General features: G+C 41.7%; 7 protein-coding genes and 1 long non-coding RNA gene across 21 annotated transcripts in view; 3 read left to right on the forward strand and 5 right to left on the reverse strand.

The window, feature by feature from the left end:
• Nucleotides 1-209: 209 nt before the first annotated feature.
• Nucleotides 210-8,504, forward strand: lrp10 (low density lipoprotein receptor-related protein 10). Of its 2 annotated transcripts, none has more exons than XM_031791932.1 (10): nt 210-309; nt 1,126-1,331; nt 1,554-1,586; nt 2,221-2,365; nt 2,748-2,938; nt 3,144-3,790; nt 4,026-4,465; nt 4,700-4,894; nt 5,088-5,217; nt 6,390-8,504. In XM_031791932.1, exons 2-10 carry the CDS (start codon nt 1,283-1,285, stop codon nt 7,020-7,022), a joined length of 2,463 nt encoding a protein of 820 aa, XP_031647792.1. In that variant the 5' UTR covers nt 210-309; nt 1,126-1,282; the 3' UTR covers nt 7,023-8,504. The 2 variants fall into 2 exon arrangements, with proteins under 2 accessions (XP_031647792.1, XP_031647794.1); XM_031791934.1 differs by having other exon boundaries at nt 252-309; nt 1,265-1,331.
• A 10,817-nt stretch (nt 8,505-19,321) lies between these two features.
• Nucleotides 19,322-36,927, reverse strand: LOC109906437 (SLAM family member 8). 4 transcript variants are annotated; one of them, XM_020504141.2, is made up of 8 exons: nt 36,763-36,925; nt 24,719-25,012; nt 24,280-24,549; nt 21,929-22,018; nt 21,637-21,695; nt 21,420-21,464; nt 21,192-21,263; nt 19,322-20,015 (listed from the first exon to the last, which is right to left on the reverse strand). In XM_020504141.2, the coding sequence occupies exons 1-8, from the start codon at nt 36,875-36,877 to the stop codon at nt 19,977-19,979; spliced, it is 984 nt and encodes a 327-aa protein (XP_020359730.1). In that variant the 5' UTR covers nt 36,878-36,925; the 3' UTR covers nt 19,322-19,976. The 4 variants fall into 4 exon arrangements, 3 of the variants coding, with proteins under 3 accessions (XP_020359730.1, XP_020359729.1, XP_031647795.1); XM_020504140.2 differs by having other exon boundaries at nt 21,637-21,701; nt 36,763-36,923; XR_004203367.1 differs by having other exon boundaries at nt 19,322-21,263; nt 21,637-21,701; nt 24,338-24,549; nt 36,763-36,889.
• Nucleotides 36,928-43,377: 6,450 nt separating this feature from the next.
• On the reverse strand, nt 43,378-53,682 carry LOC109906440 (low affinity immunoglobulin gamma Fc region receptor II-c). Of its 10 annotated transcripts, none has more exons than XM_031791940.1 (15): nt 53,570-53,621; nt 53,389-53,433; nt 50,471-50,555; nt 50,038-50,295; nt 49,673-49,945; nt 49,251-49,571; nt 48,878-49,156; nt 48,458-48,709; nt 48,142-48,258; nt 47,998-48,022; nt 47,823-47,920; nt 47,613-47,663; nt 46,578-46,649; nt 46,430-46,492; nt 43,378-44,037 (listed from the first exon to the last, which is right to left on the reverse strand). In XM_031791940.1, the coding sequence occupies exons 7-15, from the start codon at nt 49,041-49,043 to the stop codon at nt 44,030-44,032; spliced, it is 852 nt and encodes a 283-aa protein (XP_031647800.1). In that variant the 5' UTR covers nt 49,044-49,156; nt 49,251-49,571; nt 49,673-49,945; nt 50,038-50,295; nt 50,471-50,555; nt 53,389-53,433; nt 53,570-53,621; the 3' UTR covers nt 43,378-44,029. The 10 variants fall into 10 exon arrangements, 6 of the variants coding, with proteins under 6 accessions (XP_031647800.1, XP_031647796.1, XP_031647797.1 ...); XR_004203368.1 differs by having other exon boundaries at nt 43,430-44,037; nt 50,471-50,731; nt 53,570-53,681; XR_004203371.1 differs by having other exon boundaries at nt 43,430-44,037; nt 53,570-53,626.
• A 22,498-nt stretch (nt 53,683-76,180) lies between these two features.
• LOC116353965 (uncharacterized) lies at nt 76,181-76,585 on the reverse strand. The gene is made up of 3 exons (XR_004203372.1): nt 76,527-76,585; nt 76,332-76,401; nt 76,181-76,234 (listed from the first exon to the last, which is right to left on the reverse strand). It is a non-coding gene; the product is annotated as an uncharacterized LOC116353965 (long non-coding RNA).
• Nucleotides 76,586-78,651: 2,066 nt separating this feature from the next.
• On the reverse strand, nt 78,652-80,469 carry LOC116354067 (uncharacterized). The gene is made up of 4 exons (XM_031793090.1): nt 80,461-80,469; nt 80,058-80,343; nt 79,688-79,966; nt 78,652-78,755 (listed from the first exon to the last, which is right to left on the reverse strand). Exons 1-4 carry the CDS (start codon nt 80,467-80,469, stop codon nt 78,652-78,654), a joined length of 678 nt encoding a protein of 225 aa, XP_031648950.1.
• A 24,619-nt stretch (nt 80,470-105,088) lies between these two features.
• Nucleotides 105,089-109,651, forward strand: LOC109906228 (uncharacterized). The gene is made up of 3 exons (XM_031791942.1): nt 105,089-105,428; nt 106,066-106,135; nt 106,687-109,651. Exon 3 carries the CDS (start codon nt 107,298-107,300, stop codon nt 108,309-108,311), a length of 1,014 nt encoding a protein of 337 aa, XP_031647802.1. The 5' UTR covers nt 105,089-105,428; nt 106,066-106,135; nt 106,687-107,297; the 3' UTR covers nt 108,312-109,651.
• Nucleotides 109,652-122,052: 12,401 nt separating this feature from the next.
• On the forward strand, nt 122,053-124,269 carry LOC109906230 (uncharacterized). Its single transcript, XM_020503850.2, has 3 exons — nt 122,053-122,057; nt 122,270-123,815; nt 124,264-124,269. The coding sequence occupies exons 1-3, from the start codon at nt 122,053-122,055 to the stop codon at nt 124,267-124,269; spliced, it is 1,557 nt and encodes a 518-aa protein (XP_020359439.2).
• A 12,748-nt stretch (nt 124,270-137,017) lies between these two features.
• The window catches only part of LOC116354068 (uncharacterized), a 7,290-nt gene continuing 128 nt past the window's right edge, over nt 137,018-144,179 (reverse strand). The window contains exons 2-4 of the mRNA XM_031793092.1: nt 143,876-143,970; nt 137,476-137,691; nt 137,018-137,355 (exon numbers count right to left, since the gene is read on the reverse strand). Of these exons, the coding sequence (XP_031648952.1) occupies nt 137,018-137,355; nt 137,476-137,691; nt 143,876-143,970 (649 nt within the window). The remainder of the gene's footprint in view (nt 137,356-137,475; nt 137,692-143,875; nt 143,971-144,179) is intronic.

Consider the following 144,179-nt stretch of genomic DNA (forward strand, 5'->3'; position numbering starts at 1 on the left):
ACCATTAAACTCCATAGCAAAGACATTGTGAATAGAGGAACCAACTAACAAACAATGATGGTTAAATATAAATCAGAGAAAAATACCCGTGACAATGATTTGTTTGTTTGGAGTTTGAGGCGCTGCTGTGACAGCCCAAGCCCCTCGCACCGCCCCCGCTCTCGCCTGGACAGCCGCTAGTGATAAACGCCGTAAGAAATAATAGCGCCATCTGCTGGCAGTAGCGCTACATCCTCTCATGTCACTCAACTAAAACAATACGGAAGTTGCACAGAACTCTGCCTGTCAACAAGAAAGACGACAGAAAGGGTAAGGTTGCTAATTTAGTTGTTACAGGCATTTATATGCATCATGTATCGCTGTTTGTAATGTATATGTTCACCAGGGTGTTTGTAGGTATATTTGAATGCTTTTTATCGCGTGGCACGTTCAGGAAACGTTACAAGGAAGAAGTTAGTTAGTTAAGTTAGCATTAGCATGCTAGCCGCATAACACAGACAGGACGAGAGAGCGAAGCAGCTGCTTCTTTACCCTTCCTTCCTCTTCAAGGAAGTTTGCGGGGCGAGGATCCAGGAGGCCTAGATAAGTCTGGTGTGAATTATTAGTTAAAATGGCATAGAAACGCATTTTTGTGGTTAGGATAATAATTTTTGTGGTTAGGATAATGATTTTTGTGGTTAGGATAAGGATTGGCTTGCTGGTAAGTCATCGCTACAACATAACGTCATTAGCTAGCGAGGCAGGACATTGCTGTGTATGTGTTCTCAATACAAATAGATCGGCATAACCTCAACAGTGCTTAGCTAGCTAAACCGAACTACTTTAAATGCCTTGCTGTCATATCTAAAGGCGAGTACATTCTGTATGTTGTTTGAAAGTAATTCCCTCCAGCTCCTGTGACAATGTAGCCTGGTCCCAGATCACTCTTATGGTCTTTTTGTGTGTGTGTGTGTGTGTGTGTGTGTGTGTGAGGAGGAGGAGGAGGAGGAGGAGGAGGAGGAGGAGGGGGGGGGGGGGGGGGGGGTGACAATAGGCCATAGGAGTTGACATCACAAACAGATCTGGGACCACGCTAGTTAAAATAACCGTTTATGTTGAATAGGTTTTATCTTTTTATTTTCTTAGATTGTCTTCCTGAAAGACAAGTCAGCGACGATGGGGTCATTCTGCAAGGAGGACTGAGGGATCTGACCTAGATGTTTTTCTATTCTACTTGTCTTTCTTTTCAACTTTTCTTTCTCTTTCATGAGCACCTGTATTTCAGAGGAGCACTATCATCAGAATGACTGCCTCTTTCAACCTTTGTGTCCTCAACGTTTTGTTTGTAACTGGTGAGTTGTATTATGTGTGTGTGTGTGTGTGTGTGTGTGTGTGTGTGTGTGTGTGTCTGTCTGAAGATGTCAAGACGTCATGGTACTTTAGGGCATACAACTATTAAAGTGTGTAGTGTAGCTAGTTTCAACTGTCAACTGCACCACATACAAATACCAGTCAGATCTTTAGTAAGGCCCTGTTCAGACCTGCATAACTCAGTTTTTCCTGTTGATTCACAGCCTACAGCAGCCTGGAGCTGGCCTCCAGTACTGGTAAGATAACTACCCCCCCCCCCCCCCCAACTCTTACAAATGCCTCTATTCATTTTATCAAAGGGACCTGTCTGTCTCTCACCCGTCTCATACTACTTCACAGGTATGTCTGATCAACAAAGTAGGTGTGGCAGTCTAAACAGTAATTGTAAGAATCAGTTGTGGCACCACCCGTTCTGTCACATTTTTGTGACGCTCAAATAATATTGAAATGCTTTTTGTCTTGTTGATACTACTGGGATTCCTCTAGACAGGGCATATACCAATATTATGAGTTGGCTAACTCAAGGTTATGAAGAGAAGGTCCTGCTAATATTCCCTTTGAATAAGTGCAAACACTGTTGGAAGTGCACTACAGGTCCATTATTTTTTAGCTGTGCCTGATGTGGTTTTGGTTTGGAGGGCATGTTGTGGTATAGTGCATGGTGTCTCAACAGTTTCAGCACCAAGCCATTGCATTTATCAGGGTCATATTTAGTAGGGCACACCGCAGCAAGAAGTTTTGAAACAGAAAGCTAAAATCAGAATTTTTATTGGACAAGTTTAGGTAACACCTGCCTATTTGACTCCTGTTTTCTCCCTAATGAACACAACCCAGGAGTCTAAAGTATTGCACTGTCCTTCTCTCTTCCAGCTCATTGTGGACAATCTCCCCAAGTCCTGGAAGCCCCGAGGGGAGAGATCAGAAGCTCCGTCCACCACAGCTGGTCCTACCGCCCACGGCCGTTCAACTGTAGTTGGATTATCAAGGCACACGTAGGAGAGCCCGTTATCCTCAGGTAATGTCTGCCCACTCACTGTCTTATCCTCCAAGGGGCTTATTCGGTGGGGCAGAGTGCAACTTTTGTCCCTAAACTACCTCCAGTCTTTAACCCTCTTGGCACTTGGTTAGATCTGAAGGGATTGGGTAGGTGTTAGAAATAGGATGGAATTTCCATCAAGACTCTCAGTGGACAAGATGACACGACTAATATGTTGTTTAATGATACTTATCCAATACTTTCAGATTGACAGTTCCTCAAGGGGCAGGGAGTAGAGGCTGTGACTGGGCCTCAGAAAGGTCACATCATGAGAAGAACATGGCTTCATAGCCAAATCATTTGGTTTTTGATCGTTTGCTCACTGCTTGTTTATATCTCTTTTCACCCGTCGTTCTTTTAGTTTCTCCCAGTTTTCTACACGCTGTAAGAAGGAATGGGTCTCGGTGACATCATCAACTGGCAAGCCCATTACCTTTTGTGGTTCCGACCTGCCAAAGCCCATGGAGTTGATGGGGGGGAACATTACAGTGACGCACCACTTCCTGCCACACTTATTCCCCGTCTCTGCGTTCTGCCTGGGCTACGTCAGAGGTATGGTGGCAGGATTTTATGTCACTTGTTAATCATGAGGAAGGATGGTTTACTATGGTAAACTAGTTTTAACCATATTTGAGGACCAGGAATTACAATATAGCTAAAAGGGATATAAACTCTCCTCCCTCTCCCACCATTTCCCCCTGTTCATCTCTCTTGGTCTCTCTCCCACTCTGCTCTTTCACTCTCTCTCTTTCTCTAGACTCTGGTGAATGTCCGGTGGTGGACTTTGAGTGTTTGGGCGGGCGCTGCCTGCCCCTGTCCTGGCGCTGTAACGGCCAGACAGAGTGTCTGGGTGAAGGGATGGGGCTGGGAACAGACGAGCAGGAATGTGATGGAGAGATCGAGATCCTGGATCCTGAGCACAACAAAGTAGTGGTAACCACCACCACACCAGAGTCCTACATAGAGAGAGAGAGGGAGGGGGAGACAGGAAGAGAGAAGAGCGGGGGGAGGGATTGGGAAACAGCACCGGTTGAGGTGGAGAAAGAGGAGAAGGAAGTAGAGGAGGATGGGGACTACACCAAGGTAAAGGAGCCAGATAATCCTATGGAGGACTACTGGGAGTTCCTGCCTCGTCAACTCCCCAGCCCCCAGCCTCACAGAGCCCACCCCAGTCCCGGTGTGACCCAGGCCCCCATCGAGTGGCCGTGTGGCGGCCTCCTCCAAACCTTCTATGGAACGTTCGCCCCTCCTTCCATCAAGGGCCCCCCTCTGTTCTGTGTGTGGACCCTGGACCCCCAGGACTCCAGGCCTCTGAAGCTGGACCTGCAGCTGCTGGAACTGGGGCCTGGAGACACGGTCACTATCACCAACAGACAGCAGGGCACCGGGGAACTCATCAAAACTGTAAGTGTTAGTCGATCTGGGTATGTGTTTAATAGAAGTTTCCCCTAACAGACTGATACAGGGTCATATCTTTTTGTATTCCCCTAGGATTGGGAGTAGGGTTGTCTGATCCTAGATCTGTGGTTAAAACTGACTTCTACCTCTGGAATTTGTCATCTGTCACGATACTGTCCAGTTCTGTTACCCAAGTTAATTTACTCAATCTAATCACCCTGTCCTTTTCCCTCTCTGACAGATCACCAGCGAGTCCAGCTACAAGGCCATCCAGGTTGAGTCCCGGACCGGCCTTCTCTCCCTGACCTATCACACGCTTCCCGGCTCGGAGGGGCTGGGCTTCAACGCCACCTACCGTGTCGGGGGCTACTGCCCCCCCTGGGAGGGTAAATGTGGGGGTGCCGCGGGGGGCTGCTACACCCAGGAACAGAAGTGTGACGGGCGCTGGGACTGTCCTGAGACGGGGCATGATGAGGCGGGATGCAGGGGGTGTCCCAGGGACCAGTTTGCTTGCGGAGGGGTGGGGCAGCGGGCGGTGCTGGCGGGTCATAACTTCATCGGGCGTCCGGTGTGCTTCCCTGCCAAGGAGAGGTGTAACTACCAGCTGTACTGTGCTGACGGGAGCGACGAAAAAGACTGTACCATATGTCAACCTGGGACCTTCCACTGCGACAGCAACAGGTAGGGAATAGGGCTGTGTGTGCACCCATTACTGTATGATATTTAGTTTGATATGTGTGTGTGCACCCATTACTGTATGATATTTAGTTTGATATGTGTGTGTGCACCCATTACTGTATGATATTTAGTTTGATATGTGTGTGTGCACCCATTACTGTATGATATTTAGTTTGATGTGTGTTTTGGGGTGTTTGTGAGAAATCACCATCCTGACGGTGTGTGTCTCTTCCCCAGGTGTGTGTTTGAGAGCTGGAGTTGTGACGGCCAGGTGGACTGTAAGGACGGGACAGACGAGATGAACTGCACCATGACCCTGCCTCGAAAGGTCATCACCGCGGCAACCGTGGGCAGCCTGGTCTGTGGGCTGCTGCTGGTCATCGCTATGGGCTGCACCTGCAAGCTCTACTCACTGCGGACCCGAGAATACAGGTACCCCTTATTCACCTCACACCTCAGCTTTACGCCTGTTGATGCTTCACCAAAATACACAAAAACATCGCCACAAATGATCTTGATCTGTGTCCAGAATACAAAGAAATATCTCTGTCCAAACCAACGTTTATTGTGTTTGACCTGACCCCCATGTATGTGTTGATGTTTTTACCTTGTTTCTCTCCTGCAGTATGTTTGCGCCAATCAGCCGCCAGGAGGCGGAGCTAATCCAGCAGCAGGCCCCTCCCTCCTATGGTCAATTGATCGCCCAGGGCATCATCCCTCCAGTGGAGGACTTCCCCACAGAGAACCCCAATGAGGTGAGTGCACAGGTCTAGAATCAGCTAACCCTCTCCCAATCCTCATCCTAACCATTAATGGGGAAAATGCTAAACTGACATTGGATCAGAAACTAAAGGCAACTGTGTCCCTCTGTGATTAGAGCACAATGAATGGAAGTCCTCAAACAACTGACAACTTGAGTTATTTCCATTCTTGGGTGTCCTTCCTTTACAAGGGAATCCTCCACTTACAGTCGATTTGAAAGGTCCTCAGTACATCCCTGTGTCCTCTGACTGTTCACCACTAGCCTTGTTTATCCTACTACCTACCAGCTTTACTGAATCACTCCATTATTATCAGGCTGTAGTATGGCGGCAGCATGCACTACTACATAAATACTGTTCTTAGATCAGGGGCAACCTCATCCTACTCTTAACGGGAGAGGAGAGACCCACTCAGATCCTATCAATGCTCCTTCATAATATGAATAGCCTATTCACATATTCAAATTGGATTTGTATTGGATTTAGAAATGAAATTACTTCACTCCATTGGTTGCTTTACTATACTAGTGCATCCCGTTAACCTACAGTAGATTGGAACTCATCTGGCTCTTCAATAGACTCGCCTTGTATCTCCTACTTACCAGAAGCACTCAGAAAGTTCAGTCAGACCCTCCTGAATGACTCCATTATACTCAGGCTGAATCAGGCTGTAGTATGGCAGCAGCAGGAGGGTGTAATCTCATAGATTTGAGTTACACTGGGGCCTGTAGGAGTACTGATCTAGGATCAGTCTAGCCTTCTAGATCAAAATTAATAGTATTATACGTCCAGGGGGGACCTGATCCTAGAGCTGTGTGACAGCAATAGCAGGAGCGTGATCTGATAGATTGAGTTACACCAGACAACACAATGGAGCCCCTCACTACACCATAGTCTGATAACTGCTGCAGACAGCTGAAGGAGGGAAAGAGTGTTAGCTAAAACAATATGCTCTCTGTGTTCAGTGTTGTAGCTTTGTTTAATGGTCCCCTCAAAGAGTGATCTAATTCAAATAATAAAGTCATTATCATTTCATGATGGTAAGTCATTTTATTAGTATAGCACTCTTTAAATACAACTGAAATCTCAAGGTGGTTATCTTTTTTTCTTGTGCTCTTTCTTCTCTACTTATCTTTTTCTCTCTCTCTCCTCTCTCGCTCTATCAGTCTTCCTCTCTTTCTCTGAGAGGTTTTCTCCAGCTTCTCAGACAGGATACTTCTAACTCTCCACGACGCCGACGCCGTCCCCGATTCATCCGCCGGGCTGTCCGTCGCATGCGGAGATGGGGCCTAATCCCCAGATCCGCCTCCAGGCCCTCCCAGCCATCCAGCTCTGCCCCCCAGCTGACAGAGGCCCCCTCCACTGGTGTGGATCCCAGTCAATCAACTCCCGCCACCACCTCATTGGCTGTGGAAGCCGTCAATCTGCCATTGCCACAGAAACTAGGCTTGCTCCCACAGACAGTGCAGTACCAGCCACCACCACCCCCCCACTTCCTTCCTCCACCCACTCTACTCCCTCCACCCATTGTCTCTACTCCAGCTACCCCCCAGAGCCCTCCAGTGGTTGTCCCCCCCACCCCCAGCAGCCCCTCCCTAGCCTCTCTCTTCCACTCTTTGGGGCGCACTATCTCTCGCTTCCGCTCCTCCCCTTCCTCCTCCTCCCCCACCAACTCACTGCCCCTCTCCACATCCCCCTCTTTCTCTTCCTCCTCTTTGGAGGACGAGGTGCTACTTATCCCCCTCTCCGAGGACACAACCCCAGAGGACGACGTGCCCCTGCTTACACTCGACCCCTGACTTGATCCAACACCCCTTCCCTAAATGATGACTCAAGCACAGGAGCACTGCAAGGCTCCCTCTCTCTCTCTCTGTGTTGGTCTGGTGCCTTGGAATTGCATTTGAACTAACTAAAGGAATCTAATATTCAATGCTTTTATGTTATTGAGTGTGGAAACTCCTAGAGAAAATGTGTGTATTTGTGTGTGTGTGTGTAGTGTATTTGTGTGTTGGATGTGCACTTATCCAGATATAGTCTGAAAGAGGTGAAATTTGCACAGAAAATCTCCCCCTCATGATCTAATTTAAGCAATGAGGCACCTCTGGAGTTCTAATATACCACGGCTAAGGGCTGTTCTTCTGCAGGACGCAACACGAAGTGCCTGGATACAGCCCTTAGCCGAGGTATATTGGCCATATACCACAAACCCCAGAGGTTCATTATTGCTATTATAAACTGGTTACCAACGTAATTACAGCAGTAGAAATAAATGTTTTGTCATACCATGGTATACAGTCTGATATACCATGGCTTCCAGCCAATCAGCAATCAGGGCTCAAAACCACCCGGTTTATAATATTTAATTTACTGTCAAGTGAATGATTGGTTTTAGCACGTGAAAGAGTTAATGTCTTTGTGTGACAGCATATGTGTGAATGCGTCATGTAAGGGTGAGCATATGGGGGGCCAGTGTAAGGATATGGAGATGTCCTGTGTAGACACTATCCCATGTATAGTTCTCATCTCCCATCTAAGTGCCTTTTCAGAAGCTTGCTACAGTTGATGAATTTGAATGATGACACACATACTGTACACACTGTCCCAAATATGTGGACAAAAAGGAACACGCACAGACTGTGTTTTATATTTCTTTCATAATGGATAAATTGCATGTCAATTCTGCAAGCTGGCAATAATTTTTGGGGACCCTCCTGGTTAGTGTACGTATGGCATAACTGACGTGTATAGTTTCGTATGCACTTGCAAGTGTGATGTATGAATGTTTTATAATGTAGTTCTCTAGTAGACAAATTGTGTCTCGGCTCACAAGACAATCTCTCTTGGTGCCTGAGGTTGGGTTAGACCTGTGAAGTGCACAACCGCACACAGAAAGATGAGGCCCCCCAGGGCCCACGGTCACAACAACCCCGACTTAAATTCTCAGCCCTTTGTGAATGGAATCCACTCTACCACGCTTTCACGCAGTGAACATATAGCAAATTAAGATACTTTTTAGTCTGCCATTTTTACATCGTATCTTTTATTAGTTTTTCTGCTTTTATCCTCCAGAAATGTACTTTAAAAAAATCTTAAATTGTTGTTCTGTTTGCCTGGGTTGTACTGAATGTATTCAATTAAACATAGTGGTTGGAGGATGATGAGATGTTTAAAACTTGCAATGTAGTGATAAGGTTGGAGAGAGAGATTTTACTAGGGTCTATTTCACTGTACATAGCTAAAATGTGGACAAATCCACAGAGATTAAACAATTTGCACTTTTACTTGGACTCTAGCTTTTATTGTGTTTAAGAGAGAGAGAGAGAGAGAGAGATGTGTGAAAGGAATAAAAAGCCAATCTTAGGAAAAGCAGAGAAGAGGTGGCATTTTTCGATGAGGAGGTCGTCAGCGCCATTGTTCTCTGTCTCCTGGGAATGTATCAAAGACATGTGACATCCATTTCTCCAGAAGACCCCTGGGGTGCCATGACAATTCAAGTGGATTAAATACCTGGGTGTCAAAGGAAGAGGGACAGACTAGTGTAAAGGAATGGTTGTGACCTTTGAAGAACTAGAAGAAGAGAACTAGAAGAACTAGAAGAAGAGTGAAGGGAGTCGGGGGGGGGGGGTTGACGGCATCGGCGCGAGGTTGAGGCAACTATGTGCATTAGTGACCATTAGTTACCAAGTGGACTGTGAAAATGCAGTAGTTGGCCAGAGATATGGATTTCTCTCCAAAATCACTGAATGACTCCATTATCATCAGGCAACTCTTAACGGGAGAGGAGAGAACCACTCAGACCCTGTCAATGCTCCTTATCTTTCCCCCAATTCATTTAGGATTCTCTTGGAGCCTGTCATATATCTACAGATGATGTCAAGGGAGGCTGCAGAGGGGAGAACGGCTCACAATAATGGCCAGAACGGAGCAAATGGAATGGCATCAAACACGGAAACCACGTGGAAACCATGAGGAAACCATGTGGAAACCATGAGGAAACCATGTGGAAACCATGTGGAAACCATGTGGAAACCACGAGGAAACCATGTGGAAACCATGAGGAAACCATGTGGAAACCATGTGGAAACCACGTGGAAACCATGAGGAAACCATGTGGAAACCATGAGGAAACCACGTGGAAACCATGTGGAAACCATGTGGAAACCACGTGGAAACCATGAGGAAACCATGTGGAAACCATGAGGAAACCACGTGGAAACCATGTGGAAACCATGTGGAAACCACGTGGAAACCATGAGGAAACCATGTGTTTGATGTATTTGATACCATGCCACCTATTCCACTCCAACCATTACCACAAGCCCGCCTCCCCAATTAAGGTGCCACCAACCTCCTGTGGCTGATGTCATACTGACGTCACTCCTATAGATCCCATCTCTTTCATCTCTCCCCCAGATGTGACTCCTGTGGAGGGGCTATGATAATGGCTTCACCCCTCTCCCTCAGCAGGCCATGGGTGTGGATGATGGTGGTGGTGGTGGGCATATGGCTCCCTGGTGCTCTAGAGAAATGTATCTTTGATGAGGTTCAGCAGTCAGTCACAGTGGTCACCACACCCACTGATCAACATGGACATCACCCTAAAATCACTGGGCCACAAACTCACAAGTTCAGAGGATACAGATGAATCTAGAAGTCAGACACACCTTCACCTCAACAACCTCCACCCTAGAGACACAACAGAAAGCTCAGAGAGCTGGCTCCACCCACACACCCTGCACAGCCAATCAGGATCCACACCTGGGTTCAGCGGGAGAGCCCTGCCCTGTCTTACGTGGAGAGAGAGAGAGAGAGAGAGACTGGAGCTAGCAGTCAGGGAGGCTGTTGGCATCGTGTCCAGCTTACTGTCAAGTTAACAAGACACAAGTGTTTTTGTTGTTGTTGTTTAGTTACTGTTGATTGATTGTATGATCGTATTATGTGTATGATTGGTTTTGTTTTATTTTATTTGTTATTTTACCTTTATTTTACTAGGCAAGTCAGTTAAGAACAAATTCTTATTTTCAATGACGGCCTAGGAACAGTGGGTTAACTGCCTGTTCAGGGGCAGAACGACAGATTTGTACCTTGTCAGCTAGGGGGTTTGAACTTGCAACCTTTCGGTTACTAGTCCAACGCTCTAACCACTAGGCTACCCTGTATTGTTAATGAATGTTAGTGTTATTTTGTGTCATTGAATGTTAGTGAGCGTGTTGATATGTGTTAATGGTGGTGATAATTTCTAAAATATCTGTTCCTACAGTGAACAGAGTCCCTGGTCGTCTGTTGCTCAGCAGAGACAACAAGTACTGTGAATTCATCTGGTGGAACGCCAGCACTGCCAACAGGCCTGACTTATATAAAGTCTTGTCTAAGAATTCTGTACTGTATATCTTCTTATCTACTACTATAGCGTACCACAGTATGAGTCATAATACCTATAAATCCTAGCGGTCAAACAAGGAAATGGTTCCAATAGTTTTTCCACCATACATTTTTGAAACACTTAAAATAAGGGCTGTGTTGCATGTAGACTTACCCTGGTGTGACGTTTTGATAACTGTAAATCTCTTTAGGACAAGGTGACATTTAAATCCCCCCAAAATTAAATGCGAATTAGCTGCTAATGTGGCTATCATACAGAACTACAAATGCCCGTCTCAAGCTTCACGTCACTCCAGGGCCATGATGATCTGGACGAGACTGCTGAATCGAGGCAAAGGTAAGAATCTCTTGATTAACTATCTAATGTTAGCTAAATTTAGTAATGAATAAGTTGGCTACATTTCTTTAAATTGACAATTGACAAAATACCTGTTTAGCAAAGGTGTCAGCTAAAGATGATGTGCAGGAGCTTGCAGGGATTTGTAGTCTTGCATGATGTTTACTTTGCTGCTAATTAGCACTTTTGAATCTGACAGTAAATATGTTGCTAAAAGTCACCTTGTCCGAGAGAGATTTACATGGTTATCACAACGCCAGGGTAAGCATTCGTTTCAAGAGTTTCTAAAATTCCCCAATGGGAAAAATGAATGGTGGAAAAACAATTGGAACAATTTCCCTGTTTTTCTGTATAACACTCTGTGACATCTGCTGATGTAAAAAGGGCTTTATAAATACATTTGTTTGATTGATTGATGGTTTGACTGGTAGGATTTATGGGTATTATGACACCTCCACTGTGGAGCTCTATTGACCCCTGAATGATCTCAACCAATCAAAGCTTTCCATTTCGGCGTGGAAACCCCAGAGGGAAAGTGGATAGCGCAATGGCTGAGGGGATAAAAATAACGTGTTTGGACTGCAGCCCTGGTCTCTACTGACCCTGAGCCGGGAGGACCACTTGAGAACCTGGTATGGACTGACCCTGCCATCTATACACACATTCTATTATACCCTATCCTTAACCCTATTAGCTAAACTTTCCTCTAACCCTGACCTTAACCCTTTAACCTAACTCTTAATCTTAACCCTAACCCCTTACCCCTAGCCTTGATAACGTTAGTCAGCTAGCTAACGTTATCCACCTAGCCACAATTTGTAAGATATCATATGTTTCGCAAATTCATAACATATTGTATGTTTAGCAAATTCGTAACATATAATGCAAATTGTAATTCGTAACATATCATACTAAATGGAGTGTCTCGGAGTTACATAGAGAATAATACAAATTACTCTGAGACCAGGTTGCGACATTAGGTAGCCTATGCCTAACTTGGTGGTTGAGGGTATTAAAAATATGACATTTTCTTGAGACAATATGTCTGGGCATAGGTAGACATTGCAATTAGAGGATGCATTTTATGCACATTCTATAATAATAAGCTATTCAACAACTGTCGGTACAAACTTTGATTGAGGAAATTATGTAATTAAAAAGGGTTTTGCACTACCTCACCTTAAAAAAATAGCACTACACCACTGGCCTTCACCCTCCTGAAATACCACAGTCACACCATACTCATATACTCTCATGAAATTCTTGTGTGGTCTTACTATTCACATTTGGCAGATAGTACTGAGGTTCATTAATGTTTTCACAACATTCTCACACTTTGTTCTCTCTCTCTCTACATAAGTATTCAGACCCTTTGCTATCAGACTCTAAATTGAGCTCAGGTGCATCCTGTTTCCACCTGTGGTAAATTCAATTGATTGGACATGAAAGGCACACACCTGTCTCCATAAGGCCCCACAGTTGACAGTGCATCTCAGAGCAAAATCCAAGCCACAGGGTCGTAGGAATTGTCCGTAGAGCTCCAAGACAGGATTGTGTCGAGGCACAGATCTGGGGAAGGGTTCCAAAAAATGTCTGCAGCATTGAAGGTCCTCAGAACACAGTGGCCTCCGTCATTCTTAAATGGAAACAGTTTGGAACAACCAAGACTCTTCACAGAGCTGGCCGCCCTACAAACTGAGCAATCGGGAGAAGGGCCTTGGTCAGGGAGGTAACCAAGAACCCCATGGTCACTCTGATAGAGCTCCAGATTCCTCTGGAGATGGGGGAACCTTCCAGAAGTACTCTACCAATCAGGCCTTTGTGGTAGAGTGGCCAGATAAAAGGCACATGACAGCCCACTTGGAGTTTGCCAAAAGGCACCTAAAGGACTCTCAGACCATGATAAACAAGATTATCTGGTCTGATAAAACCAAGATTGAACTCTTTGGCCTGAATGCCAAGCATCACATCTGGAGGAAACCTGTCCCCGTCCGTACGGTGAAGGATGGTGGTGGCAGCATCTGCTGTGGGGATGTTTTTCAGCAGCAGGGACTGGGAGACTAGTCAGGATCAAGGGAAAGATGAACGGAGCAAAGTACAGAGAGATGCTTGATGAAAACCTGCTCCAGAGCTCTGACTGGGGTGAAGTTTCACCTTCCAACAGGACAACGACCCTGAGCACATAGCCAAGACAACGCAGGAGTGGTTTTGGGACGAGTCTCTGATTGTCCTTGAGTGGCCCAGCCAGAGCCCGGACTTGAACCCAATCGAACAGCTCTGTAGAGATGCTCCCCACCCAACCTGACAGAGCTTGAGAGGATCTGCAGAGAAGAATGGGAGAAACTCCCCAAATACAGGTGTGCCAAGCTTGTAGCGTCATACCCAATTAGACTCAAGGCTGCAATTGCTGCCAAAGGTGCTTAAGCCTTTAGTGAGAGGTCTAATGCTTTAATATTTAATCATTCATACCGCTACATACATAGTGTTACTAATGTTACTTTAACTGTAGCTAGGTCATCACTTTGGGTAGCCTCAAAGCATTTGATTTTCCCTTACATGAAGTCTATAGGAAAATAGCAGTAAGATGTTTTTGAGAGAATGTATGTATATCTGGTTTGTGTCTGTAGTAAGTTTAATGTGTGTATCCTTTGTGTGCTTGTAGGTGAGGGAGTAATGTTTGGATCGGCGGTCGTCCTATCATGACAAATCCTCCTCTTTCTTCTGCATGGGCAGGTAGTGTATTCTGACACAGAGCCTGGGACTGAGAAGAGAGTGAGATGTATGTTTATATGAATATCCCACTCATCATTCCTTACAGCCAACAGTTTCTCCATTCCTCAATGTTTTCTATATCTGTTCAAAATCAAATCAAATCAAATGTATTTATATAGCCCTTTGTACATCAGCTGATATCTCAATGTGCTGTACAGAAACCCAGCCTAAAACCCCAAACAGCAAGCAATGCAGGTGTAGAAGAACGGTGGCTAGGAAAAACTCCCTAGAAAGGCCAAAACCTAAGACGAAACCTAGAGGAACCAGGTTATGTGGGGTCAGTCCTCTTCTGGCTGTGCCGGGTGGAGATTATAACAGAACATGGTCAAGATGTTCAAATGTTCATAAATGACCAGCATGGTCAAATAATAATAATCACTGGCAGAACAGTTGAAACTGGAGCAGCAGCACGGCCAGGTGGACTGGGGACAGCAAGGAGTCATCATGCCAGGTAGTCCTGAGGCATGGTCCTAGGGCTCAGGTCCTCCGAGAGAGAGAAAGAGAGAATTAGAGAGAGCATACTTAAATTCACACAGGACACCGGATAGGAAAGGAGAAGTACTCCAGATATAACAAACTGACCCTAGCCCCCCGACACATAAACTACTGCAGCATAAATACTGGAGGCTGAGACAGGAGGGGTCAGGAGACACTGTGGCCCCATCCGATGATACCCCCGGACAGGGCCAAACAGGAAAGATATAACCCCACCCACTTTGCCAAAGCACAGCCCCCACACCAGTAGAGGGATATCTTCAACCACCAACTTACCATCCTGAGACAAGGCCGAGTATAGCTCACAAAGATCTCCGCCACGGCACAACCCAAGGCTTGTGTTCTGTTCCTCTATCTCACTCTCTGTCTAACTTGTGTTCTCTGTGTGACTTGTGTTGTCTGTCTGACTTGTGTTGTCTGTCTGTGGTTTAGGGTGTCATTATCTCCACCTCCACAAGGGGGAGTGCCAGACTGTTCTGGATAGTGTCTTATTTATAAACTTCTGATAAACAGGGTGAGTCTTCTGGTCTCATTCACTTTGTTTTATCTCTATCCTGTCCTCACGTCTGTTCTGACAATCTTTCATATTCTCTTTCCTTCTCCTCATTGTCTCTCCATATCCTCTCCACCTCTCGTCTTTCTCTTCCCACCCCCCACTCTTCTCACTGGGTTTTCCTGTAGACTGAGTGTTGGAAAGAGGACAATGAGAGAGAGACTGTAAAAGAGGACTGGAGTGTAGAGATGTACCGTTTAGACAGATTATGCTTATTTTCTAACCTGAGCAGGGAGGTCAGTGTGTGTTTTTGTGTGCAAGTACATATTCTTGTGAAAAAGTGTATGAAAGTGACACATACCCATTATTTTATTTTCTCTCTGTCAGAATGTCATCCTCTCTGTCAGAATGTCATCCTCTCTGTCAGAATGTCATCCTCTCTGTCAGAATGTCTCCCTCTCTGTCAGAATGTCTCCCTCTCTGTCAGAATGTCATCCTCTCTGTCAGAATGTCTCCCTCTCTGTCAGAATGTCATCCTCTCTGTCAGAATGTCATCCTCTCTGTCAGAATGTCATCCTCTCTGTCAGAATGTCATCCTCTCTGTCAGAATGTCATCCTCTCTGTCAGAATGTCATCCTCTCTGTCAGAATGTCTCCCTCTCTGTCAGAATGTCATCCTCTCTGTCAGAATGTCATCCTCTCTGTCAGAATGTCATCCTCTCTGTCAGAATGTCATCCTCTCTGTCAGAATGTCTCCCCCTCTGTCAGTGATTCTGTAGTGGGTTGTTGATGAAGGCCCAGGCAGGGGTTTCACGCACCCCAAAAATCTGAGGGGCACAAAGTAGGGGGTAGTCCAGAGGGGGGATAAGTTGGAGAATATTGTATTTAAAAATACATTGTCTATTCTGCATATCTAAGCATACCTCTTGAGCTGCCTGTATCCTCCTGACTGGTGGAATGTGAGTTTTCAGTGTATTTAGCTATTGCTTGCTTTTCTGAAGTCTACAAACCTTGTCAGCCAGCATGCCAGATAAGATCATTAGACAAGCTAGCTACTCTAATTTGATTGATGGGCTGAAATGGCTTGTTGGTAGCTGCTTTTAGCAACGCTAGGAATTACACATTTATATAGCATTTCTTGGAATTAGATTGCAAAGAAACGTAATAGTTCCCCTGGATGCGAGAAGTTACAATTACATTTCAATTTACTCTGTTGATTGTCTTTAGGCTTGCTCCTTATGGGAACTTGAGACAAAAAAACATCTAATGGAACATATAATTAAACAGAATTTTGAAGACCCATACAGTTTCTCTTGCTTTTTTTGCAGGTATGGTACATTGGCAGGACTTTTATTTTAACATGAGGTAAGAGGAGAAGTGGGTCTACAAATCAAATAAAAAATAGAATCAAATGTTATTTGTCACATGCTTCGTAAATACAGGTGTAGACTAACAGTGAAATACCTACTTATGGGTCCTTTTCCAACAATGCAGTTAAAGATAAAAAATAGAAATAGTAACATGAAGAATAAATTCATAATGAATAACAATAACAAGTAAAAATAACATGGCTATATACAGGAAGTACCAGTACTGAGTCGGTGCAGGGGTACGAGGTAATAACATGGCTATATACAGGAAGTACCAGTACTGAGTCGGTGCAGGGGTACGAGGTAATAACATGGCTATATACAGGAAGTACCAGTACTGAGTCGGTGCAGGGGTACGAGGTAATAACATGGCTATATACAGGAAGTACCAGTACTGAGTCGGTGCAGGGGTACGAGGTAATAACATGGCTATATACAGGAAGTACCAGTACTGAGTCGGTGCAGGGGTACGAGGTAATAACATGGCTATATACAGGAAGTACCAGTACTGAGTCGGTGCAGGGGTACGAGGTAATAACATGGCTATATACAGGAAGTACCAGTACTGAGTCGATGTGCAGGGATACGAGGTAATAACATGGCTATATACAGGAAGTACCAGTACTGAGTCGATGTGCAGGGATACGAGGTAATAACATGGCTATATACAGGAAGTACCAGTACTGAGTCGGTGCAGGGGTACGAGGTAATAACATGGCTATATACAGGGAGTACCAGTACTGAGTCGATGTGCAGGGATACGAGGTAATAACATGGCTATATACAGGGAGTACCAGTACTGAGTCGGTGCAGGGGTACGAGGTAATAACATGGCTATATACAGGGAGTACCAGTACTGAGTCGGTGCAGGGGTACGAGGTAATAACATGGCTATATACAGGAAGTACCAGTACTGAGTCGGTGCAGGGGTACGAGGTAATAACATGGCTATATACAGGGAGTACCAGTACTGAGTCGGTGCAGGGGTACGAGGTAATAACATGGCTATATACAGGGAGTACCAGTACTGAGTCGATGTGCAGGGATACGAGGTAATAACATGGCTATATACAGGAAGTACCAGTACTGAGTCGGTGCAGGGGTACGAGGTAATAACATGGCTATATACAGGGAGTACCAGTACTGAGTCGATGTGCAGGGATACGAGGTAATAACATGGCTATATACAGGAAGTACCAGTACTGAGTCGGTGCAGGGGTACGAGGTAATACCATGGCTATATACAGGAAGTACCAGTACTGAGTCGGTGCAGGGGTACGAGGTAATAACATGGCTATATACAGGAAGTACCAGTACTGAGTCGGTGCAGGGGTACGAGGTAATAACATGGCTATATACAGGGAGTACCAGTACTGAGTCGGTGCAGGGGTACGAGGTAATAACATGGCTATATACAGGAAGTACCAGTACTGAGTCGGTGCAGGGGTACGAGGTAATAACATGGCTATATACAGGGAGTACCAGCACTGAGTCGATGTGCAGGGGTACGAGGTAATAACATGGCTATATACAGGAAGTACCAGTACTGAGTCGGTGCAGGGGTACGAGGTAATAACATGGCTATATACAGGAAGTACCAGTACTGAGTCGGTGCAGGGGTACGAGGTAATAACATGGCTATATACAGGGAGTACCAGTACTGAGTCGGTGCAGGGGTACGAGGTAATAACATGGCTATATACAGGAAGTACCAGTACTGAGTCGGTGCAGGGGTACGAGGTAATAACATGGCTATATACAGGGAGTACCAGTACTGAGTCGATGTGCAGGGATACGAGGTAATAACATGGCTATATACAGGGAGTACCAGTACTGAGTCGATGTGCAGGGATACGAGGTAATAACATGGCTATATACAGGAAGTACCAGTACTGAGTCGATGTGCAGGGTTACGAGGTAATAACATGGCTAAATACAGGGAGTACCAGTACTGAGTCGGTGCAGGGGTACGAGGTAATAACATGGCTATATACAGGGAGTACCAGTACTGAGTCGATGTGCAGGGATACGAGGTAATAACATGGCTATATACAGGGAGTACCAGTACTGAGTCGATGTGCAGGGATACGAGGTAATAACATGGCTATATACAGGAAGTACCAGTACTGAGTCGATGTGCAGGGTTACGAGGTAATAACATGGCTAAATACAGGGAGTACCAGTACTGAGTCGGTGCAGGGGTACGAGGTAATAACATGGCTATATACAGGGAGTACCAGTACTGAGTCGATGTGCAGGGGTACGAGGTAATAACATGGCTATATACAGGGAGTACCAGTACTGAGTCGATGTGCAGGGGTACGAGGTAATAACATGGCTATATACAGGGAGTACCAGTACTGAGTCGGTGCAGGGGTACGAGGTAATAACATGGCTATATACAGGGAGTACCAGTACTGAGTCGGTGCAGGGGTACGAGGTAATAACATGGCTATATACAGGGAGTACCAGTACTGAGTCGATGTGCAGGGGTACGAGGTAATAACATGGCTATATACAGGGAGTACCAGCACTGAGTCGATGTGCAGGGGTACGAGGTAATAACATGGCTATATACAGGGAGTACCAGCACTGAGTCGATGTGCAGGGGTACGAGGTAATAACATGGCTATATACAGGGAGTACCAGCACTGAGTCGGTGCAGGGGTACGAGGTAATAACATGGCTATATACAGGAAGTACCAGTACTGAGTCGGTGCAGGGGTACGAGGTAATAACATGGCTATATACAGGGAGTACCAGTACTGAGTCGGTGCAGGGGTACGAGGTAATAACATGGCTATATACAGGGAGTACCAGTACTGAGTCGATGTGCAGGGGTACGAGGGGTAGAACAGACCCACGTTTGGAAAGTCTGTTTAATTGATGTTCTATTAGATGTTTTTTCTAAATTTCCCCCTGCGTAAGGACCAACCCTATGGTTGGAAGAGAAAGTTGAAATGTAATTGTATTTCACTTCTGGCTTTCGGCGGACTATTCTGTTTTTTTGCAAGCTAATAGCAATGCTATTGTGTAAATAGGCTACTAGTGTTGCTAAAAGCAGCTAGCTTCTTAATGAATGAATTCATTAATTCAGGTGACAGGATACAGGGCTTTAGTGTTCTGTCCTCACAAGAGGTTGTGTCATTACTTTGACATTGACCTGTTCACCAACAACCTGACCCCTCCCTCTCCAGCTTCCTCAACAACAGGCCCAGTGACTACTGAGAAGTAAGTATGACACAAAATGTACTTTAAATTATATTATTTCAAGTTTTAAACAGCATTTATTTTTCTCAGACAACAATTATTGTTCAGTAAATCAGAAATGCAATGTTATGTATACATTTAGTATGAATAAAATGTGTCTCTATAATTATTCAATTTTATCTCTGTTCTTTTTTTAGTCAGGTCAGTAAATAAATATCAATATCAAAATTAGAACAGGACATGGTAGAAATAGTTTTAGTTACTTAGCTCTGTGGTCCTGGAATTCTGTCATGAACATTTTAAAATGTAATGATCTAGTTTCGTTGGTGGAGTTTAAACACTTGATCGATGTATATATCATAGAAGAGTGTAATTGTTTTTAGACCAGCTGTTTTTAGTCAAGACGTTTGTGTTTTTAAATGTACAATGTTTTTGTTGTACTGTATGTGTGTTTATAGTTAATGTTGTGTTAGTGTATGTTAGTTGTTTTGTCTGAAAAGTTGTTCCCTCAGCTGCTATTGGACCAGGTCCCTCTTGGAAAAGAGAAAAACCTATACAAATAAAGGTAAAATAAAAACAATTCTCCCTCAGTGTTTCCCTGTTACACCAGATCACAACCCCTGACCTGAGCCTGACCTTTGACCCTCCCTCTCCTGTACAGGGGGTCAGTACAGATGTGGCTGCAGTCCTGGGGGTCAGTGCTGCTGTCTGTCTCCTGGCTGCCTGATGGTGGCCTACAGGAGATACAGTTGAAGTCGGAAGGTTACATACACCTTAGTTTTTCACAATTCCTGACATTTAATCCAACTAAAAATTCCCTGTCTTAGGTCAGTTAGGATCGCCACTTTATTTTAAGAATGTGAAATGTCAGAATTATAGCAGAGAGAATAAAGTTTGCTAGAGAGAATTTGGATGATCCAGAAGAAGATTGGGAGAATGTCATATGGTCAGATGAAACCAAAATATAACTTTTTGGTAAAAACTCAACTCGTCGTGTTTGGAGGACAAAGAATGCAGAGTTGCATCCAAAGAACACCATACCTACTGTGAAGCATGGGGGTGGAAACATCATGCTTTGGGGCTGTTGTTCTGCAAAGGGACCATGACGACTGATCCGTATAAAGGAAAGAGTGATTGGGGCCATGTATCGTGAGATTTTGAGTAAAAACCTCCTTCCATCAGCAAGGGCATTGAAGATGAAACGTGGCTGGGTCTTTCAGCATGACGATGATCCCAAACACACCGCCCGGGCAACGAAGGAGTGGTTTTGTAAGAAGCATTTCAAGGTCCTGGAGTGGCCTAGCCAGTCTCCAGATCTTATTTCCATTGAAAATCTTTGGAGGGAGTTGAAAGTCCGTGTTGCCCAGCAACAGCCCCAAAACATCACTGCTCTAGAGGAGATCTGCATGGAGGAATGGGCCAAAATACCAGCAACAGTGTGTGAAAACCTTGTGAAGACTTACAGAAAACGTTTGACCTCTGTCATTGCCAACAAAGGGTATATAACAAAGTATTGAGATAAACTTTTGTTATTGACCGAATACTTATTCTCCACCATATTTTACAAATTAATTCATAAAAAATCCTACAATGTGATTTTCTGGATTTTTTTACTCATTTTGTCTGTCATAGTTGAAGTGTACCTATGATGAAAATTACAGGCCTCTCTCATCTTTTTAAGTGGGAGAACTTGCACAATTGGTGGCTGACTAAATACTTTCTTGCCCCACTGTATATGAGGAATAATAAAGGGAGAAGATTGCAATCATGAAAAAAATAAGCAGCAAATGTCTGAAATGTGCAAGTCGTGATAAAAGTTAACAGTAACATCCATCTACAGACTGTAGCCTTGGATGCAGATGATGCAGAGATATAAGGCCCTTCCTATGAACACATCCTGCTCAGCTCACAAGTACTTCCTGGTAGGCAGAAGAGGGCGCTTTTGGGTGTCCAACTTTGATCTTGTCGTACAGAGTCTGCGGCTAAATGTGACAGACAACCAAGAAGAAACTGTTTCAGCATCATGAAAGGTAGACCATTTCCAAAGTAGACTACATGGTCTGCCATTCCCTCATAGACTGTTTTGTTAGATTTTTGCTCAAAGATATCAGATATGACCATTCATGTCTCGCTCTCACCTTGTTCAGTCTTGGTTCAACCAGATCATCCACTGTCCCTCTTGTCTGGAATAAAAACAGAAATAGGTACATAAACCCATAAACACAATGGATGAACACTGCACAAAACATCAAAATACTGCACATGTGCAGAAAATACACAGCAACAGAAATTACAGTTGGCTACACATACATGGGTTTACACAAATTCAGATACATAACGGCAATTCATACTTACATCTTTATTTATTGTACTGCCCATAACATCCGCATATATTGTCTTGTCATTTTGATATACTGTGTCTGACAAGAACAAAATATCAACCAATCAGATCGATACTAAACAGGATATCCACAAACATAAACAGGATAAATGAGACACTTATGAGGCTCCTCTCTCTTTTTCCAATTTCCTTAATATTCCAAGGCCAAAAGTCTCTAATTATGCAACATCATAATCATCCTCAGAATACTTGCAGAGCCATCTGAAATGTTAGTTCATAAAGTTGAGGGGCCTGTGCAGTACATACCCGTGTTACAGTGGCCCCTGCAGCAATACACTGCCACCGCTACAATGAGGATCAACACCACTACAATGCAGATGATACACCACACCAGCCCTGTCAATAACAACACCCATATCAATGTTATTCTATTAGACCATAGAGTATAACTACAGTCACCACCAAAATGATTTGAACTCTTGATAAAGATGAGCAAAAAAGACTATGAAATGAATCATTCAAATACTGAGCTATATTGTATGCTCAAAACTATTTGGGAAATTATATTATTTTATACTAACACATTTGCTCAGTAAACATTTTCTTCTCAAAAAGATAGGTGTCAAAATGATCGACATCCCTGTTTTAAATACTCCAGCACCCTTCCCTTGCGAAGATAACGACACTGAGCCTTTTTTAATAAAACAAAAACAAAATTCTCCCCAATTTCATGATATCCAATTGGTAGTTACAGTCTAGTCCCATCACTGCAACTCCCGTGCGGACTCGGGAGAAGCGAAGGTTGAGAGCCACGCGTCCTCCAAAAGACAACCCTGCCAAGCCGCACTGCTTCTTGACACACTTGCCCGCTTAACCCGGAAGCCAGCCGCACCAATGTGTCAGAGGAAACACTGTACAACTGGCGAACCGTGTCAGCGTTTATGCACCCGGCCCACCACAGGAGTTGCTAGAGCGCGATGGGACAAGGACATCCCCTAACCCGGACAACGCTGGGCCAATTGTGCATCGCCTCATGGGTCTCCCGGTCGGCTGCGACCTAGCCCGGGATCTAACCGGATCTGTAGTGACGCCTCAAGCACTGCGGTGCCTTAGACTGCTGCGCCACTTGGGAGCCCTCAGATTCTTGATATCCTTCGTCTGCGCCTATGGACCGTCCTATTCAATTCAAACCACAGGTTTTCAATGGGGTTCCGAGACTGAGATGGCCATTGCAAAATGTTGATTTTGTGGTACATGTCCTGGCAGAGGCAACCAGGTTTTAATCATGAAGTACTATGAAAGGCTGGCTATGGCACACATCAACTCCATCATCCCTGACACCCTAGACCCACTCCAATTTGAATACCGCCCCAACAGATCCATAGATGATGCATTCTCAATTGCACTCCGTACTTCTCTCACCTACGGCAGGTCGCCTAGTGATTAGTGCGTTGGCCAGTAACAGAAAGGTTGCTAGATCGAATCCCCGAGCTGAAAATGTAAAAATCTGTAATTCTGCCCCTGAACAAGGCAGGTAACCCACTGTTCCTAGACTGTCATTGTAAATAAGAATTTGTTCTTAACGGATTTGCCTCGTTAAATAAAGGTAAAATAAAAAATAACACCTAAAGTACCAGAAAAAAGTTCACACCTGTTTTTTCAGCGAGGGATAAAACACCAAAAACAAACCAGGCTAAGACATGAAACTGTGTTCCAATGTACTATTTCTCCTAACCGTTATTTTACTTATTTCTTCTGTCCTCAATAATTCATTTCCTTTCTGTGCACCAGTGTCCGTTGTGCCTGTGAGTACCACTTTTTTGGTTACTACATGATTCCATATGTGTTATTTCATAGTTTTTATGTCTTCACTGTTATTCTACAATGTAGAAAATAGTAAAAATAAAGAAAAAACCTTGAATGAGTAGGTGTGTCCAAACTTTTGGCTGGTACTGTAGATAAAACAAATACCTATGTGAGAATGTTGTTCACACCATAGTCCCCTCCAAGATCATCACAGAACTTTTGACCCTGGAACTTAACCTCCCTCTGCAACTGGAATATGGACTTCCTGATAGGCCGACCCCAGGTGGTAAGGGTAGGCAACATTACATCATCGCAAAGGAGGGTGCAGGAGTATTGAAAAAATGTTGGCACCTACAGTATCTTTTAGAGAAAATAAATTATTCATTGTTAAACAAAATCTCTTTCTCTGAGCCTTTGTGTTTTTTTTGAGCATACACCATATGCTCAGTATTTATCATCTTTATCAAGGGAACCAATACTTTTGGAGGTGACTGTATATTAAGCTCTAAAACATGTCTAACAGAATATTAAGAGAATATTACATTATATTTGATAAGATAAGCTTATCAGCACACTGAAAAGTGTATGGAGTGGATTATTATTATACAGTGCCTTGTGAAAGTATTCGGCCCCCTTGAACTTTGCGACCTTTTGCCAAATTTCAGGATTCAAACATAAAGATATAAAACTGTATTTTTTTGTGAAGAATCAACAACAAGTGGGACACAATCATGAAGTGGAACGACATTTATTGGATATTTCAAACTTTTTTAACAAATCAAAAACTGAAAAATTGGGCGTGCAAAGTTCAAGGGGGCCGAATACTTTCGCAAGGCACTGTATCTAGTTACCTGGGATGGTTGTGTCATTACTACACTTTACTGTTGTAGAGGCAGATTTCTCACTGACTGTGTTGGAGGCAGTGCAGGTTACACTGATGTCTCCGTCTGCTGGTAACAGAAAGAAGTGTATCTGCTCGTCGTCCCTGTATGTTTCATTCCCTCTCTCCCAGGTGTAGGAGATGTTGGAGCAGACTGACACGTTGCACATCAGCCACACTGAACAGGACTGGTTGGCCAATAGCGTGATCTCCTTCTGGATCACCACCTTGGATATAGGCTCTGATCAACCAGGAGAGAGAAAAAGAGAGTTGTAAAATCATTCTCCAACGTCTAACAAATGATTAAATGTAAAATGTTAGCAATAACACTACAGTCATAGACAATTAAATCAAACTATGAGAAAAAAGCTGATAACTGCCTATCATGGACTTTAGTGCAGCAAACTCACCCTGTACTGTTAGTCTGTATGTAGTAGTCAACTCTTCCCAATTTTTCTCATAGGTTGCAATGTAAGTTCCTCTGTCTTTTTCACTCAGATTCTTAATGCACAGAGAGTGGTTCAATGGATTATACTCCACTTTCTCCTGGTATTTAGGAGAGACCTTTCTGTCAGAAACTATTATGGTACTATTGACCTTCCAACTTTGTCTTCCAAGCTCCTGCGGTGGTTCTGCTACAGCCAGGCACACCGAACCCCCCCTCAATCCATACAGGTCCTTCGGAGGGACTTCAGCCCAGATCCCTAAACAGAGAGGAATAGTTTGCACCTGTTCTTTCAGCGAGGGATCAAATACCAAAAACAAACCAGGCTAAGACATGAAACTGTGTTCCAATGTATTATTTATCCTAACCATTCTTCTGTCCTCAATAATGAATTTCCTTTCGGTGCACCATTTATTTGTCCATTGAAGACCACTTGAAACCTTTTCAACTATCTTACTATATACGTATATATATATATATATATATATATATATATAATATTATTATATCAGTAATGTATCAATGATATTATTATATCAGTACCAGTCAAACGTTTGGACACACCTACTCATTCAAGGGTTTTTCATTATTTGTACTGTTTTCTACATTGCAGAATAATGGTGAAGACATCAATATTATGAAATAACACATATGGAATCATGTAGTAACCAAGAAAGTGTTACACAAATCAAAAAATATTTTATATTTGAGATTCTTCAAAGTAGCCACCCATTGCCTTGATGACAGCTTTGCACACTCTTGGCATTCTCTCAACCAGCTTCATGAGGAATGCTTTTCCAACAGTCTTGAATGAGTTCAAGAGTTGTTTAAGGAATTCAGAATGAACTGTTTTGCTGCCAGATCAGGCTTTATTGATAGCCAGGTGTAGCAGTGGTAAGGATTCACTCCATGTGTCACGTTGGTATAAAGGACCGGGGGACAGGCTCAGGAATGCGTAATAGGGGTTTTTAATACACCCAAATTACAGAGTGCCATGTAAAGGCACGGGGACGAAGACCAAACAAACATGTATACAAAACACAGGGTTGAGACCCAAACACAAGAGCGAGGAGTACATTGTTATTCAATGTAGACCCGAAAACATCTGCACAATACAAGCGCCACGAAAGCCAAAACAACAAGGCACAGGTTGCTCACACGACCAACGGACATTGGAACAATAAATCAGTGATGAAATGGGGACCAGGTGTGCGTAATGTCACAGTTCAGTTCCTAGAGGCCAGTGACTTAGACCTCCAAACCTGGTGCATGGAAAAAGCAACAGTAGCGGAGGGATCCGTGACAGTATCCCCCTCCCCCTCCCCGACGCACCAGTGTGGGTCGATCAGGACCCATTGCAGCTGTGGAAGTTGCTGCGGCTTTGGACAGACCAGTTCAGGCGGCGTCGGACAGACCAGTTGTGGCGGCGTAAGAAGGGCCATTCCCGCTGTCTCCCTTAATGGTTGATTATTCTGTCACAGATCCCTCTGGTACTGCTGCTCTTTCCGCGCACCACGTTCGGAGGTCTACCTCACCGGCCTCTAGGAACTGAACTGTGTCAATATGCACACCTGGTCCCCTTTTCCTGACTGATTTACATTTGTATAAATGTGCCCTTTGGTTCACCATTGGGGCTGTCAATTAATGTTCCAATGTCCGTTGTGCCTGTGAGTACCTGTGCTGTGTTGTTTTGGCTTTTGTGCGGTTTGGATGTGCATATATGATTACGGGTCTCGTCCGTGGTGTATCATTGTGCGCTTGTGTTTTTGGGTCTCGTTCCATGTATGTATTACGGGTCTCGCCCCGTGTATTAATTCAAGGTACTCCTCGCTCTTTTGTTTGGGTTTCAACCCTGTGTTCTGTATACATGTTTGTTTGGTCTTTCTCCCCGTGCCTTTACAAGACACGCTGTAATTTGGGTGAATAAAAAACGCTATTACGCATTCCTTCGCCTGTGTCCTGATCTTTCACACAACGTGACACCATGGTGCTGAAAAGAAGGTTTTGCAGTTGGGACAGGTTAATGTAGGCCCTAACAGTTTGTGGGCACCGTTTGTCACGTTATAGTGCAATTAATGTGTTGTGTTGTGTTGTGTAGTGTAGTGTAGTGGCTTTGCTGGCATGCATACAATTTTAGTTTTTTTGTGTGTTTGCCCGACCAAGATTTACATGCTAAAATTGCCACTGAGTTCAACCTTATTTTAAGTCCACATAGTCCACGGTTCCATACTGCATATATATTTTTAAAGAGTCCATCATGCTAAAAAAATGTTTTGTAAATAACAAACGAATCCATAATTGTACTGTGTAATGCCGTGCAAATGTGTATCGGGACTACTTCAGCAGGAGGTCGCCATCACTCACAGCCACGTTGTAATCTTCGAGCCCATTTGGTTGTTTAGATACAATTTATTGACCACTAGACGAACATTCTGCTTCTCTGCTCGGATCCTTTTGAAAGTGGGATACAGGTCACATCGTCTCTCCTCTATTTCATGGGGAAATTGTTAATAAAGAACGGGGTGTTCTTTAGTTCCCTACCCTGTTGTAACAAGGCAATTTTCATTTTGTAGTGAGTTAGCATAGCTATGATAGGACGGGGACTTCCCTCCCCTCTGTCGCCAAAATGGTGAGCCCTTTGAAAAACAATTGTATCTAACTGTTCGTCTGTCATCTTGAGATAACGTTTCATGTACACCTTAGCTGTGTTTGAATACTCATACTAACTGCACTAACTGTACTATTTGTGACGTGAATTGAGTATATAGTATGCTTATGGGTCATAGTATGGATATAGTTAATATGCCAAAAGTTCCCGGATGTTGTACTCTTTTCATACTTTTAGGGCCCATAATGCAATTCTTCAGAAAATGGGCGTGGCTAGTTGAGCAATGTAATAAAGTAATAACTTTTCAAATAAGTTACCTTACATGTTATGTTGGCTGACAATTTGTTAGCTACGCTATCCTTGCGAACCGCATAGCATTACAGCAGTATGTACCGGTATGTTAGCTAGTTACCTAACGTTAGTTGGATACTAAAACATCGAACTCGCCAGGTAGTATATACTATCTGCTATCTAATTAACTAACCAACGTTTATTGACTTGATTATTCACATCCTTCTTAGCTAAGTGGTATAATCATTGTGCGTTTCAATGGATATTGTTAATTCTGGCTGTTCAATGGACACTGTTAATTCTGGCTGTTCAATGGACACTGTTAATTCTGGCTGTTCAATGGACACTGTTAATTCTGGTTAATCTACTTCGATTTCAGAGAACTCTCTTACACCGTTGAATATGGCCGCTGTCAGCAAACATGGGCAAAAAAAGCACAATAAATTGTTTCCAGCAGCACAGTTACAGTCACCAAAGCTCTGGATAACATGGAAACAGCCTAACCAGCGCTGCTATGGCGAGTAAAATGGTCAGAGTGAGGTGTTCTCTCATTTGTGTCTGGAAGTAGCGAGCCAACATAAGCCAATTAGCTTGGGTGCTTGACTGCCATCCTACTCCTCGGCCAGAGTGTCCAGTGTGCGCTCTGAACACTCCGAGAGTGAAACGCTTTGAATTTACAATCTGACAACGTTCTGGATTTACGAATGCCCAGAGCGCACTCTGGCACTGCATATTGAATTTACGACCCCCCCCCCCCCCCCCCCCGAAAATCGTAAAATGTTTAGCTGGTAATTTATTATGCTAACAAGCTAGCAAGAGGTTGCATAGCAACAGCATCAACTTCCGCTCTAGTACATGCAACTGAAATGATACCGTTCATTTACAGTATACTGAAATGAACTTTTAGTATGTAGTATATACTCATTAAGTATGTGGTGTACAGTATGTTAGTATGGGTATTCGAACAGTCCTTGACTTTTTCCTCCGTTGACTGATGGTTTTCGTTTCCATCCTCCTTTATTCCCATTATAACAATATTATTCTTCATACTTCTGCACTTTAGAATCTCTCTTTTGAAGAACATATCAAGACCATTTCGAGGACAGCTTTTTTCCATCTACGTAACATTGCAAAAATCAGAAACTTTCTGTCCAAAAATGATGCAGAAAAATTAATCCATGCTTTTGTCACTTCTAGGTTAGACTACTGCAATGCTCTATTTTCCGGCTACCCGGATAAAGCACTAAATAAACTTCAGTTAGTGCTAAATACGGCTGCTAGAATCCTGACTAGAACCAAAAAGTTTGATCATATTACTCCAGTGCTGGCCTCTCTACACTGGCTTCCTGTCAAAGCAAGGGCTGATTTCAAGGTTTTACTACTAACCTACAAAGCATTACATGGGCTTGCTCCTACCTATCTCTCTGATTTGGTCCTGCCGTACATACCTACACGTACGCTACGGTCACAAGACGCAGGCCTCCTAATTGTCCCTAGAATTTCTAAGCAAACAGCTGGAGGCAGGGCTTTCTCCTATAGAGCTCCATTTTTATGGAACGGTCTGCCTACCCATGTCAGAGACGCAAACTCGGTCTCAACCTTTAAGTCTTTACTGAAGACTCATCTCTTCAGTGGGTCATATGATTGAGTGTAGTCTGGCCCAGGAGTGGGAAGGTGAACGGAAAGGCTCTGGAGCAACGAACCGCCCTTGCTGTCTCTGCCTGGCCGGTTCCCCTCTTTCCACTGGGATTCTCTGCCTCTAACCCTATTACAGGGGCTGAGTCACTGGCTTGCTGGGGCTCTCTCATGCCGTCCCTGGAGGGGGTGCGTCACCTGAGTGGGTTGATTCACTGTTGTGGTCATCCTGTCTGGGTTGGCGCCCCCCCCTTGGGTTGTGCCGTGGCGGAGATCTTTGTGGGCTATACTCAGCCTTGTCTCAGGATGGTAAGTTGGTGGTTGAAGATATCCCTCTAGTGGTGTGGGGGCTGTGCTCTGGCAAAGTGGGTGGGGTTATATCCTTCCTGTTTGGCCCTCTCCGGGGGTGTCCTCGGATGGGGCCACAGTGTCTCCTGACCCCTCCTGTCTCAGCCTCCAGTATTTATGCTGCAGTAGTTTGTGTCGGGGGGCTGGGGTCAGTTTGTTATATCTGGAGTACTTCTCCTGTCCTATTCGGTGTCCTGTGTGAATCTAAGTGTGCGTTCTCTAATTCTCTCCTTCTCTCTTTCTTTCTCTCTCTCGGAGGACCTGAGCCCTAGGACCATGCCCCAGGACTACCTGACATGATGACTCCTTGCTGTCCCCAGTCCACCTGGCCATGCTGCTGTTCCAGTTTCAACTGACCTGAGCTCTAGGACCATGCCCCAGGACTACCTGACATGATGACTCCTTGCTGTCCCCAGTCCACCTGGCCATGCTGCTGCTTCAGTTTCAACTTCCACCTGACTGTGCTGCTGCTCCAGTTTCAGCTGTTCTGCCTTATTATTATTCGACCATGCTGGTCATTTATGAACATTTGAACATCTTGGCCATGTTCTGTTATAATCTCCACCCGGCACAGCCAGAAGAGGACTGGCCACCCCACATAGCCTGGTTCCTCTCTAGGTTTCTTCCTAGGTATTGGCCTTTCTAGGGAGTTTTTCCTAGCCACCGTGCTTCTACACCTGCATTGCTTGCTGTTTGGGGTTTTAGGCTGGGTTTCTGTACAGCACTTTGAGATATCAGCTGATGTACGAAGGGCTATATAAATAAATTTGATTTGATTTAGATCAAGTAATTCTGATTTCATTGTTTTATTATCATACCGTAGCCTCTCTGCAGTGTCTTTTAGGGAGCCCACGGTAGTTTTCAATATCTTATTTTTCGCTTGTATTTCTTCCATCATTTTATTACTGTAATCCATTCCTGTTTTTAAGGCCTCAAACTCCCCAGCTTTTTTAAATGGTCGCTCATGCTTATAAGCAATGCTCTATGTTCTGTTGACATAGCAGAGCTCGAGGAAAGGTCTTCTCTGGTTCGCTTTGATGTATCTGATAATTTTTCGAGCATATAAAAACGCTGATCAATAAATAGTTCTCAAGATTCTCTATATTATGCAGAATGTTTGTTTCACAGTTATCAATCAGCTGACCCTAAATTGTTATGATTAATTCATGGGACAAGCTCTGCCTACCACGCTATCCCCCATTATCACCTTGTTACTGTAGCTTCATTAACCTCAGGCAATACGAGACTTAACATTCTACAGACATGTCATAGAGGAATTCGCTGCCTGCTATACACTAGCTCAGCAACAGTTTTTTTTTTACTTGTCGACTGCCTTCCGGCCTTTGGGAAGACTCTCATTGTTAGGGCAACATGAACATCTCATCATTATACATAGAGCTCTGCTCGCCACACAGCCATTTTAAGGTTAAGTTCATCGTTAGAATCTTCGTAGGAGCGTCGTTAAATCTCCGAGCTGTTTCCCAAAATCACCACTATTAACGTTACACTTGAAAACGCTCATAAGCTAACGCCTGCCTCAGACCACCTGTAGAACAGTTAAATGCGTTGTTAGATGCTGTTTTGCCCTCTCGTGTCAGTTTATATACAGAAGGTCTCCGCTAAACATAGAATCACGTGGTTTATCCGTCTCTGACCGCAAATAACTTGACTACAAATACAAAGTTGCCAATTTCTTTGCAATTGATACAACCAAGAGACCTATAAAAACATGCTTCAAATGAAAACCGATATGACTGCATAAAAAATATAAAATGTATAACGTTACTACAGGCCTATTTCAATCATATTGAAATACCTACATTTCACGTTCAAACAACATAGTTATATGTTGCTACTTGTGGTCTACTGCTGTAATATGTCTGACTATATTTCATGCAGAGCACATCCCCATTTGTCCTTCCAGTCTTAATTTCCCAGAAAATGATTTTTTTTAAATGGTATACATTAGGCCTATTTGTTGTTTTTCTGAACCCACTGCCCGCAAATCTTATCTATGCTTCAGAGCCAAAAAGTTGTAGGTCTTGATTGTTGACCAATGACACCTGATCAGCATTGGCACGCCAAGTCGGTCGCGCATATCCAGATTAGTGACCAGAAAAAAATGGTTTAATTTAAACCAGTTTTGCCTGTTAAAAACAGAGTAGACCTACGTTTATCATTCGTATAAATTACTGTTTAGCAAGCTACTACTGTCTCATCTTTGCCAGAATTGATTGATCATTTTCATTTTTCATATAGGCGTATTTGACTGGCTACTGGCTAGATGTCTAAAGATAGGCAGCTGTAACATCGCACTGCCTTCAATATTATGGGATGAGGATGAAACATATTCTGTTAAATGTATTATGTTATTTGTGAGGAAGAACAGGGATACCCGACTGGCGACGACCACTCTGCAGGCAGGCTGCCCTCCAAAGTGATGGGGAGGTGCAGACAGAATATGCTTTCCATCCGATCCTGCAACCTCAGCTACAGGCCGTATGATTTTTCTTTCTCTGGACGCCAGAGAAGTGACATGATAGCCGATATCCCTAGTTGATATTGGCTGCTAACACGAATGACTTTCATCTCCAAATGCAGGTGTAAACTGCAGTATTTCTGTAGTCTACTGCCTTTTGAAAAAATGCATCACCATTTATGGCTGTAATGACAGACTACATTTATTTGTGCAGCGACTGTGAGCGCATGTTCGGGTGTGTACACGTGCGTACGCAGGGTCGCAAGTTTTGTACCACACATTTTTGGGGGTCCATTGGTCAATAGAGTTTAAAAACCACTGGGATACATAATAGTGGCAACAAATGGAGTTCGGTTCAAAATAATAATGGTAGGCTATCGTATTTCTTACAATCTATTTTAACTGGAATTGTGTTAGTCATTGTTATTAATTGCAGCATTTATGCAAGTTCAAAATAGTTTAGCAAAATACTTTACTCATCAGATTTAGCTGTGCATTCCCCTCTTGTAATGTTTTTTCTCAACGTGTATGTGTCCCAGGATTTTTTTTTTTTTGTGGGGGTGCATTTTCATTGGGTAAGCATTATAATACACCTTTGCCGCCTCAATTTTAGCTGCCGTAGGTGGTAATATCTGTCTAGGAGCTGATCCATCATCAGTATTATGAAATAATTCTAATAGAAAGGTAAGATTTGAATGGAGAAAGTTGATCAGAGCAGTGCTGGCTTTCTTCCGGTTGGAAAACGCGTTACATCTTCGTCAATTGCAGGAAATGGTTAGGGTGAGGGGGTGTAGCTCCATTTTAAGGTGTGAGCATAGAGATGTATAGAGATCGCAACGTTGTATCCGTTCCATTATGGCGTCTGTGTGTGCACGGCCAGCGCCATTGAGGCCATCTCCATTTTGAAGTCGTCAATCTTCTTTTTCTACTACTTCTATGAGTTGGTAAATAAACTGAAAGCGTGTTTAGTGCCACCTGGAGTGTTTGAACAGGTATAAAGACACATTTTAAAATGTACTGCCACCTGCAGTTATGGAATGTTTGAGTATAATTCATTGGCTGATCCCTCCTGATGATCTATCCTTAACCCATAGGAAGTCCCACCCAGTTGACTACTGCAAAATGGTAAAAGTCCTCAATGGCGCTGCCCATGCTAAAACTGGCTTATGAGTCCTCTATACATCTCTATGTGTGTGAGAGTGATTGTGACAAGAAACTGAAATCCACTTCCTGTTGACAGAGTTTCTGTGCTGAGAACAAGTGTTTGAAGTTTTTAGGTGTGAAGGTGATCTGTATCTGAATCACTATTTCCATGGCAAGAAATAATCAACTTTAGGCCCACATTTATAATAACATATAAATGGAACTGAATCATGTCCAAAGGCTTTTTTTTGGTGTCTCAGGGGTAGATTTTTTAAAGAAAAAAGTATAATTTCGTTTTTTAAATTTTATATTAAATGGCAAATCCACCACTTTTTAAAATCCTAATTTTCATCATCTCCAGCATAATACCAGTGTCTACATATGTAAAAATGGTCGCATTTGTACGTTTTGTAGAAAGGGAGCAAGAAAATAGAAAGTTGTTTCAGGTTTTCAAAATATATTTACAATGGAAAAAAATATAAACGCAACATGTAAAGTATTGGTCCCATGCTTCATGAGTTGAAATAAAAGATCCCAGACATTTTCCATATGCACAAAAAGCTTATTTCTCTCAAATTTTGTGCACACATTTGTTTACATCCCTGTTAGTGAGAATTTCTCCTTAGCCAAGATAATCCATCCACCTGACAGGTGTGGCATATCAAGAAGCTGATTAAACAGCATGCTCATTACACAGGTGCACCTTGTACTGGGGATAATAAAAGGCCACACTAAAATGTGCAGTTTTGTCACACAATGTCACATGTCTCATGTTTTGAGGGAGTGTGCAATTGACATGCTGACTGCAAGAATCTCCACCAGAGCTGTTGCCAGAGAATTTAATGTAAATTTCTCTACCATAAGCCGCCTCCAACATCGTCTTAAAGAATTTGGCAGTTCATCCAACCGCCAATAAAATCACAGACGAGTGGTCGTGTGGGCGAGCTATTTGCTGACATCAACGTTGTGAACAGAGTGCTCCATGGTGGTGGTATGGTTATGGTATAGGCAGGCAGGCATAAGCTACGGACAATGACCAAAATGGCATTTTATCGATTGCAATTTAAATGTACAGAGATACCGTGACGAGATCCTGAGGCCCATTGTCATGCCATTTATCCGCCGCCATCACATCATGTTTCAGAATGATAATGAACGGTCCCATGTCTCAAGGATCTGTACACAAGTCAGGAAGCTGAAAATGTCTCAGTTCTTCCATGGCCTGCATACTCACCAGACATGTCACCCAATGAGCATGTTTGGGATGCTCCAGATCAACGTGTATGACAACGTGCTCCAGTTCTCTCCAATATCCAGCAACTTCGCACAGCCATTGAAGAGGAGTGGGACAACATTCCACAGGCCACAATCAACAGCCTGATTAACTCTATGCGAAGAAGATGTGTCGTGCTGCATGAGGCAAAGGTTGGTCACACCAAATACTGACTGGTTTCTTAATCGACGCCCCTACTTTTTTAAAAGCGATCTATGACCAACAGATGCATATCTGTAGCCATGTGAAATCCATAGATTAGGGCCTAATAAATGTATTTCAATTGACTGATTACCTTAAATGAACTGTTACTCAATAAAATAGTTTTAATTGTTGCATGTTGTGTTTATATGTTGGTTCAGTATAGCTAGGTTTTAAAACTATTTTTCCCTAAAGCATTTCATATCTGGATTTCACTGTTTTGCACTGTTTCACGTCCAGACTTTTGATATTCTGCTATATATTATACTTAGAAAATTGTGTTAATTTGTAATGATTTAATACAGCTGTTTAAAAAAAGATTCAGCCTGAAATACCCGAATGAGCGTTCAACTCAATGCATCGCCAATGAGTACTGATGGAAAATGTCATCAAAAGTGCATTGCAGTGGTTTGGAAATATCCATTTGCGATCAAGCTTTAACTTCCTGACTGATGTCTTGACATGTTGCTTTAATATATCCACATAATTTCCCCTCCTCATGATGCCATCTATTTTGTGAAGTGCACCAGTCCCCCCTGCAAAGCACCCCCACAACATGATGCTGCCACCCCTGTGCTTCATGGTTGGGATGGTGTTCTTTGGTTTGCAAGCCTCTCACCTTTTCCTCCAAACATAACGATGGTCATTATGGCCAAACATATCTATTTTTGTTTCATCAGACCAGAAGACATTTCTCCAAAAAGTACGATCTTTGTCCCCATGTGCAGTTGCAAACCGTAGTCTGGCTTTTTTATGGCAGTTTTGGAGCAGTGGCTTCTTCCTTGCTGAGTGGCCTTTCAGGTTATGTCGATATAGGACTCGTTTTACTGTGGATATAGATACTTTTGTACCCGTTTCCTCCAACATCTTCACAAGGTCCTTTGCTGTTGTTCTGGGATTGATTTGGACTTTTTGCACCAAAGTACGTTAATCTCTAGGAGACAGAATGCGTCTCCTTCCTGAGCGGTATGACGGCTGCGTGGTCCCATGTTGTTTATACTTGCGTACTATTGTTTGTACAGCTGAATGTGGTACCTTCAGGCGTTTGGAAATTGCTCCCAACGATGAACCAGACTTGTGGAGGTCTACAATTGTTCTTCTGAGGTCTTGGCTGATTTCTTTTGATTTTCCCATGATGTCAACCAAAGAGGCACTGAGTTTGAAGGTAGGCCTTGAAATACATCCACAGGTACACCTCCAATTAACTCAAATAATGTCATTCAGCCTATCAGAAGCTTCTAAAGCCATGCCATCCTTTTCTGGAATTTTCCAAGCTGTTTAAAGGCACAGTCAACTTAGTGTATGTAAACTTCTGACCCACTGCAATTGTGATACTGAATCTGTCTGTAAACAATTTTTGGAAAAATGACTTGTGTTGTGCACAAAGTAGATGTCCTAACCGACTTGCCAAAACTATAGTTTGTTAACAATAAATTTGTGGAGTGGTTGAAAAACGAGTTTTAATGACTCCAAGATAAGTGTATGTAAACCTCCAACTTCAATTGTACATATTACCTAAATGACCTTGACTGACTCCCCCTGCACATTGACTTGGTACCCTTGAATATAGCCTTGTTATTGTTATTTTATTTTGTTACGATTTTTCCTTTAGTTTATTTAGCCAATATTGTCTTACTTATTTGTTTAAAACTCTGCATTGTTGATTAAGCACTTGTAAATAAACATTTCACGTTAAGGTGTTTGACGCGTGTGACAAATACATTTAGATTTGATTTGATTTGAAAAGCTATTGTCCCAACCACACCAGCACAGACCCGAATGTGTTTCATTAAAAAACACCATACATGTTTATCTGAATATAGGCAGAGGTGTTATCACACAGTAATAAAGTAAACGTTTTGAGTTGTACAACCAATCACTGACAAGGCATTCCACATTCAACACACACTATTCAAAAACCAACAAGGAAGTTAGGGAAAGCTAACTGCATTCATAACTTTATCATACACATGTTATACATACTGTAAAAAACATGAGCAGGAGAAAGTCCATAATCCATACAAAACATACCATAGTGGAGGATAGAGAGTAGGAGTATTCCCTGTTTGGAGAAGCAGGAGAGGGGACCACCAGACATCTCTGTTAGGAGTTGTGTCTGTTTCCTCTGGCTGTACGTCCTCCTCATCTATCTCTGACTGGTGGATAGCTAGACTCACCAAAACACACAGAGAAGAGAGAGAGACATCATTTGATGAGGGCTGCGGTTCTAGAAAAGACTTCCGGTATGTTGAAAAGGAAGTTACACTCTATACTCGTTCTCTGAAAAAAAACCTTCACTCAGCTGCAGAGTTATAGACGATGAGGAGTGGCCATGTTTTGGGTCTGTCACTGTGTCCATCAGTCTGATACTGGTGGTTTTTGGAGTGTTTCCTAGTTGCTGGTTGTGTGGTTAATGGTCATGTTATTTTACAGGTAACAATATTTTTGGAACTTTATGAGCAGACCACTTCGAAGAAGAGAAAGAGAACGGAGGGAAAGAGAGACAGAGAGAGTGAGAGGAGGGAGAGAGAGAGAAGGGAGAGAGAAAGAAGGGAGAGAGAGAGAGAAGGGAGAGAGAGAGAAGGAAGAGAGAGAGGAGAGAGAGAGAGGGACAGAGAGAGGAGAGAGAGAGATGAGGGAGGGAGAGAGAGAGAGAAAGAAAGAAAGAGAAGGGAGATATAGTGAGAGAGTAAGAGAGAGAGAGAGAGAGAGCTAAATAGTGAGAGAGAGAGAGATTGAGTGAGCATAGCCTTGCTATTGAGAGAAGCCGCCATAGGCAGACGTGTCTCTCAAGAGAAGATAGTCTATGTGTACACTGCCCACAAAATGAGGTGGACACCTAGCTGCACTTCCTATCCTCCTGCCAAATGTATGACCATATTAGAGACAGATATTTCCCTCAGATTACACAAACCCCAAAAGAACAAATCCAATTTTGATAAACTCCCATATCTATTGGCTGAAAAACCACAGTGTACCATCACAGCAGCAACATTTGTGACTTGTTGCCACAAACACAATTGTAAATTCAGCCTGTATTTATCTATTTGCACATCCTTACAACACTGTATATAGTCATAATATGTATATTGTCTTGGAGTTTTTTGTGTGTAATGTCTAAATGGTTTTTTAGTCTTTTGTTTATGATCTATTTCACTTGCTTTGGCAATGTAAACATATGTTTCCCATGCCTATAAAGAACTTTGAATTTAATTGAATTGAGAGAGAGAGACTTAGAGACAGAGACAGAGGATGTGATAATACAGTGTGTGCAGTTCTTCATATTGGCCTCATATGCCTGCAGAAGGGTTTGCATGAGCTATCCTGCATACTCATGGTACATGAAAAACCCGCCCATGTGTTTTCAGGAGGAAGTGGTTCCGAGGTTACTTACAATGGCCCCCCTTCTACGTTTCAATTAACATGTTGTTGTGATGTAACTTCCTGTGACTGGTAGTCTCCATGGCGACCGGCTTCTGATTCTCAGGAGCAGTGACCTTAGAGATTTTATTACATTTCTGGAGGGGCTATGTCATGGACACTTAAAATTCCAAAATGGGGTAAAGATGTCAGCCATATTATTCAGGGAGAAATCCAAACCAGTCTAATTGGAATGAATGGCAGAATCGGCATAATCCTGATTTTACTTATGCAGGAAAATAAGAGTAAAGCATGTAATATATCAGAAATTGTGTAATAGAATTATTGTCAACCTAAATATTTGTCAAATAATTATAAATATACTTTATATACCAATTCTCTATATGTAGCCTCCAAAATATACACAGAGTATACAAAACATTAAGAACACCTGCTCTTTCCATGACATAGACTGACCAGGTTAATCAAGGTGAAAGCTATCATCCCTCATGTCACTTGTTACTTCGATCATGTCACTTCGATCAGTGTAGATGAAGGTGAAGGTTAAAGAAGGATTTTTAAGCCTTGACACAATTGAGACATGGATTGAGGTGAACGGCCAAGACAAAATATATATATATATATTTTTCTCCCCAATTTCAATTTCATTTCATGGTATCCAATTGGTAGTAGTTACAGTCTTGTCTCATCGCTGCAACTCCCGTACGGACTCAGGAGAGGCACGCGTCATCCGAAACACAACCCAACCAAGCCGCACTGCTTCTTGACACAACGTACATCCAACCCGGAAGCCAGCCGCACCAATGTGTCAGAGGAAACACAGTACACCTGGCGACCTGGTCAGCGTGCACTTCGCCCAGCCCGCCAGTGCACAATGAGACAAGGATATCCCTGCCGGCCAAACCCTCCCTAACCTGGATGACCCTGGGCCAATTGTGTGCCGCCCCATGGGCCTCCCGGTCGCGGACGGCTGCGATAGAGCTTGGGCTCGAACCCAGAATCTCTAGTGGCACAGCTAGCACTGTGATGCAGTGCCTTAGACCACTGCACCACCCGGGAGGCCGCAAGACAAAATATTGAAGTGCCTTTGAATAGGGTATGGTAGTAGATGCCAAGCGTGTCAAGAACTTCAACGCTCCTGGGTTTTTCACGCTTAACAGATTCACGTGTGTATCAAGAATGTTCCACCACCCAAAGGACATCCAGCCAACTTGAGTCAACATGGGCCAACATCCCTGAGGAATGCTTTCGACACCTTGTGGAGTACATGCCCAGACGAATGGAGGCTGTTCTGAAGGCAAAACGGGGGGAAGGGGGTGTGCAACTCAATATTAGGAAGGTGTTCCTAATGTATGCTCAATGTATGTGAACCAAAAATGTCAATTCATGTATTATTGGAAAGGTGTCATGCTATTATGATACAATATCTGTCACGGTCGTTATAATGAGGAGACCAAGGCGCAGAGTGGTAAGCGTGCACAGTTATTTAATAAAGAATGAACACTGAACAAAACTAACAAAAACAACCAAATGAACCGTGAAGCTAATATGGCTAGTGCAGAACAGGCAACTAGACATAGAATAACAACCCACAAAATGCCAAAGGAATATGGCTACTTAAATATGGTCCCCAATCAGAGACAACGATTACCAGCTGCCTCTGATTGAGAACCAATCTAGGCAACCATAAACATATAAACACCTAACTTACAAAAAAAACCTAGACATACAAAACCCCCTAGACAATACAAAACTAAACAAACCACCCTCGTCACACCCTGACCTAACAGAAATCATAAAGAAAACAACGATAACTAAGGTCAGGGCGTGACAGTACCCCCAACCCCCAAAGGTGCGGACTCCCGGCCGTAAAACCTATATGGGAGGGTCTGGGTGGGCATCTAACTTCGGTGGCGGCTCTGGTTCTGGATGCCGCCACCCTTCTTTACACTGATCCCTCCGCCCTTGTAGCACTGACCCGTGGATCCTCGCCGGAGGCTCTGGACTGCAGATCCTCGCTGTAGGCTCCGGACTGTGGCCCGTCGCTGGAGGCTCCGGACTCTGGCCCGTCGCTGGAGGCTCCGAACTGTGGACCGTCTCTGGAGGCTCCGGACTGGGGATCGTCGATGGAGGCTCCGGACTGGGGATCGTCAATGGAGGCACCGGACTGTGGCCCGTCGTTGGAGGCCCCGGACTTTGGCCCAACGACGGGCCACAGGACGTACTGGAGGCGCTCTGGAGGCGCACTGGAGGCCTGGTGCGTGGTGCCGGCACTGGTAGTACTGGGCTGGTGACACGCACCTCAGGGCGAGTGCGGGGAGCAGGCACAGGATGTACTGGACTGTGGAGGCGCACTGGAGGTCTGGAGTATAGAGCTAACACAACCCGTCCTGGCTGGATGTTTATTTTCGCCCTGGCACAGGATGCACTGGGCTGTGCAGACTCACTGGAGACACAGTGCGCAGGGCGTGACAGTGCCCCCCCCCAAAGGTGCGGACTCCCGGCCGCAAACCTAAACCTAAATGGGAGGGTCTGGGTGGGCATCTAACTTTGGTGGTGGCTCTGGTTCTGGACGCCGCCACCCTTCTTTACACTGATCCCTCCGCCCTTGTAGCACTGACCCGTGGATCATCGCCGGAGGCTCTGGACTGGGGACCGTCGCTGGAGGCTCCGTACTGTGGATCGTTGCTGGATGTTCCGGTCTGTGAACTGTCGCCAGAAGCTCTGGACTGGGTACTGTCGCCGGATGCTCTGGACTGGGTACTGTCGCCGGATGCTCTGGACTGGGTACTGTCACCGGACGCTCTGGACTGCCGAGGCGCACTGTAGGCCTGGTGCGTGGTGCCGGCACTGGTGGTACCGGGCTGGTGACACGCACCTCAGGGCGAGTGCGGGGAGGAGGAACTGGACGTACGGGACTCTGGAGGCGCACTGGAGGCCTGGTGAGTGGTGCCGGCACTGGTGGTACTAGGCTGGTGACACGCACCTCAGGGCGAGTGCGGGGAGCAGGCACAGGACGTACTGGACTGTGGAGGTGCACTGGAGGTCTGGAGTATAGAGCTAACACAACCCGTCCTGGCTGGATGTTTCTTTTCGCCCTGCAAATGCAGGCCTTGGCACAGGACACACAGGGCTGTGCAGACTCACAGTACGCAGAGCCGGCACAGGATATCCTGGTCCAAGGAGGTATACTGGAGACCAAGAGCGCTGAGCCGGCACCCTCCTTCCTGGCAGGATAACTATTCTAGCCCGGCCAATGCGAGGAGCTGGAATAGAGCGCACCGGGCTAGAATAGCCACTGGAGACACCGTGCGCTCCACCGCATAACACTGCGCCTGACCAGTTACACACTCCCCACAGTAAGCACGAGGAGTTGGCGCAGGTCTCCAACCTGACTCATGCAATCTCCTCGAGTGCTCCGCCTAAAAATTGTATCCGGGCTGCCTCCGAGAATGTCTGTCTGTCTATCTGTCTGTCTGACCACATAGGTCTAAACACATAGACACATAACCCCCCTAACTGGAACAGTGGTCTTACCAACCATGAGGTGAAATATCAGTCAGAGTCAGACAACCACTGTCATTAATCACCTTGACCTTGTTCTGGCAAATTGCAAGAACTCATAGTCATGCATACTGTACTTAGATTACCAATTCAACACAGTATGGAAACATTCAATATTGTTAACATGTTATATCACATTCTGACTTATGAGTCTGACCTTTGTTTACTTGGAAGACACCTTTGCAATCATAGGTGTGAATGTGCACATTTAAATTTTTCAGTTTATTAAAAACAGTCAAGGCATTTGTGTGTTGGTTGTAGAACTACAGTAGTTTAATGTTGAAGTATAGTGAGGTCATTACTATCTTAGATGAGGGGGGTTATAAAATGTTGCACATCACTATATTTTTATCAGAGAAAGGATGTCATGTGTCTCAAGTTCTTCATATGTATTTCCGTTAGTATTTCCTGATGTGACAACTGAACTATAACTGATCAACCTAAAGTACTAGTTTGGAGAATTCTATTGTATTGCATTATATTGTATTGTATTCTATTACCAGGGGTATTCTTTGTGTATTAAAGTCAGTATCCAATGTAATGCCTAACATTTCATTATTGAGTGAGGCTGTCAACAATGTTGTGAGGCTGTCAACAATGTTGTGAGGCTGTCAACAATGTTTCCTCCCTAACACTTTTCCTGTAATGTTGAGGAGCCCAAGAATTCTATTAGGCTGAAAGGAGAGCTGACCAAAGTAGGTTGGTTGTATGGAACAGTTGACCATGAGGACAATATCCAGAGTGTCCGGCGGTAGTCTACAGCCCGGAACTTCCTACGATGGGCCGCTGACCGGAACCTCCTACGACGGGTCGCAGTCCGGAACCTACCACGACGGGTCGCAGTCCGGAACCTACCACGACGGGTCGCAGTCCAGAACCTACCACGACGGGTCGCAGTCCGGATCCGCCAGAGTCTCCCTCCGGTCCGGATCCGCCAGAGTCTCCCTCCGGTCCGGATCCGCCAGAGTCTCCCTCCGGTCCGGATCCGCCAGAATCTCCCTCCAATCCAGAGGCGCCACTCACTCCAGACTCGACCATTAGTCCAGTGGCGTCCTCTAGTCCGTAGTCGGCGGTGAGGGTTCCCGCTCCAGAGACATTAAGTAAGTTTGATGAGTCAGAAGTGGAGCGGGATCCACGTCCCGAGCCAGAACCGCCACCTCGGAGTCATGCCCACCCAGACCCTCCCATATAGGTTTATATTTTGGGGGGAGGGGGGGGGGGGGGGTACTGTCACGCCCTGACCTTAGTATTCTTTGTTTTCTTTATTATTTTGGTTAGGTCAGAGTGTGACATGGGTGATGCTTGTGTTTTTGTACTGTCTAGGGGTTTTGTATGTGTATGGGGTTGTTTACCATTCTGGTGTTTATGTATGTCTATGGTTGCCTAGATTGGTTCTCAATTAGAGGCAGCTGTTTATCGTTGTCTCTGATTGGGAACCATATTTAGGCAGCCATCTTCTTTGGGTATTTCGTGGGTTATTTTCTATGTCTAGATGCCTGTGTCTGCATTAGTATTATATAGCTTCACGGTCGGTTTGTTGTTTTTGTATAGTTTGTTAAGTGTTCTTCGTCTTCATTAAAATCATGTATTCATATCACGCTGCGTCTTGGTCTCCTCCATTCAACGAACGTGACTGTGACATTCATATACAAAATATGTTATTCTATCATCTGAATGACAGAAATAATGAATCAAAGATAATACATTTCAGTATTTTTACAACCAAACAATTCAATACACAATACAAAGCAGATAGAATTACTGCAGTTGTTTATAAGATGTATCATCATTACACCATATCCTTTATTTAAGCTGTTACACTAACACACACATGGTTAAATAGAATATATTTGTTGTATTTATCTGGTAAATTAAAATAACATACAAATCCTTCATGTACAAGGTGATATTGTGTGTGTGTCCCTCACAGAAAAAACACATGAGAAATGTAACGTGGAATCACGTTTTCACATATGCAGTTCCATGTCACATGTTGTCACATGTTGTCACATGTTGTCACATGTTGTCACATGTTGTCACATGTTGTCACATGTTGTCACATGTTGTCACATGTTGTCATATGTTGTCATGTTATCATATTAACTTCAATAAGATCACATGATCACATGAAAACATGTGTTTTTGGAATACTTCACATGTTCACTTGTAAGAGTGAATGTGTTTTTTCTGTATTTGTGTGTTCGTGTGCATGTGTGTGTGCATTTGTGTGTGTGTGTGTGTGTGTGTGTGTGAGCATGCCTGCATGTGTGTGTGCTTGCGTGCATCCAGTATGCATAACCCATGTTCCCAGATTGCTACTTCTCCTCTTCTCTGGTGTGTCCCTCCATCTCCCTCAAGGACCTGTAACATATCACCACACAAAGTTATTTATCCCTTCTTCTCCCTCAAGGACCTGTAACATGTCACCACACAAAGTTATTTATCCCTCAAGGACCTGTAACATGTCACCACACAAAGTTATTTATCCCTCCTTCTCCCTCAAGGACCTGTAACATGTCACCACACAAAGTTATTTATCCCTCAAGGACCTGTAACATGTCACCACACAAAGTTATTTATCCCTCAAGAACCTGTAACATATCACCACACAAAGTTATTTATCCCTCAAGGATCTGTAACATGTCACCACACAAAGTTATTTATCCCTCAAGGACCTGTAACATGTCACCACACAAAGTTATTTATCCCTCCTTCTCCCTCAATGACCTGTAACATATCACCACACAAAGTTATTTATCCCTCCTTCTCCCTCAAGGACCTGTAACATATCACAACACAAAGTTATTTATCCCTCCATCTCCCTCAAGAACTTGTAACATATCACCACACAAAGTTATTTATCCCTCCTTCTCCCTCAAGGACCTGTAACATGTCACCACACAAAGTTATTTATCCCTCCTTCTCCCTCAAGGACCTGTAACATATCACCACACAGAGTTATTTATCCCTTCTTCTCCCTCAAGGACCTGTAACATATCACCACACAGAGTTATTTATCCCTCCTTCTCCCTCAAGGACCTGTAACATATCACCACACAGAGTTATTTATCCCTCCTTCTCCCTCAAGGACCTGTAACATATCACCACACAGAGTTATTTATCCCTTCATCTCCCTCAAGGACCTGTAACATATCACCACAGAGTTATTTATCCCTCCATCTCCCTCAAGGACCTGTAACATATCACCACACAGAGTTATTTATCCCTCCATCTCCCTCAAGGACCTGTAACATATCACCACACAGAGTTATTTATCCCTCCATCTCCCTCAAGGACCTGTAACATATCACCACACAGAGTTATTTATCCCTCCTTCTCCCTCAAGGACCTGTAACATATCACCACACAACATTTTTTAGTGCTTGCAGTCAAACAAAGTCCTAAGAATAAAACAGAGATATACTGTCAATAGATACAGTATACTAGAATATATAGTAATTATTAATTCCATAAAGGTGTAATAACCTGATAAACCATGTATTAGAAACATGCCATTTTACTACAGCCTCTGCTGTTAAGCCTATGTTACGTTACTTTCATGTGCAAGCATCAAAGAAATGACATGTCAAACATTCCTTCCAACCAAAACATGCTGTAATGTCTGTCTTTTCAAAACAGCTATTAACTAAAAGGGCAGGATTATAATTGTAATAATTTCACAGTATTATTGTAACATCATAGTGTGGAAATATATATTAAAATCATGTTTTTGATTGCACTGGGCCTCTCAGAGTCACAGTTTGTTGAATTCTTTGATGTACAGTCCACTCAATTATTTGGACATTTTATGTTCATGTAAACTAAGTAAACTGATTTGGTTTAGCCAATGAGAAGCCTTGTTAAAGTTTTGGGACAATCGCGTAAACTCTGGGTTTGCTGTGGCAGAGGACTTTTGAGGCGCTTGAAGGGGTGATGCTGCTGGATACATGAGGAGAACTGAGACGGACACTATAGTTGTTGAATTTCAAACTTTTACATTTGAAGAGATTCCATTTAGCAAAGAGACTGTTGCTTAAGTTTACTTACCTGTTACATGTGTACAGATAGTCCTGTTAAGTATCTGTCGAATTTGCCCGAATTCGCCTATTGCTATATGGAGAATTTTGCCATGGTAGCTTAGCTTGTCAGGTCGGGAGCTGTTTTGTTTCGAGAGACCTGAGGACTTCTTTAATGACGATGGACATCCCTTCTGTTGCATGCAAGGCATTTTCCGCCATGAATTATAGAAATGCATTGGCCTTGGATTTATCGTTTCAGGGGTTATGCTACGGTACGGTGAGGAACACTGGGGGTTCCCATTCATTTGCTGAATCATTTGGTTTCTATCGAAATTCATTGAGCTCCAATGCACCAACATTAGTTTGCAAGCTTGAACAGTTTGAGTGCACTCTCTATACCCTAGGGTTATATTTTTATTCCAATATTGTAATTGATTTGTAATATATTCACGTAAAATTGCATTCTGTTTGTGTTTGTATTTTCTTTGAGTCATTCACAGTAATATACGCCTTTTTATCTATTAGTAATATCCCTAGCCTCTTGTTTTCCCTTCGATTGAGTCAGTATCATAAAATGTTAAATACTGAGATGTACTGAGGTCCAGCTGCTGATGACAATGGACATTTCCAGTCAACAAATTAAGGAATTATCTTAAATAATATTCTGCCTCTTCATCAAAACTCCCAAATTGTGAATTTAGTGACTAACTGCCAACTAGTAGAATGGGTCTTACTTGTGGCCTTTCCTGTCTTCACGTCAGAGTAGACTGGACTTTCTTTTGGATCAGCTGGCTTTTCTGAGGAAAATAAAACATTTATTGTGAATGTTTTAACTAATCTTTGACACACTGCACATTATTCATTGATGTCACAGATAGTCACCATTCTTTTTCTTGTCCAACTTTGTGAGTTGAATCTGGGCGTACGTCACATGACTTGGTGGAGCAGCAGCATCTGAAACATACAGGTGATACACTAATATCTCTACTTAGGACTCTATTCAGTCTGTATTGATGAAGGGTTACACATTGACAGACAGAAATGTAAAGGTCATTTCTGATTGAGTCTAAATATACAGTGTTTATCTTGAATGTAGTCTCCACTAACGTGGGAACATTGCCTTTAAATTTAAATCACACTGTAACGCTGAACTTCTATGATACGGACTGAATACAGCCCTTAGTCTTAGTGTGTTAGTCATATTAAACACATGAAGAACAGCAGCAGTAACTCTATACTGTATTCATATTAAACACATGAAGAACAGCAGCAGTAACTCTATACTGTATTCATATTAAACACATGAAGAACAGCAGCAGTAACTCTATCCTGTATTCATATTAAACACATGAAGAACAGCAGCAGTAACTCTATACTGTATTCATATTAAACACATGAAGAACAGCAGCAGTAACTCTATACTGTATTCATATTAAACACATGAAGAACAGCAGCAGTAACTCTATACTGTATTCATATTAAACACATGAAGAACAGCAGCAGTAACTCTATACTGTATTCATATTAAACACATGAAGAACAGCAGCAGTAACTCTATACTGTATTCATATTAAACACACGAAGAACAGCAGCAGTAACTCTATACTGTATTCATATTAAACACACGAAGAACAGCAGCAGTAACTCTATACTGTATTCATATTAAACACATGAAGAACAGCAGCAGTAACTCTATCCTGTATTCATATTAAACACATGAAGAACAGCAGCAGTAACTCTATCCTGTATTCATATTAAACACATGAAGAACAGCAGCAGCAACTCTATACTGTATTCATATTAAACACATGAAGAACAGCAGCAGCAACTCTATCCTGTATTCATATTAAACACATGAAGAACAGCAGCAGTAACTCTATCCTGTATTCATACTAAACATAACACAGTATACCGTACCATTATTGTAGTTGTCTGAGGGATTGATCGTATCGTAGATGTGAACACCACCTGTTGGTCAAAGAAGAGAGAGACAGTATAGTTTGGTTGGTTCTCCCTCAGCTTATCTCGGGACAGAGAGTACAGTAACATGTTGTTTTATAAAGTGGATGTTGATGAGTCAGTGTATGAGGTTACAGAGAGAGGTAAAGTCTGGGCTGAGAAACTGACCATGCTGCAGACATGTATACCCAGCATTAGGAGCCTGACCCTGGGTAGATCCTTGGTCCTGTTGGGGGTCCTGGTTGGTGCACTGTGGCTGGGGGTGTCTAATGGGAAAGATACTCATGAAGAACTAAGACGATATGTTACTGAATAATCATAGTTGAGAGACAGGTGTACTCACAAGAATATTCTGTTAAAACAGGATCCTGTAATGAGAAATGTAAACTATTATACTGGGTATTATCTGTATTGAACTATTGGAATTACACATTTTTCGAACTAAACATGAAATACAGAGTTAAATGATGAATAATACAAATCTTACCTTTGGCGTTTTTAAATCTCCACAGCAGGACGAGGAGAATGACCAGTAGAACACCAGCAACAACCAGACCCACAACCACTCCTACTAGGACTGGTATAGAGGATCCAGGAGCTACGGCTGGAGAGAGAACAGCACAACACCATCAGACTCAGAGAGGTAATATAGGAATATAGACTGGCCTGTAGCTTTTGATAATTTAGTTGAGAGGTTATATTTTCTATGGGATTGCAAATCCAAACGTTTTTTAACTTCAACACTAAAATCACTATCACACAGATGATGAAAAGGTAACTTGTGATCAGAATAGTTTTCTCACCTCTCACTGTCATCCAGCTCTTTGGTGATTCTCCCTTGTCAGGGTATTTGCATGTGTAGAATCCTTCATCTGACTTGGATACTGCAGGGATGGTCATCTCTCCTGTGGTCTCATTCTTGATGAGTGTTCCATCTTTGTAGAAATCAGTCTTGGGTTTAGGATTTGTTCCCTGATGTCTAAATGTACAGGTCAGAGTCACAGAGTCTCCTTCAGTCACAGGATGGACAGGACTCTCCAGGATCACATCACCATCTGTGTATCGTAATATATAAATAATACTGTAAATCTGCATACTGGAGTCATCACCCTTAAAATATTATAATCTTGTATTTTATAAGAGATGCAATTCAGTTACAGAATTGAACATCCTATCATCATGAAATGTTGTTTTTGTGTGTGAATGTCGTACAATAGACGTACCATCCACTGTGATGTTGACAGCATTACTGTTCTCTCCTGATCCAGACTCACACCAGAACACTCCACTGTGCCATGTGAATGTGTAGCTGATGGTACATGTAGACCCTGTTATTGATCCCCAGTTAGAGACACACCCTGACTCTACTCCTCTCTCTGTGTATCCCATCAGTCTCCATCCAGTAGGGTTCCCCTTCAGCTCACAGCTCAGTTAGAGAGACATTGATGTAAAGTGTTGAGTTGTGTTGGGACTTATTCTGAGAAACACTGAAGGCTGCAGATCTGAAACAATGAGAGACAGAGTCAAACCTTTAGTAAAATAATATATATTATACACACGTTGGAGACTTAAATATGTTTCAATGCGTTTAGTTACCTCCTGACCAGAGAAACTGAGGTTCACTGTAGTGTGTGTAATAGACTGGGTCTCCTCTCCCACCTCTACACACATATCCTCCTGTGGGAGTAGGACCAGCAGGGATCAGAGTGTAGGAGTCTTCACTAGTCCCATTGTCAGATAGGGGCTGTAGAGAGTAAGACTTGTCTGATAGGGAGGGTATCCCCGCTCTGTAGGGAACAGTTCTGTACCAGGAGAACCTCCAGCCTGTAGACGTCTTGTCAACTTTACAGTTCAGAGCCACTGAGTCTCCAGGGTTCAGCCACTGAGGAGAGATTCTCAGGACAGCCTTGGGTTTACCTGTTATGAAGGAAAGGCAGGATTCAAACTTTTAATCTTAAACATATTCGAGCAACCATCATGACTTGTAGAAACTTACTTATAAACTGTTTTAGACTCACCAGTAACATGTATCTGGACTGGGTCACTGTACTGGGTGTAGTAGACTGGGTCTCCTCTCCCAGCTCTGCACCAGTACTGTCCTCCATCAGAGACACTGACCCAGCTGAGTGTGTAGGAGTATCCAGAGGTTGTGGTTACTGGTGTAAAGTCTAGTCTGTGTCTGTACCAGTAAAACTTCCATCCAGGAGACTCTACAGTACAGCTCAGTGTCACTCTGTCTCCTGTGAATACGTCCTCTTTGTCTGAAGTCAGTGTAGTCGACGGCTGATAATCTGTTGGTATTGCAATAGGTTTGAGTGGAAAGATCCAGTGTCCTGATACACACTACGACAAGTTAGTGATGGAGCATCATTAGTGAACTCACCAGTGACTCTGATGGGGAGGAAAACACTGAATTGAGACCACTGAGGCCGACTTGTCCTTACCCCAACACATCTGTACTGACCAGCTCGGTTAGACAGAGTGGTGATGGTTTTACCAGGCGTACTGGAATCGAGGTTGTTGCCTATATACCAGCTGTACGTCCAGTCTGTGTACATTGATATGTCACACTGCATGCTGACTGTCTCTCCAGAGTAGAGGAGACCCTGAGGAGAGATACTCACTGAGGCCGTGGGCAGAGCTGTTGAAAGACAATGCAGTCAGTTGTTGATTCATACATAAGATGAGAACACATATTGTGGAATATTGCTATCGTGGTATTGATTCTAAAAGGTTGTCATTGTGAATAAATGCATTTGGAGTTTGTACATATAGCCTCTTTTTACTCTTTGTCAATGACTTAGTCTTAAACTCACCAGTGAGCTGGATAGAGAGGGCTTTGCTGAGTTGAGACTTCTGGGGCCGATCTGTCCTGGTCCCTAGACACTGGTACTGACCAGCCTGGTCGGGGAGAGAGATGGTGATGGTTTTACCATGTGTACTGTAACCTGGTTGGTTGTTTATGTACCAGTAGTATGTCCAGTCTGTGTAGTCTGGTATGTCACACTGCAGAGTGACAGTATCTACAGAGTAGAGGAGACCCTGAGGAGAGATTCTCAATGTGGCTCTGGGCTGAACTGTGGAAACACAAACAAAATATATCCAATACAAACTGAGTGTACAAAACATTCAGAACTTTCCATGACATAGACTGACCAGGTAAATCAGGTATATCCTTCCATGTCACCTGTTAAATCCACTTCAATCAGTTTAGATGAAGGAGAGAGGACAAGTTAAAGAAGGATTCTTAATCCTTCAGACAATTCAACATGGATTGTGTATGTGTGCCATTCAGAGGGTGAATGGGCAAGACAAAAGATTGAAGTGCCTTTGAGAGGGGTATGGTAGCAGGTGCCAGGTGCAGTTTGCGTCAAGAACTTAAACGCTCCTGGGTTTTTCACGCTCAACAGATTAACTTGTGTATCAAGAATTGTCCACCATCCTAAGGACATCCAGCCAACTTGACACATCTGTGGGAAGCATTGGAATCAACATGGGACAGCATCCCTGTGGAACGCTTTTGACACCTTGTAGAGTCCATGCCCTGATGAATTGAGACTCTTTCGAGGGCAAAAAGTGGACAGTTGCAACTCAATATTAGTAAGGTGTTCTTAAATTTTATACGCTTAGTGTAAATTATTCTAAATACCCATGTAGATGGTATTTGCTGATTTCTTTTGATTTTCCAATGATGTTAAGCAAAGAGGCAATGAGTTTGAAGGTAGGCCTTGAAATACATTCACAGGTACAGCCCCAATCGAATCAAATTATGTCAATTAGCCTATCAGAAGCTTCTAAAGCCATGGCATCATTTTCTGGAATTTTCCAAGCTGTTTAATTAAAGGCACAGTCAACTTAGTGTATGTAAACTTCTAAAACCACTGGAATTGTGATACAGTGAATTATAAGTGAAATAATCTGTCTTTTAACAATTGTTGGAAAAATTACTTGTGTCATTCACAAAGTAGATGTCCTAACCGACTGGCCAAAGCCATAGATAGTTAACAAGAAATTTGTGGAGTGGTTGAAAAATACGTTTTAATGACTCCAACCTAAGTGTCTGTAAACTTCTAAATTCAAATGTATAACCAGGACTGATTCTGTACTCTGACTTTTTATTAGAGTAGACTAACTTCCTGTTGTTATGCCACTCATACTACCAGTCAGTCTCCTCCCCCCTGTATGTCACATCTCATAGTGATAGTATCTCCTCTGAATATTTGGGTCCAGTTGGGTTGGAGGGTCAGAGCAGCTACATGTCTCTCTGCACAGACAGAACACAGACAACTAACTGAATTAACAGTTGCAAGGAAGGTGTTCTTAATGTTTTGTTCACTCAGTGTATATTGTGCAACTAAATACTTCCAGCTCTTGCCACATTCTTTACATTCTCTCTCAGACATAAACATCCATGGATAAAAATGTAAATAAAGAGCTTCAGTATAACAATACATCCACTACTTGAATATTGAAACAGGGAAGGCCAACATATTAAGTGGGGCTCCAGTCCACAAAGTAATAAGTATGCCAGTATTACAGTAAATGGTTGAAATGACTGAATAGCATCTCACTATCAACTCATGTGCAGAGTAATTCACTGATATTAAAGGAGAAGTTTGCTTTTTTACAACGAAATGTCATTTTTTAAATGTAAATACCATGTTATAGAACAGTTCAGACAGTTCAGAACAGCAAATCACTTCCTCATCCTCCTTATGGGGAACCCCCAAAAAACATGAACAGTCTCTGAAATCACCCAAACACGTCATTTTAGAAACGGTAAAGCTCTCAGTTTAATGATGCAGGTATTTTAATGTTGTATGCATGAAATTGTGTCGTTCTGAACTTTATCCGCAATATTATATTCCGTTTTGCAAGACTCAAGACATTTTGCCTATCAGGTAACTGCCAAAATAAAGGAAACACCAACATAAAGTGTCTTAATAGGGTGTTGGGGCACCACAAGCCATCAGAACAGCTTCAATGAGCCTTGGCACAGATTCTACAAGTGTCTGCAACTTCCTGTGTGGAAGATTAGCTCTGATTAGCTCTTTCATTCATGTCATTATGACAGCAAAGTCAGATCATGAGAGCTCTCATTCTTATCAGTACCTTCATGCTTCATGAGATTATGGTGAGATGCTTTTCAGAATGGTGAGATGCTGTCAGGATGGTGAGATGCTGTTAGACTGCCCTTATGGAAAAACCACATGATTTCAGATGTGGTTTTGGAACACTTCACATGTGATGATATTTCACATTAAGTTTCACATGTGGATTTTCACATGTGATTACATAACTGTTTAAATACATTTTCACATGACAAAATTGCAAAAAAAATTAAACTTAAAGGAACAGTTCACTCATTTTGAATGTTAAATTGTTTTTGTGCATTTCTAAATGATGTTCTATCGATTCCCTGAGTCATGTCATGTTTTCATGTGTATCTGAGTTGTTGGAGTTCCAGCAGGCAGAAATAAGGCTGGTATGACGTGTCATACTGGCTCCAATACAGGCTTTAGTATACCTACATAAACACAACCATCATAACACAATTACCTATCAGTCAAATAAAACTTGTACATAAACTATGTTTCCTACCTCTTTACAGATCATACATACACAACTGAATCCCCTTTTCTCATAACATTAATGAACGTGAGGAAGGAAAAGCAGAGACAAAGTTGATGAAACATAAAGAGATGGAGGTTTGATCAAATAAATGAATATCTACCATCATCTTCATCACAGTGTCCACAGTAGATGAGGATACTCAGCACTTCAACAAAGACAAAGTCATTACAATACAGTAGTAATACAGTAGTGTATACCACTATAGTAATAGAATAGTAATATTAACGTTAGTGCATTGTGCTCATAGACAAACACACAAACACTAATACGTTCTTACTTACAGAGCAGCACACAGAGCAATGTGTTCTCCATTCTGTTCCACTGACAAGTGACCTTCTCTACAACTACAGTTCTTCTGACAAACCCCTCTACTTCCTATATGACAGACTGTTTAGATCACACCTCTTCACCGTCACACAGAAAAATAGAGAAAATTATTGAGAAATGTACAAAGGCTGTGAGAATAAAGAGTAGCGGTTGATGGCGTGTTAATTTTCTGACCAACTTCTTCTTATAGTTTGCTACATGACCTCACACGGGTTCCTTCCTCTTTATTGAAGGAAAGGAGGATGGAATGAGAATAGAGGTCTGAGATTAGATCAGTTTGGTATCAGAATGTGCAGATGTTAGTTCATTTTTACAACCACCATGCACAGATAGATGCCTCCCCTCACACCTAAGCTATGGTAACTACTGGTATCCCAGCTAGCCTCAGCTTCAGCTATCCCCTCCATAAACACATGGAGAGCAAGACTGTTAGGAAATTCTGATTAATATGACTGAACAAATCATTTTAAATGGAACTGTAAGTAAACTTATACTCTGTTATATTATATCTGATTAACAATATGAGTTCATAAGAAGGAATTGTGGGACAGGAGAAAGGAGTAATAAAACCATTCCAACTGGGCAGGAACAAATGGGTTGTGGACTGTGTAAACACATAAGATCGTTAGCCTATGGTTGACCCAACCTGAAACTTAGCTCTGGGGTTTTTAGATTAGGCAGTGAGTGCATTCCTAGGGTTTCTGTTAATTAAACCTCTCAGTTCAGTGGTGATCGATAATGTTGAGGGGTCAAAAGTTATCTGGGAGTGTGTTAGTAAGTTAGAATGAACTTTTCACCTTACTTTGTCCTGTCGAGAGGGGGGGGGGGTTTGGTTAAGACAGTGAAATGACGTCATGATCTGTATTTAAACTGATGCAATGTGTTCGAGTGGTAGCGCGCTCCGAGAATAAATTCTATTACCTATTATTTAAAGACTGGTCTGCGTCTATTTTATGCAAACAAGGAATCTTACAAATTCTCATAAAATAGATGAAGTGCTTTCAATTGATGAAAGCCCATTGGCATAATTAAATTATACTAACAAAGACTTGTCTGATAGGGAGGGTAACCCAGCTCTGTAGGGAACAGTCCTGTACCAGGAGAACCTCCAGCCTGTAGACGTCTTGTCAACCTCACAGCTCAGAGTCACTGAGTCTCCAGGGTTCAGCCACTGAGGAGAGGTACTCAGGACAGGTTGTGGTTGATTTGTGATTAGACAGAGGACTGGTTAAAAACTTTCAATCTAAGAAATTATTCTAGTTGCCCATGGAGTTGTTTGCATAATTAGATAGACTTACCAGACACAGTCAGTTGTACAGCTTCACTGGTCTTGGAGAACTTGTTTCCCTTTACACCCTCACAGGTATATGAACCACTGTTAGACATGTAGACAGGACTGATTCTGTACTAGTCTTTGTGTTAAAGGGTCTGAATAACTGACTATTCTTATACCATCTGTAGTTTCAGTCACTCACTGTAGCTTTGGAAAGAGCTGTGAGAGAGGAGAAGCAACTTAATCAGATTATTAGAACATTATTTGATGCACATCATGTTGATTCATTTCCAACAGTTTAGCTGTTGTAGAGTTTTGATAAAAGTACATTTTAGGTGTACAACAGTTGCAGCCAAATATATTGGCACCCTTGCACTTTTCTTAAATAATTCCCTATTTCTTCTAAAATAAGTTGATATTTACTGTCAGTATAGCGGGGCAGGGCTGAAACATAGATTTGCAGATTAGACACATGCTATACATTTCTTAAGCTGGATACAAGTAGCTCTTTCAAATGACTCTTAAAAGAAAAGTTTTAACAGGAATGAGTCATTGTCACACCCTGACCATAGTTTGCTTTGTATGTTTCTATGTTTTGGTTGGTCAGGGTGTGAGCTGAGTGGGCATTCTATGTTACATGTCTAGTTTGTCTAGTTCTATGTTTGGCCTGATATGGTTCTCAATCAGAGGCAGGTGTTCGTCATTGTCTCTGATTGGGAACCATATTTAGGTAGCCTGTTTGGTGTTGGGTTTTGTGGGTGATTGTCCTTGTTCCTGTCTTTGTTACTTTGCACCAGTATTAGGCTGTTTCGGTTTTCGTGTTACGTTTTTGTATTTGATTCGTGTTTACTTTGTTTCATTAAACATGGATCGCAATAACCACGCCGCATTTTGGTCTGACTCTCCTTCACCTAAAGAAAACCGTGACAGTCAAGTTCAGTTAGTGAACCATTTGTGTGGTTGTATCGGGTTAGAGTGATGAAATGCAAAAAAATACGTTCTGATTATTTACTCACGTTGAGTGTCCCACAGATGAAAAATGCACAAAGCACTTAAACACAGACAGAGAGGGAGAACGAGAGAGAAAAGGAGAGACAGACAGAGCAAGAAAAAGATAAATAGAGAGAGAACTGACTAAATTACATTGAGACTGAGAACAGGAATAGAGCTAGAAGACCAAAACTATACAATTTTATTGAGTCTAAAATATATTTGGTAAAAAACTACACAATGTCTATAGATTTCTAATGTTTCTCAGGCTCATGCAACAACTCAATTAGAAGCTGCAGCGACCAACAACTCCATTCCTCTGTAAACACAGTGTAACCAAAGTCATCATCTGATGCCATATGTATTGTGTATGGTTGACATACTTCATATTCTATAACTGAAACCATTTCTTGCCAAATAAATGAACTGTGTTCCATTCTGAGCCACTGGAAAGTGACTGAAGACACCAGCGTTTCCTCTGGACCGGAACCCTACAGTTCCTGTAACTGGGTCTAATGGGTCTTTGTCAGAATTAGAAAGCTACAGATCCTTAAAGAGAAACAGAAAAAATGTGCATCTGACGTCATGTTCATCTTGACTCAAATTCCTCTTTCCGTAAAAGGAGCAGACACAGCAACACTGTTATTATTGTTGGTGGAAGAGAGAACTAACACAACTAAAGAAATGATCTGAGGAAGGAGCATTGATGATACAATTATATTTGTGCAAAAGTCAACATTGCATTGACCATACCAGGTCACGTTTACATTTTCAGTAGAATCTTTAAAGTCACTAGGATAGGTGGAGAGGTGTCAAAGGGTTGACTTCATGGTTTAGGAGCTATTTACAAGTTAGCTGTGTGTAGTAAAACGCCAAATGGATCTACCTCCTGGTCCTCTTCCCCTGCCTTACCCACCAATGGTAGAGACAGAGATGACCACGCCTACTGAAATGCCGGATTGGACAACGTCACCAGAAGATGACTCAAGCCAACCCACTACTGAACAAGACTGGTGTCAGGAAGAACCACCCTCTGCCTCAAGTGACACCTCTGAATGGGAACAGCTGTTAGACTCATTGCTGATAGAGTAAGGGCACTGTCATAAACGGATGCCCATATATGTACTGTTATAAGAGTAAGGGCACTGTCATAAACGGATGCCCATATATGTACTGTTATAAGAGTAAGGGCGCTGTCATAAACGGATGCCCATATATGTACTGTTATAAGAGTAAGGACACTGTCATAAACGGATGCCCATATATGTACTGTTATAAGAGTAAGGGCACTGTCATAAACGGATGCCCATATATGTACTGTTATAAGAGTAAGGGCACTGTCATAAACGGATGCCCATATATGTACTGTTATAAGAGTAAGGGCACTGTCATAAACGGATGCCCATATATGTACTGTTATAAGAGTAAGGGCACTGTCATAAACGGATGCCCATATATGTACTGTTATAAGAGTAAGGGCACTGTCATAAACGGATGCCCATATATGTACTGTTATAAGAGTAAGGGCACTGTCATAAACGGATGCCCATATATGTACTGTTATAAGAGTAAGGGCACTGTCATAAACGGATGCCCATATATGTACTGTTATAAGAGTAAGGGCACTGTCATAAACGGATGCCCATATATGAACTGTTGTTAATGTGTGGTAAAGCAGCTGTTTGTCCTCCAAGTTTGTAGAGGGGAGGACACTCAAGTGACCTCGAGTGAGGGATAAAAAGGTATATATAGAGAAACTGCCGATACTTTGGCGCTGACTTCTTGAATCTCGAATTCATTTAGACAGCCATTTGACCTCGGGCTATTTTGAGCCCGAGGTCAAATTACTTTAAAGATTCGAACTTGTTGGATACTAGGGTAAGAGTCCGTTTACCTATCGAACAGTTGACCCTGTGTGCAGTATACGTTTGGACCGAGTGTACCGTTGTGACAAAGTCTTAATTGACAGAGGAACACTGTATCACCGGCCGGGTTGCTTGCCCCAGACACTGCGGTAGATCAACGGCAGAATTACCACTTGCTGAGAACGGTTGGTAAATTGTTCGAATCGACTCTGTCTCCGATTACCAATGACACGTGTACTGTTGTAAGAATATCTTAACTGATTGAACACAGTACCTTGCCCTGGAATCACGGTTTCAGGTTATTTGACAATACTATCCAACCTGAGGGCAGGTTAGAGTACTCAGTCTAACTTCAATCTCGAAATTTTGTCAAACCAAAGATTCCTCCGTGGGGAGAGTATCTATACATAGACTAAATTCTCAGCCAACTCTGACCGATTGAAACTCTGCTCCTGATACCGTGGGTCTCCCCGTCATCTCTCAAAGGTAATTAAAGAGCTATTATAAGCATTAATATAGAGATAAGTGTTATCATTGGACCAGGCTTTATAGAGCATTAAGGCATTTGCATGTTTTTGATTAACGCTGTGTGTAACCAAGTAACAAATAGTGTATTTTGAAGTGTGTTTGATTGTAAAAGACAAAAAACAGAGTGTTTCCAAAAATAAACGGTAGCCATATTTTGTCTCGAGTAAAACGCCCTCCCAAGACAGTTAACGGCACGGGAGATAACAACTCTGACACTCCCCTCTACCGGGACACTGGAAACGGAGACTAATACTCTATGACAAAGTGAGTTACCATTAAAAGACAAGGAGGAAGGTGTGTCCAGTAGTGATTCATTAATTGTCTTATCGATCTATCTAAGTTTTATTATCCAAGTGATACATAGCCGACGGGCAGAGTAGTGAGACTAAGTTGAATAAAGGTCTTCACACTTTAAACTAGATACATCACAGAAGGGAAATACTCAACCTGAGGGAAATCATATAGAGACTGGTAGGAAGAAGGCTTAATAACAACTCAAGGATCCATTAGTGGTGTAAAAGGAGTCTAGAGGATAAACGTGGGGTTCACACATCCCAGCTAGAGCTAGACCGTTGAGAGTGAAAAGGCAAAAGACCTCTCTACGCGGACAACGTACCGATAAAGAAAGAGAGGCAGGGCTACGCGAGCGGTCCTGGTTATACCGAGATAGCCTGAAGTATCTATAGTGCCGTCCAATCCAGGGAACGGGACGCTAACCACCTCTAGCACCCCGCTGCCGGCCAAGGGGAGGGGGCTGAAGGTTTCATATCGTGACATGTGTGTGAAGATTCTTGGTAACAAGGCAGGTCTGTCAACTGTTCAGAGGAATAACACAGGAAATGAGTTATCAGACTGCAGTGGAGGCTCCTCAGAGGAGGATGGGGAGGACAATCCTCCTCAGTGAATTTCAAAAAATACATATTTTAAAACATTTAAAAAGTGATCCTTTTTAGATCAAACTATATTAAATATATTCATGTCACCAAATAATTGTTTAAAACACACTGTTTTGCTATGAAGGTCTACAGTAGCCTCAACAGCACTCTGTAGGTAGCACCATGGACAGCTAGTTTCCGTCGTCTTCTGGGTACATCGACTTAAATACAAAACCTAGGAGGCTCACGGTTCTCACCCCATTCCATAGACTTACAAAGTAATTATGACAACTTCTGGAGGACATTCTCGAACCTATCAGAGTCCTTGCAACATGAACTGACATGTTGTCTACCCAATCAAAGGATCAGAGAATTAATCTAGTACTGAAAGTGTAAGCTACAGCTAGCACTGCAGAAATGTAAAAAAATTACGTTCAGTTTTACTTACTTAACTAGCAAATGCAGCTAGGTAGTTTAGCCTACTGAAACACCCTGCTCAAACAGGGGGATGCTATGTTAGCTAGCTGGCTATGACTGGACCTCTTCCAAGTCAAGATAAGCTTTTGGTTCTACTAATTTATTGCCACCGGGGCCAGCTGGTGTAATCGCTAAACTACTTACTGACTGTACACTGTAACATTACTGCATGATTGAAGCAGGTTTACTAATGCTTTAGTTCTATTAGCCATGTTGACTATGACGTTACTTTAGCTAATATGGTTACAATGATGTAGGCTGTGTGTAGTGGTTATGACATGGTTTGGCTTGGAATTTTTTTTTTTGCCTGGTCACATACAGCTGATGTGTTGTGCATTGAAGTCCACAAGCGAAGAGAAAAGGTGAGAGGAGGAGAGCGCATATATGCAAGAAGGAATACAACGTGGCTGCTATGAAAGTGACCCATGTTTACATGTGATCAGTGGTGTGTTCATTCCGCCGATTCTGTTGAAAAACTTTTCTTAAACGGAAGCAAATGGGAATAAACGTACCTGAATTCATCCAATAGAAACTCTCGTTTGCAACAGGATTAATGATTACACCCTAGATCAACTAGATTCAGGCAAGAGTGTGTCACTGACTGTCACCTCAAATTTGTCATAGGCTTGTAACCTCATGATGGGAATAGGGAAAATGTTTGTATCATGTAGTAGCGTAAACCCATCGTTGTTACATTGAACTGGGTGAATGGAATTTGAAAAACAGTCATCCAATATGCTGTAATAGAAATAAGGCCATGTTCATAAGGAAAGAAATTGTCCTCCCTCATCTTAAACGGCACTGACCGCCACTGTCAGTGATAGATTAAATGTAAACGAGAAATAAATATGACAAGTGAACTACAGTATACTGTATGCTAAAATAACATTGACATCTGTCTCTCTGATAAACACAGAAAGCCCCATACACCTTTTCCTGTATAGGCCTATTCATCATTTTGACATCTACAACCCTCTCCATTTGTCTCTCTCTGACCACAGTGGAAAAAAACAGCTTCACACACACCACCCTCCTTCACAAACCCTCACTGCTAAAGAGGAAGAGATCCAACCATAACCACTCAACTCCTCTCTGTTTGAGGAGGGTTGTTGGTTTGTGGTAACTATAACAAACCAGTGTACCATTTCACAGACTTTGTGCACAGAGGCATACACACAAACAACTGACTTAAGTGGTCCAACCTTTGTTTTGATTGGTTGAAAAGGTTACAAACATATATAAATTGGGGACCTGGTAGCAGTTGTAAGGGCAACAATGTTGCAGGAAGCAAGGCAGGTTGAAGTGCTCAAAGTGTAAATGTATTAACAGTTCTTGTTGATCCAACAGTGAAAGCGCCATATAAATAGACCTACAATATATCAGCCTAGATTTACTAAATACAGTGTATACACAGGCCACAGCCCAAACTACAATATATCAGCCTAGATTTACTAAATACAGTGTATACACAGGCCACAGCCCAAACTACAATATATCAGCCTAGATTTACTAAATACAGTGTATACACAGGCCACAGCCCAAACTACAATATATCAGCCTAGATTTACTAAATACAGTGTATACACAGGCCACAGCCCAAACTACAATATATCAGCCTAGATTTACTAAATACAGTGTATACACAGGCCACAGCCCAAACTACAATATATCAGCCTAGATTTACTAAATACAGTGTATACACAGGCCACAGCCCAAACTACAATATATCAGCCTAGATTTACTAAATACAGTGTATACACAGGCCACAGCCCAAACTACAATATATCAGCCTAGATTTACTAAATACAGTGTATACACAGGCCACAGCCCAAACTACAATATATCAGCCTAGATTTACTAAATACAGTGTATACACAGGCCACAGCCCAAACTACAATATATCAGCCTAGATTTACTAAATACAGTGTATACACAGGCCACAGCCCAAACTACAATATATCAGCCTAGATTTACTAAATACAGTGTATACACAGGCCACAGCCCAAACTACAATATATCAGCCTAGATTTACTAAATACAGTGTATACACAGGCCACAGCCCAAACTACAATATATCAGCCTAGATTTACTAAATACAGTGTATACACAGGCCACAGCCCAAACTACAATATATCAGCCTAGATTTACTAAATACAGTGTATACACAGGCCACAGCCCAAACTACAATATATCAGCCTAGATTTACTAAATACAGTGTATACACAGGCCACAGCCCAAACTACAATATATCAGCCTAGATTTACTAAATACAGTGTATACACAGGCCACAGCCCAAACTACAATATATCAGCCTAGATTTACTAAATACAGTGTATACACAGGCCACAGCCCAAACTACAATATATCAGCCTAGATTTACTAAATACAGTGTATACACAGGCCACAGCCCAAACTACAATATATCAGCCTAGATTTACTAAATACAGTGTATACACAGGCCACAGCCCAAACTACAATATATCAGCCTAGATTTACTAAATACAGTGTATACACAGGCCACAGCCCAAACTACAATATATCAGCCTAGATTTACTAAATACAGTGTATACACAGGCCACAGCCCAAACTACAATATATCAGCCTAGATTTACTAAGTACAGTGTATACACAGGCCACAGCCCAAACTACAATATATCAGCCTAGATTTACTAAATACAGTGTATACACAGGCCACAGCCCAAACTACAATATATCAGCCAAGATTTACTAAATACAGTGTATACACAGGCCACAGCCCAAACTACAATATATCAGCCTAGATTTACTAAATACAGTGTATACACAGGCCACAGCCCAAACTACAATATATCAGCCTAGATTTACTAAGTACAGTGTATACACAGGCCACAGCCCAAACTACAATATATCAGCCTAGATTTACTAAATACAGTGTATACACAGGCCACAGCCCAAACTACAATATATCAGCCTAGATTTACTAAATACAGTGTATACACAGGCCACAGCCCAAACTACAATATATCAGCCTAGATTTACTAAATACAGTGTATACACAGGCCACAGCCCAAACTACAATATATCAGCCTAGATTTACTAAGTACAGTGTATACACAGGCCACAGCCCAAACTACAATATATCAGCCTAGATTTACTAAATACAGTGTATACACAGGCCACAGCCCAAACTACAATATATCAGCCAAGATTTACTAAATACAGTGTATACACAGGCCACAGCCCAAACTACAATATATCAGCCTAGATTTACTAAATACAGTGTATACACAGGCCACAGCCCAAACTACAATATATCAGCCTAGATTTACTAAGTACAGTGTATACACAGGCCACAGCCCAAACTACAATATATCAGCCTAGATTTACTAAATACAGTGTATACACAGGCCACAGCCCAAACTACAATATATCAGCCTAGATTTACTAAATACAGTGTATACACAGGCCACAGCCCAAACTACAATATATCAGCCTAGATTTACTAAATACAGTGTATACACAGGCCACAGCCCAAACTACAATATATCAGCCTAGATTTACTAAATACAGTGTATACACAGGCCACAGCCCAAACTACAATATATCAGCCTAGATTTACTAAATACAGTGTATACACAGGCCACAGCCCAAACTACAATATATCAGCCTAGATTTACTAAATACAGTGTATACACAGGCCACAGCCCAAACTACAATATATCAGCCTAGATTTACTAAGTACAGTGTATACACAGGCCACAGCCCAAACTACAATATATCAGCCTAGATTTACTAAATACAGTGTATACACAGGCCACAGCCCAAACTACAATATATCAGCCAAGATTTACTAAATACAGTGTATACACAGGCCACAGCCCAAACTACAATATATCAGCCTAGATTTACTAAATACAGTGTATACACAGGCCACAGCCCAAACTACAATATATCAGCCTAGATTTACTAAGTACAGTGTATACACAGGCCACAGCCCAAACTACAATATATCAGCCTAGATTTACTAAATACAGTGTATACACAGGCCACAGCCCAAACTACAATATATCAGCCTAGATTTACTAAATACAGTGTATACACAGGCCACAGCCCAAACTACAATATATCAGCCTAGATTTACTAAATACAGTGTATACACAGGCCACAGCCCAAACTACAATATATCAGCCTAGATTTACTAAATACAGTGTATACACAGGCCACAGCCCAAACTACAATATATCAGCCTAGATTTACTAAATACAGTGTATACACAGGCCACAGCCCAAACTACAATATATCAGCCTAGATTTACTAAATACAGTGTATACACAGGCCACAGCCCAAACTACAATATATCAGCCTAGATTTACTAAATACAGTGTATACACAGGCCACAGCCCAAACTACAATATATCAGCCTAGATTTACTAAATACAGTGTATACACAGGCCACAGCCCAAACTACAATATATCAGCCTAGATTTACTAAATACAGTGTATACACAGGCCACAGCCCAAACTACAATATATCAGCCTAGATTTACTAAATACAGTGTATACACAGGCCACAGCCCAAACTACAATATATCAGCCTAGATTTACTAAATACAGTGTATACACAGGCCACAGCCCAAACTACAATATATCAGCCTAGATTTACTAAATACAGTGTATACACAGGCCACAGCCCAAACTACAATATATCAGCCTAGATTTACTAAATACAGTGTATACACAGGCCACAGCCCAAACTACAATATATCAGCCTAGATTTACTAAGTACAGTGTATACACAGGCCACAGCCCAAACTACAATATATCAGCCTAGATTTACTAAATACAGTGTATACACAGGCCACAGCCCAAACTACAATATATCAGCCAAGATTTACTAAATACAGTGTATACACAGGCCACAGCCCAAACTACAATATATCAGCCTAGATTTACTAAATACAGTGTATACACAGGCCACAGCCCAAACTACAATATATCAGCCTAGATTTACTAAATACAGTGTATACACAGGCCACAGCCCAAACTACAATATATCAGCCTAGATTTACTAAATACAGTGTATACACAGGCCACAGCCCAAACTACAATATATCAGCCTAGATTTACTAAATACAGTGTATACACAGGCCACAGCCCAAACTACAATATATCAGCCTAGATTTACTAAGTACAGTGTATACACAGGCCACAGCCCAAACTACAATATATCAGCCTAGATTTACTAAATACAGTGTATACACAGGCCACAGCCCAAACTACAATATATCAGCCAAGATTTACTAAATACAGTGTATACACAGGCCACAGCCCAAACTACAATATATCAGCCTAGATTTACTAAATACAGTGTATACACAGGCCACAGCCCAAACTACAATATATCAGCCTAGATTTACTAAGTACAGTGTATACACAGGCCACAGCCCAAACTACAATATATCAGCCTAGATTTACTAAATACAGTGTATACACAGGCCACAGCCCAAACTACAATATATCAGCCTAGATTTACTAAATACAGTGTATACACAGGCCACAGCCCAAACTACAATATATCAGCCTAGATTTACTAAATACAGTGTATACACAGGCCACAGCCCAAACTACAATATATCAGCCTAGATTTACTAAATACAGTGTATACACAGGCCACAGCCCAAACTACAATATATCAGCCTAGATTTACTAAATACAGTGTATACACAGGCCACAGCCCAAACTACAATATATCAGCCTAGATTTACTAAATACAGTGTATACACAGGCCACAGCCCAAACTACAATATATCAGCCTAGATTTACTAAATACAGTGTATACACAGGCCACAGCCCAAACTACAATATATCAGCCTAGATTTACTAAATACAGTGTATACACAGGCCACAGCCCAAACTACAATATATCAGCCTAGATTTACTAAATACAGTGTATACACAGGCCACAGCCCAAACTACAATATATCAGCCTAGATTTACTAAATACAGTGTATACACAGGCCACAGCCCAAACTACAATATATCAGCCTAGATTTACTAAATACAGTGTATACACAGGCCACAGCCCAAACTACAATATATCAGCCTAGATTTACTAAATACAGTGTATACACAGGCCACAGCCCAAACTACAATATATCAGCCTAGATTTACTAAATACAGTGTATACACAGGCCACAGCCCAAACTACAATATATCAGCCTAGATTTACTAAATACAGTGTATACACAGGCCACAGCCCAAACTACAATATATCAGCCTAGATTTACTAAATACAGTGTATACACAGGCCACAGCCCAAACTACAATATATCAGCCTAGATTTACTAAATACAGTGTATACACAGGCCACAGCCCAAACTACAATATATCAGCCTAGATTTACTAAATACAGTGTATACACAGGCCACAGCCCAAACTACAATATATCAGCCTAGATTTACTAAATACAGTGTATACACAGGCCACAGCCCAAACTACAATATATCAGCCTAGATTTACTAAATACAGTGTATACACAGGCCACAGCCCAAACTACAATATATCAGCCTAGATTTACTAAATACAGTGTATACACAGGCCACAGCCCAAACTACAATATATCAGCCTAGATTTACTAAATACAGTGTATACACAGGCCACAGCCCAAACTACAATATATCAGCCTAGATTTACTAAATACAGTGTATACACAGGCCACAGCCCAAACTACAATATATCAGCCTAGATTTACTAAATACAGTGTATACACAGGCCACAGCCCAAACTACAATATATCAGCCTAGATTTACTAAATACAGTGTATACACAGGCCACAGCCCAAACTACAATATATCAGCCTAGATTTACTAAATACAGTGTATACACAGGCCACAGCCCAAACTACAATATATCAGCCTAGATTTACTAAATACAGTGTATACACAGGCCACAGCCCAAACTACAATATATCAGCCTAGATTTACTAAATACAGTGTATACACAGGCCACAGCCCAAACTACAATATATCAGCCTAGATTTACTAAATACAGTGTATACACAGGCCACAGCCCAAACTACAATATATCAGCCTAGATTTACTAAATACAGTGTATACACAGGCCACAGCCCAAACTACAATATATCAGCCTAGATTTACTAAATACAGTGTATACACAGGCCACAGCCCAAACTACAATATATCAGCCTAGATTTACTAAATACAGTGTATACACAGGCCACAGCCCAAACTACAATATATCAGCCTAGATTTACTAAATACAGTGTATACACAGGCCACAGCCCAAACTACAATATATCAGCCTAGATTTACTAAATACAGTGTATACACAGGCCACAGCCCAAACTACAATATATCAGCCTAGATTTACTAAATACAGTGTATACACAGGCCACAGCCCAAACTACAATATATCAGCCTAGATTTACTAAATACAGTGTATACACAGGCCACAGCCCAAACTACAATATATCAGCCTAGATTTACTAAATACAGTGTATACACAGGCCACAGCCCAAACTACAATATATCAGCCTAGATTTACTAAATACAGTGTATACACAGGCCACAGCCCAAACTACAATATATCAGCCTAGATTTACTAAATACAGTGTATACACAGGCCACAGCCCAAACTACAATATATCAGCCTAGATTTACTAAATACAGTGTATACACAGGCCACAGCCCAAACTACAATATATCAGCCTAGATTTACTAAATACAGTGTATACACAGGCCACAGCCCAAACTACAATATATCAGCCTAGATTTACTAAATACAGTGTATACACAGGCCACAGCCCAAACTACAATATATCAGCCTAGATTTACTAAATACAGTGTATACACAGGCCACAGCCCAAACTACAATATATCAGCCTAGATTTACTAAATACAGTGTATACACAGGCCACAGCCCAAACTACAATATATCAGCCTAGATTTACTAAATACAGTGTATACACAGGCCACAGCCCAAACTACAATATATCAGCCTAGATTTACTAAATACAGTGTATACACAGGCCACAGCCCAAACTACAATATATCAGCCTAGATTTACTAAGTACAGTGTATACACAGGCCACAGCCCAAACTACAATATATCAGCCTAGATTTACTAAATACAGTGTATACACAGGCCACAGCCCAAACTACAATATATCAGCCTAGATTTACTAAATACAGTGTATACACAGGCCACAGCCCAAACTACAATATATCAGCCTAGATTTACTAAATACAGTGTATACACAGGCCACAGCCCAAACTACAATATATCAGCCTAGATTTACTAAATACAGTGTATACACAGGCCACAGCCCAAACTACAATATATCAGCCTAGATTTACTAAGTACAGTGTATACACAGGCCACAGCCCAAACTACAATATATCAGCCTAGATTTACTAAATACAGTGTATACACAGGCCACAGCCCAAACTACAATATATCAGCCTAGATTTACTAAATACAGTGTATACACAGGCCACAGCCCAAAAGGATTAGCCTCTGCATCAGGCTTAATCTGTCCTATCTATAGGTAGAGGGCAAGACGGAGAGAAACCACATCTAATCTGTCTCACAGGACCTCAAACAGGTACATTATGCACCTGCCCCACCCAGGACCTGACCAATACCCAATTGGCAAGTACAACCACTAAACTGGTTTTAAATGTGAAAGGCAATTTTCATATCCCTAAATGTGTCTAAATCAGAATGAATCATACTATTTCATCACAGTACATGAAGTGAACAAAGGTTACATTTTTTTTAACAGTACTGACTCCCAAACATGGCGCACAGGCCACGTATCTCTATGAACACTGAGGCGCGAGCTCCCATTACCCACAGACATGACAGACACTGACAGACATGGAGCAGAGATGCACAAATGACAAATAACAGAAACGTTACACTATGGAATAAACTAAATGTATTTCTGTAAGTGTAGCTAGTGTTCATGTCCACCTGAACATCGTATCCACTTGGAGGATTACAAACGTGGAAATTACTGCATTTAAATATTCAAGTTAAATGCACCAATAACTTGACCAAACTTTTCCTCGACACATGATTGTACTTGCGCACAGTAAATACTCATCATACCGGTAAAATTGTAAAAGAACAACAATATATTTGGAGAAGTTCATTACTAAATACATGGGGAAAACATGAACGTGCCAAACTATTTATAAATATGTCTCCGTTTAACTGAAACACATTCTCAGCCACATCATAGATAATGTGGCAGAAGCTTCTGCTGACCTCTGCTGTAATGAAATTGTGCCAACCTGTGAGTTGCCAAACTGCCAACTACTACCAAAGATGATGGATAAATGAAGGTCTTACTCAGGCACTTTCCATTGAAAGAAATAGTCACAGTTCTGGTCTGCTTAAGCCTTAAGTAGTGACTCTCCCATAGACACCAATGTGTTAGCAGCTGGGTCTGGTCTGCTTAGTTCGTTGACTGACTGTATATGAAGCAGTAAAAAGGAGAGAGTGTCGCGCTTCCTCTTCAGTCTCTGCTACTGTTATTGACGTAAATATTGTGAATAATGGCACTGATGAGACACCTAGTGGAATGTATTGTAAGTGGACAACTGATGACCGTATCTATTCTATAAGATACTTCTGGAGCTCAACATGTCTTCTCCATGCAACACATTACAGAGATCTGTCATCTGATAACAATAGCATGACATTAATGAACTGACACACATCTCTCTTTTTGTTGAGTCATGCTGGAATAACACAGTGGAGAGTGCTATATGTCAAATGTATTGTGAGCCATGGTGATACAGTAGTAGTAGTAGTAGTAGTAGTATTAGGAGTAGTAGTACTAGTAACTGAGTATTTCATACACATTGGTACATGTTTGGTCATTTTAAAAGCATGAATTAGGATCAAAGGACTAATACCTCATGTGAATAAACCTCACCACATCATTTACCTGCCTTGGACAACAAGCAATAGAGACAGTATGTAAATATAATAATAGTGTCACTGTCACCGGTTAAACAAATAGATTCACAGAAAACAACAGTTGCTTCCACAGCTGTCAGTATCAGGCTCCAAGAGAGCCGACAAAAAGTGACATTGAAAGGTTGTGTCATTCTGAAATGTATTATTATTAGAAATGATTTTTATGATATATGATGTTATATACAGTATTAAATTAGGATTATGCATCATATTATATTAGGATTTAGCATCATACCCAAGAAGACTTAAGGCTGTGTCATAGACCCTCAAAGTTCCAAAATGGGGTAAAGATGGCAGCCATATTGTTCAGGGAGAAATCCAAACCAGTCTAATTGGAATGAATGCCAGAATAGACAGAATCCTGATTTTACTTATGCAGGAAAATAAAAGTAAGGTAATATATCAGAAAATGTGTAAAAGAATTATTGTCAACCTAAAATATCGTCATATATTTATAATTACACTTTATATGGGTTTCATACCAATTGTCTGTATAAATAGCCTCTAAAATATACACAGAATATACAAAACATTAAGAACACCTGCTTTTTCCATGACATAGACTGACCAGGTGAATCCAGGTGAAAGATCCCTTATTGATGTCATGACATAGACTGACCAGGTGAATCCAGGTGAAAGATCCCTTATTGATGTCATGACATAGACTGACCAGGTGAAAGGTGAAGCAATGATCCCTCACTGAAGTCAGTTGTTAAATCCACTTCAATCAGTAAAGATGAAGGGTAGGAGACAGGTTAAATAAGGATGTTTAAGCCTTGACACAATTGAGACATGGATTGATGTGAACAGGCAAGACAAAAGATTGAAGTGCCTTTGAATGGTAGTACTGTAGGTGCCAGGCGTGTCAAGAACTGCAATGTTGCTAGGTTTTTCACATTCAACAGGTTCCTGTGTGTATCAAGAATGGACCACCACCCAAAGGACATCCAGCCAATTTGACACAACTGTGGGAAGCATTGGTCAACATGGGCCAGCATCCCTGAAGAAGGCTTACAACACTTGGTGGAGTCCACGTCCCGACTAATTGAGGTTGTTCTGAGGGAAAAGGGGGGGGGGGGGGTGTATCTCAACATCAGGAAGGTGTTCTTAATGTTTCGTATACTCAGTATATGTGAACAGACTATAAATGTCTACATTTGCGTATTGTTGGAAAGTTGTCATGTTGCATTTCAAACTTTTCCAAGTCCTATTGTCAACTGATTTCATCCAGAGTATGGCTGTGGACTGCATTGTTTGCATGGAATGTTGACATATTGGCAGTTGATTAAAATAATGTTTGGAATCATTCCTCTGAAACTGGCTGGCTAGCTAGCTAGCAAACATAGAGCGCAGATCAATTCTTCAGATTCATTATTTTACACAAAATCTTATCATAGAACTGGCAAACCATGATTGAGCAACTCCCTAACTAAAATGGCTGCCATTTATCCCATCATAATACGGGTCATGTCCATTCTAGTATTCTAATTCCTAATTATATGGCAGTGACACTTTGACCTCTGCTGTCAGTCTGTCTGTCTGTCTGACCACATAGGTCTAAACACATAGACACATAACCCCCCTAACTGGAACAGTGGTCTTACCAACCATGAGGTGAAATATCAGTCAGAGTCAGACAACCACTAATGTCATTAATCACCTTGACCTTGTCTGTATGATGAGGAGGCAATATGCAAGAACTGTTAGTCATGCATAGGTAGGTTAGCACTTGGAATTCAACACAGTAATGGAAACATTCAATATTTTTTCCATGTTATATCACATTCTGACTTATGAGTCTGACCTTTGTTTACTTGGAAGACCCCTTTGCAATCATAGGTGTGAATGTCCACATTTCATTTTTTCATTTATTTTAAACAGTCAAGGCATTTGTGTGTGTTGGTTGTAGAACTACAGTAGTTTAATGTTGAAGTATAGTGAGGTCATTACTATCTTAGATGAGGGGGGTTATAAAATGTTGCACATCACTATATTTTTATCAGAGAAAGGATGTAATGTGTCTCAAGTTCTTCATATGTATTTCTGATAGTATTTCCTGATGTTACAACTGAACTATAACTGATCAACCTAAAGTACTAGTTTGGAGAATTCTATTGTATTGCATTTTATTGTATTGTATTCTATTACCAGGGGTATTCTTTGTGTATTAAAGTCAGTATCCAATGTAATGCCTAACATTTCATTATTGAGTGAGGCTGTCAACAATGTTGTGAGGCTGTCAACAATGTTTCCTTCCTAACATTTGTCCTGTAATGTTGAGGAGCAACAAGAACTCTATTAGGCTGAAAGGAGGGCTGACCAAAGTAGGTTGGTTGTATGGAACAGTTGACCATGAGGACAATATCTGTTTACTGTAACAAAGCATTCATTCCATCTGGTGGATAAAAAATGAAATGTTTATTTGATGATGCAAAGATATTGTAAAAGTACAGGTCACTAGAAGCAAACATGTATATGTGACATTCATATACAAAATATGTTATTCTATCATCTGAATGACAGAAATTATGAATCAATGATAATACATTTCAGTATTTTTACAACCCAACAATTCAATACACAATTTTTATTTTATTTTACCTTTATGTAAAAGTCAGTTAAGAACATTCTTATTTTCAATGACGGCCTAGGAACAGTGGGTTAACTGCCTGTTCAGGGGCAGAACGACAGATTTGTACCTTGTCAGCTAGGGGGTTTGAACTTGCAACCTTCTGGTTACTAGTCCTATGCTCTAACCACTAGGCTACCCTGCCAAAGCAGATACAATTACTGTAGCTGTTTATAAGATGTATCATCATTACACCATATCATTTATTTAAGCTGTTACAGTAATACACACATGGTTAAATAGAATATATTTGTTGTATTTATCTGGTAAATTAAAATAACATACAAATCCTTCATGTACAAGGTGTTATTGTGTACGTTTTCACATGTACAGTTTCATGTCATCACATGTTGCTTCAAATGTTGTCACATGATATCACATTAACTTCAAATATGATCACGTTATCACATGAAAACATGTGTTTTTGGAATACTTCACTTGTAAAAATGAATGTGTTTTTTCTGTATTTGCGTGTTCGTCTGCATGTGTGTGTGTGTGTGTGTGTGCGAGCATGCCTGCATGTGTGTGTGCTTGCGTGCATCGAGTATGCATAACCCATGTTCCCAGATGGCTCCTGCTTCTCCTCTGATGGTGTGTCCCTCCATCTCCCTCAAGGACCTGTAACATATCACCACACAAAGTTATTTATCCCTCCATCTCCCTCAAGGACCTGTAACATATCACCACACAAAGTTATTTATCCCTCCATCTCCCTCAAGGACCTGTAACATATCACCACACAAAGTTATTTATCCCTCCATCTCCCTCAAGGACCTGTAACATATCACCACACAAAGTTATTTATCCCTCCATCTCCCTCAAGGACCTGTAACATATCACCACACAAAGTTATTTATCCCTCCATCTCCCTCAAGGACCTGTAACATATCACCACACAAAGTTATTTATCCCTCCATCTCCCTCAAGGACCTGTAACATATCACCACACAAAGTTATTTATCCCTCCATCTCCCTCAAGGACCTGTAACATATCACCACACAAAGTTATTTATCCCTCCATCTCCCTCAAGGACCTGTAACATATCACCACACAAAGTTATTTGTCCCACCATCTCCCTCAAGGACCTGTAACATATCACCACACAAATTTTTTTTGTGCTTGCAGTCAAACAAAGTCCTAAGACTAAAATAGAGATATACTGTGAGTAGATACAGTATACTATGATATATGAGCATCAGTACCCTGATAAACCATGCATTAGAAGCATATTGTTTTACTACATCCTCTGTTGTGTTCCTTTCATGTTCAAGCTTCAAAGAAAAACGTCAGTATTTTAAAGATCCATTGCAGCCGTTTTCATTATATCTTTATTCCTATATTGTAATTGATTGTGTGGTATTTGTGTAACTGCTAACGTTTTATTGATAATATATTGACATTTAATGGCATTCTGTGTGTTTGTATTTTCTTTGAGTCATTCATTTTGTTGCATCGGAGAACATTCTGGAAACAGCAATATAAGCCTTTATTTATCTATTAGTAATATCCCTAGCCTCTTGTTTTCCTCTAGCAAGCAGTGGTGCAAAAAGTACCCAATTGTCAGAATTTAGTAAAAGTATAGATACCTTAATAGAAAGTTACTCAAGTGAAAGTCACCAAGTAATATACATCTTGAGTAAAAGTGTAAAAGTATTGTCTCCTTCGTACGAAGGAGACCAAGGCGTAGCGTGGTATACGTACAATCTATTTATTAAAAGAATGAACACCGAACAAACTAACAAAACGTGAATCTATACAATATAGTGCTGACAGGCAACTACACATAGTCAAGATCCCTCACCAGAAAGTGGGAAAAAGGGCTACCTAAATATGATCCCCAAACAGAGACAACGATAAACGTCTGTCTTTGATTGGGAAACACATCAGGCCAACATAGATATACAAAACCCCTAGACATACAAAAAAACCTAAACATACAAAACACCCAAGACATACAAAAAACTAGAGTACCCACACTAGTCACACCCTGACCTAACCAAAATATATAGAAAAACAGAGATATCTAAGGTCAAGGCGTGACAAGTATTTAGTTCTAAACATACTAAAGTATCAAAAGTAAATGTAATCGCTAAAATATACTTAAATATCAAAAGGAAAATTATAAATATTTTCAAATCCCATATAATAAGCAAACCAGATGGCACCATTTTATTGTTTTGAAAATGTACGATTAGTCAGGGGCACACTCTGACACTCAGACATAATTTACAAACGATGCATTTGTGTTTAGTGAGTCCGCCATATCAGAGGCAGTAGGGATGACCACGTGTTCTCTTGATAAGTGTGTGAATTGGACCATTATCCTGTCCTGCTAAGTACTTTTGGGTGTCAAGGAAAATATATGGAGTAAAAAGTACATGATTTTCTTTAGAAATGTAAAGTAAAAGTAGTTAAAAATCGGAATAGTAAAGACCAAAGTGTAAACCCTGTTAGGGCTAGGCATAATACTGCCCCCTTTGGATGAATTGCGTGCCCATAGTAAACTGAAAAAAAATCTGTCCAAAATTGCTAATATATGCATATAATTATTATTGGATAGAAAACACTCTAAAGCTTCTAAAACCGTTTGAATTATGTCTGTAAGTATAGCAGAACTCACAGGGCAGGCAATCTCCCAAACTAGTTTTGGAAACCTGAAACTTGGGGCAACTTTGTCATCATCGCCCCCACCCTTCCCAACCAGCTATGGATCTGGAGACACTTTCTATGACTTCCACTAGATTTCCTCATTCAGTAGAGCGTTTAATTGTGCAAATCCCGCGAGCTTTGACCCTTTGGGAGGCAAAATAGTGGCTGTCGTGAGAAAATACATGGGCATTTAGAGCGCGCTTTGGGCACAGAGCTTCCTTTGTTCCAAATTGCCTGAGAAGCAGTATGATTGTCCGGTTGAATTGAGAATGGTTTTGTACGTTTATAACATCCTAAAGCTTGATTCTGCACTTAGTTTGACCAGTTTAGTCGACATATAATATGTAATTTTGAAGTTTTGATGCGCAACTGTTCGGGACCAGAAGTAATTTTGGGTGCATTTCAGCAGAAAGTGCTAGCAGATGCTACTATAAGGACACACGAAGTGAAACAAAACGATGTATTGGGTAAGTATGACTCCTTCCACTACATTCTGATCGAAGACCATCAAAGGTAAGGGAATATTTATGTTGTAATTTTGTATTTCTGTTGACTCCAACATAGCGGAGAAATATTGCTTACGTCTGAGCGCCGTCTCAGATTATTGCATAGTGAACTAATTCTGTAACGTTAAAAATAAATGTAACACAGCGGTTGCATTAAGAAGCAGTGTATCTTTCTAACTATATGTAGAACATGTATATTTAGTCAAAGTTTATGATGTCTATTTCTGTTATCTGGCAGAGCTATCTATAATTTCCCCGGACATTTTTGAGTATTTTCTGAACATGGCGTCAATGTAAATGGAGATTTATGGATATAAATGGCATATTATTGAAAAAAACATAAATGTACTGTGTAACATGTCCTAATACTGTCATCTGATGAAGATTTTCAAAAGGTTAGTGAATTATTTTTCTTTTAATCCTGCGTTTGTGATTGCATCTTTTGTGTGATGGCTGTATATCGTCTGTGTCTTTGTGGTGGTTTGACATAAAGATGTGCTATGTTTTCGCCGTAAAACATTTTAGAAATCTGACACGCTGGGTAGATGAACAAGGGGGGGGGGGTGGTACCCCTAGGGGAACCTGTACCGTTATGTAGTACCTGAAATAATTTTCACTTAAGTACTTTACACCACTGCTAGTGAGTCAATATCATACAAGTTCATACACTGAGATGTTTTCACCCTTATTCCCTTGCTGATCTGTCCAAGTCTGTGGTGAGAGGGTTACATATAAATATCATATTAGTATCAATAGCATATGGATATTAGTCTTACCTGGGGTTGTGCCTGGCTTAAGTTGAGAATAGACTGAATCTGCCTCAGGTGGGGTTGTTGTTTCTGTAGGGAGTGAGGATAAAATACAGAGATATTCAATGTGGTCAGAAGTATGAGGTTCTGATAGGGGGAATATGGAGGGAGGGATGTCCAGTCTTACCTCTTCTTCTTGGCTTTGGTCTTCTTTTGGAGGACAACCTCAGCATAGGTCACATCAACAGGTCCAGCTGCTGATGACAATGGACATTTCCAGTCAACAAGTGAAGGAATTGGTTATTGCATATACCGCCTCTTCATCAAAACTTTCAAATTGTGAATTTAGTGACTAACTGCCAACATGTAGAATTGGTCTTACTTGTGGCTTTCCCTGTCTTCATCTCAGAGTAGACTGGACTTTATTTTGGATCAGCTGGCTTTTCTGAGGAAGAGGGGCAGAGATTTTGTAGATTTTGTTGTATTTTTTAAAATATATTGAAATGTTTCAACTAATCATTGATACACTGCACATTATTAATTGATGTCACAGTTGAGTCACCTTCTTTTTCTAGTCCAAGTTTTTGAGTTGAATCTGGGCGTATGTCTCATGACTTGGTCCAGCAGCAGCATCTGAAACATACAGGTGATACACTAATATCTCTACTTAGGACTCTATTCAGTCTGTATTGATGAAGGGTTACAGATTGACAGACAGAAATGTAAAGGTAATTTCTGATTGAGTCTAAATATACAGTGTTTATTTTGAATGTAGTCTCCACTAACGTGGGAACATTGCCTTTAAATTTAACTCACACTGTAACGCTGAACTTCTATGATACGGACTGAATACAGCCCTTAGTCTTAGTGTGTTAGTCATATTAAACACATGAAGAACAGCAGTAGTAACTCTATACTGTATTCATATTAAACACATGAAGAACAGCAGCAGTAACTCTATCCTGTATTCATATTAAACACATGAAGAACAGCAGCAGTAACTCTATCCTGTATTCATATTAAACACATGAAGAACAGCAGCAGTAACTCTATACTGTATTCATATTAAACACATGAAGAACAGCAGCAGTAACTCTATCCTGTATTCATATTAAACACATGAAGAACAGCAGCAGTAACTCTATCCTGTATTCATATTAAACACATGAAGAACAGCAGCAGTAACTCTATACTGTATTCATATTAAACACATGAAGAACAGCAGCAGTAACTCTATCCTGTATTCATATTAAACACATGAACAGCAGCAGTAACTCTATACTGTATTCATATTAAACACATGAACAGCAGCAGTAACTCTATACTGTATTCATATTAAACACATGAAGAACAGCAGCAGTAACTCTATACTGTATTCATATTAAACACATGAAGAACAGCAGCAGTAACTCTATACTGTATTCATATTAAACACATGAAGAACAGAAGCAGTAACTCTATACTGTATTCATACTAAACACATGAAGAACAGCAGCAGTAACTCTATCCTGTATTCATATTAAACACATGAAGAACAGAAGCAGTAACTCTATACTGTATTCATACTAAACACATGAAGAACAGCAGCAGTAACTCTATCCTGTATTCATATTAAACACATGAAGAACAGCAGCAGTAACTCTATACTGTATTCATATTAAACACATGAAGAACAGCAGCAGTAACTCTATACTGTATTCATATTAAACACATGAAGAACAGCAGCAGTAACTCTATCCTGTATTCATACTAAACATAACACAGTATACAGTACCATTATTGTAGTTGTCTGAGGGATTGATCGTATCGTAGATGTGAATACCACCTGTTGGTCAAAGAAGAGAGAGACAGGTTAGTTAGGTTGGTTCTCCCTCAGGGACAGAGAGTACAGTAACATGTTATATAAAGTGGATGTTGATGAGTCAGTGTATGAGGTTACAGAGAGTGGTAAAGTCTGGGCTGAGAAACTGACCATGCTGCTGACATGTATACCCAGCATCAGGAGCCTGCCCCTGGTTAGATCCTTGGTCCTGTTGGGGGTCCTGGTTGGTGCTCTGGGTCTGGGGGTGCCTAGAGGGAGAGAGATACTCATGAAGAACTAAGACGATATGTTACTAAATTAACATAGTTGAGAGACAGGTGTAGTTACTTTGGGGCGGCAGGGTAGCCTAGTGGTTAGAGTGTTGGACTAGTAATTGAAAGTTTGCAAGTTCAAATCCCCGAGCTGACAAGGTACAAATTTGTCATTCTGCCCCTGAACAGGCAGTTAACCCACTGTTCCTAGGCCGTCATTGAAAATAAGAATGTTCTTAACTGACTTGCCTAGTAAAATAAAGGTTAAATAAAATTACAAGAATATTCTGTGAAAACAGGAACCTGTAACAAGAAATGCATACTATTATATAGTGTAATTTATGTTTTAAACTATTGTAATTAGAAATGTTTCTAACTAAACATGAACTAAAAGGTTAAATGATTACAAAAACACCAAAGGTGAGATTTTTTTGTTATCGACACAGCAGGACCAGGAGAATGACAAGTAGAACACCTGCAACAGCCAGACCCACAACCACTCCTACTAGGACTGATGTAGAGGATCCAGGAGCTACGACTGGAGAGAAAACAGCAAAACACCATCAGACTCTGAACAAAAATATAAGCTCAACGTGCAACAATTTCTATGATTTTACTGAGTTACAGTTCAAGTAAATCAGTCAATTGAAAAAAATCTATGGATTTCACATGACTGGGGAGGGGAGGAGCTAAGGGTTGGAGTAACGTTGGAGTAACGTTGGAGTAACTCCCCAGTTGGAGCCAGAACCACATACTGGAGAGCCAGGCACAGTCAATCAGAATGACTTTTCCCCCGAAAAGTGCTTTATTACAGACAGAAATACTCCTCAGCACCCCCCCCCCCCCCCCCCCCTCACACCTCAGATGATCTGCAGGTGAAGATGTCAGATGTGGAGATCCTGGGCTGGTGTATAGACCGGCCTATATCTTTTGATAATTTAGTTGAGAGATCATATTTTCTATGGGAGTACAAATCCAAACGTATGTTAACATCAACACTAAAATCACTATCACACAGATGATGAAAAGGTAACTTGTGATCAGAATAGTTTTCTCACCTCTCCCTGTCATCCAGCTCTCTGGCGATTCACCCTTGTCAGGGTATTTGCATTTGTAGAATCTTTCATCTGATTTGGATACTGCAGGGATGGTCATCTCTCCTGTGGTCTCATACTTGATGAGTATTCCATCTTTGTAGAAATCAGCCTTGATGTTTGAGCTGGTTGTCCAGTATTTGAAGTGCAGAGTCACAGTCTCCTTCAGTCAGGGGATGGACAGGGCTCTCCAGGATCACATCACCAGCTGTTTAACATAATATATAAATAATACTGTAAATCTGCATACTGGAGTCATCACCCTTAAAATATTATGATCTTGTATTTTATAAGCGATGCAATTCAGTTACGAAATTGAACATCCTATCATCATGAAATGTTGTTTTTGTGTGTGAATGTTGTACAATAGACGTACCCTCCACTGTGATGTTGACAGCATTAATGTTCTCTCCTGATCCAGACTCACACCAGTACACTCCACTGTCCCCTGTGTATGTGGACCTGATGATACATGTAGACCCTGTTATTGATCCCCAGTTAGAGACACACCCTGACTCTACTCCTCTCTCTGTGTATCTCATCAGTCTCCATCCAGTAGAGTTCCCCTTCAGCTCACAGCTCAGTGAGAGAGACATTGATCTAAAGTGTTGAGTTGTGTTGGGACTTATTCTGAGAGACACTGAAGGCTGCAGATCTGAAACAATGAGAGATAGTCAAATCTTTAGTTATATAGACACGAGGGTGACTTAAATATGATTCACAGCAGTTTCAAAGCAGTAATTTACCCCCTGACCAGAGAAACTGAGGTTCACTGTAGAGTGTGTAATAGACTGGGTCTCCTCTCCCAGCTCTACACACATATCCTCCTGTGGGAGTAGGACCAGCAGGGATCAGAGTGTAGGAGTCTTCACTAGTCACATTGTCAGATAGGGGCTGTAGAGAGTAAGACTTGTCTGATAGGGAGGGTAACCCAGCTCTGTAGGGAACAGTCCTGTACCAGGAGAACCTCCAGCCTGTAGACGTCTTGTCAACTTCACAGCTCAGAGTCACTGAGTCTCCAGGGTTCAGCCACTGAGGAGAGATACTCAGGACAGGTTGAGGTTTCTGTTTTTAGGCCAGAGAGAGTCAGTTTTCAAACTTTCAGTCTTAGCAACCCATGGAGATGTTTACATGATTAGATAGACTTACCAGACACATTCAGTTGTACAGCTTCACTGATCTTGGAGAACTTGTTTCCCTTTACATCCCCACAGGTATATGATCCACTGTTAGACCAGTAGACAGGACTGATTCTGTACTCAGGCTTTGTGTTAAAGGGGATGAATAACTGACTATTATTATACCATCTGTAGTTCCAGTTAGAGTCTCCTCCTCCCTGTATGTCACATCTCATAGTAACAGTCTCTCTAATGAATATCTGGATCCAGTTGGGTTGGAGGGTCAGAACAGCCACATGTCTCTTCACAAACAACTGAATAAAGAATTACACAATTTTAAATGTATCAATAGGACTACTCATGAATATAGCTTCAAGTTAGTGACAGTAGTTGGGATACAGTAAGCAGACAAAATATTACACCCTAAATTACATTCGATCAAATGTATAATAGTATCAATTTATCATAAAACCATTTTAGACTCACCAGTAACATGTATCTGGACTGGGTCACTGTACAGGTTGTAGTAGACTGGGTCTCCTCTCCTAGCTCTGCACCAGTACTCTCCAGCACATCTGTCTCCAACCATACAATCACACAGAGGGAGAGGGGGAGAGAGAGTACAGGGGGAGAACTGTAGGTCAGGAAGACACTGGATGAACACCAGAGGGCGTAGCAGGAGCAGATGTGACAGATGTGGGTCTGGATCTTCTCTCTCCCTGACACCAGTAGAGACCCTGGTCAGACTCAGCAGCTCTACTGATGGTGAGGGTGTCTCCTGTTATAGTGTGTCTTTCAGACTGGGATGCTACATAATCATTCCTGTCTTTGTACCACTTATAGCTCCAGCTACTGTCAGACCCTACTGAACACATCAGAGTAACTCTCTCTCAAGAAAACACAGGTTTTGGCTCTACAGTCAGTGTAGTTTCAGGCAGAGTTGAGAAAATTCAGAGCAGAATATTAAAACATTTGCATATATGCATGGTGATTGAAAATAACTGATCTGTTGCTGTAAAGTTTTGATAAAATTCTATTGTCCGTAGGATGTATGTTGACTCCATTTAGTTAGAATTTACAGTATGCATGTGTGTATTCAGTAAGATTAACCCACATTGGCTCAGACTTGAGAATATCTAGATTGAAAATAGCTCACTAGTGACGATGATGGGGAGAGATGAGCTGAGATTTGACCACCGGGGCTGCCTTGTCCTTTTCCCCTGACACTGGTACTGACCAGCTTGGTTGGTTGTCTCTGGACCAGAGGTATGTCCAGTCTGTGTAGTCTGATATGTCACACTGCAGAGTGACTGTCTCTCCAGGGTAGAGGAGACCCTGAGGAGAGATACTCACTGCGGCCACAGGCAGAGCTGTGGAAACACAAACAAGATATATCCAATATACACTGATTGTACAAAACATGAGGGACTCTCCATGACATAGACAGACCAGGTAAATCAGGTAAATCCATACATGTCACCTGTTAAATCCACTTCAATCAGTGTAGATGAAGGGGAGGAGACAAGTTAAAGAAGGATTCTAAAGCCTCCAGACAATTGAGACATGGATTGTGTATGTGTGCCAGTCAGAGGGTGAATGGGCAAGACAAAAGATTGAAGTGCCTTGAACGGGGTATGGTAGTAGGTGCCAGGTGCTCCTGGGTTTTTCACGCTCAACAGATTCACTTGTGTATCAAGAATGGTCCACCACCCTAAGGACATCCAGCCAACTTGACACACCTGTGGGAAGCATTGGAATCAACATGGGACAGCATCCCTGTGGAACACCTTTGACACCTTGTAGAGTCCATGTCCCGATGAATTGAGACTCTTTCGAGGGCAAAAAGTGGACGGTTGCAACTCAATATTAGGAATGTGTTCTTAATGTTTGTACGCTCAGTGTAAATGATTCTAGTTACCCATGTAGATGTTTAAGTGATTAGTTAGACTTATCAGAAATGGTCAATTGTACAGCATCACTGGTTTCAGAGTGCTTGATTCCCTTTACACCCTGACAGGTATATGAACCACTGTTCAAACCAAGTTTACATACACCTTACATACACCTTAGCCAAATACATTTAAACTCAGTTTTTCACAATTCCTGACATTTAATCCTAGTAAAAAATCCCTGTATTAGGTCAGTTAGGATCACCACTTTATTTTAAGAATGTGAAATGTCAGAATAATAGTAGAGAGAATAATAATAATTTATTTATTCTTTTATTTATTTATTTATTCACATTCCCAGTGGGACACAAGTTTACATACACTCAATTAGTATTTGGTAGCATTGCCTTTAAATTGTTTAACTTGGGTCAAATGTTTCGGGTAGCATCCCACAAGCTTCCCACAATAAGTTGGGTGAATTTTAGCCCATTCCTCCAGACTGAGCTGGTGTACCTGAGTCAGGTTTGTAGGCCTCCTTGCTCGCACACGCTTGGCTGATTTCTTTAGATTTTCCCATGATGTCAAGCAAAGAGGCACTGAGTTTGAAGGTTGATCTTGAAAGACATCCATAGATACACCTCCAATTGACTCAAATGATGTAAATTAGCCTATCAGAAGCTTCCTAAGCCATGACATCATTTTCTGGAATGTTCCAAGCTGTTTTAAGGCACAGTCAACTTAGTGTATGCAAACTTCTGACCCACTGGAATTTTGATACAGTGAATTATAAGTGAAATAATCTGTCTGTAAACAATTGTTCGAAAAAATTACTTGTGTCATGCACAGACTTGCCAAAACTATAGTTTGTTAACAAGAAATTTGTGGAATGCTTGAAAAACAAGTTTTAATGACTCCAACCTAAGTGTATGTAAACTTCTGACCCCAACTGTACTTGTGGTGGTGGAAACGTGTTGTCTGAATGCAGCTGTGTCAAACCTTTGGTAAGAATTAAACTTGGTTAAGCTTTTCTAGTGTCTGTTGAGTGTTGTACTCTGAAAATTAGAACCTAACAATATATTTACTTCACCAAATCATTTATTAAAACAATTTTTTTGCAATGAAGGTCTACAGTAGCCTCAGCCGCATTCTGTAGGCTAGCACCATGGTATAGCCGGAGGACAGCTAGCTTTTGTCCTCCTCTGGGTACATTGACATTAATACAAAACTTAGGAGGCTCATGGTTCTCAACCCATTCCATAGACTGGGTTGAGTATTTATGACAGCATCCAGAGGATGTCCTCCAAACTATCAGAGCTCTTGCAGCGTGAACTGACATGTTGTCCACCCAATCAAAGGATCAGAAAATGAATCTACATGTTTTACATTTAAGTAAAGTTATTTTGCAGACACTTTTATTCAGAACAATTTACAGTAGTGAGTGCATTCATTTTCATATTTGTTCGTACTGGTCTGTACTCTAGGCATATGTGTAACGGCGTTCGTCTGTAGAAGGAGAAGCGGACCAAAATGCAGCATGGTGGTTACTCATGTTCTTTAATGAAAAATTGAACTAGACATGAAATAACTTAAATATACAAAAACAACAAACGGAACGTGAAAACCTATACAGCCTATCTTGTGACAACAAACACAGAGACAGGAACAATCACCCACCAACACACAGTGAAACCCAGGCTACCTAAATATGGTTCCCAATCAGAGACAACGATAATCACCTGACTCTGATTGAGAACCGCCTCAGGCAGCCATAGACTTTCCTAGACAACCCTACTCAGCTACAATCCCAATACCTACTAAAACCCCAATACAAAAACACACCACAAAATAAACCCACGTCACACCATGGCCTGACCAAATAAAGAAAGAAAACACAAAATACTAAGACCAAGGCGTGACAATATGCTACAGATAGCTAGCACTGCAGTGCATAAAATGTGGTCAGTAGTTGATTCAAAACGAGAGAGAAAGACAATAGTTGAACGGTTTTGAACAAATAAAAAATATAAATGCAACATGTAAAGTGTTGGTGTGTCACGCCTTGACCTTAGAGAGACTTTTTATTTCTCTATTTGGTTAGGTCAGGGTGTGATTTGGGTGGGCATTCTAGTTTGTATATTTCTTTGTTGGCCCGGGTATGGTTCTCAATCAGAGGCAGCTGTCTATCATCTCTGATTGGGGATCATACTTAGGCAGCCCTTTTTCCCACCTTCAGTTGTGGGATCTTGTTTTTGTTTGTTGCATGTGTTGCACTCCAAAGCTTTACGTTCGTTGAGTTGTTTATTTTTTATTTTTTGGTGGAACATTTAATAAAGAAAATGTATGCCTACCACGATGTACTTTGGTCTGGTCATTCTTCTTCAAATGAGGAGCGTAACATGGTCCCATGTTTCATGAGCTGAAATAAAAGATCCCAGAAATGTCCCATACACACAAAAAGCTTATTTCTCTTAAATGTTGTGCACAAATTTGTTTACATCCCTGTAAGTGAGTATTTATCCCTTTGGCCAAAATAATCCATCCACCTGACAGGTGTGGCATAACAAGTAGCTGATTAAACAGCATGATTATTACACAGGTACAACTTGTGCTGGGGACAATAAAAGGACACTCTAAAATGTGCAGTTTTGTCACACAACACAATGCTACAGATGTCTCAAGTTTTTAGGGAGTGTGCAATTAGCATGCTGACTGCAAGAATGTTCACCAGAGTTGTTCCAGATAATTGAATGTTAATTTATTTTCCATAAGCCACCTCCCACATCTTTTTAGAGAATTTGTCAGTACGTCCAGCCGGCCTCACAACCGTAGACCATGTAAATGGCGTCATGTGGGCAAGTGGTTTGAGGATGTCAACGTTGTGAACAGAGTGCCCCATTGTGGCGGTGGGGTTATTGTATGAGCAGGCATAAGCTACTGACAATGGACACAATTGGATTTTATCGATGGCAATTTGAATGCGCAGAGATACTGTGACGAGATCCTGATGCCAATTGTGGGGCCCATTTCTTCTAAGGAATCTGTGACAGACAGATGCATATATGAATTCCCAGTCATGTGAAATCCATAGATTGGGGACTAATGAATTGATTTCAATTGACTGATTTCCGCATATGAACTGTAACTCAGTAAAATCTTTTAAATTGTTACATTTATATTTTTGTTCAGTATATATTTCGTAGTATATATTTTCACTTTCACTTACTTAGCTAGCATCAAATGCAGATAGCTAGTTTAGCCTACTCAAACACCCAGCTCAAACAGATAGGGATGATATGTTAGTTATGGCTATGGCTATCCAACACTGGAACTCTTCCAAGTTAAGGTAAACTTTTGGTTTTATTCATTTATTGCCATCAGGGCCCGCCGGTGTAACTGCTAAAGTGCTTGCTGCTGACTGTACACTGTACTGCAAGATTATAACAGGTTTACTAGCATGTTAGATCTGGTATCTACGTCGTCTATGATGTTTTTTTTTTAAATTTTATTTCACCTTTATTTAACCAGGTAGGCTAGTTGAGAACAAGTTCTCATTTGCAACTGCGACCTGGCCAAGATAAAGCATAGCAGTGTGAGCATACAACAAAGAGTTACACATGGAGTAAACAATTAACAAGTCAATAACACAGTAGAAAACAAAGGGGGGGTCTATATACAATGTGTGCAAAAGGCATGAGGAGGTAGGCAAATAATTACAATTTTGCCGATTAACACTGGAGTGATAAATGATCAGATGGTCATGTACAGGTAGAGATATTGGTGTGCAGAAGAGCAGAAAAGTAAATAAATAAAAACAGTATGGGGATGAGGTAGGTGAAAAGGGTGGGCTATTTACCAATAGACTATGTACAGCTGCAGCGATCGGTTAGCTGCTCAGATAGCTGATGTTTGAAGTTGGTGAGGGAGATAAAAGTCTCCAACTTCAGCGATTTTTGCAATTCGTTCCAGTCACAGGCAGCAGAGTACTCGAACGAAAGGCGGCCAAATGAGGTGTTGGCTTTAGGGATGATCAGTGAGATACACCTGCTGGAGCGCGTGCTACGGATGGGTGTTGCCATCGTGACCAGTGAGCTGAGATAAGGCGGAGCTTTACCTAGCATAGACTTGTAGATGACCTGGAGCCAGTGGGTCTGGCGACGAATATGTAGCGAAGGTCAGCTGACTAGAGCATACAAGTCGCAGTGGTGGGTGGTATAAGGTGCTTTAGTGACAAAACGGATGGCACTGTGATAGACTGCATCCAGTTTGCTGAGTAGAGTGTTGGAAGCCATTTTGTAGATGACATCGCCGAAGTCGAGGATCGGTAGGATAGTCAGTTTTACTAGGGTAAGCTTGGCGGCGTGAGTGAAGGAGGCTTTGTTGCGGAATAGAAAGCCGACTCTTGATTTGATTTTCGATTGGAGATGTTTGATATGAGTCTGGAAGGAGAGTTTGCAGTCTAGCCAGACACCTAGGTACTTATAGACGTCCACATATTCTAGGTCGGAACCATCCAGGGTGGTGATGCTAGTCGGGCATGCAGGTGCAGGCAGCGACCGGTTGAAAAGCATGCATTTGGTTTTACTAGCGTTTAAGAGCAGTTGGAGGCCACGGAAGGAGTGTTGTATGGCATTGAAGCTTGTTTGGAGGTTAGATAGCACAGTGTCCAAAGACGGGCCGAAAGTATATAGAATGGCCCGCAGCAAGAGCAACATCATTGATATACACAGAGAAAAGAGTCGGCCCGAGAATTGAACCCTGTGGCACCCCCATAGAGACTGCCAGAGGACCGGACAGCATGCCCTCCGATTTGACACACTGAACTCTGTCTGCAAAGTAATTGGTGAACCAGGCAAGGCAGTCATCCGAAAAACCGAGGCTACTGAGTCTGCCGATAAGAATATGGTGATTGACAGAGTCGAAAGCCTTGGCAAGGTCGATGAAGACGGCTGCACAGTACTGTCTTTTATCGATGGCGGTTATGATATCGTTTAGTACCTTGAGTGTGGCTGAGGTGCACCCATGACCGGCTCGGAAACCAGATTGCACAGCGGAGAAGGTACGGTGGGATTCGAGATGGTCAGTGACCTGTTTGTTGACTTGGCTTTCGAAGACCTTAGATAGGCAGGGCAGGATGGATATAGGTCTGTAACAGTTTGGGTCCAGGGTGTCTCCCCCTTTGAAGAGGGGGATGACTGCGGCAGCTTTCCAATCCTTGGGGATCTCAGACGAGATGAAAGAGAGGTTGAACAGGCTGGTAAAAGGGGTTGCGACAATGGTGGCAGATAGTTTCAGAAATAGAGGGTCCAGATTGTCAAGCCCAGCTGATTTGTACGGGTCCAGGTTTTGCAGCTCTTTCAGAACATCTGCTATCTGGATTTGGGTAAAGGAGAACCTGGAGAGGCTTGGGCGAGGAGCTGCGGGGGGGGCGGAGCTGTTGGCCGAGGTTGAAGTAGCCAGGCGGAAGGCATGGCCAGCCGTTGAGAAATGCTTATTGAAGTTTTCGATAATCATGGATTTATCAGTGGTGACCGTGTTACCTAGCCTCAGTGCAGTGGGCAGCTGGGAGGAGGTGCTCTTGTTCTCCATGGACTTCACAGTGTCCCAGAACTTTTTGGAGTTGGAGCTACAGGATGCAAACTTCTGCCTGAAGAAGCTGGCCTTAGCTTTCCTGACTGACTGCGTGTATTGGTTCCGGACTTCCCTGAACAGTTGCATATCACGGGGACTATTCGATGCTATTGCAGTCCGCCACAGGATGTTTTTGTGCTGGTCGAGGGCAGTCAGGTCTGGAGTGAACCAAGGGCTGTATCTGTTCTTAGTTCTGCATTTTTTGAACGGAGCATGCTTATCTAAAATGGTGAGGAAGTTACTTTTAAAGAATGACCAGGCATCCTCAACTGACGGGATGAGGTCAATGTCCTTCCAGGATACCCGGGCCAGGTCGATTAGAAAGGCCTGCTCACAGAAGTGTTTTAGGGAGCGTTTGACAGTGATGAGGGGTGGTCGTTTGACTGCGGCTCCGTAGCGGATACAGGCAATGAGGCAGTGATCGCTGAGATCCTGGTTGAAGACAGCGGAGGTGTATTTGGAGGGCCAGTTGGTCAGGATGACGTCTATGAGGGTGCCCTTGTTTACAGAGTTAGGGTTGTACCTGGTGGGTTCCTTGATGATTTGTGTGAGATTGAGGGCATCTAGCTTAGATTGTAGGACTGGCGGGGTGTTAAGCATATCCCAGTTTAGGTCACCTAACAGAACAAACTCTGAAGCTAGATGGGGGGCGATCAATTCACAAATGGTGTCCAGGGCACAGCTGGGAGCTGAGGGGGGTCGGTAGCAGGCGGCAACCGTGAAAGACTTATTTCTGGAGAGAGTAATTTTCAAAATTAGTAGTTCGAACTGTTTGGGTATGGACCTGGAAAGTATGACATTACTTTGCAGGCTATCTCTGCAGTAAACTGCAACTCCTCCCCCTTTGGCAGTTCTATCTTGACGGAAGATGTTATAGTTGGGTATGGAAATCTCTGAATTTTTGGTGGCCTTCCTGAGCCAGGATTCAGACACAGCAAGGACATCAGGGTTAGCAGAGTGTGCTAAAGCAGTGAGTAAGACAAACTTAGGGAGGAGGCTTCTGATGTTGACATGCATGAAACCAAGGCTTTTTCGATCACAGAAGTTAACAAATGAGGGTGCCTGGGGACATGCAGGGCCTGGGTTTACCTCCACATCACCCGCGGAACAGAGAAGGAGTAGTATGAGGGTGCGGCTAAAGGCTATCAAAACTGGTCGCCTAGAGCGTTGGGGACAGAGAATAAGAGGAGCAGGTTTCTGGGCATGGTAGAATATATTCAGGGCATAATGCGCAGACGGGTATGGTGGGGTGCGGGTACAGCGGAGGTAAGCCCAGGCACTGGGTGATGATGAGAGAGGTTGTATCTCTGGACATGCTGGTAGTAATGGGTGAGGTCACCGCATGTGTGGGAGGTGGGACAAAGGAGTTATCAGGGGTATGAAGAGTGGAACTAGGGGCTCCATTGTGAACTAAAACTAAATTGTTTTAGTGTGAACTAAAATGATAACTAACCTGAACAACAGTATACAAGGCATATTGACATTTGAGAGAGACATACAGCGAGGCATACAGTAATCACAGGTGTTGAATTGGGAAAGCTAGCTAAAACAGTAGGTGAGACAACAGCTAATCAGCTAGCACAACAACAGCAGGTAAAATGGCGTAGACTAGGCAACGGGGCCAACAGATAAAACAAACAAGCAGAATGGAGTACCGTGATTAATGGACAGTCCAGCGTGCATCAGCTATGTAGCCAAGAGATCAGTGTCCAGGGGGCAGCGGTGGATGGGGCAGGGAAGCTGGACTGGCGAGTGTTATCCAGGTAAAAAAAAAACTAACAATGACTAAATAGCTTGTAGCTAGTTAGCTGGTTAGCTTCTGGAGGTTTTTGAGTGTGTTCTAAAAATAAATAAAAAATAATAGCGATTCCGTATCACATTGGGTGAGGCAGGTTTCCGGAAGGTATAAACAAATTAAAAGTCAAAAGAGATAGAAAGTAAATATGGGTCCGGTGGGCGTTTGGGACGCGGCGATTCAGGCGGTTAGCAGGCCTGTGCTAACAAGCTAACAGTTTGTAGGCCCGGGCTAGACAAGGTAGCAGTTAGCGGACCGGAGCTGGACAAGCTAGCAGTTAGCAGGCCGAATTAGCAAGCAGGGAGATAGCGAGGGCTAGAGAGTTAGCCTTTGGGGGACGTCGCGATGGGGTGAGTCTGTTTATTCCTCTTCATGCGGTGACATCGATAGACCGGTCGTGGGCCCGGGTATTGTAGCTCAGGAGTATGCTACGGTGGTAGCGCAGGCCGGGCTAGCTTCAAGCTAAGTGGGTGGAAATGCTAGCCAGGGGTAATCATCCGGGGTTGCGGTTTAGCTAAATAGCTAGTTGTGAAGATCCAGCGTATTTGGAAGCTTAGGTTTAGCAAAATGTTTTAAAGGGATAGCTATGTAAAAAAACGAAAAATAAACGAAAAATAAACGAAATATACAGGGACACGACACGACAGGACGACAGGACGACTTACTGCTACGCCATCTTGGATGTGACAACGATGTAGGCTGTGTGTAGCAGTTAGCGGTCATGATATGAAGGTTTGGGTTGGAAAGGTTTTTATCGTCTTGGCACAGACAGCTGATGTGTTTTGCACTGAAGTCCACAAGCCATGGGAAAAGGCGGGAGGAGGAGAGTGCATAGATGGATGCAAGAAGGAATTATATATACAACAAGCTGTTTGTATGTGGCTGCTATGAAAGTGAACTGTGTTTGCATGTGATTCTGTTTCTGTTTCCTATATCTGAATTTGTCCAATAGAAACTATTGTTTGCAACTGTTGGGCTATTGATTACACCCTACATCAGCAGGCAAGAGTGTGCAAGGGGAAAGTTTGAGTATCATGTAGTAGCCTAAACCTATCAATGTTACATTGAACTGGGTGAATGGAATATGAATGACAGTCATCCAACATGCTGTAATAGAAATAAGGCCAAGTTTGTTAAAAAAAAGTTCATCCTCCCTCATCTTCAACAGCAACGACCGCCACATATATACATATACACATGGATCTTTATGGTTTCTTAATTCGACTAGTTTCTTACAGCAGGAAATGGATCCTGCATCAACAGGAAATGTGAATTATTATGTGGATAATAATTCATGGACATTGTTGTAGGGGTTGATTCATTTTTTAATCTGATGAGGACGGTTCCACTGAGTTGAGACTGCTGGGGCCGATCTCTCCTGGTCCGTTTACACAGGTACTGACCAGCCTGGTTGGGGAATCCACTAATTTGAAGTGTTGTATGGATCTCAAATCAAATCAACATTTTTTTGTCACATGCGCCAAATACAACAAGTGTAAAGCTTACCGTGAAATGCTTATTTACCAAATAAACTAAAGTAAAAAATAATAAAAAGTAACACAATAAATTAACAATAACAAGGTTATATAGAGGGGGTACCGGTACTGAGTCAGTGTGCGGGGGTTCAGGTTAGTCAAGGTAATTTGTACATGTACTGTAGGTGCAGTAGGAGTGAAGTGACTATGCATAGATAATAAACAGCGAGTACCAACAGTGTATAACACAGATGGAGAGTGGGGGTTGTCAGGTGGCCATATATTCACTGGTGAGGCCATATCTGGTATAAAACTATAGATTCCTAATGTTTCTCAGGTTCTTATATAACCTGATTAAAAGCTGCAATGACCAACGACTCCAACACTCACACTTGACTTTTTCCCCTCTTACTAGATCTGACTTTGCTGATAGCTACTTTACTGAGGAAAAATGTATTTGCTATGATTGTGATATGTGGATGTCCCTTCTAGTTATCTCAAGATGAATGCATAAACTGTAAGTCACTCTGGATAAGAACATCTGCTAAATCACTAAAATCCACATGTAAATGCTCTATAAAGGGTAAACACAGTGTAACCAAACAACGTCATCTGTTGCCACAGTTATTGTGCATGTATGACATACTTGATATTCTATAAATAAATAAATGTCTTGTCCAATAAAGGAAATAGTTAGCTAACAACATTCATAAATACAGATAAATACATGAATCATAATGTAATAGTCACAGAGCAGCATATTAAGTGAAGGGTTCTCCATTCTGAGCTGCTGGTAAGTGACTGAAGACACCAGCGTTTCCTCTGGACCGGAACCTGTGGCTGTGACACAAATGGGTCTTTGTCAGAATTAGAAAGCTACAGATCCTTAAAGAGAAACAGAATAAATGAGCATCTGATGTCATGTTAATCTTGACTCAACTTCTTTCTGTAAAAGCAGTTGACAAAGCAACACTCTTGTCTTACTGGAAGACAGAACTAATTAAACTAAATTACACATCTGTGAGTATCAGGCTATAAGAGAGCCTACAATTATTTTGTTTATTTTGAAAACTTTTATTTCACCTTTTTTGAACCAGGTAAGCCAGTTGAGAACAAGTTGAAGAACAAATCCTGTTGTTGCAGGAAATGCAAACGTGTGTATTTGAGGTTCAAAAAGTATCCTAAAGTTTGTTTTCTCTTAAAATTGTAGCCTTGATTTGCCGATGAGATGAGGGCAGTGGGAAGGCAGGCCCCTAAAGGGTGGGCAATCCAAAAAAGAAGACGAGTAGGCAGCCAGCACGTTGCAATAAACTTTAGTGAACTATTAACAGAATACATTTCCATAAGAATAGATGTAGGAGCAGTCAGCACAGTACATCAGGACACACAACTGCAATGCGTTTCAACTACGATAGTCCACCGTGGTAACAGCTGGAGTGGAATTAGTGGAATGGTATCAATTATATGACATTCCATTTGCTCCGTTCCAGACATTAATATGAGTCGTCCTCCCCTCAGCAGCCTCCAGTTATCCTCAGGCAGCATTGGTTGATTTGCCCTAACAAAAATGCCAGCAAACTGGCTCAAATTAAGATCTTACATCTGTACTTAACTGACATAGAATATTTAATGGTCCTTGTGTTAGTCCTTGTGTTGTCCCATGTAAGATGATTGACACATTGTAACTACAGCCAGCTACTATCCGACCTACAGTAAATTCTACAGGCCAAAAGAGCATGATAAGCCAATTGTCTTGGCACTGCCTTTCGAGATGGTAACAGTATGAATACCGGGTTGTTATTTTACAACATATTCAAATTAAGCTCAGGGGAAAAAAGGAACTGAATATGAGTTCCGTATTTGCACCTTACCCACTTACTCAGCATTCCTGGGACGTGTGTGTGGAGTGCTTGTGTGTGCGCAGTGTGTGTGAGGGAATGTTCCTACTCCTCCCAGCTTCAGTAACCTTGTTTGTGTTGTCATGTGTTATAACATATTTATTATACTGTATTATGAGGCTATGGCTAGCTTTTTTTGGCCGTGGGATGGTAGGTCTTTTTGACTTTCCTTACAGTTTTGTTGTCATGTTGTGTTGCTGTGGGTTGTTGTGTAGTTGATTCAACCTGTTGATTCATTAAAGCTAGAAATAAGTCTAAATTGCGAAGTCTGAATTGACACATAGAGATGGATAGTTTTCTCTTTGTGTCATTAAGGCGTCTGTGGATGCATGGGCTGCAACACTGAGGATATCTCCATTTTAAAGTTGCAAGCGCCATGCTCTGCCAACTGAGCTACAGACAACCACCATGTGGGTAGTGGACAAGTGCACTTCAGATGATACAGTATCATAACATTTTGTGTGCAGTTCTTCATGATCAGAAGTTACTTTTTGTAGCAGGTTAGGAGAGCATTTTAGCTAACCTTAACCCTAACTCTTTTCCTAACCTTAACCTAAGTCTCTTATTCTGCCACGTTCATTATACTAACCTGCTTCATATTTCTCCTAGCCTTTCACAAAAAAAGTCAGAATCACATTTCAGGTAACATCTTGTGGTGATTCCACTTCCTGTGTCTGGTGGTGTCCGTGAGGACCTATTGTCTGTCTGTCTGACCACATAGACACAGAAACCCCCTAACTTGAGCAACAGCCTTACCAACCATGCATGGACACTGAAAATAGCGAGTCAGACAACCACAAGCTTAGAGTTTTGCTATCAGCAATGTGGTTGAAACTTGCCATCCTGGCACTTTTTCTGTAATGTTAAAAAGGAAGTGATACACGGTACCAGTACTGACCAGCTCTTCAGAACTGCTGCAGAGGGGAGACATAAAGACATGTATAAGTTATTTTCTTCAAGATTAAATGGGTATATAATATGGATTTAAAAGTTTAAAAAAATGTATGTACCAATTACATATTGCCCATTTAACTCCCACTTTGAGGAGCCCAAGAACTCTATTAGGCTGAAAGGACGGCTGGCCAAAGTTGGTTGGCTGTATGAAAGAGTTGACCATAATGACAGGATGGCAAGTTTCAACCACATCCATTTACTGTAAAAAAGAACAAATGCTATCTGGGGGATGAAAAAAAGATGAGCATAATGCAAAGATATTGTCAAAGTGCAGCTCATTAGGAGAAAACATGTATAATTCTTATAATATTTTGTGAAATTCATATACAAATATTATTATTGTTATTCAATACATTTCAATACTTTTACAACACAATAATTTCATTCACAATATAAAGCAGATACAATTGTTGTAGTTGCAGATAAGATACAGTATGTTATCCCCCCAACTATGATGACATATCTACAGTATTAAACTTTTTAATGTGTATAGTATTGCTTACAAGGTGTTGTCCAATGAATTCTGTAACCACTCCCTCTTCAAACCAGGGCTGATTGGAAAAAGCTGTTCAAAAGAGGACAATGTACTATAATTTATTTGTACTCCCTGACAAAGGCCGTGCAGCCGAAATGCGTCAGAGTACTTAAACATTGTTTCTATTGAACATGCCATACAATATTAGGCATTTTAATTCATTACATGAAGAGTGCCTTGGTCCTCCTTTCTTTTTGATGACCACTTATTTGTACTGTTCTAATTACGTTGGTAACCAGTTTATAATAGCAATAAGGCACCTCTGAGTTTGTGGTATATGGCCAACATACCACGGCTAAGGGATGTGTCCAGGCACTCTGCGTTGCGTCGTGCGAAAGAACAGCCCTTATTCGTGGTAGATTGGCAATATACCACACCCCCCAGGCCTTATTACTTAACTAAATCAAATATATATATTGGTGTGTGTGTATGTGTTTTTGTTTGTGTGTGTGCTTGCTTTATTTAGGTCTACACCTTTCCCTAAAACGTGATTTTGAACACTCTGGGTCTCAGCTGATGGGATATGACAGTTGCACTAAGCTCATGAGTCAGTTGTGTTATATTCTTCAAGGATCATTGTGTATATACAATTATTTGAACCCTGGATAAAGATGAGCAAAAAAGACTGTCTGATTCGTAGCTTTACCAATAAAACTGCATGCCAACCATTTGATCTCAATCCGTTTCATGGTAATATGCATTTAGATCTTCTTAGTAATGGACAGAGTTGTTTCAACTTGTTTAGAGTAAGCACATTTTAGAGCAGATGGTGTTAAACTGTAACATACTGTACCTGTGCTGTACCCGTGTTTTGTTTCAATCATAGTGTGTAAGAGGTGATTAGCTTGTCTGTGCAGAATAAGATAGATCGAAGGCTCAACCATCTAACTGCGGTTGCCACAGCTCACACTATTCTCTGATCCTTTCCACACAGTTCCAGCAGAAGTGAAAAACTGGATGTGTCACATTAGTGGCGGTCAGTGGTGTTTATGATGAGGGAGGACACTTTTTTTTTTCATGAGCATGGCCTTATTTCTATTACAGCATTTTGGATGACGGTCATTCATATTCCATTCAACCAGTTCAATGTATGATTGATCTTCGTTTCATTTGCTTCCTTTAAGAAACATTATAACATACCTTAGAGTGTTAGGCTTTCACAATGCAATCCAGGGAAACAGATCTTAATTGTGTTGCCAGAGAAAGGAGTCATTATGAGTGCATTCAGGTGTGTCACGTTCATTTTTGTAACGGCGTTCTTCGTTTGTCGAAAGAGAGTCGGACCGAAATGCAGCGTGGTGGTTATTCATGATCTTTAATGAAGAAATGACGATACATGAAACAACTATACAAAAATACAAAACAACAAACGGAACGTGAAACCTAATTACAGCCTATCTGGTGAAACTACACAGAGACAGGAACAATCACCCACGGAATACAAAGTGAAACTCAGGCTACCTAAATACGGTTCCCAATCCGAGACAACGAGAATCACCTGACTCTGATTGAGAACCGCCTCAGGCAGCCAAGCCTATACTAGACACACCCCTAATCAACCACAATCCCAATGCCTACAAAAACCCCAATAAGACAATACAATAACCCCATGTCACACCCTGGCCTGAACAAATAATTAAAGAAAACACAAACTACTAAGACCAAGGCGTGACAATTTTTTTCACAAAAAACAAATAAACCAACACCAAGACACAACGCCTCTCCCCATGTGACCTACATGTTGTGTGTATGCACTGACATGTATGTGGAACTGATTGATGAACAGACAAACACCCTACATGTTCATGTTTTTAAATGTATGTCAATTGTAAAGTATTAGTGTGTTTTTCGTTATGTGTCGGACCCCAGTAAGATTAACTGTCGTCATTGGCGTCGGCTAATGGGGATCCCAATAAAAAATTTATCTAATCAAAATAGACAAAAAGGCAAGTTATTATTTTTAATTTCACCTTTATTGAACTAGGTAGACCAGTTGAGAACAAGTTCTCATTTACAACTGTGACCTGGCCAAAAGAACACAGAGATACAGATGGGATTAACAAACGTACAGTCAATAACACATTAGAAAAATCTGTATACACTGTGTGCAAATGAAGTAAGGAGGTTGGTTACCTCTTGAAGCTAGGGGGCACTATTTTATGTTTGGAAAAATAACGTTCCCAAAGTAAACGGCCTATTTCTCATGACCAGATGCTAGAATATGCATATCATTGACAGCTTAGGATAGAAAACACTCTAAAGTTTCCAAAACTGTAAAAATATTGTCTGTGAGTATAACAGAACTGATATTGCAGGTGAAAGCCTGAGGATCTAATGAAGCCTGTTTCTTCGTGATGTTTTCTGTCCTCTGGTACAGAGAGCTGTCTGCAGATGAAGAGGTCCCAATGAATGTCCTAAGAGAATAAGGGTACATACTTGTATTCCATGGGTTATATGTGTACCTATGTTAGCAAATGTTGTGAACAAAAATATTGAATCAAAAGTCACACACACAATGTATAAAACTGTTACAACTGGAGCAGGTCAACCCTGCTGGGTGGGCAGGCTTCTGTTCCAGCCCAGCACTAATACACCTGATTTGACTGATCAAACCTAATTAGTTGGTAATCCAGTTTGCTATTGCTGGGCTGGAATAGAAGTCTGCTCACTAAGTAGATCAGAGATCAGTGGAGTGAGGTTGGCCACCTCTGGAATTGACTTTCTTTACTTGAAATTACGCTTTAGTAATACCCTACTTCAGGGCTATTGAACTTACCCTATGAGGTCCAGAGTCAGCATGGTTTTCCCCCATGATTAAAGGGGGACATGACTGCAAGTGTTTGGGATGCACTGATCCACAGTGCCTATAGAAAGTATACACCCCCCTAGGATTTCTTTACATTTTATTGTGTTACAAAGTGGTATTAAAATGTGTAGAATTGTCTTTTCACTTTGACATTATAGAGTATTTTGTGTAGATGAATTACCAATAAAAATACAATTAAATCTATGTAAAGTAACAAAATGTGAAAAAAGCAACCCCATGCTTCAGCCTTTTTATTTATAGCCATTATGCTCACCATTTGGGCTACAGGTGATAATGCTTATTGCTAAATGGCGCAGCAGCCTGATAATATGGACCAATATGCTGTTAGGCTAATTTCTGGTGGTGTCAGCATAATGTTATATTAATAAAAAAAAAAATGACATGCCAAGCATGGTGAAGGGTACACAAATAAGAATAATGTGTTCTGACATTTAAATGTAGTTAAAGAGGGGGTTCGGTGGTGACTATTTGTACTGTTATCAAATCAAATTGTAGTAGTCACATGCGCTGAATACAACAAGGGTAAACCTTACAGTGAAATGCTTACTTACAAGCCCCTAACCAGCCATGCAGTTTAAAAAATACAAATAAGAATAAGAAATAAAAGTAATTAAAGTAGCAGCAGTAAAATAACAATAGCGAGACTATATACAGGGGGTACCGGTACAGCATCAATGTGCGGGCGCACCGGTTAGTTGAGGTAATTGAGGTAATATGTACATGTAGGTAGAGTTATTAAAGTGACTATGCATAGATAATAACAGAGAGCAGCAGCGATGTAAAAGAGGGGGGAGATGCAAATAGTCTGGGTAGCCATTTGATTAGATGTTCAGGAGTCTTATTGCTTGGGGGTAGAAGCTGTTTAGAATCCTCTTGGACCTAGACTTGGCGCTCCGGTACCGCTTGACATGCGGTAGCAGAGAAAACAGTCTATGCCTAGGGTGGCTGGAGTTATTTTACAATTTTTAGGGCCTTCCTCTGACACCGCCTGATATAAAGGTCCTGGATGGCAGGAAGCTTGGATCCAGTCATGTACTGGGCCGTAAGTATTACCCTCTGTAGTGCCTTGCGGTCGGAGGCCGAGCAGTTGCCATACCAGGCAGTGGTGCAACCAGTCAGGATTCTCTAAAGGTGCAGCTGTAGAACCTTTTGAAAATCTGAGGACCCATGCCAGGAAAAGGAGGTGCATGGACCATGTTAGATTGTTGGTGATGTGGACACAAAGTAACTTGAAGCTCTCATCCTGCTCCACTGCAGCCCAGTCGAGGAGAATGGGGGCGTGCTCGGTCCTCCTTTTCCTGTAGTCCACAATCATCTCCTTTGTCTTGATCACGTTGAGGGAGAGGTTGTTGTCCTGGCACCACATGGTCAGTTCTCTGACCTCCTCCCCATACGCTGTCTCGTCATTGTCGGTGATCAGGCCTACCACTGTTGTGTCATCGGCAAACTTAATTATGGTGTTGGAGTCGTGCCTGGCCGTGCAGTCATGAGTGACCAGGGAGTACACGATGGGACTGAGTAAGCACCCCTGTCCAGGATCCAGTTGCAGAGGGAGGTGTTGAGTCCCAGGGTCCTTAGCTTATTGATGAGCTTTGACGGCACTATGGTGTTGAACGCTGAGCTGTAGTCAAAGGTGCTCCTTTTGTCCAGTTGGGAAAGGGTGGTTTGGTATGCAATAGAGATTGCATCATCTGTGGATCTGTTAGGGTGGTTTGCAAATTGGAGTGGATCTAGGGTTTCTGGGATAATGGTGTTGATGTGAGCCATGACCAGCCTTTCAAAGCTCTTCATGGCTACAGACATGAGTGCTACAGGTCGAAAGTCATTTAGGCAGGTTACCTTAGACTGGCAAGTGTCAGTGAAGAAACTTGCCAGTTGGTCAGCACATGCTCGCAGTACACATCCTGGTAATCCATCTGGCCCTGCGTCCTTGTGAATGTTGACCTGTTTAAAGGTTTTACTCAAACCGGCTGCGAAGAGCATGATCACACAGTCGTCCGGAACAGCTGGTGCTCTCATGCATGTTTCAGTGTTATTTGCCTCGAAGCGAGCATAGAAGTAGTTTAGCTCGTCTGGTAGGCTTGTGTCACTGGGCAGCTCTTCGCTTTGCTTCCCATTGTAGTCTGTAATGGTTTGCAAGGCCTGCACATCTGACAAGCGTCAGAGCCGGTGTAGTACGATTCGATTTTAGTCCTGTATTGACGCCTTGCCTGTTTGATGGTTCGTTGAAGAGCATAGCGGGATTTCTTATAAGCTTCTGGGTTAGAGACCCGCTCCTTGAAAGTGGCAGCTCTAGCCTTTAGCTCAATGCAGATGTTGCCTGTAATCCATGGCTTCTGGTTGTGGTATGTACGTACGGTCACTGTGGGGACGACGTCATAGATGCACTTATTGATGAAGCCAATGACTGTAGTGTTCTCCTCAATACCGGAAGAATCGGAAGACTCCTGGAACATATTCCAGTCTGTGCTAGGAAAACAGTTCTGTGGCTTAGTATCTGCTTCATCTGACCACTTTTTTTTGTTGGCTAAGTCACTGGTGCGTTCCTGCTTTAATTTTAGCTTGTAAGCAGGAATCAGTAGGATAGAATTATGGTCAGATTTACCAAATGGAGGGTGAGGGAGAGCTTTGTACGCGTCTCTGTGTGTGGAGTAAAGGTGGTCTAGAGTTATTTTCCTCTGGTTGTGTATTTAACATGCTGTTAGAGTTACCCTTAGAGCTCTTAGGCCAACAGTTTAAAGTTTAAACAGTTTTTTCAGTGTTGGTAAAGATGGACAAAAAAATACTATATTAAAAAAATACTACCCTTAATAAAGATGAACAAAAAATACTATATAAAATAAATAATACATGTACTGAGCTACAGTATATTGTATGGTAAAAAAAGATTGTGAACAAATGATCTTTTGTTTAACAATACAAATTATTGGATCCCTTGTTTTCAATACTCCAGCCCCCCGACACTGAGCTGTTTTCTAAAATGTTTCATGATATTGGAGAACACATTGGGAGGGATCTTAGACCACTCCTCCTTGATATTCTTCGTCTGCACTTATGGACTGTCCTCTTCAATTCAAACTACATGTTTACAATGGTGTTCCAGTCTAGAGACTGAAATGGCCATTTTAAAATGTTGATTTTGTGGTCAATTAACAATTTCTTTGTAGATTCTGATGTGTGCTTCAGGTCATTGTCTTGCTGTGAAGATAAACCTGCGGCCAAGTTTCAGCCTCCTGGCAGAGGCAAACTGTTTTTTGCTAAAATTACTTGGTACTTGGTAAAGTTCATGATGCCGTTGAACAGTCCTAGGACCAGTGGATGCAACATAGCTACGTTACATCAAATATCTACCACCATATTTGACAATTTTAAAGTATTTGTATCTTCCAGAGGGAGGGTGGGGTTATGGAATGGGATCTGGTGTGTTGATCCCGGAACCCATTGACCCTGACCCCCAATATGCAACATAAAGTTATGCCCTTGCTTATCCCTTGTCCTCCTTTGTTTGGAATTTGCCACCTACATGGTACCCTCTGCTGAAAAATGATCTCCTCTGAAATCAGCTGACTTGGTGAGAGGGGGAGTACTATACTGGTGAGGTGAGGTGGGAGGAGAATACTGGGATATAAGACCTTGCCTCTTTCTCGCTCTCCTTCTCTATTCCTCTGACTGCAGAACTGAGTCAAAGCATTTCCTGGCACAGAGGTAAGTTTAAAGGTAAAAGTTTTAAGCTTTGTTGGAGAGCATATAACACAAAATCCAGGGAGGGGCCAGTTGAGTATAAGACTGTATGAGAGAGCTTCCTACTGCCTGAGCTATGTTATTAATGTAAATTGAAAAAAGAGTAGGGCCTAGGATTGAGCCTTGGGGTACTCCCTTGGTGACAGGCAAAGGCTGAGATAGCAGATTTTCAAACTTTATACACTGCACTCTTTGAGAGAGGTAGTTAGCAAACCCGGCCAAAGACCCCTCAGAGACAACAATACTCTTTAGCCACAAGAATGGAATGGTCTACCATATCAAACGCTTTAGCCATGTCAATAAAAATAGCAGCACAATATTGCTTAGAATCAAGGGAAATGGTGACATCATTGAGTACCTTTAAGGTTGCAGTGACATATACATAACCTGAGCGGTAACCAGATTGCAGACCCGAGAGAATACAATAGACATCAAGAAAGCCAGTCAGTTGATTATTGACAAGTTTTTCCAACACTTTTGATAAACAGGGCAAAATAGAAATAGGCCCATAACTAGGATCAATTTGATCTCCCCCTTTAAATAAAGGACAAACTTTGGCTGCCTTCCACAAAATGGGAACCTCCCCAGAGAGGAGGGACAGGGCTGGTAAAACCTTGGATCATTGCTATTCTAACTTCCGCGATGCATATATGGCCCTCCCCCGCCCTCCTTTCGGAAAAGCTGACCACGACTCCATTTTGTTGCTCCCTGCCTACAGACAGAAGAAGCTCCCACGCTGAGGTCTGTTCAACGCTGGTCCGACCAATCTGATTCCACGCTCCAAGACTGCTTCCATCACGTGGACTGGGATATGTTTCGTATTGCGTCAAACAACAACATTGACGAATACGCTGATTCGGTGAGCGAGTTCATTAGAACGTTTGTTGAATATGTCGTTCCCATAGCAACGATTAAAACATTCCCAAACCAGAAACCGTGGATTGATGGCAGCATTCGCGTGAAACTGAAAGCGCGAACCACTGCTTTTAATCAGGGCAAGGTGACCGGAAACATGACCGAATACAAACAGTGTAACTATTCTCTCCGCAAGGCAATCAAACAAGCTAAGCGTCAGTATAGAGACAAAGTAGAATCGCAATTCAACGGCTCAGACACAAGAGATATGTGGCAGGGTCTACAGTCAATCACGGATTACAAAAAGAAAACCAGCCCAGTCACGGACCAGGATGTCTTGCTCCCAGGCAGACTAAATAACTTTTTTGCCCACTTTGAGGACAATACAGTGCCACTGACACGGCCCGCAACCAAAACATGCGGACTCTCCTTCACTGCAGCCGAGGTGAGCAAAACATTTAAACGTGTTAACCCTCGCAAGGCTGCAGGCCCAGACGGCATCCCCAGCCGCGCCCTCAGAGCATGCGCAGACCAGCTGGCTGGTGTGTTTACGGACATATTCAATCAATCCTTATCACAGTCTGCTGTTCCCACCTGCTTCAAGAGGGCCACCATTGTTCCTGTTCCCAAGAAAGCTAAGGTAACTGAGCTAAACGACTACCGCCCCGTAGCACTCACTTCCGTCATCATGAAGTGCTTTGAGAGACTAGTCAAGGACCATATCACCTCCACCCTACCTGACACCCTAGACCCACTCCAATTTGCTTACCGCCCAAATAGGTCCACAGACGATGCAATCTCGACCACACTGCACACTGCCCTAACCCATCTGGACAAGAGGAATACCTATGTGAGAATGCTGTTCATCGACTACAGCTCAGCATTTAACACCATAGTACCCTCCAAACTCGTCATCAAGCTCGAGACCCTGGGTCTCGACCCCGCCCTGTGCAACTGGGTACTGGACTTCCTGACGGGCCGCCCCCAGGTGGTGAGGGTAGGTAACAACATCTCCACCCCGCTGATCCTCAACACTGGGGCCCCACAAGGGTGCGTTCTGAGCCCTCTCCTGTACTCCCTGTTCACCCACGACTGCGTGGCCACGCACGCCTCCAACTCAATCATCAAGTTTGCGGACGACACAACAGTGGTAGGCTTGATTACCAACAATGACGAGACGGCCTACAGGGAGGAGGTGAGGGCCCTCGGAGTGTGGTGTCAGGAAAATAACCTCACACTCAACGTCAACAAAACTAAGGAGATGATTGTGGACTTCAGGAAACAGCAGAGGGAACACCCCCCGATCCACATCGATGGAACAGTAGTGGAGAGGGTAGTAAGTTTTAAGTTCCTCGGCATACACATCACAGACAAACTGAATTGGTCCACCTACACAGACAGCATCGTGAAGAAGGCACAGCAGCGCCTCTTCAACCTCAGGAGGCTGAAGAAATTTGGCTTGTCACCAAAAGCACTCACAAACTTCTACAGATGCACAATCGAGAGCATCCTGTCGGGCTGTATCACCGCCTGGTACGGCAACTGCTCCGCCCACAACCGTAAGGCTCTCCAGAGGGTAGTGAGGTCTGCACAACGCATCACCGGGGGCAAACTACCTGCCCTCCAGGACACCTACACCACCCGATGTCACAGGAAGGCCATAAAGATCATCAAGGAAACAAACACCCGAGCCACTGCCTGTTCACCCCGCTATCATCCAGAAGGTGAGGTCAGTACAGGTGCATCAAAGCTGGGACCGAGAGACTGAAAAACAGCTTCTATCTCAAGGCCATCAGACTGTTAAACAGCCACCACTAACATTGACATTAACATTCATACACTAACATTCATACATCAACATGAAGCTTAACTTCTTGTTAATCCAGCCAAGGTGTCAGATTTCAAAAAGGCTTTACGGCGAAAGCAAACCATGCAATTATCTGAGGACAGCACCCAGCACACAAATGCATAACAAATGATTTTCAACCAGGGAGTTGCGACACAAAAGTCAGAAATAGCTAAATAATATATGCTTTACCTTTGAAGATCTTCTTATGTTGTCACTCCAAAAGGTCCCAGTTACATTACAAGTGGTCCTTTTGTTCGATAAAGTCCTTTTTCATATCCATAAAAACTCAGTTTAGCTGGCACGCTTCAGTCAATAATCCACTCCATTTCCCTCCTTCAAAATGCATATAAAAATGAATCCCAAACGTTACAAATAAACTCATCCAAACAAGTCAATCATCATTTATAATGAAACCTTAGGTACCCTAATACACAAATAAACAATACAATTTAAGACAGAGAATCGTTATTGTCTTTACGGGAACGCGTTCTTTTTGTTTATCTGCCATGCGCTTGGAAACACTTGGAAACACTACAGCCAAAATGGGAGCCACTTAGAAAAAATACAACTTCTCCCTCATTTTTCCAAAAACCAGCCTGAAACTTTTTCTAAAGACTGTTGACATCTAGTGGAAGCCCCAGGAACTGCAATCGGGGACAATTTTGCCCTGTTATAAAAGTGCCAGCCATTGAAATCAGTGATATGCAGATTTTTTTGGGGGGGGGGGGGGGGGGGGGGGGTTTGTCTTCGGGGTTCCCCCTGCCATTTCAGTTCTGTCATACTCACAGACATTATTTTTTAACAGTTTTAGAAACTTTAGAGTGTTTTCTATCCAAATCTACTAATTATATGCATATCCTAGTCCCCTATCCCAAAGATGTTAAGAAGGTTGGAGATAGGCTTGGCAATTATAGGGGCAGCAACCATAAAGAAGAAGGGTCTAAACCATCTGACCCAGTTTAAGGAGCTCTTTGAGAAACATCAAAGGTATTTGATGTCCTGGTGTATTTCTTGTTGTATAAAATAAATAATTGACTATAGGAAAACTTTTGGAAAGATACCAATGTAATCTTAGTCTTCCAAATGACAATAGTTTTCATGGTGACTAGGATCAGTCATTGGCCACGCCCCCGTGAGCACAGACATTACACTGCGTCATGGAACACCCCCTTTCTTCTCCAGTATAAAACCCACTTCCGACAAAATGTACATTAGACCAGAAAAGATGGAAGCTGTCGCTACATGTTGAAATGTTTGGCAATTCTACCAAAGGATAAGACAAGAGAACGTGCAGATCATTCCCACGTTGAAACGGCTAAGAAATCTACGAACTGAAGAACAATTACGCAGACTGCAGCTGTTTAAGTACTTTTTCTGGTAAACAAAACCGGTCAAATGACCGAATGGTACTCTGACATATCCGTTATAACAAGCTACAACTACGAAAGACTTTGATCTCTGGTGGACAAACCAGAGATTTTCTGACGATTGACTATCCAGCAGAGGGACCAGCGATCGCAGTGAGGGACAACAAAGGCTACACTCGTCAATATGTAATTAGCTATTTATTTTCGAATAAGTGGTTGTTCATGTTCAAAGTATATGCATTTCCATGAGTGTAGTGTAGTCGACGTGGGTCCACTCTGAGTTTCCTGCTCTTGAGCTGGACCCACCCCTTTCCTTTGTCTACCAAGCCGTCATATCGGCTTAGCCCACTAGGGACTTTTTAGTTTATCATGTCAGTAACCAATGTATAACTATTGTGTGTCTGTTCATGTAATTCTGTAATTGATTAGTTAGTAAATAAATAATTATTTATTTTGTGCAGATATCCAAGGGTTTGCGACATTCAAGAATGAGACTGATGTAATTAATGTAATAATACATTAATAAGTGACCGTAAGATAATAAAATATCTGAAGAGTTATATTCGGGAAATTGCAACTCTATAAACATTTTCCCGTGGTGCCACAACTTCATAGTTAATTACAGAAAAATTACACATAGAGAATTGATTTGATAATATAACAGTCTTCACATTTAATGACAGAAAATGCCACGACACTACATTAAACTTACAAATGCAGTGAAACCAGCTACCTTATCTTTTTAAGTTGGCATGAAAGTATACTAACATTCCTGAGTTTGTCAAGTCTTCCAATTTGTTGAAATGATGCTTTCTGTTTACAGAGCTTAATCACCGGTCAACTGTATCTTCCCTGAGTGGATCACACAACCAAGAGACCATCATGGCAAGCAAGTGAGTCTCAGCAGATTTCATTGTTATTACAAATGTTATTGAATGTATATATTTTTTTACTTCTAACCTTCCACTACTCTCAACCCGTCCCATCTCTTTCTGAAGACCATCCAGATTGATTTCTATTTGCCATATATTTTTAACTGTTCTGTTTCACATTTTACGGACAGATTGAACGTTTTATAGATTATTGATGAATGCAAACCGTACAAATCTATTTTCCGTTTTGTCAGACCCAGATTAAGCCTAACTCTGGTCTAAAATGCATTCTGAATGGAGAATCTCCATTGAAAGTGTTGTTTTTTTGTCAAGGAAAAGGCTTAATCTGGATCTGGAAAACCCGTCCCCACAGTTGATAAGTGCCATTGGTTGAAAGCTATATGACATTTTAAACAAAACAAATTGTCTTATTCGTAAAGTCTTCATCTTTTTGCCCTCAGATCTCTGAGATCTCTCAGAGAACTTATGATTCTTCCTTTACAGTAAAACAAAATGATTAAGTACATTTCATATTATATTATAACATATGTTAATTTATTTCCCATGATTAGACACACATCGTCAAACATTCAAGATACGATTGCAAGTAACCTTATTGACCTAGGACCTCCTGCAAGGTATCAGCTGGAAACAAAGAAACAGAAGCTAGATGAAGAAGGCCTGCTCAGAAGATGGACCTTTGGAGAGAGAGATTCCACCAAATCTCTGTTAAAAGGTTAACAGAACCGTTCTGATAGTGGGAGAGACAGGAACAGGGAAGTCATCTCTCATCAATACCATGGTCAATTATTTCCTGGGTGTAAAACAGGAGGACAAAGTCTGGTTTGAGATTGTGGAGGAGGAAATAGAGGATGATAAAAAGTCTGAAAGTTAAAAAAAAACTGAAAGTGAAACTACAGGGATTACTGTTTATGAGGTATTTTGGTTTGAGGGATCTAAATTGCCATACTCTCTCACCATCATCGACACTCCTGGGTATGGAGACACCAGAGGGATTCAAGAAGACCAACTAATCGCTAAAAAACTATTTGAGTTGTTTAGATCTGAATACGGAGTCCATCAAATTGATGCTGTTGGTTTAGTGGTGAAATCAAGTGCAAATCGACTCACTGTTGAACAGAAGTACATATTTGATGCAATTTTGTCCTTATTTGGCAAAGACATGGAGAAGAACATCGTGGCCCTCATCACACACTCAGATGGTTTTGAACCTACTGATGCTCTACAGGCCTTAGAAGATGCTCAAGTCCCCTGTGCAAAAGATGACAGCAATCAATCTATTTATTTCCTATTCAACAACTCTCAAAGAAAGAGTGTCACCTCTGCAAAAGCAACCCAGGCCAAGAAAGAAGAACGTATCTTGAAGAATTTATGGGACGTATCAGAGGAGAGCATGAATGAATTCACAGAGTTCCTGGGTAGAATAACACCTCAAAACGTGAAGATGTCTGAAGGAATTCTGAGAGAGCAGAAACACCTGGAGGAGTGTGTCAGCAACATACGCAAGCAGGTCCACCTGATTGATCTGAAACAGAATGAAATCAAGCAGACTCAAGAAGCACTCGATAAACACAAGAAAGACATGGAGGAAAACAAGGACTTTTCATACACTGTTGACGAGAAATACAAAGGAAAGGCAGATACAACAGAGGGTGAGGCTACCACCTGCACAGTCTGTGAGGAGAACTGTCACCATCCAGGCTGTTGGTGGGTCAAAGATCTCTCATGGTGTACTGTGATGAAGAACTATCACTGCACAAGGTGTACTGGGAAATGTCACTACACCGATCACGTCAAAGAAAATAAAAAGTATGTTTTTATGACCAGGCAGGTTATAAGGACGAATGAGAAATTGAAAAAGAAGTATGAAATCATTGAGAAAGCGGCTGGGGAGAAAGAGACTCTGATCAGCAGACTTCAGTCAGAGTTGAAGCAGTTCACATCTGAGAAAGCCAGACTGGTGGAGGAATCCTACCAGTGTGTCATCAACCTTGAAGAGAAAGCCTTAAAGACCAGCTCACTGTCCACTGCTCAGCATCTGGAGTTCCTGATTGAGAAGGTGAAGGAGACAGGAAACACAGAGAAGATTCACAAACTGGAGAAGATGAAGAAGAGAGCTGAGGAGGAATACAAGGGAGCTTTAGATTACTTTAAAGCTGGTATGAAGAAACAGTGAAATCATCTCTTACAGAAGTACTGAGATAGTAAAGCAAAAAAATAACATGTGAAAAATAAACATGACCGTAGGATAGAAAAGAGATGCTGGGTGGAAATGAAAGTTGTTCTTCTTAATTATTTTTTCTCTTCAAGAAATAATGTACATTTAATGTCAACTACATAATGTGTTGTATGAGAATAACCAATGCTATTTTTTGTTTCTTAATCATAACCTCAGATGATGGATACCTGCCTACATTAATAACACTTTCTTCAATAGCTTGCATATATGGCATTCTTTGTAAATAAAACACCCACAAATGGGGAGATTAATGAAGAAGTTCAGAGAGAACACAAACAACTGGAGGCATTTGGCAGCATCTTACGTGAGTGAATCCAAATGACTGATCTGAAGCAGGATGAGATCAAACAGACTCTAAACATCCATGGAGGAACACAAGAAAGACATGGAGTAAAATAAGGACTTAACATATACTGTTGAAGAACATTACAAAGAGAATGTTGCATTTAACTAAATGTGTAGTATTCTGCAGTGTCTGTGAGGAGAACTACCACTTTCCAGGCTACTGGTGAGTTATCGTGTATTGTGATGAATAACAAACAATGCACTTTGTATAAAACTAAATGTCACTACACCAAGCATGTCAAATAATACAAAATGTATGTTACCAAGAACAGATTGGTTCTCAGGACATGTGAGGAATTTAAGAATAGGTTTGAAATCAATAAGAATGCGTTTGTGGAGAAGGGGGTCTGATCAGTAGACTTCAGACAGAGTTAGAGCAGCTCACACCTGAAAAAGACAGACTGGTGGAGGAATCCTACCAGTGCTTCATCAAAATGGAAGAGATCATATTTTAAGGCCGTCTCACTGTCCACTGCTCTGCATCTGGACTTCCTGATTGTGAAGATGAAGGAGACAGGAAACAGAGAGATGGTTCAAAAACATGAGGAGATGAAGAAGAGAGCTGAGGAACACAAGGGAGTTAGGGATTATGTTAAAGCTGGTGTGAGTAAAGGGTGGAATCATCTCCAGGGAAAGTAGTATTGGAACATATAGTAAAGCAAAAACAATGATGTGGATGTATGTTACATGTATGTAACCTATATACATGTATATATATACTTTTTGTCACTGGAATTGCATTTTATCCGATAGTATCATTGATTATCTTCATCAAAATGTATGGGAACCTAACAATCAAAAATCTTTCAGAATATATTTGTTGTGAAGTGTTTCTCACATACTGTTGATAGGGAACCCTGAAACATTTGTGCATGTGGTCTAGATGTTTCCACTAAGAAATATATTAAATAAATCATCACAAGTGAATTATATACGTTCTGACTCTTTTTATATTGTCACTGTCTAAGCTTTTAACTGCCATAATTTGACCCATTTTTCCAGTGACTCACCAAACCAGGCTTATATGACTTTCATTACATCAACACTGAAAACAACAACACTAACAGATAATAGTTGGAGTTTGTAGTATTTTCTGAAAATTGAGACTGATGAGACACCTAGTGGAATGTTTTGGATGTTCACTATACTAGACAGTATAACATTATTGTAATATGGAGAACTGAGGACGTCATATGGTCAGTAAGATATTTCTGAAGCTCAACATTGTCGTCTCTGAATTTCAGCTGTCTCTGACTGGAATAGAGGGGTAATGTTCCTCCTATTGTGCAGTACACCGTGTGTCTGGTTTGTTGAGATTATTCCCAAATGCTTCTGCTTTTAGCTGTAATTGACTGTCATACTTTTGTAGTTCCTCCACACAACCAACTGGATGTGACAGAAGTTACAAAAATGTATATATCGCTTTTCTAGATATGTGCAGGGTTGGGTAGGTGACATTCGAAATGTAATCCGTTACAGTTACAAGTTACCTGTCCAAAATTGTAATCAGTAGCGTAACTTTTGGATTACCCAAACTCAGTAATGTAATCTGATTACATTCCACTACTTTTAGATTACTTTCCCCTTAAGAGGAATTAGAAGAAGACAACAATGTATGTTGCCAAATGAATTAACATCAATGTTAACGTTTACATAGCTGGACATATATATATATATCACATTTATTAATACAATTAAATTATATCTTTACATTAAAAACCAAAGTCTATTAGAATTCCAGTCATTCCAATAAATGTTATACCCCTTGATCTTTCAGAATAGGACTTGGAAATATGGAAGTATAGATTAGCCAAATTGTTTTACCTGAGCATAACCCCAAAACGAAGGACTTATTAGCCAGCCCTACTCTGTTGTTTATGATTTTGTTGTCATGGAGAACTGATTGGGCTCAATGATTAAAGTTGAAAAATCAAATCAAATCAAATCAAATTTATTTATATAGCCCTTCGTACATCAGCTGATATCTCAAAGTGCTGTACAGAAACCCAGCCTAAAACCCCAAACAGCAAGCAATGCAGGTGTAGAAGCACGGTGGCTAGGAAAAACTCCCTAGAAAGGCCAAAACCTAGGAATAAACCTAGAGAGGAACCAGGCTATGTGGGGTGGCCAGTCCTCTTCTGGCTGTGCCGGGTGGAGATTATAACAGAACATGGCCAAGATGTTCAAATGTTCATAAATGACCAGCATGGTCGAATAATAATAAGGCAGAACAGTTGAAACTGGAGCAGCAGCACGGCCAGGTGGACTGGGGGCAGCAAGGATTCATCATGTCAGGTAGTCCTGGGGCATGGTCCTAGGGCTCAGACCCTCCGAGAGAGAGAGAGAGAAAGAGAGAATTAGAGAACGCACACTTAGATTCACACAGGACACCGAATAGGACAGGAGAGGTACTCCAGATATAACAAACTGACCCTATCCCCCCGACACATTAACTACTGCAGCATAAATACTGGAGGCTGAGACAGGAGGGGTCAGGAGACACTGTGGCCCCATCCGAGGACACCCCCAGACAGGGCCAAACAGGAAGGATATAACCCCACCCACTTTGCCAAAGCACAGCCCCCACACCACTAGAGGGATATCTTCAACCACCAACTTACCATCCTGAGACAAGGCTGAGTATAGCCCACAAAGATCTCCGCCACGGCACAACCCAAGGGGGGGCGCCAACCCAGACAGGATGACCACATCAGTGAATCAACCCACTCAGGTGACGCACCCCTTCCAGGGATGGCATGAGAGAGCCCCAGTAAGCCAGTGACTCAGCCCCTGTAATAGGGTTAGAGGCAGAGAATCCCAGTGGAAAGAGGGGAACCGGCCAGGCAGAGACAGCAAGGGCGGTTCGTTGCTCCAGAGCCTTTCCGTTCACCTTCCCACTCCTGGGCCAGACTACACTCAATCATATGACCCACTGAAGAGATGAGTCTTCAGTAAAGACTTAAAGGTTGAGACCGAGTTTGCGTCTCTGACATGGGTAGGCAGACCGTTCCATAAAAATGGAGCTCTATAGGAGAAAGCCCTGCCTCCAGCTGTTTGCTTAGAAATTCTAGGGACAATTAGGAGGCCTGCGTCTTGTGACCGTAGCGTACGTGTAGGTATGTACGGCAGGACCAAATCAGAGGGATAGGTAGGAGCAAGCCCATGTAATGCTTTGTAGGTTAGCAGTAAAACCTTGAAATCAGCCCTTGCTTTGACAGGAAGCCAGTGTAGAGAGGCTAGCACTGGAGTAATATGATCAAATTTTTGGGGGTTCTAGTCAGGATTCTAGCAGCCGTATTTAGCACCAACTGAAGTTTATTTAGTGCTTTATCCAGATAGCCAGAAAGTAGAGCATTGCAGTAGTCTAACCTAGAAGTGACAAAAGCATGGATTATTTTTTCTGCGTCATTTTTGGACAGAAAGTTTCAGATTTTTGCAATGTTACGTAGATGGAAAAAAGCTGTCCTTGAAATGGTCTTGATATGTTCTTCAAAAGAGAGATCAGGGTCCAGAGTAACGCCGAGGTCCTTCACAGTTTTATTTGAGACGACTGTACAACCATTAAGATTAATTGTCAGATTCAACAGAAGATCTCTTTGTTTCTTGGGACCTAGAACAAGCATCTCTGTTTTGTCCGAGTATAAAAGTAGAAAGTTTGCAGCCATCCACTTCCTTATGTCTGAAACACATGCTTCTAGCAAGGGCAATTTTGGGGCTTCACCATGTTTCATTGAAATGTACAGCTGTGTGTCATCCGCATAGCAGTGAAAGTTAACATTATGTTTTCGAATAACATCCCCAAGAGGTAAAATATATAGTGAAAACAATAGTGCTCCCAAAACGGAACCTTGAGGAACACCGAAATTTACAGTTGATTTGTCAGAGGACAAACCATTCACAGAGACAAACTGATATCTTTCCGACAGATAAGATCTAAACCAGGCCAGAACTTGTCCGTGTAGACCAATTTGGGTTTCCAATCTCTCCAAAAGAATGTGGTGATCGATGGTATCAAAAGCAGCACTAAGGTCTAGGAGCACGAGGACAGATGCAGAGACTCGGTCCGATGCCATTAAAATGTTATTTACCACCTTCACAAGTGCCGTCTCAGTGCTATGATGGGGTCTAAAACCAGACTGAAGCATTTCGTATACATTGTTTGTCTTCAGGAAGGCAGTAAGTTGCTGTGCAACAGCCTTTTCTAACATTTTTGAGAGGAATGGAAGATTCGATATAGGCCGATAGTTTTTTATATTTTCTGGGTCAAGGTTTGGCTTTTTCAAGAGAGGCTTTATTACTGCCACTTTTAGTGAGTTTGGTACACATCCGGTGGATAGAGAGACGTTTATTATGTTCAACATAGGAGGGCCAAGCACAGGAAGCAGCTCTTTCAGTAGTTTAGTTGGAATAGAGTCCAGTATGCAGCTTGAAGGTTTAGAGGCCATGATTATTTTCATCATTGTGTCAAGAGATATAGTACTAAAACACTTGAGCGTCTCTCTTGATCCTTGGTCCTGGGAGAGTTGTGCAGACTCAGGACAACTGAGCTTTGAAGGAATACGCAGATTTAAAGAGGAGTCCGTAATTTGCTTTCTAATAATCATAATCTTTTCCTCAAAGAAGTTCAGGAATTTATCACTGCTAAAGTGAAAGTCATCCTCTCTTGGGGAATGCTGCTTTTTAGTTAGCTTTGCGACAGTATCAAAAAGGAATTTCGGATTGTTCTTATTTTCCTCAATTAAGTTAGAAAAATAGGATGATCGAGCAGCAGTAAGGGCTCTACGGTACTGCACGGTACTGTCTTTCCAAGCTAGTCGGAAGACTTCCAGTTTGGTGTGGCGCCATTTCCGTTCCAATTTTCTGGAAGCTTGCTTCAGAGCTCGGGTATTTTCTGTGTACCAGGGAGCTAGTTTCTTATGAGAAATGTTTTAAGTTTTTAGGGGTGCAACTGCATCTAGGGTAATGCGCAAGGTTAAATTGAGTTCCTCAGTTAGGTGGTTAACTGATTTTTGTCCTCTGGCGTCCTTGGGTAGACAGAGGGAATCTGGAAGGACATCAAGGAATCTTTGTGTTGTCTGTGAATTTATAGCACGACTTTTGATGTTCCTTGGTTGGGGTCTGAGCAGATTATTTGTTGCAATTGCAAACGTAATAAAATAGTGGTCCGATAGTCCAGGATTATGAGGAAAAACATTAAGATCCACAACAAGATCCACAAATAAATGCTGTGTTCATGGAATGGCATGCTTTGCCAAGAGTGTGCAAGACTGTCATCAAGGAAAAGGGTGGCTACTTTGAAGAATTCAAAATCTAAAACATATTTTGATTTGTTTAACACTTTTTTGGTTACCATATTATTCCTTATGTGTTATTTCATAGTTGTGATGTCTTTTCTATTATTCTACAATGTAGGATAATACATGGATGTAGCAACTACAGATTGCCTCTCTCAGTCTATCAAAAGTGTGCAAGTTTGAGCATGTGTCCATTAGGCCTATCGATTTTTTTGATTAATCAGCATGAATTAGATTGAGCAATAAAAGCCCTACTTTTATTCCATAGGCTTGGACCCGCACTATGCAGCTGTTATTCCATAGGCTTGGACCCGCACTATGCAGCTGTTATTCCATAGGCTTGGACCCGCACTATGCAGCTGTTATTCCATAGGCTTGGACCCGCACTATGCAGCTGTTATTCCATAGGCTTGGACCCGCACTATGCAGCTGTTGAAAGAGCGCATTTCCACTGGCTGTCCACTGTTTTCAGAAACAATGATTGATAGGCAGTTTAAACTTCTTGAATTCAAACATTATTGGGTTCAAATACACATTTAGATTTGTGAACAGCCATCCACAACAACCACAATCCTTAAGGCACAAATAGCTAAATGAGAGAGCAGCAGTGTGATTCACATCAATGCGCTATGTAGATATCAATAATAAGTGATATCCGTATCGCCATAGACTACAACACTACTGTCATTCTTACCTCCAAGCGTTTATTCAAGTTGGATAATCTTTGGATGCCAACAGCGGTCACACCATTGGAACACACATCTTGGACTGTAGCCTGTAAAAGTTTATTCCTGCTCTTTCCCCGGGATCCATCAACAAATTGGTGTGTCATCATAGTGGTCTCTGATTTGTGGTCAGACTCGCTCAGGTGGGTCAAAATTAAATGTGCACCTTTTTTCAATGCTGATTTGAATGTCATTGAGAAAACAGAGAAAGATATGTTTTTTCTCGCAACCATCCTTTCTGAATATAAAAGTAATCCACGATGTAATCATCTAGTTTTTCAAAAGTATCGGTAATCTGATTACAATATTTTTGCTGGTAATGTAACGGATTACAGTTACTGTTTTTTTGTAATCCCTTACATGTAATAGGATTACATGTAGTCTGTTACTTCCCAACCCTGCATATAGGCTACTGTTCTAATCATTCAATCATTAATTTGTTAATATCACTACACAGCATACAAGTAATTCATGTTTTGAAATCAATCATTTTAGTTTTCAAATGAAATGACAAAGAGAGCCTTGAATAATTAGCCTAAACAATACATGCACTGCAATTGTCACGAACCCCGCTTCCTGAGTCTGTGTTTGCCTGTGTTTCTGTCCTGGAGTGTGTTTCCGGTGTCCTGGAATGCACCCTGTCTGGTTGCCGGGCAGATTAGCTTGTTGGGAGATCGATGTTCACCCGCACCTGTATCCCATCAGTAATCTGCACACCTGTCCTGATCATCACCTCTCCCCTTCAAAAGCTCTGACCTGACATCCATTCCCTGCTGGATCGTTAGCCATGAACAGTATGTTGTGCCATAGTATCAGCCTCAAGTTGGATAGAATTTGTTTTGTTGTTTTGTACGTCTTGCTTGCCTTCAACTTACCTCCGTTTGTTCTGTCTTCAGTTACTCACCCGGATCATTTACCCCATTCCCGCCTGGTCATCGGAGGATTCCGTTTCCCCATTGGATCCACCTATTTACTCCCATCAACTCACCACCGCTGCCCGCTACGCCACCTGGATGTATCTACCCACTCACATTCACTTGTAAATAAATACTCACCTTCTTCCTACTCTCCTTGTCCTGGTCTGCTTCTGGGTTCGATTTTGAAGAAACGTGACAGCAATTGCATTCAGGAATGCATGTGACTGTTTTTAGTCTTTGCAGTTATAAAGGCTTTACCTTTTTTTCTTGTTAGAACAGACTCGGTTACATTTCTAATTTATTTAGTATGGTTTACACTGTTCCAAACAGACAGATTTATTTTGTTATATTGTAAGCCTCCACAACTAAGTCAAATATCTTCCATTCATCAGACTTCCCCTTTCCCTCCTGAGAAACCAGTAAACATTCCTCTATTTCAAGCTTATTTTTCACATCATCTGCATCCATTATGTTGTCACATGTGTTATGGTATTGGAGTTTGTTATAACCAATTTATTGATTTGATTATGATATGCTTTAGCTCCTATTGGTCACGTATGCGATGCATTCGTGTCATATGAAGAGAGCAAGGGTTGAAGGAATAGGGAATGTTTTTCGGGAACAGGGAATGGATTTCGGTAACAGAACTTTTCAGTCAGAGAAGGCAAGAAACATGAAATTGCTGTAAATATGTTGCTGCTTCAGCACCATGGACAGCGCGATAAACCAGGTTGCTATGGTCCCTAGTCGCTGCAGCAGGGAGGAGAGAGAGAATGTGTGCAAGTCACACAGGCACTGTGACAATACAGAGGCGGATGCAAGATGCAAGCAACGATGGTTTACTGAATACAGTTTACAGCAGCAACAGGACAGACAGACTGTACTCAGACGGAATCCGACCCAGGGACTAGGGCGCATCTTCCGATGATAGCGTGCTGAGAAATCCAGGGGAGTGTGTCCGGATGGGTAGGAGGGAACACAGCAGATAATCCACACAAGGGCGGTGAGAGAAGAGCACGGACACACGACACAACCTCAGAGAAGTAACAACGATCTGACAACAAGAAACACTGGTTACAGAACATATAAAGGGAAGATAAGTGATTCCAGCTGGCACAGACAATCAGGCCGAGATTGAGAACCACGCCCACACAAACACGAGAGAGAGAGAGAGAGAGAGAGAGAGAGAGAGAGAGAGAGAGAGAGAGAGAGAGAGAGAGAGAGAGAGAGAGAAAGAGAAAGGGAGGCAGTGGATTCATGAACCGTGACAGGCACTCGCTGTCATTTTTTTTGACACAGCAAGTCAGAGCCCGGCACAAATCCATTTCCATCGGGCTCCCTCTTGAGTCATGTGTCTCTTCATTATTTCATCAAACAGTGTGCTTAAAGCTCAGTGCATGTAGTTGATTTTATTACAACACATAGGCCTAGGGTGTTTTTATAGGCCTATGGAAAAAATACAAATGTTTTAATTTGATTGGTCGAAAGAATAGTTGACTCGCGGACGACCAAGACCGACAGCCCTGCTCCTGATACCTTGCAGGCTTACCCGGTATTGAAGGCTTAGCTTGACATTCTCAATGTCATGTAACTTTTTGGTATATTGTAACAGATGTCACTTTTCATTCATAAAATGGCCGCTGCACAGTTTTGATTTATATATTTTTTTTAAATAAAGAAAATACATTTAAAATACAAAGATTTAAAAAACTGACTGAGATTGCACAATAAGTCGACTTAATTACATTGTTTCCATATTATTTCAATTTTGACAGAAACACAGTGGGGAGAACAAGTATTTTATACACTGCTGATTTTGCAGGTTTTCCAACTTAAAAAGCATGTAGAGGTCTGTAATTTGTATCATAGGTACACTTCAACTGTGAGAGACGGAATCTAAAAGAAAAATCCAGAAAATCGCATTGTATGATTTTTAAGTAATGAATTTGCATTTTATTGCATGACATAAGTATTTGATACATCGGAAAAGCAGAACTTAATATTTGGTACAGAAAACTTGGTTTACAATTACAGAGATCATACGTTTCCTGTAGTTCTTCACCAGGTTTGCACACACTGCAGCAGGGATTTTGGCACACTCCTCCATACAGACCTTCTCCAGATCCTTCAGGTTTCGGGGCTGTCTCTGGGCAATACGGACTTTCAGCTCCCTCCAAAGATTTTCTATTGGGTTCAGGTCTGGAGACTGGCTAGGCCACTCCAGGACCTTGAGATGCTTCTTACGGAGCCACTCCTTAGTTGCCCTGGCTGTGTGTTTCGAGTCGTTGTCATGCTGGAAGACCCAGCCACGACCCATCTTCAATGCTCTTACTGAGGGAAGGAGGTTGTTGGCCAAGATCTCGTGACACATGGCTCCATCCATCCTCCCCTCAATACGGTGCAGTCTTCCTGTCACCTTTGCAGAAAAGCATCCCCAAAGAATGATGTTTTCACCTCCATGGTTCACGGTTGGGGTTGTACTCATCCTTCTTCTTCCTCCAAACACGGCGAGTGTAGTTTAGACCAAAAAGCTATATTTTTGTCTCATCAGACCACATGACCTTCTTCCATTCCTCCTCTGGATCATCCAGATGGTCATTGGCAAACTTCAGACGGGCCTGGACATGCGCTGGCTTGAGCAGGGGGACCTTGCATGTGCTGCAGGATTTTAATCCATGACGGCGTAGTGTGTTACTACTAATGGTTATGTTTGAGACTGTGGTTCCAGCTCTCTTCGGGTCATTGACCAGGTCCTGCCGTGTAGTTCTGGGCTGATCCCTCACCTTCCTCGTGATCATTGATGCCACACGAGGTGAGATCTTGCATGGAGCCCCAGACCGAGGGTGATTGACCATCATCTTGAACTTCTTCCATTTTTTTATTTTATATATTTATATAAAATAAAATAAAAACTGTTTTTTTTTGTGTTGTCATTATGGGGTACTGTGTGTAGATTGATGAGGGGGAATAAGGCTGTAACGTAACAAAATGTGAAAAATGTCCAACGGTCTGAATACTTTCCGTATGCACTGTACATAAGATGGTACATCACCCAGAGACTAAGTCTGCTCCTCAAGAAGTTTGACGCCCACAGGATGTCATATGTAAAACATTTATAGTTTTGTGGAGGTGCCTTACATGTTACAGACAAAGGTAACTACAAGTTTTTTCCTTGAACATGTTATGTTTTGTTATAACACACTTTTTCATTAGGTTGTATAATTTAAGGCATTTAGGTAGATTGCCTTTATATTTGAATAGTTGCATTGTAATGTGTGTTTTTCAGTGTGTTCCTTTATAGCCCTCATCCTCGATCTGTACCTTCCCTTACTTTGGCTCTATCAGTGATTTTCCAGTTTACCTTTTGATTTATGAACAGAATTGTTATATGCCGTTCGTGGAACTCTGCAGTTCCACGCCATCTGTCAATACTGACTTGAATCTAGGCCAAAGTGTTTTTTCTTAAAGTGCTTTATTTGCTAACTTGTGTCTGTTTAAAGCTATAATCGTTAGTTCCCACATTCATTTTGGACTTAAAAATGTATGTTATATACCCATTCATTCTTGAATAACAAAATGTATAAATGCCTCATGAGCTTAAGGATTCTAGCTTTAATGAAGTGTAATTGTCAAATTTGGAAGGCCTTTAGGTAAATCATTCTTATTCCATTAATGTAGGTATCTGCTTATGTACAGGAAATGTAAGTTAACAAATGTGAACTATCTTTTTGTATCTATGTGGTCCTATTTTATCCATGTAATTCACGTGATTCAACTTCTCCATATGGTAAAACATTCCACTCCTCAGAAATCGCAGTGAACCTACAGTGCTGTGAGAAAGTATTTGCACATTTTCTAATTTTCTCAGATTTTGCATATTTTTGATACTGAATTTGATCAGATCTCCATCCAAAACCTAATATTGGATAAAGGTTAACTGAGTGAACAATTACATACTTATTTAATAAACAAAGTTATGCAACACCAAAACGCTCCTGTGAGAAAATATAATTGCCGCCTTACACTCAATAACTGGTTGTGCCACCTTTAGCTGCGATGACTCCAACCAAATTCTTTCTGTAGTTGATCAGTTCCTCATGCCACTGTGGGGGAATTTCAGCCCACTTTTCCATGGAGATCTGCTTTAACTCAGCGACATTGGTGGGTTTTCATGCATGAACTGCACATTTTGTGTTTCAGATTATTGTCTTGCTGCATGTCCCAGCTGCGCTTCAGCTCACATAAGGATGACCTGACATTCTCCTGTAGAATTATCTGACACAGAGCAGAATTCATGGTTCCTTCTATTAATGCAAGTCATCCAGGTCCTGAGGCAGCAAAGTATCCCCAAACCATCACACTAACACCACCATGCTTGAGTTGGTATAAGGTTCATACTGTGGAATGCAGTGTTTGGTTTTCATCAGGCAAAATGGGATCCATGTTGTCCAATAAGATATACTTTGACTCATCTGTAACGAGATAATCACTGACATGATGTCAGCTGGTCCTTTTGAGGCAGGGCTGAAATGCAGTGGAAATGTTTTTGGGGGATTCAGTTAATTTGCACGGCAAAGAGGAACTTTGCAATTAATTGTAATCCATCTGATCACTCTTCATAACATTCTGGAGTATATGCAAATTGGCATCATACAAACTGAGGCAGCAGACTTTGTGAAAATGTATATTTGTGTCATTCTCAAAACTTTTGGCCAAGACTGTAGGTTATATTACATAGAAGTGTAGGCTACACTTACATGTACGTTTTACATGCATTATTATAATCATCCACTTCGTCACATATGCATTATTTGAATCGAGCATCGAGGACCAGCCGTGAACAATGTTTTTCTAACAAAAATGCTTAATGCATGCCAAAACACCGTTCAATGTGCACTGTCGTTTTACGGTCAACCGCTTCAGCAGTGTGTGCCACCAGGAAGCTATGATGATAACGTTACATAACAGCTATTTGACAAATCCTTAAGTGTCTTCTGCTTTTTTTCTACAATGTACTATAACCTTAAATGCTGTATAGACCTCCTTTATCTTTGTTTTGTTAAAGCACGTGTGTGAAACAGATGAGTAAAAACGTGGGATATTGTCATATATGCAAAAAAGCGTGCTGAATTTTGTCTAATGTTTGTAGCAGGAAGCCTTATCAATAATGCATCATGCAATATAGGCACTACACCTGAGACGGACCAAGTGGAATAGGTTGAAAATATCCCTCTGGTGGCCCAGTTGACCTATTTTATGCCATTGGAATTTGTTACAGTATATAATCGCTGCCTCCTACTCAGGTTAGCATAGGGCTAAATGTTATGTCATGTGGACAGCTAACATGTAGTGTTTGATCACATGCAACTACATCAATGATTTTAAGTCACATTTTAAGATGGAGAAACAGTTTAAACCTAAACATTTTCTAATGTTCTCAAGTATGGCTCCAACGAGAGGACTCAAAATAAATCAATAACGGTGAATGATTTGAATGATCTGCATGGGAGATACATATCAGAAAACAGATGAACGTAAAGATAATCCATTTGTTAGAAAGCCTGATGATGAGGAGAGAAGAAGGTATTATCCCTAGTATTAGGATTTCTAAGGAACCAGTCATCCACAAAAATAAAATCTTACATATAGCTTAATATAGCTTGAAGGTGCCCGGCTTGCCGTAATGTCAGTATTAGTGGTATCAATAGTAGAATCTACTGTCAGGTTAAAATCTCTCCCAAGAATACTCACTGAGTCTGGGAAGTGTAGCAATTTAAGCTTCCAAAACATTTGGCGCATAGATGGAAGACAAACATAATTTAGTATCATAGATAATAACACAGGAATAACAATACTTCCATCAGTATACCCCAACCTTCGCATTAAACTTCCTCTTAATTACAGACTTATGTTTAATAACTAAGGATATGTGGTGTTTGCTTATGTCAAACCTTCCATTCAATGTCTTTGTAGTTAACATTCATTATCATGGAGGACAGATATGGCAGAGAGAGTTGGTTGACTAATCAAACAAGTCAGTCAGGTTGAATGCCATTAAATCTCTGTGTCAAAAAGAAATATTCCACTGCAGAGTATAAGTGCTGCAGTCATAATATAACCCAGTCTGTGCAAACCAAGACTCCAAGAAAAATAGGCAGGGAAGAATCAAACATGTAAAAATATTTCAATCTAAAGTATTATTTAATTAGATGAACTAGACCAACAAATGTAGGATACTTTATCTAATGTTAAATCCTAAAAATTAAATATGTTGAATCCCACCTACAGATCACTGAGCAAAATAAAAATAAATGATGTACCATACAGACAGAGTGGATCTGGCTTAGGGCAAAGAATATGACCACAATTAAAATAAAGTACAGTGTTCGTGATAAACATGAAGTAGTTGATTCATGCCATTCAAATAACTAAATTCCGGGGGAAACATTATGGGAGGGCTAAACCCCAAATAAGACATTTGTATCCCTAAGGTTGTGAGCATCATTCATATTGTAATGTAAGAGGATATGTATTGTTACAGTACAATTGAATGTATAATGAAATGCATAGGGCATAAGAGTATATAACACATGTTCATTTATTTGACATTTTAGGGACACATCATCAAAAAAACAAGACACCATTGCAATAAGTACCCATATCAATTCAGGACCTCCTGCAAGGTATCAGCTGGTAACAAAGAAACAGAATCTAGATGATGAAGGCCTGCTCAGAAGATGTACCTTTGGAGAGAGAGATCACAGTAAGCTCAACAAAACCATTCTGATAGTGAGAGAGACAGGAACAGGGAAGTCAACTCTGATCAATGCCATGGTCAATTACATCCTGGGTGTGGAGTGGGAACATAAAGTCTGGTTTGAGATCATTGAGGAGGAAAAAGGAATTCAAAGTGAAAGTCAAACTACAGCTATCACTATGTATGAAGTCTTCGGGTGTGAGGGCCTGAGAGTCCCCTACTCTCTCACCATCATTGACACTCCTGGGTATGGAGACACCAGAGGGATCCAAGAAGACCAACTGATCTCTGAAAAACTGTTGGAGATGTTTAGGTCTACCAATGGGATTCATCAAATTGATGCTGTGGGTTTAGTGGTGAAGGCAACTGAGAATCGACTCAATGACAGACAGAAGTACATCTTCGATGCAGTTTTGTCTATATTTGGCAAAGACATGGAGAAGAACATTGTGACCCTTATCACACACTCAGATGGGAGGCCCCCAAAGAATGCCCTTGGAGCTATTACAAGAGCAAACTTTCCCTGTGCCAAAAATGACAGGAATCAACCTGTTCATTTTACATTCAACAACTGTCAATGTGAAGTCTTTGCTGAGGATGATGAGGATTGTGAGGAGTATGTGTCTAGTCAGAAGACATCCTGGGACAAGGGAGCAAAGTCCATGGACAAGTTTTTCAACTATAAAATAGAACCGAAAAGTGTGAAGATGACTGAAGGAGTTCTGAGAGAACGCAAATATCTGGAGGCGTGTGTCAGCAACCTACGCGAGTGGATCCACATGGTTGATCTGAAGCAGGATGAAATCAAGCAGACTCAAGAAGCACTCAAGGAACACAAGAATGACATTGAGAAAAACAACAACTTTACATATACTGTTGAAGAGCCGTACAAAGAAAAGGTTCCTACAAAAGAGGGGAATGCAACTACCTGCACAGTGTGTGAGGAGAACTGTCACTATCCAGGCTGCTGGTGGGTCAGTAATCTCTCATGGTGCAGTGTGATGCAGAACAACTGCTGCACTGTGTGTACTGGCAAATGTCACTACACCGATCATGTCAAAGGATATAAAATGTATGTTGCAAAGACCAGGCAGGTTACAAGGACATATGAGGAATTGAAAAATAAGTATGAATTAGAGAAAGGGAATGTGATCATCAGACTTCAGGCTGAGTTGGAGCAATTCACTCTCCAGAATGCCACACTGGTGGAGGAATCATACCAGCACCTCATCAAACTGGATGAGATCGCTTTGAAGTCCATCTCTCTGTCCGCTGCTCTGCATCTTGGCTTCCTGATTGACAAGATGAAGGAGACAGGAGAAACAAAGAAGGTTCAGAAACTGGAAGAGATGAAGAAGAGAGCTGAGGAACACAAGGGAGCTTTAGATTACTTTAAAGCTGGTGTGAGTAAAGGGTGGAATAATTTATGGGGAAAATAAAACTGAGACATAGTAAAGCAAAGAAGTTGTTGAAAAGAAAAAAAGGAGTGCTGTTGTTATTCAGGATTTTTCTATTCAAGTTCTCTGTGACATTTTAGAAACACACTCTTATACACCCCAACACACACACACACACATATGAAGAAGTTCCACTTCTTCACACATAGACTTCACACACTTCACACACTTCTTCACACATAGAGAACAAAGAACAATGAACATTGAGAGAGAATTGATATTGAAAGAAAGTAAGAAAAATAAATACATTTGGACTGGAATTTATTGAGATAATAATGCAAGGTTAAATATGTTAGATACATGCTGAAAGTATGAGGAAACATACAGTAGAGGGATAATAAAAGGGGGATTAAAATAATGCAGTTAAATAGTTAATGTGACTCTGTTGTTTAAGGTATGACGCATATAGACTACGTTTGTTATGCTTAGAGGAACATGATCTTAGGAGGTTGCTAATGAAAGGCCATAATGTTGAGATGTTGTAATGATGAAATGTTTGTGTTGTTGGATATTTAAGATGTAATGGGAGTAATACATTGAGTTGGAGTAAGATTATAATTGGGTGAAGTAGGGAATGTTAATGTTTAAACATTTCTGTTTAGAAATGAATGGTTTAAAAGTTAATGATAATGGAGTGTACTAAGGGTGCTAGCTTGCATTGGAAATTACCTGGTCAGAGCGGCTAGGAGGAGACATCCTGTCAAGGCGGGCATCTTGTGTGAGCGAACGTCCTGCCTAGGCGGGGAAAGGAGCGATGTCCACATTAGGTGTTAACCACTGAATGCGTCATCGGGCGTTAGCAGAAAGGAAGATGGAGGGTATAAAGGAGGCATGATTTTGGAAGAACCTGTCGACTGCTGGAAGAAGATTTTTGCTGTAGCTTTTTATATTTCCATTTTTATTATACTCATATTTTGATTTTGATTATACTCAGTTAAGGTAAACTTCTATGGGGAACCCTTAAGTTTAGCCCATTCATTTAAGTGTGTTAAAGTAGTGGTTAGGGTTTTTAGACTCTGTCTGAGGGACTGATCATCCTGAGGTAGGAGCCCAAAAACTGTTGATAGAGTTGCAGAAGGTAAGAAACTGTTTTTCTTGTTATTAAATATTGTGCATCTCATAAAATTGTAATATACAACAAATATTTTATTTGCACACCCCAATAAGGGTTTAGTTAAGGGCGCTGAAAGGGTCTATCAATTTCATTTGATGTTTGACTATCATTGATTGGTGATATTGATTTGTGATTGTTCGATTGTTTTCGGAGTTTTTATGCTTGTAATTTTGAATAAACCTGCTTTACTGTTCTGAAACCCTGTGTCATCAAAGATTCATACAAGTGCGTGTTGTTTTACTTTCTGTCTCTGGAATAGACTTGATTAATTGAGGATTTTTTCAGCATATGGTTAGTTAGTCTATCAGGGACCGTAGTGGCTGGTATAAAGGAACCTAACCTGAGACCCAACTACAGGTACTGAGTGCATTGTTAGGAGTTGTAGGGAGGGGTGTCTCTGGGCTAAAGCCAACACAGGGGAGGGCGACCCACTCATAGTGTGCTGAGGTTGAAATTCTGGCCCGGACAATCTTGAGAAGGCGCTGGGTTTATAAGGTTCAGGGTGACAGAGTGTCACGTTCTGACCTTTATTTCCTTTGTTTTGTCGTTATTTAGTATGGTCAGGGCGTGAGTTGGGGTGGGCAGTCTGTTTGTTTTTCTATGATTTTGGGATTTCTATGTTTCGGCCTAGTATGGTTCTCAATCAGAGGCAGGTGTCGTTAGTTGTCTCTGATTGAGAATCATACTTAGGTAGCCTGGGTTTCACTGTTTGTTTGTGGGTGTTTGTTTCCGTGTCTGTGTTTTACACCACATGGTACTGCTTTCGGTTTCGGTTATTCACGTTACGTTTATTGTTTTTGTATTTTAGTGTTCAGTTTGTCTTTAAAATAAACATCATGAACACTTACCATGCCGCATCTTGGTCCGATCCATGCTACACCTCCTCTTCAGAAGAAGAGGAGGAAAACATTTACAGCGTAGGCACTTGACTTCGGGGATAGCCCACTTTACTGTAAGGCCTTTACAGTTCAGTTTGAGGAACTAGTCCCTAGCTGTAGACTAGCTCAGTGGTAAGGCAGAATGGCATCTATTAGATATGTAGGGATTAATGAGGACTGATAACTGACCTGCCGTTGAGTTGGCAGGGTTGAATTGTTATAATGTACATTTTATGTTACCAGATAATTGTATTTTATGTTAGCAGATAATATGCTGTATGAGACTATATACAGTATAAGGAGGACCATATTTCTGTTTTGATAATTAATCTGAAAAGTGCTATTACATTATCATTGAGCTATATCCTTAGGTATTATTTAGCTGTCTAGTTGTCTACTCTGGAAAGTTTTAAGTTCCTCGGCGTACACATCACGGACAAACTGAAATGGTCCACCCACACAGACAGCATGGTGAAGAAGGCGCAGCAGCGCCTCTTCAACCTCAGGAGGCTGAAGAAATTCGGCTTGTCACCAAAAACACTCAAACTTTTACAGATGCACAATCGAGAGTATCCTGTCGGGCTGTATCACCGCCTGGTACGGCAACTGCTCCGCCCATAACCGTAAGGCTCTCCAGAGGGTAGTGAGGTCTGCACAACACATCACCGTAGGGCAAACTACCTGCCCTCAGGGACACCTACACCACCCGATGTCACAGGAAGGCCATAAAGATCATCAAGGACAACAACCACCCGAGCCACTGCCTGTTCACCCCGCTATCATCCAGAAGGCGAGGTCAGTACAGGTGCATCAAAGCGGGGACCGAGAGACTGAAAAACAGCTTCTATCTCAAGGCCATCAGACTGTTAAACAGCCATTATTAACATTGAGTAGCTGCTGCCAACATACTGACTCAACTCAAACCACTTTAATAATGGAAACATTTATTCCACTTCATATAATGTTTTCATACCCTACATTACTCATCTCATATGTATATACTGTACTCTATACCATCTACTGCATCTTGCCATCTTGATGTAATGTATCACTACCCTCTTTAAACAATGCCACTTTATATAATGTTTTCATACCTCACAATACTCATCTCATGTGTATATACTGTACTCTATACCATCTACTGCATCTTGCCTATGCCGTTCGGGCATCACTCATTCATATATTTTTATGTACGTATTCATATTCATTCCTTTACACTTGTGTGTATAAGGTAGTTGTTGTGAAATTGTTAGGTTAAATTACTTGTTAGATATTGCTGAAGATTACTCATTGGTTATTACTGCATGGTCGGAAGTAGAAGCAAAAGCATTTCGCTACACTCACATTAACATCTGCTTAACATGTGTATGTGACAAATACATTTGATTTGATTTGATTTGCAAGTCTATAAATGCCTACAATAATATCAAACTTTTGCCAATGTTGTTCATATGCATGTATACCCTTCTTTGTAAATGCTTTTTTTTTTTGGGGGGGGGGGGGGGGGGTAGATCTGCTTCACAATTCCTGGCATTTAATCCAGTAAATATTCCCTGTTTTAGGTCAGTTAGGATCACTACTTTATTTTAAGAATATGAAATGTCAGAATAATAGTAGAGAGAATGATTTATTTCAGTTTTTATTTCTTTCATCACATTCCCAGTGGGTCAGAAGTTTACATACACTCAATTAGTATTGGGTAGCATTGCCTTTAAACTGTTTAATTTGGGTGAAATGTTTCGGGAAGCCTTCCACAAGCTTCCCACAATAAGTTGGGTGAATGTTGGGCCATTCCTCCTGACAGAGCTGGTGTAACTGAGTCAGGTTTGTAGGCTTCCTTGCTCGCACACGCTTTTTCAGTTCTGCCCACAGATTTTCTATGGGTTTGAGGTCAGGGCTTTGTGATGGCCACTCCAATACCTTGACTTTGTTGTCCTTAAGCCATTTTGCCACAACTTTAGAAGTATGCTTGGGGTCATTGTCCATTTGGAAGACCCATTTGTGACTTAGCTTTAACTAACTGATGTCTTGAGATGTTGCTTCAATATATCCACATAATTTTCCTTCTCATGATGCCTTCTATTTTGTGAAGTGCACCAGTCCCTCCTGCAGCAAAGCACCCCCACAACATGATGCTGCCACCCTGGTGCTTCATGGTTGGTATGGTGTTCTTTGGCTTGCCAAACAGTTCTATTTTTGTTTCATCAGAACATAGGGCATTTCTCCAGAAAGTACGATCTTTGTTCCTATGTGCAGTTACAAACCATAGTCTGACTTTTTTATGGCGGTTTTGGAGCAGTGGCTTCTTCCTTGATGAGAGGCCTTTCAGGTTATGTCAATATAGGACTAGTTGTACTGTGGATATAGATACTTTTGTACCTGTTTCCTCCAGAATTTTCACAAGGTCCTTTGCTGTTGTTCTGGGATTGATTTGCACTTTTCGCACCAAAGTACGTTCATCTCTAGCAGAACGTGTCTCCTTCCTGAGCGGTATGACGGCTGCGTGGTCGCATGGTGTTTATACTTGCGTACCATTGTTTGTACAGATGAACTTGTTACCTTCAGGCGTTTAGAAATTGCTCCGAAGGATGAACCAGACTTTTTCTGAGGTCTTGGGTGATTTCTTTTGATTTTCTCATGATATCAAGCAAAGAGGCATTGAGTTTGAAGGTAGGCCTTGAAATACATCCACAGGTACACCTCCAATTTACTTAAATGATGTCAATTAGCCTATCGGAAGCTTCTAAAGCCATGACATCATTTTCTGGAATTTTCCAAGCTGTTTAAAGGCACAGTCAACTTAGTGTATGTAAACTTCTGACCCACTGGAATTGTGATACAGTGAATTATAAGTGAAATAATCTGTCTGTAAACAATTGTTGGAAAAATTACTTGTGTCATGCACAAAGTAGATCTCCTAACCGACTTGCCAAAACTATTGTTTGTTAACAAAGAAATTTGTGGAGTGGTTGAAAAACGAGTTTTAATGACTCCAACCTAAGTGTATGTAAACTTCCGACTTCAACTGTAGATTGTAGATTCCATCAATGTCAAATCAAATCAAATCAAAGTGTATTTGTCACGTGTGCCGAATACAACACGTGTGCTGAATACTACCTTACAGTGAAATGCTTACTTACAGGCTCTAACCAATAGTGCGAAAAAAATGAATGTGTGTGTATGTAGGTATGTAAAGAAATAAAACAACAGTAGCAAGGCTATATACAGACACCGGTTTGTCAGGCTTTTTGAGGTAGTATGTACATGTAGATATGGTGAAAGTGACTATGCATATATGATGAACAAAGAGTAGCAGTAGCATAAAAAGAGGGGTTGGCGGGTGGTGGGACACAATGCAGATAGCCCGGTTAGCCAATGTGTGGTAGCACTGGTTGGTCGGGCTAATTTAGGTAGTATGTACATGAATGTATAGTTAAAGTGACGATGCATATATCATAAACAGAGAGTAGCAGCAGCATAAAAGAGGGGTTGGGGGGGGCACAATGCAGATCGTTTAGGTAGCCATTTGATTACCTGTTCAGGAGTCTTATGGCTTGGGGGTACAAACTGTTGAGAAGCATTTTTGCCCTAGACTTGTCAATCCGGTACAGCTTGCCATGCGGTAGTAGAGAGAACAGTCTATGACTGGGGTGTCCGGGGTCTTTGACAATTTTTGTAATTGTCTGTATCATTTCTAATCCCTATATTTTATATACATATATATATATATATATACACACATATATTTTTAAAATATATTTTCCGTTATTGTTTTCCCTTACACCTACCACCACCCCTAATTGGAGTAAACTAATGGACAACAACACTTAGGTGTCTATTTCCAGCTCATACAGTTGTAGTCGGAAGATTAAATACACTTAGGTTGGAGTCATTAAAACTCATTTTTCAACCACTCCACAAATTTCTTGTTAACAAACTATAGTTTTGGCAAGTCGGTTAGGACATACTTTGTGCATGACACAAGTCATTTTTTACCAGGATTAAATGTCAGGAATTGTGAGTTTAAATGCATTTGGCTAAGGTGTATGTAAACTTCCGACTTCAACTGTACATACTATATACATTTTACGGACACAATGTAATTTACATTAATTCTCTTTTGTTTGTTTTTAATCCTATACTTCAGCTCCACTCAACCGTTCCCATCTATCTCTTAACACCATCCATTCTTTATTTATTTTGACCATAAACTCAGCCAAAAATGATACGTCCTCTCACAGTCACCTGCATTTATTTTCAGCAAACTTAACATGTGTAAATATTTGTAGGAACATAACAAGATTCACCAACTAAGACATAAACTGAACAAGTTCAACAGACATGTGACTAACAGAAATGGTTTAATGTGTTCGTGAACAAATCAAAAGTAACAGTCAGTATTTGGTATAGCCACCAGCTGCATTAAGTACTGCAATGCATCTCCTCCTCATGGACTGCACCAGATTTGCCTGTTCTTGCTGTGAGATGTTACCCCACTCTGCCACCAAGGCACCTGCATGTTCCCGGACATTTCTGAGGGGAATGGCCCTAGCCCTCACCCTCCGATCCAACAGGTCCCAGACTTGCTCAATGGGATTGAGATCGGTGCTCTTCGCTGGCCATGGCAGAACACTGACATTCCTGTCTTGCAGGAAATCACGCACAGAACGAGCAGTATGGCTGGTGGCATTGTCATGCTGGAGGGTCATGTCAGGATTAGCCTGCAGGAAGGGTACCACATGTGGGAAGAGGATGTCTTCCCTGTAACACACAGTGTTGAGATTGCCTGCAATGACAACAAGTCCGATGATGCTGTGACACATCGCCCCAGACCATGACGGACCCTCCACCTCCAAATCGATCCCACTCCAGAGTACCGGCCTCGGTGTAACACTCATTCCTTCGTCGAGAAACGCGAATCCGACCATCACCCCTGGTGAGACAGAACCGCGACTCGTCAGTGAAGAGCACTCTTTGCCAGTCCTGTCTGGTCCAGCGACAGTGGGTTTGTGCTCGTAGGCGACGTTGTTGCCGGTGATGTCTGGTGAAGACCTGCATTACAACAGGCCTACAAGCCCTCAGTCCAGCCTCTCTCAGCCCATTGCAGACAGTCTGAGCACTGATGGAGGGATTGTGCGTTCCTGGTGTAACTCGGGCAGTTGTTGTTGCCATCCTGTACCTGTCCCGCCGGTGTGATGTTCTGTTGTACCGATCCTGTGCAGTTGTTGTTACACGTGGTCTGCCACTGCGAGGACGATCAGCTGTCCGTCCTGTCTCCCTGTAGCGCTGTCTTAGGTGTCTCACAGTATGGACATTGCAATTTATTGCCCTGGCCACATCTGCAGTCCTTATGCCTCCTTGCAGCATGCCTATGGCACATTCACGCAGGTGAGCAGGGACCCTGGGCATCTTTATTTTGGTATTTTTCAGTCAGTAGAAAGGCCTCTTTAGTGTCCTAAGTTTTCATAACTGTGACCTTAATTGCCTACAGTCTGTAAGCTGTTAGTGTCTTAACGACCGTTCCACAGGTGCATGTTCATTAATTGTTAATGGTTCATTGAACAAGCACGGGAAACAGTGTTTAAACCCTTTACAATAAAGATCTTTGAAGTTATTTGGATTTTTACGAAATATCTTTGAAAGACAGGGTCCTGAAAAAGGGACATTATATTTTCCAACTGTGCTGTGATGTTTCACAAATTTTCTGAACCTTTCTAAATGTATCTTTAAAATTAAATATATTTTTGTAACTCACATCTCGTTGTGTTAACAATACCAAAAATACAGCCAATTTTGACTTTGCAACTGGCCCATCAGCTAAAATCGCTCAGTTCTGCCTGTAGGGGCAAGAATCATACTTATTGTCAACTGGCCCATCAAATTACACCCATTCAACCATTCCATTTGTGTCCCGCACTTCCATGCGCGCCAAATACAGGATCCCATCACTATCTCCCCGATGATAGTATTATGGGGCTGCAGGGTTAATGTTTAGCCAGCCCTTTGACTGTGTGCACCTTTTTTTCTATCTAGAACCAAAAAGAAGAACCCCTTTTCGGGTTCCCAAAATAGAACACAAGGGCTCCAAAAGGGTTCTGCGGCTGTCCCCATAGCAGAACCCTTTTTGGTTCCAGATAGAAATAAGAGCGTGGCCATGTTAGGTGGATTCCAGTGGTATGCTCAGCTCCAACACAAACCAACCAGCAGTCATTATGAAATATCTCAATGGGTAGAAATATTGATGGACCAATCAATTCTCCCCTTTAACCTACACATTGTAGAGCCCAAGGACATTATAGGCTAAAAGGAGGGATGACCAAGAGCTGACTGACAATCAGTTTACTGTAACAGTGCACCATCAAGTGGATTACAAAAGAAGTTTATTAAAAAAGCACAATGCAACGATATTGTAAAAGTACAGGTCATTAGAAGAAAACATGTTATGTGAAATGTATTAACAAAATGTTATTCTATCATCTGAATGACATAAATAATGAATCAATGATAATACATTTCAGTACATATTACAACCCAACAATACAATACACAATACAAAACAAATAGAATTGCTGTAGCTGCAGATCAGATCCATCATAATTAAATAATATAATGTATGTTACAGTAATAGACAATTAAAATAAGATAAAAAATCCTTCATGTACAAGGTGTTGTTGTGTGTGTGTATAACCCATGTTCCCAGATGGCACCTGCTTCTCCTCTGGTGTGTCCCTCCATCTCTCAAGGACCTGTAACATATCACCACACAAAGTTATTTATCCCTCCATCTCCCTCAAGGACCTGTAACATATCACCACACAAAGTTATTTATCCCTCCTTCTCCCTCAAGGACCTGTAACATATCACCACACAGAGTTATTTATCCCTCCATCTCCCTCAAGGACCTGTAACATATCACCACACAAAGTTATTTATCCCTCCTTCTCCCTCAAGGACCTGTAACATATCACCCCACAAAGTTATTTATCCCTTCTTCTCCCTCAAGGACCTGTAACATATCACCACACAAAGTTATTTATCCCTCCTTCTCCCTCAAGGACCTGTAACATATCACCACACAAAGTTATTTATCCCTTCTTCTCCCTCAAGGACCTGTAACATATCACCACACAACATTTTTTTGTGCTTGCAGTCAAACAAAGTCCTAAGAATAAAACAAAGGTATACTGTCAATAGATACATTATACTACGATATATGAGCATCAGTTCCATGTAAGTGTAATATTCTGATAAACCATTTATTAGAAACATGTTGTTTTACTACAGCCTCTGCTGTTAAGCCTATGTTATATTATTTTCATGTGAAAGCATCAAAGAAATTACACGTAACAAATTCCGTCCCACTAAAACATGCTGAAGCGTCTATCAGTCTTTTCAAAACAGCTCTTAAAATGAATGGGCATTATTGTAATTTTAACAATTTCAGAGTATTATTGCAACATTATCCCCCAAAGCCAATTTTTCCTTTGGCCGCCTCTCCTTCCAGTTCTCTGCTGCCAATGACTGAAACGAACTGCAAAAATTTCTGAAGCTGGAGACTCATATCTCCCTCACTAGCTTTAAGCACCAGCTGTCAGAGCAGCTCACATATCACTGCACCTGTACATGCACCTGTGCACAGCTCATCTGTAAATAGCCAATCCAATCTACCTCATCCCCATACTGTATTTATTTACTTATCTTGCTCTTTTGCACCCCAGTATCTCTACTTTCACATTCATCTTCTGCACACCCTACCATTCCAGTGTTAAATTGCTATATTGTAATTACCTATTTATTGCCTTACCTCTCTTATCCTACCTCATTTGCACATGCTGTTTATAGATTTTTCTACTGTATTATTGACTGTATGTTTGTTTATTCCATGTGTAACTCTGTGTTGTTGTATGTGTTGAACTGCTTTGCTTTATCTTGGCCAGGTCGCAGTTGCAAATGAGAACTTGTTCTCAACTTGCCTACCTGGTTAAATAAAGGTAAAATAAAAATAAATACAATTCATAGTGTGGAAATATATATAAAACATAGGAAAATCATGTTTTTGATTGCACTGGGCCTCTCAGAGTCACAGTTTGTTGAATTCTTTGTTGTACAGTCCACTCAATTATTTGGACATTTTATGTTCATGTAAACTAAGTAAACTGATTTGGTTTAACCAATGAGAAGCCTTGTTAAAGTGTTGGGCGAATTGCGTAAACTCCTGGTTTGCTGTGGCACGGTTCTTTTGAGGCACTAGAAGGGGTGATGCTGCTCGAGACATGAGGAGAACTGAGACGGACACTATTGATTTTGAACTTACAACTTTTCCATTTGAAGGGATTACGGACTGCATTTAGCAAAGAGACTGTTGCTTAATTTCACTTACCTCTTACAAGTCTACAGAAAGTCTTGTTAAATATCTATAGAATTGACCTGAATTCATCTGCCGCTGTGTGGAGAATGTTGGCACGGTAGCTTACCTTGTCAGATCAGGAGCTGTTTTGCTGCTTGCTAGGTTGAACAGTGTCAGTGACTGAGTTTTAAGAGTACACTCTATGTACCCGGGGTTATATCTTTATTCCTATATTGTAATTGATTGTGTGGTATTTGTGTAACTGCTAATGTTTTATTCAAAATATATTCACGTTAAATTTCACTCTGCGTGTGTTTGTATTTTCAATGAGTCATTCATTTTGTAGCGTCGGAAAACATCCTGAAAACATTGATTAGTAATATCCCTAGCCTCTTGTTTTTCCCCCGAGTAAGTCAATATCATTAAAATTCATACACTGAGATGTCCTTTTCACCATTATTCCCTTGCTGATCTATCCAAGTCTGTGGTGAGAGGGTTACATATAAGTATCATATTAGTATCAATAGCATCTTACCTGGGGTTATGCCTGGCTTCAGTTGAGAATAGACTGAATCTGCCTCAGGTGGGGTTGTTGTTTCTGTAGGGAGTGAGGATAAAATACAGAGATATTCAATGTGGTCAGAAGTATGAGGTTCTGATAGGGGGAATATGGAGGGAGGGATGTCCAGTCTTACCTCTTCTTCTTGGCTTTGGTCTTCTTTTGGAGGACAACCTCAGCATAGGTCACATCAACAGGTCTAGCTGCTGCTGACAATGAACAGTTCCAGTCAACAAATGAAGGAATGTGTTATGTTATTTAATATTCTGCCTCTTCATCAAAACTCCCAAATTCTGAATTTATTGACTAACTGCCAACTAGTAGAATGGGTCTTACTTGTGGTTTTTCCAGTCTTCACCTCAGAGTAGACTGGACTTTCTTTTGGATCAGCTAGCTTTTCTGAGTAACATGATATGTTACTGAAATAACATAGTTGAGAGACAGGTGTACTCACGAGTATATTCTGTTAAAACAGGATCCTGTAATGAGAAATGTAAACTATTATATCAGGTATTATCTGTATTGAACTATTGGCATTACACATTTTTCGAACTAAACATGAAATACAGAGTTAAATGATGAATAATACAAATCTTACCTTTGGCGTTTTTAAATCTCCACAGCAGGACGAGGAGAATGACCAGTAGAACACCAGCAACAAGCAGACCCACAACCACTCCTACTAGGACTGGTGTAGAGGATCCAGGAGCTACGGCTGGAGAGAGAACAGCACAACACCATCAGACTCAGAGAGGTAATATAGGAATATAGACTGGCCTGTAGCTTTTGATAATTTAGTTGAGAGGTTATATTTTCTATGGTGAACAAATCCAAACTTATGTTAACATCAACACTGAAATAACTATCACACAGATGATGAAAAGGTAACTTGAGATCATCATCGTTTTCTCATCTCTCACTGTCATCCAGCTCTCTGGTGATTCTCCCTTGTCAGGGTATTTTCATTTGTAGAATCCTTCATCTGATTTGGATACTGCAGGGATGGTCATCTCTCCTGGGGTCTCATTCTTGATGAGTATTCCATCTTTGTAGAAATCAGCCTTGATGTTTGAGCTGGTTGTCCAGTATTTGCATCGCAGAGTCACAGAGTCTCCTTCAGTCAGGGGATGGACAGGGCTCTCCAGGATCACATCACCATCTGTTTAACATAATATATAAATAATACTGTAAATCTGCATACTGGAGTCATCACCCTTAAAATATTATGATCTTGTATTTTATAAGAGATGCAATTCAGTTACAGAATTGAACATCCTATCATCATGAAATGTTGTTTTTGTGTGTGAATGTCGTACAATAGACGTACCAGCCACTGTGATGTTGACAGCATTACTGTACTCTCCTGATCCAGACTCACACCAGTACACTCCACTGTGATGTTGACAGCATTACTGTACTCTCCTGATCCAGACTCACACCAGTACCCTCCACTGTGATGTTGACAGCATTACTGTACTCTCCTGATCCAGACTCACACCAGTACACTCCACTGTCCCATGTGTCTGAGTAACTGATGGTACATGTGGACCCTGTTATTGATCCCCAGTTAGAGACACATCCTGACTCTACTCCTCTGTCTGTGTATCTCTTCAGTCTCAATCTGGTAGAGTTCACCTTCTCCTCACAGGTCAGTGAGAGAGACTTTGATCTAAAGTGTTGAGTTGTGTTGGGACTTATTCTGAGACACTGAAGGCTGCAGATCTAAAACAATGAGAGACAGAGTCAAACCTTTAGTTAAATAATATATATTATACACGAGGGAGACTTAAATATGTTTTAATGCAGTTAGTTACCTCCTGACCAGAGAAACTGAGGTTCACTGTAGTGTGTGTAATAGACTGGGTCTCCTCTCCCAGCTCTACACACATATCCTCCTGTGGGAGTAGGACCAGCAGGGATCAGAGTGTAGGAGTCTTCACTAGTCACATTGTCAGATAGGGGCTGTAGAGTAAGACTTGTCTGATAGAGAGGGTAACCCAGCTCTGTAGGGAACAGTCCTGTACCAGGAGAACCTCTAATGAATATCTGGGTCCAGTTTGGTTGGAGAGTCAGAACAGCAACAGGTCTCTCTGCACAGACAACTAACTGAACAAACAATTATAAATATATGTATTAATCAATTGTTCTACTCATGAATATAGCTTCAAGTTAGCTACAGTTGTTGGGATACAGTAAATAGACAACATATTATACCCTACTTTCTATCAATGTAAAATAGCATCTTATTTATCATAAAACTGTTTTAGACTCACCAGTAATGTTTATCTGGACTGGGTCACTGTACATGGTGTAGTAGACTGGGTCTCCTCTCCCAGCTCTGCACCAGTACTGTCCTCCATCAGAGACACTGACCCAGCTGAGTGTGTAGGAGTATCCAGAGGTTGTGGTTACTGGTGTAGAGTCTGGTCTGTCTCTGTACCAGTAAAACTTCCATCCAGAAGACTCTACAGTACAGCTCAGTGTCACACTGTCTCCTGTGAATACGTCCTCTTTGTCTGATGTCAGTGTAGTCGACGGCTGATAATCTGTTGGTATTGCAATAGGTTTGAGTGGAAAGATCCACTTTACTGACACACACAAACTACAACAGCAACAACAGCAGCAACAAAGTAACTCACCATTCACAGTGAGGGTAATAACATTACTTGGTTGTGAAGATGTGGGTCTGGATCTTCTCTCTCTCTGACACCAGTAGAGACCCTGGTCAGACTCAGCAGCTATACTGATGGTGAGAGTATCTCCTGTTATAGTGTGTCTGACAGACTGGGATACTACATTATCATTCCTGTATTTGTCCAACTGATAGTTCCAGATACTGTCAGACCCTACTGAACACGTCAGAGTAACTGTCTCTCCAGGGTACACAGGGTTTGGCTCTACACTCAGTTCAGCTTTGGGCAGAGCTGTGAGAAAAGAGCATCAAATTAATCTGATTTGAACATTATTTGATATACATCATGTGTATCCATTTCCAACGATTTAGCTGTCGGAGAGTATTGATAGTACATTTTAGGTGTACATACAGTTGCAGCCAAATATATTGGCACCCTTGCACTTTTCTTAAATAATTCCCTATTTCTTCTAAAATAAGTTGATATTTACTGTCAGTATAGCTGGGCAGGGCTGAAACATAGATTTGCAGATTAGTTACATGCTATACATGACCAAAACTGGATACGAGTAGCTATTTCAAACGACTCTTTAAAGAGAAGTTCTCAGAAAGTTTAGTTAGTGAACTTTGTTTTATTTTTCCAGGTAAGTTGACTGAGAAGACGTTCTCATTTGCGGCAACGACCTGGGGAATAGTTACAGGGGAGAGGAGGGTGATGAATGAGCCAATTGTAAACTGGGGATTATTAGGTGACCGTGACGGTTTGAGGGCCAGATTGGGAATTTAGCCAGGACACCGGGGTTAACACCCCTACTCTTACGATAAGTGCCATGGGATCTTTAATGACCTCAGAGAGTCAGGACACCCATTTAATGTCCCATCCAAAAGACAGCACCCTACACAGGGCAGTGTCCCCAATCACTTTTAGACCAGAGGAAAGAATGCCTCCTACAGGCCCTCCAACAGCATCTGGTCTCCCATCCAGGGAGTGACCAGGAGCAACCCTGCTTAGCTTCAGAAGCAAGGTAGCAGTGGTATACAGGGTGGTATGCTGCTGGCCATGTGAACCATGTGTGTGGTTGTGTATGGTTAATGATGAAATGCAGCCAAATACATTCAGATGATTTACTCGCCTTGAGTGTGTCCACAGATGAATAACGCACTCAGCACTGACACACAGATAAGAGTGTGTGTGAGAGAGAGGGAGACAGACAGACGTAGAGGGAGAATGAGAGATAGAGAGGAATACAAAGAGAAATAGAGAGTGAGAAAGAGAAAGAGTTAAAGAGAGTGAAAAAAAGAGAACTGACTAAATTACATTGACAGACTGAGAACAGGAATTGAGCTAGAAGTGTAATACTATACAATTGTATTGAATCTAAAAATATATTTGGTTAAAAAAACTACACAATGTATATAGATTTCTAATGTTTCTCAGGCTCATGCAACAACTGAATTAGAAGCTGCAGCGACCAACAACTCCATTCCTCTGTAAACACAGTGTAACCAAACAAAGTCATCATCTGATGCCATATGTATTGTGTATGGTTGACATACTTCATATTCTATAACTGAAACAATTTCTTGCCAAATAAATGAACTGTGTTCCATTCTGAGCCACTGGAAAGTGACTGAAGACACCAGCGTTTCCTCCGAACCGGAACCCTACAGTTCCTGTGGCTGTGACTCAAATTGAGCCTTATCAGAATTAGAAAGTTACAGATCTGGTTCAGGAGCTATTTAGAAGTTAACTGTGTGTGAAGGTTCTTGCATTAAAATGGCAGGTCTGTCAACTGTTCAAATGAATAACCCAGGAAATGAGTGATCAGAGTGATAGATTAAATGTAAACTAGAAATGAATATGACAAGTGAACTACAGTATACTGTATGGTAAAATGACATTGTCCTTCTTCTCTCTGAAAAGCAAGGAAAGCCCCACACACCTTTTCATGTATAGGCCTACTCATCAGCTCAACATCTAGGTTTACAGGTTTTGACATCTACAACCATTTCTCTCTCTGAACACAGTAGAACAAGACAGCTTCACACACTCACCACCCTCCTTCACAAACCCTCTGGGAGTGCCATCAGATGAAGATCAAAGGTAAGTGATTCATTTTAACGCAATATCTGACTTTTGTGACACTTCTCCTTGGTTAGAAAATGGCTGTATGGTTTTCTGTGGCTGGGCGCTGACCTAACATAATCGCGTGGTGTGCTTTCGCCGTAAAGGCTTTTTGAAATTGTAAACTGTCTGGATTAACAAGAAGTTTCTTTAAAATGGTGTATATAACTTGTATGTTTGAGGAATTTTAATTCTGAGATTTCTGTTGTTTGAATTTGGCCCTGCAATTTCACTGGCTGTTGGCGAGGTGGGACGCTCACGTCCCGAATGATCCCAGAGAGGTTAAGGAGCCTTTTGGTCCTAGAGTTGGCACTCTGGTACCGCTTGCCATGCGGGAGCAGAGAAAACAGTCTATGACTTGGGTGACTGGAGTCTCTGACAATTTTACGGGCATTCCTCTGACACCACCTATTATATAGGTCCTGGATAGCAGGACCTTTCAATCTCCTCAGGGGGAAAAGGCTTTGTCATGCCCTCTTCACGACTGTCTTGGTGTGTTTGGACCATGACACATCGTTGGTGATGTAGACACCAAGGAACTCGACCCGCTCTACTACTGCCCCGTCGATGTTAATGGGGGCCTGTTTGGCCTGCCATTTCCTGTGGTACACGATCAGCTCCTTTGTCTTGCTCACATTGAGGGAGAGGTTGTTGTCCTGGCACCACACTGCCAGGTCTCTGACCTCCTCCCTATAGGCTGTCTCATCGTTGTCTGTGATCAGTTGTTGTGTCGTCAGCAAACTTAATGATGGTCGAACAGGGTGAACAGGGAGAACAGGAGGGGACTAAGTACACACCCGAGGGGCCCGTGTTGAGAATCAGCGAAGCAGACTTGTTGCCTACCCTTACCGCCTGGGGGTGGCCCGTCAGGAAGTCCAGGATCCAGTTGCAGAGGGAGGTGTTTAGTCCCAGGGTCCTTAGCTTAGTGATGAGCTTCGTGGGCACCATGGTGTTGAACACTGAGCTGTAGTCGATAAACAACATTCTCACATAGGTGTTTCTTTTGTCCAGGTGGTAAAGGGCAGTGTGGATTGCGACTGAGATTGTGTCATCTGTGGATCTGTTGGGGCAGTATGCGAATTGGAGTGGGTCTAAGGTATCTGGGAGGATGCTGTTGATTTTTAATATAATCAAAACTGAACACTAAACAAAATAACAACTAGGAAGAAGGAACAAACGAAACAGTCTTGTCTAGTGAATACCACAAAAACAGAAAATAAATACCCACGAAACACAGGTGGAAAAAGACACAGGGACTTAAACAGTTCAGCAAGACCCCATGAAATGGTAAACATGTAAACCTCATTCATGCACACAAGTCACACAAAACAATCCCGCACAAAGAGCAGGCGGGCCTCCTGGTAATTATAGCCCGACTAATCAGCCTAAGCACAAAACAGGTGAAACCAATCAACAGAAAGGGGGAAAAGGATCAGTGGCAGCTAGTAGGCCGGTGACAACGACCGCCGAGCGCCACCCGAACAGGAAGGGAAGCCACCTTCGGTAGGAGTCGTGACAGCAGCCCAAATAAATGCTTCACAGTTCAAGTAACAGACACATCTCAATATCAACTGTTCAGAGGAGACTGCGTGAATGAAAAAAAAACATTTATTTCACCTTTATTTATCCAGGTAGGCTAGTTGAGAACAAGTTCTCATTTGCAACTGCGACCTGGCCAAGATAAAGCATAGCAATTTGACACATACAACAACACAGAGTTACACATGGAATAAACAAAACATACAGTCAATAATACAGCAGAAAAATATGTCTATACACAATCTGAGCAAATGAGGTGAGATAAGGGAGGTAAATGCAAAAAAAAGGCCATGGTGGCGAAGTAAATACAATATAGCAAGTAAAACACTGGAATGGTAGATTTGCAGAGGAAGAATGTGCAAAGTAGAATTAGAAATAATGGGGTGCAAAGGAGCAAAATAAATAAATACAGTAGGGGAAGAGGTAGTTGTTTGGGCTAAATTATAGATAGCCTATGTACAGGTGCAGTAATCTGTGAGCTGCTCTGACAGCTGGTGCTTAAAGCTAGTGAGGGACATAAGCTTTTCCAGCTTCAGAGATTTTTGCAGTTCGTTCCAGTCATTGGCAGCAGAGAACTGGAAGGAAAGACGAACAAAGGAGGAATTGGCTTTGGGGGTGACCAGTGAGATATACCTGCTGGAGCGCGTGCTACAAGTGGGTGCTGCTATGGTGACCAGTGAGCTGAGATAAGGCGGGGCTTTACCTAGCAGAGACTTGTAGATAACCTGTAGCCAGTGGGTTTGGCGACGAGTATGAAGCAAGGGCCAACCAATGAGAACGTACAGGTCGCAATGGTGGGTAGTGTATGGGGCTTTAGGGACAAACCGGATGGCACTGTGATAGACTGCATCCACTTTGTTGAGTAGAGTGTTGGAGGCTATTTTATAGATGACATCACCAAAGTCGAGGATTGGTTGGATGGTCAGTTTTACGAGGGTATGTTTGGCAGCATGAGTGAAGGATGCTTTGTTGCGATATAGGAAGCCAATTCTAGATTTAATTTTGGATTGGAGATGCTTAATGTGAGTCCGGAAGGAGAGTTTACAGTCTAAGCAGACACCCAGGTATTTGTAGTTGTCCACGTATTCTAAGTCAGAGCTGTCCAGAGTAGTGATGCTGGATGGCGAGCAGGTGCTGGCAGTGATCGGTTGAATAGCATGCATTTAGTTTAACTTGCATTTAAGAGCAGTTGGAGGCCACGGAAGGAGAGTTGTATGGCATTGAAGCTCATCTGGAGGTTAGTTAACACAGTGTCCAAAGAGGGGCCAGAGTATACAGAATGGTGTCATCTGCGTAGAGGTGGATCAGAGAATCACCAGCAGCAAGAGCGACATCATTGATGTATACAGAGAAGAGAGTCTGCCCGAGGATTGAACCCTGTGGCACCTCCATAGAGACTGCCAGAGGTCCGGACAACAGGCCCTCCGATTTGACACACTGAACTCTATTCGAGAAGTAGTTGGTAAACCAGGCGAGGCAATCATTTGAGAAACCAAGGCTGTCGAGTCTGCCAATAAGAATGTGGTGATTGATAGTCGAAAGCCGTGGCCAGGTCGATGAATACGTGAATCAAGCCATCATGGATGAATTGCTGCAAAGAAACCACTACTAAAGAACACCAATAAGAAGAAGAGACTTGCTTGAACAAGAAACATGAGGAATGGACATTAGACGGGTGGAAATCTGTCCTTTGGTCTGATGAGTCCAAATCTGGTTTGCGCTTAGTTGGGCTATCATTTGTTTTTTAACAGGACAATGATCCAAAACACACCTCCAGGCTGTGTAAGGACTATTTGACCAAGGAGAGTGATGGAGTGCTGCATCAGATCACCAGGCCTCCACAATCACCTTACCTCAACCCAGTTGAGATGGTTTGTGATGATTTGGACTGCAGAGTGAAGGAAAAGCAGCCAACAAGTGCTCAGCACATGTGGGAACTCCTTCAAGACCGTTAGAAAAGCATTCCTCATGAATCTGGTTGAGAGAATGCCAAGAGCATGCAAAGCTGTCATCAAGGCAAAGGGTGGCTACTTTGAAGAATCTCAAATAAAAATTATAAATTGATGAATACTTTCTTGGTTACTACATGATTCCATATGTGTTATTTCATAGTTTTAATATCTTCACTATTATTCCACAATGTAGAAAATAGTAACCCTCTGGGTTCTCTATTGTGTTTTAGGTCAGGGCGTGACTAGGGGGGTTATCTAGTATTTTGTATTTCTATGTTTGTTGGTGAGAATGGTTCCCAATTAGAGGCAGCTGTTTATTGTTGTCTCTAATTGGGGATCATACTTAAGTTGTCATTTGTTCCCACCTGCTTTGTGGGATATTGTTTCAGTTAGCGTCTGTGTGCGCACTGTACTTCACGTTCGTTGTATGTTTGTTGGTTTTTGTAGTTTCACTTTGAAATAAAAGATATGGAGCTTTACACACACTGTGCCTTGGTTCGCTCCTTAAAATATCCCACCAACGCAGGACCAAGCAGCGTGTTATGGAGATAAAGGACTTTTGGACATGGGAGGAAATCCTAGGAGGATGCGAGACCCTTCCTTGGAGTGAATCGCCAAGGAAGATGGAAGGGCAGCGACGACGCCGGGGTCCTTCCATGGGGATACCAGAGAGGGATACCGGAGAGAGGTGTTGGTAAGGAGCATGCTGCAGAGCAGGCGTGCTGAAGAGCGTGTCTTCAGTCCGGTGCCACCTGTGTCGGCTCCACTCACCAGGCCTCCAGTACGCCTTCCCAGTCCAGTACATTCTGTGCCGGCTCCCCGCACTCACCCTGAAGAGCGTGACTTCAGTCCGGTGCTACCTGTGCCGGCTCCACGCACCAGGCCACGCTCCACGCTCCACGCACTGTCGGTCGAGCCGAGGAGAGAGCCAGAGACTGTTGGGGAGGCGATGGAGCTGTTGGAGGAGAGAGAAAGGAGAGAAATGTTAGTTTGGTATGTTCTGCACCACATTTGGCCTGAAGAACGTGGCATCAGTCCGGTGCCATCTGTGCCGGCTCCACGCACCAGGCCTCCAGTGCGCCTCCCCAGCCCTGTACGTCCTGTGCCGGCTCCCCGCACTCGCCCTGAGGTGCGTGTCATCAGTCCGGTGCCACCTGTGCCGGC

Source organism: Oncorhynchus kisutch, linkage group LG16 (assembly GCF_002021735.2).
Source record: "Oncorhynchus kisutch isolate 150728-3 linkage group LG16, Okis_V2, whole genome shotgun sequence".
Lineage (NCBI taxonomy): Eukaryota > Metazoa > Chordata > Actinopteri > Salmoniformes > Salmonidae > Oncorhynchus > Oncorhynchus kisutch.

What these genes read in the sequence shown, in the direction of transcription:
- lrp10 (XM_031791932.1), top strand. Translation starts at nt 1,283, where the DNA reads ATGACTGCCTCTTTCAACCTTTGTGTCCTCAACGTTTTGTTTGTAACT. An exon ending in GGAGCTGGCCTCCAGTACTG is followed by an intron (nt 1,587 to 2,220) that starts GTAAGATAACTA and finishes TCTCTCTTCCAG; the next exon opens with CTCATTGTGGACAATCTCCC. An exon ending in CTGCGGACCCGAGAATACAG is followed by an intron (nt 4,895 to 5,087) that starts GTACCCCTTATT and finishes TCTCTCCTGCAG; the next exon opens with TATGTTTGCGCCAATCAGCC.
- LOC109906437 (XM_031791935.1), bottom strand. Translation starts at nt 36,877, where the DNA reads ATGAGGAGGACGTACAGCCAGAGGAAACAGACACAACTCCTAACAGAG. An exon ending in ACTCTCTATCCTCCACTATG is followed by an intron (nt 25,013 to 36,762) that starts GTATGTTTTGTA and finishes CTCTCTGTTTAG; the next exon opens with GGATCTGGGCTGAAGTCCCT. An exon ending in TAATGACACAACCATCCCAG is followed by an intron (nt 22,019 to 24,279) that starts GTAACTAGATAC and finishes TGTTATTGACAG; the next exon opens with GGCTGGTGTGGTGTATCATC.
- LOC109906440 (XM_031791936.1), bottom strand. Translation starts at nt 49,043, where the DNA reads ATGGGATACACAGAGAGAGGAGTAGAGTCAGGGTGTGTCTCTAACTGG. An exon ending in GAGCTGGATGACAGTGAGAG is followed by an intron (nt 48,259 to 48,457) that starts GTGAGAAAACTA and finishes TTCTCTCTCCAG; the next exon opens with CCGTAGCTCCTGGATCCTCT. An exon ending in GTATACATGTCTGCAGCATG is followed by an intron (nt 47,664 to 47,822) that starts GTCAGTTTCTCA and finishes TTTGACCAACAG; the next exon opens with GTGGTGTTCACATCTACGAT.
- LOC116354067 (XM_031793090.1), bottom strand. An exon ending in TCAGTTTCTCTGGTCAGGGG is followed by an intron (nt 79,967 to 80,057) that starts GTAAATTACTGC and finishes TCATTGTTTCAG; the next exon opens with ATCTGCAGCCTTCAGTGTCT. An exon ending in TGTCAACATCACAGTGGAGG is followed by an intron (nt 78,756 to 79,687) that starts GTACGTCTATTG and finishes TTTTCTCTCCAG; the next exon opens with TCGTAGCTCCTGGATCCTCT.
- LOC109906228 (XM_031791942.1), top strand. Translation starts at nt 107,298, where the DNA reads ATGGAGAAGAACATCGTGGCCCTCATCACACACTCAGATGGTTTTGAA.